The sequence below is a fragment of the Hemitrygon akajei genome, chromosome 4, assembly GCF_048418815.1.
Source record: "Hemitrygon akajei chromosome 4, sHemAka1.3, whole genome shotgun sequence".
NCBI lineage: Eukaryota > Metazoa > Chordata > Chondrichthyes > Myliobatiformes > Dasyatidae > Hemitrygon > Hemitrygon akajei.
In genome coordinates, this window is record NC_133127.1 from 196,699,901 (window position 1) to 196,819,215 (window position 119,315).

The window sequence follows — 119,315 nt, forward strand, 5'->3', positions numbered from 1 at the left end:
GTAAACCAGGGTTGAGTTATTGCTGCCTCTCCTTGCTGATTGTGGTCTGTTGGTCAAGAGGTCAAAGTGTATGGTGATGGAGTGGTCAGAATTTACACCCCTCTGCAGCTTCTTCCAGTCCTCTACACTGGCCCCTCCAGACCAGATGGTGATGAACCAGTCAGAATGTTCTCCATGGTGCTCCTGTTGGAATGTACAAGTGTCTTAGGTGACATACCGAACCTCCTCAAATTCCTAATGAAGTACGGCTGCTGTCTTAGCAACACACACAAAATGCTGGAGGAGCTCAGCAGGTCAGACAGCAGGTATGGAAAAGAGTACAGTCGACGTTTCAGGCCAAGACCCTTCGGCAGGACTGGAGAAAAAAGATGAGGAGTGGATTTAAAGGTTGGGGAGGGAGAGAGAAACACAAGGTGATAGGTAAAACCAGGAAGGGGAGGGGTGAAGTAAAGAGCTGGGAAGATGATTTGTGAAAGAGGTACAGGGCTAGAGAAGGGGGAGTCTGTTAAGAGAGGACAGAAGGCCATGGAAGAAAGAAAAGGTGAAGGAGCATCAGAGGGAGGCGATGGGTAAGTAAGAAGATAAGGTGAGAGAGAGATGTAGTAATGGGGAATGGTGAAGGAGGGGCATAACTGGAAGTTTGAGAAATCGATGTTCATGCCATCAAGTTGGAGGCTACCCAAGCGGAATATAAGGTGTTGTTCCAACCTGAGCATGGCCTCACCATGACAGTGGAGGAGGCCATGGATGCACATATTGGAATGGGAAGTGGAATTAAAATGGATGACCACTGAAAGATCCCACTTCTTCTGGCAGACCGAGCATAGGAGCTCAGCAAAGAGGTCTCCCAATCTACATTGGGTCTCACTGATATACAGGAGGCCACACTGGGAGCATAGAACACAGCACATGACCCCAAAAGACTCACAGGTGAAGTGTGGCCTCACATGGAAGGACTGTTTGGGGCCCTGAATGGTAGTAAGGGAGGAGGTGTAGGGGCAGGTATAGCACTTGTTCAGCTTGCAAGTATTAAGTGCCAGGAGGGAGATCAGTGGAGAGGGATGGAGAGGAGACAAGGGAGTCACAGATCCCTGTGGAAAGCAGAAAGTTGGGGGGAGGGATCAAGTTGGAGATGGTGCAAGTCGTGGAGAATTGCGTGCTGCCCACGGAGGCTAGTGGATTGGTAGGCGAGGACGAGAGGTACCCTATCCCTGCTAGCATGGCGGGAGGATGGGTGAGAGCAGACATGTGTGAAATGGAAGAGATACGGTCGAGGGCAACGTTGATGCCGGAGAAAGGGAAGAGGGAAGCCCCTTTCTTTGAAGAAGGATGAGATCTCCTTTGTTCTGGAGTGAAAAGCCTCATCCTGAGAGCAGATGCAGCAGAGACGGAGGACTTGAGAGAAGGGGACGGCATTTTTACAAGTGACAGGGTGGTAAGTTATAGTCCAGGTAGCTGTGAGAGTCTGTGGGTTTATAATAGACATCAGTAAATAAGCTGTCTCCAGAGATAGAGGCAGAGAGATTGAGGAAAGAGGAGGGAGGTGTCAGAAATGGACCAGTAAATTTGAGGGCATGGTGGAAGTTAGAGGCGAAGTTGAGAAGTCGACGAGTTCAGCACGGGTGCAGGAAGCAGCACCAATGCAGTCGTCAATGTAGCGTAGGAAAAGTGCAGGACGGTGACCAGTGTAGGCTGGGAATAGAGACAGTTCCACGTAGCCGACAAACAGGCAGGCATAGCTGGGACCCGTGCAAATGCACATGATTACACCTTCCGTTTGAAGGAAGTGGGAGGAGCCAAAGAAGAAATTAGTTAGAGTGAAGACCAGTTCCGCTAGGTGGAGGAAAATGGTGGTGGAGGGGAACTTGTTGTGTTTAGTGTCCAGAAAGAAACAGAGAGCTTTGAGCCTTCCTGGTGGAGATAGAGGTGTATAGGGACTGGGCGTCCATAGTGAAAATAAGATGATGGAGGCCGGGGAACTTGAAATCATTGAGAAGATCCAGAATGTGTGAAGTGTCACCAATGTACGTGGGAAGGGACTGAACCAGGGGGATAAAACAGAGTTGAGGTATACCGATATGAGTTCAGTGGGGCAGGAACAAGCTAAAACAATGGGTCTGACTGGACAGGCAGGTTTGTGGATCTTCTGTAGGAGGTTGAAACAGGAGGTGCTGGGTATGGGAACTATAAGGTTGGTGGCAGTGGATGGGAGATCCCCAGAGTCAATGAGGTCACTGATGGTGTGGGAGACAATGGCCTGGCGTTCCTTAGTGGGGTCATGATCGAGGGGTAAGTAAGAGGTGTCTGAGAGTTGTCTCTGGGCCTCAGCAAGATAGAGGTCAGTCCAGCAGCTTGCCCTTATCTGCAGGTTTGGTGGTGAGATTAGGATTAGTGTGGAGGGAGTGGAGAGCCTAGTGTTCAGAAGGAGAGAGGTTGGAATTGGAGGCAGCAGTGTTGAACTGACGATGGTTGATGTCCCGTCAGTAGTAGGCAATGTAAAGGTCGAGAGTAGGCAGGAAACCAGGGCGGGATGTCCAGGAAGAGGAGGGATGAAGACAGAAGAAGCTGCTGTCTTGCCTTCTAGTTCTTCAGAGTTGGAGGAGGAGTGGAAATAATGGTTGATTAAGCTGAGAGGGAGATCATGGTGGAGCCTGTTGGATGAGTGGGGAACTCTCCACACCAAAGGTCAAACCTGCGATCGTCAAGTTCTAGGGTCGATACCAAGAGACTGCTGAAGTCTAGAGGGCCAAGTGGAAGGTCGAAGGCCAATTGCACGTAAGGACTCTTGATCTCACAATCAACTTCGATATGATACTGGCATGGATAGAGGAATGGCTGACGGGCAGGAGGCAGTCAGTGAGAATAAAACGGGCCTTTTCTGGTTGGCTGCTGGTGACTACTGATGTTCTTCAGTCCTGGGACCGCTTCTTTTCACTTTGTCAGTGATATAGATAATGGAATTCTTGGCTTTGTGGCAAAGTTTGTGGATGATACGCAGATAGGTGGAGGGGTAGGTAGTGCTGAGGAAGCAATGTGATTGCAGCAGGACTTGGACAAATCGGAAGAATGGGCAAAACAAGTGGCAGATGGAGTACAGTGTAGGGAAATGTATGATAATGCAGTTTGGTAAAAGGAACAATAGTGCAGACTATTATCTAAATGGGGAGGAGATTCAAACATCAGGGATCCAGAGGGACTTAGGAGTCCATGTGCAAGGCTCCCAAAAGTTTAACTTACAGGTTGAGTCTGTGGTAAAGAAGACAAATACAATATTTATTTCAAGGGGAATAGAATATAAAAGCAAGGAGATAATGCTGAGTCTTTATAAGACACTAGTCAGGCTGCACTTGGTATTGTGAACAGTTTTGGCACTGTATCTCAGAAGGGATGCATTGTCATTGGAGAGAGTCCAGAGGAGGTTCACGAGGATTATTCCAAGAATGAAGGGGTTAACATATGACGAGCATTTAGCAGCTTGGTGTCTATATTCACTGGAATTTAGAAGAATGCGGGGGAATCTCATTGAAACCTACTGAATGTTGAAAGGACAAGATAGGGTGGATGTGGAGAGGATCTTTCCTGGTGGGGTATCCAGAACTAGAGGGCACAGCCTCAAAATTGAGGAGCTATCTTTTAGAACAGAGGTAAGGAAGAACTTTGTTTAGTCAGAGAGTAGTGAATCTGTGGAATGCTCTGTCGCAGACTGCGGTGGAAGTCAAGTCTGTGGGTATATTTAAGGCAGAAGTCGATAGATTCCTGGTTGGTCAGGGCATCAAAGGATATGTGAGAAGTCAGGTGTATGGGGTTAAGTAGGATCCGAGATCAGCCATGATGGAATGGCAGAGCAGACTTGATGGGCTGAATGGACTAATTCTGCTCCTGTGCTTTATGGTCTTAAAATACTACACCTTATTGTCTGCACTTCCTCCGTATTTGTAACACTTTTTTCTGCATCGATACTTAAGAAGTGTCACTGCCCAAAACGCCGACTCTTTATTCTCCTCCGTTGATGCACCTGACCTGCTGAGTTCCTCCAGCAACTTGTGTGTGTGTGTTGCTCTAGATTTCCAGTGTCTGCAGAATCGCTTGAGTAATCTGAGGACTTCCGCTGGTCGGGGTCAACAGGGCAGTAAGATATGGAGATACCCATACGGCAGCCGCCCACCCCCACCCCCCACACACTCACACGCAGCTGATGAATCCCGGGGAAGCTCCTCCAGCATTTTGTTCGGGTTTCCAGCATCCGCAGGATCTCTTGTGTGTATTATTCTGCATCGTAAAGTTTTCCCTCGTTCTACCAATGCACCGTGTAATGGTTTTATCTGTATGAACAGTCTGCAAGACGCCTTTTTCACTGTGACGATTGTCAACCAATTTACTAATCTTGGATCCAATTCGCCAACTTTCCCTGGGTGCCAGAGAGAGGCGGAAGAGAGGATCTGAGGAAGATTTCTTTTTACCCAAAGGGTGGTTGGTTGAAACTCTCACTACACTTATTCACAGTCCCACAAACTGCTGGAGGAACTCAGCCGGTCAGGCAGCATCTAGGGAGGGTGCGGAATAAACAGTCCACATTTCAGACTCAACAGGATCGAGAAGTCTCTGCCCAAAAAGTTGTCCAATATATTTATATTTATTGTGTTCTTCAGAAAGGGTAAGTCGAGGGAACAAGAATCAATCCTCAAAGAGGGATCGGAAGCAGAGAGGGTGAACAATTTCAAGTTTCTGAATGTCACCATTTCTGAGGATCTAACCTAGTCCCAACGTATCATAAAGGCAAGGCAGCCACTGTACTTCATTACGAGTTTGAGATTTGGTGAGTCACATAAAACACTCAGAAACTTCTATAGTTGTACCGTGGAGAGCATTCTGACAGGCTGCATCACTGTCTGGTATGGAGGGGCTACTGCACAGGACCGGAAGAAGCTGCAGAAGGTTGTAAATCTAATCAGTTCCATCTTGGGTACTAGCCTACAAAGTACCCAGGACGTCTTCAAGAAGCGGTGTCTCAGAAAGGTAGTGTCCATTATTAAGGACCTCCAGCATACAGGACATGCCCTTTTCTCACTGTTACCATCAGGTAGGAGGTACAGAAGCCTGAAGGCACACACTCAGTGATTCAGGAACTGCTTATAACCATATAACAATTACAGCACAGAAACAGGCCATCTCGGCCCTTCTAGTCTGTGCCGAACGCTTACTCTCACCTAGTCCCACCGACCTGCACTCAGTCCATAACCCTCCATTCCTTTCCTATCCAATTGTACTTTAAATGACAATATCAAACCTGCCTCCACCACATCTACTGGAAGCTCATTCCACACAGCTACCACTCTCTGAGTAAAAAAGTTCCCCCTCATGTTCCCCCTAAACTTTTGCCCCCTAACTCTCAACTCATGTCCTCTTGTTTGAATCTCCCCTACTCTCAATGGAAAAAGCCTATCTATGTCAACTCTATCTATCCTCCTCTTAATTTTAAATATCTCTATCAAGTCCGTCCTCAACCTTCTATGCTCCAAAGAATAAAGACCTTGTTCAACCTTTCTCTGTAACTTAGGTGCTGAAATCCAGGTAGCATTCTAATAAATCTTCTCTGTACTCTCTCTATTTTGTTGACATCTTTCCTATAATTCGGTGACCAGAACTGTATACAATACTCCAAATTCGGCCTTACCAATGCCTTGTACAATTTTAACATTACATCCCAACTCCTATACTCAATGCTCTGATTTATAAAGGCCAGCATACCAAAAGCTTTCTTCACCACCCTATCCACATGAGATTCCACCTTCAGGGAACTATGCACCTGTCATGGTCCGGATCGGTTCCCCTTTAAATTTAGTTAGGTTGCGATCCGGACCATTGACTCTTTGTTCCCTTCTCATTCCATTTCACGTGTCCCTTGAGCTTGACAATTAAGGTGACCTACTCTCGACCCAAACCAGGAGCTTATAAAGCCCCTGGCCTTAGCCGTTTGGGTCGAGAGTGTTAAGAAGCCTTAGCAAGTTGCCGTCACTACGACAAGCCAGAGTGATCCAGCCCGCATGGGAGTACCAGCAATTCACCTTCCTTCGCCAGAGTAATCCAGCCCGCATCGGAGTACCAGCAATTCACCTTCCGTCGCCAGAGTGGGTCCGGGCAAGGTCAATCTGCCAGGGGTGAGTTGAAGGTGGAGTCCTGGTTCGACGTTCATGCCCATTGTCCGTGTCTATCTCTCTCGAAGAGTCCCGGCTCGGTGCCTGAGTAGAAGGCGGAGTTCCGGCTCGATGTTCATGCCCATTGTCCGTGTCTATCTCTCTCGAAGAGTCCTGGCTCGGTGCCTGAGTAGAAGGCGGAGTTCCGGCTCAATGTTCATGCCCATTGTCTGTGTCTACCTCTCTCTCGAAGAGTCCCGGCTCGGTGCCTGAGTGGAAGGCAGAGTCCTGGCTCGGTGTTCATGCCCATTGTCTGTGTCTACCTCTTGAAGAAGAGTCCTGTCCGCGTCTGTCCCCTTGAAGAAGAGTCCCGGCTTGATGCCTGATCTGAAGGAGGAGTCCTGGCTCACTGTTCCTGTCCTGTGTTTTGTTGTCCATGTTTCTGGCTGCGGTGAATCAAGGTCCTAGTCTCCTAGTCCAGGGTCCGCGACGATCCAGGCTCCATGTTCCCGGCTGCGGCGATCCATGGATCCCAGTCTCCAAGTCCAAGGTCTGCGGCTGTTCATGTTCCTACTTTCCAAGTCCAAGGTCTGCGGCTGTTCATGTTCCTAGTCCTACTTCATTATCCACAATGCTACCTATCTTAGTATCATCTGCATACTTACTAATCCAATTTACCACCCCATCATTAATGTACATGGCAAACAACATTGGACCCGGTACAGATCCCTGAGGCACACCACTAGTCACCGGCCTCCAACCTGACAAACAGTTATCCACCACTACTCTCTGGCATCTCCCATCCAGCCACTGTTGAATCCGTTTTACTACTTCAATATTAATACCTAACGATTGAACCTTCCTAACTAACCTTCCGTGCGGAACCTTGTCAAAGGCTTTACTGAAGTCCATATAGACAACATCCACTGCTTTACCCTTGTCAACTTTCCTCGTAATCTCTTCAAAAAATTCAATAAGATTTGTCAAACATGACCTTCCACACACAATCCCTTAGGATTCTCCTTCACCTTGTCTGCTTGAGCAACTTCATGCCTTCTTTTAGCCCTCCTGATTTCTTTAAGTGTTCTCTTGCATTTCTTATACTCCATAAGCACCTCATTTGTTCCTACCAGCCTGCACCTGATATGCACCTCATTTGTTTTCTTAACCAGAGCCTCAATATCTCTTGAAAACCAATGTTCTCAGCACTTGTCACCTTTACCATTTATTCTGACAAGCACATGCAGAAGTCCTAAAGAAAAAATGTTGTAACATATTCAACCTTTCCCTATAACTCTAGTCCTCAGGTCACAGCAACATCCTTGTAAATTTTCTCTGCACTCTTTCAATCTTATTGATATCTTTCCTGTAGTTCAGTGAGTAGAACTGCACACAGTACACTGGATTTGGTCTCATCATTGTATTATACAACTTCTGCATCTCAACTCCAGTACTCAGTACTTTGTTTTAGGAAGAACCTTGTGCCAAAGATTCTCTTTGCCAACTGATCTACTTATATAACATATAACAATTACAGCACGGAAACAGGCCATCTCAGCCCTTCTAGTCCGTGCTGTACACTTATTCTCACCTAGTCCCACCGACCTGCACTCAGCCCATAACCCTCCATTCTTTTCCTGTCCATATACCTATCCAATTTTACTTTAAATGACAATATCAAATCTGCCTCTACCACTTCTACTGGAAGCTTGTTCCACACAGCTACCACTCTCTAAGTAAAGAAGTTCCCCCTCGTTTTTAACCCTAAAATTTTGCTCCCTAACTCTCAACTCATGTCCTCTTGTTTGAATCTCCCCTACTCTCAATGGAAAAAGCCTATCCACGTCAACTCTATCTATCCCCCTCATAATTTTAAATACCTCTATCAAGTCCCCCCTCAACCTTCATTGCTCCAAAGAATAAAGGCCTAACTTGTTCAACCTTTCTCTGTAACTTAGGTGCTGAAACCCAGGTAACATTCTAGTAAATCTTCTCTGTACTCTATTTTGTTCACATCTTTCCTATAATTCAGTGACCAGAACTGTACACAATACTTCAAAATTGGCCTTACCAATGCCTTGTATAATTTTAACATTACATCCCAACTCCTATACTCAATTCTTTGATTTATAAAGGCCAGCATACCAAAAGCTTTCTCACCACACTATCCACATGAGATTCCACCTTCAGGGAGCTATGCACCATTATTCCTAGATCACTCTGTTCTACTGCATTCCTCAATGCCCTACCATTTACCATGTATGTCCTATTTGGATTATTCCTACCAAAATGTAGCACCTCACACTTATCAGCATTAAACTCCATATGCCATCTTTCAGCCCACTCTTCTAACTGGCCTAAATCTCTCTGCAAGCTTTGAAAACCTACTTCATTATCCACAACACCACCTATCTTAGTATCATCTGCACACTTACTAATCCAATTTACCACCCCATCATCCAGATCATTAATGTATATGACAAACAACATTGGACCCAGTACAGATCCCTGAGGCACACCACTAGTCACCGGCCTCCAATTGGCTTCTTTCCCTCTGCCATCTGATTCCTAAATGGACATTGAACCCTTGGGCACTACCCCATTTGTTTTTGCACTATTTTTAATTTAACTGTGTTACACATGTGTTTACTGTAATTGAATTGCTATTTACTTTTTTTCCCTATATTTTCATGTAGTGCATTTCCTGGACTGGTGCCGCTAAGTTAGCACATTTCACACTTGCTGGTGACATTAGACCAGATTCTGATACGTTATCTCATTGTGGGTTTTTTTTGTGCCGTATCAGATCTGGAGTAACAATTATTTCATTCTCTTTTACACGTGTGTACTGGAATTGGCATTAATCCACCCTAAATCTTCCACCTCAGTGCACCGCGTAATGAGAAAGACGAGCTTTTTGCTGAATCTTGGTATGTGTGTCTATAACCATACTTATCTGGGCACACACATCAGCCACCGAAGTATAGAAGCCTGCAGACTGCGTCCTGGTCCGTGGTGTTAAGTGTGGGTAGTACGATGAGTAGCCCAGGCACGATGGGCCAAAGGGCCTATTTCTAGGTAGGTGATTCTCTGAACTTGTCCCCTCAGTTTTCAGACATCTTGGCCCTGGGGTGGGGAGGTGGGGGGAGCTTCCAACCCACTCCTGTCCATGCCCGAGTGAATGGAGGGAAGAAAGCAGAAGAGCAAGAGCAAGCATAGACACAGTGGCAGCCTCAGGACCAACACCAACCGGTTCGGGAACAGTTATTACCCCACAGCCATCAGTCTTTTGAACCAGAGGAGACAGCTTCAGTCACCCTATCATTAAACTGTTCCCATAACCAATGGACTTTCAATGACTCACGTCCATGATACTTGTTAATTTATTATTTTGTGGGTTTTTTGAGTATTTGCACATTGGTTGTCTGTCCTGTTGTGTTTTTTCATTGATTCTATCATGTTGCTTGTATTTGCTGAGTATGCCCACATGAAAATGAATCTCAGAGTTGTATATGGTGGCATTTCTGAACAGTACATTAATAACCAATCTACTTTGAACCTTTCGTTCATTAACATCATTAAACACCAGGCAGACGCTGCTGTTCAAGAAATCATTTATTTCTTAATAATTTCAGTCGCGTTCGAGAGCAAAAGCGACAGGTAGAAAGCAAAATGTAAAGACATCGTTCATCACAAAAAAGAATTTTGGCACTTACTGGCAATGGGTGGGAGCGTTAATATGTTAAAGGTTGTATTAAATGGTCTGAAATATTAAAATACTTCCATCAAATATTATTCGTATTATGCAGCATTTTAAAGAAATGAATGTCGGAATAAGCGGCTTCCCAAAGCCCATCCACTACCTAAAGATTAAAGCTCAGTTAATTGGTCACCTGTACAGTGAAATGCATCATACAGCGGCGCAGCGTGCTGCCCACTAGTGTTCAATCAGCAGAATGACAGGCTGGGTACCGCGGCTACACACCGCGGGTAATCTGTGCAATCAATTTGCAGGACATGTTGCCCAGGGTCGGGGACTACATTTGTTTGTTTTTTGCTCGCTATTTTGAATGTGTTGTCTATGTTTTGCACCCTGGCCCCACGCTGTTTCGTGCGGCCGTATTCATGTATGGTTGAATGGTAACTAAATTTGAATTTGATTTGATGTGAGGCTTCCATCAATGACCAACACAGTCGAGGACGTGCTGGGGGCAGCTGGCAACTTACAAACCCTAAGCTGTACGTTTTTGGAATGCGGGAGGAAACCCACAGGGTCGCGGGGAGAACGTACAAGCTCCTCACAGCCAGCGGCAGGAATTGAATCCGGGTTGCTCGCGTTGTAAGGCTTTACGCTAACCGCTAGGCTACCGAGCCCCCCCGAGTCCACAAGGCTCACGTCAGGAGAGTGTGATGGATTCTCCGCTGGTCTGGGGAGGTGACTCCAGCAACTCTCGAGTAGTTCGACACTGTCCAGGACAAAGCAGCCCGCTCGATCGGCATCCCGTCCGCCACCGGCGCACAATGTGCACCGTCAACAAAACGCACCACGGTAACTCACCTGGACTACTCCGACAGACCCTCCCAAACCCACCACCTCTCCCACCCAGAACGAGGAAACACCACCATCGACCGGTTCCCATCCGTCCCTGGATCTGAATCATGGGTCTGCATTTACCGTGAATAACCAGCACACCTGTAACACTGCAGTCCCAAACTAGATCCGGCAGTTAGAGATCGAAAAAATGCCAACGTAAACAGCGATTATCACACAAACTGCCTGTTTTTCACGGACACTTACCCTGGCTCAGAATTCCCAAAGCACCACACAGCAAACGGAAGACTGCGAAACGTAGTTGTGGCAGAAATACAGGGAATACCTCAGCCAATCTGTACACAGCAAGATCCCACGAAGAGCAAAATGTCAACCAAATATTTCACGCAAATAGAAACAGAATGCGCCATGGAAGTTAGCAGTTGGCGCGACACTATTACAGCTCAGTGCATCGCCGAGTTTGGAGTTCAGTTCAGAGGGGGCACAGTTTGGAGCTCAATTCCAGCTCCGTTCTGTGAGAAGCCTCTCTAAGTCCTCCCTGTGAATGTGTGGGTTTCCTCCGGGTGCTCTGCTGTCCTCCCATAGTCCAAAGAAATGTCCGGTAGGGTAATTGGTCATCATAGGCTGTCCAGTGGTTAGGTTAGTCGGGGGTTGTGGGGTCAGCGTAGCTCGAAGGGTCTCGGCCGAAAACATCGACTGTACTCTTTTCCATAGATGCCACCTGGCCTGCTGAATTCCCCCAGCACTTATGGGTGTTGCTGGGATTTACAGCACCTTGCAGATTTTCTCTTGTTTGTGATTTGGGGCCTACTCCTCACTGTATCACTAAAAAAATCTCGCTGGCTTAGGCATCATCTGTGAAGCAAGGAGCTAGTTTCTGTAGTTGGAGAATTAGAACAAAGAATAGTACAGGCCCTTCGGCCTACAATGTTGTGCCAACATTTTAACCTACTGCAAGATCAATCTAACCTTTCCCTCCCACATCGCCTCCATTTTTCTATCATCCACATGCCTATCCAAGAGTCGCATACATGCCCCTAATGTATCTGTCGCTACCACCATCCTGGCCGTACCATCTCTAACTTCAGATAATGTATTAATCGCTCCCCATTCTATCTTTTTCTATTCCACTTTCTGATTCTCCTCACATCCCTTCCCTTCACCTGCCCATCATCTCTCTCTGCTTCCCCTCCTCCTTCCCTCTCTCCCATGGTCCACTCTCCTCTCCTATCAGATTCATTCTTCTTCAGCTCTTTACCTCTTCCACCTATCACCTCCCGGCTTCTTAATTCGTCCCCTCCCCCACCCATCCAGCTTCCCTCTCACCTGGCAGTTTGTACTTCCCCACTCCCATCTTATTCTGGCTTCTGCCCCCTTCCCTGCCAATCCTGAACTGTTGGTGGAGACCACTTTTTAAATGATACCTTTTAATAAGATTTGTACTTTATGGAAGTACAAATGGAATTTATTGCCACAGATGACCAAGTCATTGAGTATATTTAAAGTGGAGGTTGATAGGTTCTTGATTAGTCAGGGCATCAAAGGACACAGGGAGAAGGCAGGAGAATGGGGTTGAGAGGAATAATAGATCAGACATGATGGAATGGTGGAACCAAATTCAAATCTACTTCTATGTCTTATGGAGTTTTACCAGAACTAGGAACGGGCGAGGAACCTGCAGAAGCTAAAAAATCTTAAACAAAATCCAGAAACACTCAACAGATCAGGTAGCAACTATGGGGAGATACAGGGCCTAAACCCAGGCAGACAATACCCCAGCCTCAATGAAAGGTCACTAAACACAGATTGCATCTCCACCCCCTTCCAGAGTGATGGCACAACACACCAGCGTCACCTGCTCCTCAACCGGACATTACCACTGCTGATGCAGGTGGAGTGGGAAGTTATCTCAGACCACTGACTTCACTTATTGAGTCTCGAGGGCCGTCAAGCATCCAGGCCAAAGGTGATCCTCGCGCCCGTGTTGGGCTTGGTTGGTACGATGGGGGAGGCAGACGCAGCTCAGTGGGGGAATGGAGCTGAAGGTTACTTGTGCAGAGTGAACGCAGACACTCCACAAGGTCGCTACCCAACCTGTGCTGAGTGTCTGTGGCATAGAGGAGAACACTGGAGGGGTAGTGCTGAGGGAGGGTGGCACAGCTGGAGCTGGAGGAGAAGGAGATCGAAATCTTTATAGAGGGTGCAGGAAAATGCTGCCTGGATTGGAAAGCGTGTCTGTGGAGAATAGGTTGAGCAAGCTCAGACTCTTGTCTTTGGAGCAAAGGAGGACGAGAGTGACTTGACCAAGAGAAATACGATGATGAGGCATAGATTGAGTGAACAGCAGAGGCATTTTTCTAGGGTGGAAATGGCTAATACAAAGGGTTTGTATGTTTGTAAGGGTTTGTTAGTTTGAAGGTGATTTAGAAATGTATATGGGGGGGGGGGGGGTGTCAGAGATTGTTAGTTTTTACACAGAGGATGGTGGGTGTGTGGAACGTACAGCCGGGATGGTGGGTGTGTGGAACGTACAGCCGGGGTGGTGGGTGTGTGGAACGTACAGCCGGGGTGGTGGGTGTGTGGAACGTACAGCCGGGGTGGTGGTTGAGGCAGAATCGTTAGGGCCATTCAACAGATAGGCACATGAATGAAAGGGAGATGGAGAGTTAAGTGGGAGGGAAGGGGTAGATTGAAAGGCCGGAACGACATTGAGGGCCAAAGAGCCTGTGCCGTGCTGTAATGTTCTTTGTTCTGTGCTCGGTGGTTTTTATTTATACAGGCCCTTTGACCTACAACGTTGTTCCAACGAGCCCGTGCCGCCCAACTCACCGAAACACACTGAATGTTGAAAGGACTGGATAGGGTGAAGGTGGAAGGATATTCCTATGGTGGGGGTATCCAGACCTGGAGGGGCAACCCTTCAGAACAGAGGTAAGGAGGAATTTTTCTTTTAGGGAATCTGTGAAATGCTCTGCCACAGACTGTGATGGAGGGCCAAGAAGAAGAAAGCCCTCAACTCTGAGTGGAGTCATTGGGACGCCGTCGTGACAGCGTTTTTTTAACATAAGAACATAAGAGATAGGAGCAGGAGTAGGCCAATCGGCCCCTCAAGCCTGCTCCGCCATTCAACAAGATCATGGCTGATCCAATCTTAACTCTAGTTTTCACCGAAACCCACAAGGCAACAGTGCCAACCAACAGGGCACCATGCCGCCCATTTTATTATTCATCCCGCCCAAACCCATGTGATCACCCGGGGGAAAAAAAACGAGTTGCCAATTGAAGAGAAAAAATCTGGAAAATTCCTCTCCGACCCATCCAGGCTATCGAAAACTGGTCCAGGAGATCACATGGCTGATCTAAACCTAGCCTCATGTCCACTTACCTGCTCGCTCACCGTATCCCCTAATGCCATTTTTATCCAGGAAAATGTCTATCTCTGTTTTGAATTTATTGAGTGTAGTAGCTTCCACAGCTCTCTGGGGCAGTAAATTCCACAGCCCCACTACCCTCTGAGTGAAGAAATTTCTCCGCATCTCAGTCCTGGAACGGCATCCCCTTATTTTAAGATTATGCCCCCTAGTCCTAGTTTCACCCATCATTGGGAACATTCTCCCCGCATCCACCCGATCAAGCCCCTTCACAATCTTATATGTTTCAATAAGATCGCCTTTCATTCTTCGGAACTCCAATGAGTAGAGTCCCAATCTACTCAACCTCTCATCATACATCAACCCACCCATCCCCGGAATTAACCTAGTGAACCTTCTCTGCACTGCCTCGAGAGCCAGTATGTCCTTTCTTAAATATGGACACCAGAACTGCACGCAGTACTCCAGGTGTGGTCTCACCAATACCCGGTACAACTGCAGTAAGACCTCCCTGTTCTTATACTCCATCCCCCTAGCAATAAAAGCCAGCATTCCATTGGCCTTCTTGACCACCTGCTGCACTTGCATACTAACTTTTTGTGTTTCCTGCACCAGGACCCCCAGATCCCTTTGCACAGAAGCACTTTCCAGTTTCTCCCCATTTAGATAATAACTTGCTCTATTATTTTTCCTGCCAAAGTGCAAGACCTCACACTTGTCAGTATTATATTTCATCTGCCAAATGTCTGCCATATCACTCAGCCTATCTATGTCCCCCTGCAGGGTTTCAATGTCCTTCGCACTCATTACACTCCCTCCCATCTTTGTGTCATCAGCAAACTTCGATACGTTGCACTTAATCCCTTTCTCCAAATCATTAATGTAGATTGTAAAGAGTTGGGGTCCCAACACCGACCCCTGTGGAACACCACTAGTCACCAACTGCCAGTCTGAGAATAAACCATTTATCCCAACTCTCTGTTTTCTGTTAGAAAGCCAATCCTCCACCCATGCCAGAATATTATCCCCAATCCCATGATTTTTTACTTTAAGTAATAATCTTTGGTGTGGCACCTTGTCAAATGCCTTTTGGAAGTCCAAATACACCACATCCACTGGTTCCCCTTTATCTACCCTATATGTTATGTCCTCAAAGAACTCCAACAAATTTGTCAAACTTGACTTCCCTTTTGTAAAGCCATGCTGACTTTGTCCTGTTAAGCTATGTTTATCCAAATGTTTAGCAGGCATTCTTATTTTTACCAGGCCGAGTTGCTAGCTCGACACTCAACCCAGCACAAATGGGAAGGGTGCAAGGGAGCCGGCTGGATTCGAACTCGGGAGCCTTCGCTCCAAAGTCCGGCACTGATGCTACGATGCCACCAGCCGGCCGGAGGCCAAGTACATGCGTATATTTAAGGTGGAAGTTGATTGTTTCCTTATTAGTCGGGGCATCTAGGGATATGGCAAGAAGACAGATGTATGGGGCTGAGTGGGATCTGGGATCAGCCATGCTGGAACGGTGGAGCGGAATCGATGGGCTGAATGGCCTCATTCTGCTCGTGTCTTATGGTCCTAATCACACCCATGTGATCAGTTAACCTGCTAACCCGTACGACTTTGGACTATGGGAGGAAACTGGGGCACCTGGAGAAAAGTGACGGAATCACAGGGAGACCGTACAAATTCCTTATAGACAGAGGCGAGAATAGAACCCGGATCGCTGGGAGGGTGCGGAGAACTCCCTGCCAGGGGCGGTGGTAGAGGCAGATACATTAGGGGCACTGAAGAGACTCTCAGATAGACACATGGATGAGAGGAAGATGGAGAGCTATATAGTAGGGAATGGTTGGTGTGATTTGGAGTAGGTTAAAGGGTTGGCACAACATTGTGGGCTGAAGGGACTGTACTGTTCTATGAATCTTCCTTAAACCAAGGAACATCGTTCCTCTGGAATCAATCCCACAGTCACTACGTGGAAAAACAAAGAGTGGGATACTCTCTAACATCCAGAATACTCACCCCCACCCCCACCAACACTGTACGGTCAATAGTGTCTGTCTGTGGGATCTCACTGTGCACCGATTGTTTTCTACATTTGACTGGTGATCACGCTGTGAAGACCCTCCAGCCACCGTGAAGTTCCTCGGGACTTTCTGGAGACGTTTGCCGAGTCCACAGCCGTCTGCTCGGACGCTGTCCGTCTGAAGCAGCTGACTGGAGACCGAGGCTGGTTAAATCACGTGTGCACTGGAGCTCAGGTGTGCAAAAGTAAGCCCCCAGGAGGGAGAGTCCGTCCACAGTCCCTCCCTGCGGCTCATTCTGGGAGCTAGGACAAGGCTCCAGCAAGGAGGAGTGGCAACAAGATGAGATGACAGGGGGAGACAGATCTCGAAGCTGACATCAGCCCTTTCTGAATAGCGTAGTACTGCGCCACCCCCTTGTTGGGGTTTTGCTTCACACGCGCGTTGAACCACAGGACGATACACTTCCCACTCCCCCGATCGTGTGGGGTGTACTTGTAGGAGTGGCTCCACACCTTCTCACAGAGGTCCCGGGGAGTCGGGAACACTTCCGAAAACTTCTGACACTTGGAGTTTTCCGGACACTGGTTGGTGCCTGACGAGAGAGTTAACAAAGAAGATGAAAGAGGAGACTGAGAGACAAAATCTCACGCACACGTATACGCACACCACACGCATGCAAGCACACAGAGCTGGAGAACCAATTACCAAGCTGAATGTAGCGCCTGGTGGGGCATACGGAGACTTTGTTACCCCCACTGGCCATATAATATAAAACCAGGAGGCCCAACAGGGAATCATGCAAGAGGACTCCCAACTTCCTTTGAATCTTAATTTCTGAATTTTCTCCCCATTTATAAAACAGACCAGGCCTTTTTCTTTTGCCAAAGTGCATCACCATACACTCCCCTGTACAGTAAGCCACACGAGAAGTAATCTGGAGAGGTTGCAGAAAAGATTCACCGGGATTTGCCAAGCCTGGATGGCTTGAGTTACTGGGAAAGACTGGACAGGCTGGGACTGTTTTCCCTGGAGTGAAGGAGACTGAGGGGTGACCCATCAAGGTTTTTAAAATTATGGTAGGATAGGTAGTCTCTGTCAAAGGTTAGGTGAGTCCAAAGTCGAGGGCAAAGGTTTACGTTGAGAGCAGAAAGAATGAAAGGGGCCTGTGGGGTAAGTTGTTCCAGCAGGTTTGGGCTCCATATCTCACGAAGAATGTGGAGAGGTCTAGAGGAGGTTCACGAGAACATGGAAGTGGTTAAGGTTGATACAACTCCAATGTTCAAAAGATACTTGGGCAGGTTCGTCTAACAGAAGGTCTACGGGGATTTGGGTCCAACACAGCAAATGGGACGGGCTCCGATGGGAAGCTTGGCCACCTCGACTCTATTAGAAAGTTTCTGCAGGTTTGGCACGTCACCAAAACTTTGACAAACTTCTATAGATGTATAGTGGGAAGGATCCTGACTGACTGCATCACACACAAAATGCTGGAAGAACTCAGCAGGCCAAGCAGCATCTATGGAAAAAAGTACAGTCATGTTTTGGGCTGAAGGGCCGACTGTACTCTTTCCATAGATGCTGCCTGGCCGCTGAGGTCCTCCAGCATTTTGTGTGTGTTGCTCAGATTTCCAACATCTGCAGATACTCTCTAGTTTGCATCACGACCTGTTATGGAAACATCAATGGCCAGTGATGGAAAAGGCTGCAGTAAGGAGTGGATATGGCCCGGTCACAGGCAAAGCCCTCCCAGCATCGAGCACATTCACAAGGAGTACAGTTGCAGGAAAGCTGCATCCATTATCTAGTCCCCCACCATCTAGCCGGAGCCACCAGGGCTCCCCGTCTGGGGTGCTATATTTGAATCAAAATACTCAGCAGAGAATCGGTTCCTGATGACTCACCAGAGCACTGCTACTGTGTTTGAAACAAAGTTACTCACTGGAATCCGGTCCGGGATTCCAGGACAGCTCGCTGGAGCCCGGTCCGGGACAGCTCGCCAGAATCCAGTCCGGGATACTCACCAGAGGACCAGTCCCATCCCTTGTGCCAGTTGGATTTGCAGGTGTAGTCCTCTTGACAGTCCTGCCACCACTCCTCACAGTCAGTCTTACAGATCGGAACATCCAGGATTCGCTCCTTCCTCCAAGACTGATCGACCTGTCACAGATACAGAGAAGTGACACGCTATTCCTCACAAGCACTGCGCTTCGAGAGAGAGAGAGAGAATGGCCTGACGGCTGATGGACCTCTTACAAATCTCCACACATACATCACAAAAAGTAATTTCAAGTTCTTGGATGCCAATGTGGCTGAGGATCTGCTCTGAGACAACGTAACGATGCAATTACAAAGAAGCACGATGGTGGCTGTATCTCATTACGAGTTTGAGGAGACTTGGTTCGTCTCCAACGACACTTCCAAATTTCTACAGAGGTACTGTGGAGACCATTCTAACTGGTTGCATCACTGTCTGGTGTGGAGTGGTCACTGCACAGGATCGGGAAAAGCTGCAGAAAGTTACAACCTCAGCCATATCCACCATGGGCACAAACCTCCTCCGCATCGAGGACAACTTCAAATGATGATGCCTCTAAATCCATCACTCAGGACCCCCATCACCCAGCACATGCCCTCTTCCCATTGCTACCAACACGAAGGAAGTACAGGAGCCTGAAGACACACACTCAGTGATTCAGGAACAACTTCTTTTCCTCCACCAGTCCATCTCATGAACAGTACCTCTCTTTTTGCACCAATATCAACAGAAACTCTTCTTCCACCCTGCCCCACCACACATTCTCAGGACACGGACAGGATAGAGAGGGCAATGTTCCTTCTGCACCATCCCATTATAAAGCAGCATGGCAGAGGGAAGGCTCAGAGTGAAACTCCATCTACACTATCCCATCACACACTCCCAGGGTCAGACACAGAGTGAAGCTCCCTCTACACTATCCCATCACATACTCCCAGGGTCAGACACAGAGTGAAGCTCCCTCTACACTGTCCCATCACACACTCCCGGGGTCAGACACAGAGTGAAGCTCCCTCCACACTGTCCCATCACACACTCCCGGGGTCAGACACAGAGTGAAACTCCCTCTACACCGTCCCATCACACACTCCCGGGGTCAGACACAGAGTGAATCTCCCTCTGCACTGTCCCATCACACACTCCCAGGGTCATACACAGAGTGAAGCTCCCTCCACACTGTCCCATCACACACTCACAGGGTCAGACACAGAGTGAAGCTCTCTCCACAATGTCCCATCACACACTCCCGGGATTAGACACAGAGCGAAGCTCCCTCTGCACTGTCCCATCACACACTCACAGGGTCAGACACAGAGTGAAGCTCCCTCTACACCGTCCCATCACACACTCCCGGGGTCAGACACAGAGTGAAGCTCTCTCTACACTGTCCCATCACACACTCACAGGGTCGGACACAGAGTGAAGCTCTCTCTGCACTAACCCATCACACATGCTCAGAGTGGGGACAGTGTGGAATTTATCCATAAGACATAAGAACAGAATTAAGCCACTCATCCCAATGTGTTTGCTCTGCCATAAAATGGCTGATTTATTATCCCTCTCAACCCCAATCTCCTGCCTTCTCCCTGTAACCTTTGACACCCTGACTAATCAAGAACCTATCAGCCTCCACCTTAAACATGCCCAATAACTTCGCCTCCACAGCCATCTCTGGCGATGAACTCCATAGATTCACCATCCTCTGGCCAAAGAAATTCCTCCTCATCTCTGTTCTAAATAGATGTTCCTCTATTCTGAGGCTGAGTCCTCTGGTCCTAGACTCCCCCACTATAGGAAACATCCTCTCCACATCCACTCTATCTGTGTCCTCTGGTCCTAGACTCCCCCACTATAGGAAACATCCTCTCCACATCCACTCTATCAGTGCCCTCTGGTCCTAGACTCCCCCACTATAGGAAACAACCTCTCCACATCCACTCTATCTGTGTCCTCTGGTCCTAGACTTCTCCACATCCACTCTAACTGTGTCCTCTGGTCCTAGACTCCCCCACTATAGGAAACATCCTCTCCACATCCACTCTATCTGCGTCCTCTGGTCCTACACTCCCCCACTATTGGAAACATCCTCTCCACATCCACTCTATCTGTGTCCTCTAGTCCGAGACTCCCCCACTATAGGAAACATCCTCTCCACATCCACTCTATCTGTGTCCTCTTGTCCGAGATTCCCCCACTATAGGAAACATCCTCTCCACATCCACTCTATCTGTGTCCTCTGGTCCTAGACTCCCCCACTATAGGAAACATCCTCTCCACATCCACTCTATCTGTCTCCTCTGGTCCTAGACTCCCCCACTATAGGAAACATCCTATCCACATCCACTCTATCTGTGTCCTCTGGTCCTAGACTCCCCCACTATAGGAAACATCCTGTCCACATCCACTCTATCTGTGTCCTCTGGTCCTAGACTCCCCCACCATAGGAAACACCCTCTCCACATCCACTCTATCTGTGTCCTCTGGTCCTAGACTCCCCCACTATAGGAAACACCCTCTCCACATCCACTCTATCAGTGTCCTCTGGTCCTAGACTCCCCCACTATAGGAAACAACCTCTCCACATCCACTCTATCTGTGTCCTCCGGTCCGAGACTCCCCCACTATAGGAAACATCCTGTCCACATCCACTCTATCTGTGTCCTCTGGTCCTAGACTCCCCCACCATAGGAAACACCCTCTCCACATCCACTCTATCTGTGTCCTCTGGTCCTAGACTCCCCCACTATAGGAAACATCCTCTCCACATCCACTCTATCTGTATCCTCCGGTCCGAGACTCCCCCACTATAGGAAACATCCTGTCCACATCCACTCTATCTGTGTCCTCTGGTCCTAGACTCCCCCACCATAGGAAACACCCTCTCCACATCCACTCTATCTGTGTCCTCTGGTCCTAGACTCCCCCACTATAGGAAACATCCTCTCCACATCCACTCTATCAGTGTCCTCTGGTCCTAGACTCCCCCACTATAGGAAACAACCTCTCCACATCCACTCTATCTGTGTCCTCTGGTCCTAGACTCCCCCACTATAGGAAACATCCTCTCCACATCCACTCTATCTGTGTCCTCTGGTCCTAGACTCCCCCACTATAGGAACCATCCTGTCCACATCCACTCTATCTGTGTCCTCTGGTCCTAGACTCCCCCACTATACGAAACAACCTCTCCACATCCACTCTATCTGTGTCCTCTGGTCCTAGACTCCCCCACTATAGGAAGCATCCTCTCCACATCTACTCTATCTGTGTCCTCTGGTCCTAGACTCCCCCACTATAGGAAACACCCACTCCACATCCACTCTATCTCGGCCTTTCAATATTCAATAGGTTTCAGTGAAATCCCACCACCCCCCATTCTTCTAAACTCCAGTGAGTGCAGGCCCTGAGCCATCAAACGTTCTTCATACATTAACCCTCTCATTCTCAGAATCATTCTCGTGAACTTCCTCTGGACCCTCTTCAATATAAGGACATCTTTTCTTAGATAAAGTTTTCCAAAACTGCTCACAGTACTCCAAGTGTGGTCTGACCAGTGCCTTGTAGAGCTCCACGACTACGTCTCCAGTGTTATTTCCAGCGGTCCAATAGCCTCTCTTTCACTCTTTATATATCTGAAAAAACTTTTGGTATCTTTGCTTACCTTCATATTTCATCTTTTCCCTCCTTATCTTTTTTTTTAAGTTGCCTTTTGTTGGTTTTTAAAACCTTTCCTATCCTCTAACTTCCCACTGATTTTTGCTTTTTCACTTCCCTTGTCAGCCACAGTTGTCTCATCCTCCCTTTAGAATACTTTTTCCTTGGGATGTGTCTATCCTGCACCTTCCAAATTGCTTCCAGAAAGAGCAGCCATTGATCTGCCATCATACCTGCTGCCGTCCCCTTTGGCCAGCTCCTCCCTCACGCCTCTGTAACTCCCTTTACTCTCCTGTCACACTGTTACATCTGACTTTATCTTCTCCCTCTCAAATTTCAGATTTCTACCATATTATGATCACTACCTCCTGTACCTTAAGCTCCCTAATCAAATTGGGTTCATTACACAACACCCAATCCAGAATTACCATTCTCCAGTGGGCTCAGCCACAAGCTGTTCTGAAGCCGCCTCACAGGCGTTCTACAAACTCCTTCTCTTGGGATCCAGCACCAATCTGATTTTCCCAATCTGCCTGCATATTGAAATTCCTCATGTCTACTGTAACTTCGCCCTTATTACTCGCCTTTTTTATTTCCCATTAAAACTTATGGGTGTGGAACTGGACTCTCTGACGGTGGTGTCTGAAAAGAGGATGCTGTCCAAGTTGCATGCCATCTTGGACAATGACTCCCATCCACTCCATAATGTACTGGTTAGGCACAGGAGTACATTCAGCCAGAGACTCATTCCACCGAGATGTAACACTGAATGTCATAGGAAGTCATTCCTGCCTGTGGCCATCAAACTTTACAACTCCTCCCTCAGAGTGTCAGACACCCTGAGCCAATAGGCTGGTCCTGGACTTATCTCCACTTGGCGTGATCAACTTATTTTTATTTAATTATTTATGGTTTTATATTGCTATATTTCTTCACTATTCTTGGTTGGTGCGGTTGTAACAAAACCCAACTTCCCTCAGGATCAATAAAGTACGTCTGTCTATCTTATAACCCACATCCTGGCTACGCTTTGGGGGGCCTGTATATAATTCCCACCAAGGTCTTTGCAGCTTTCTAACCCTACCCACAAGGATTCTACACCTTCTCATCCTAAGTCACCTCTTTTTAAGGCTTTGATTTCAATTTTTTCCAAGAGGCACCCCAACCCCTCTGCCTACCTGCCTATCCTTTTGATACGTTGCATCCCTGGATGTTAACGCAGTCCCGTCTCAGTGATGCCCTCAACATGACACCTGCCAATCTCTAACTGTGGCACAGGATCACCTACCTTATTCCATATACTGTGTGTTTTTCAAATATAACATTTTCAGTCTATTTTCATGACCCTTTTTTATTTTATCCCCAGTTACTCTTCACCTCATCCCACTGACTGCAATTCTGCCCTATCATCCTTCCTAACAATCTCCCTACACACAGCGTCTAGTTGCATACTAACGGCCCCATCCTCAGCCCTGTCACTCTGGTTTCTGCCCCCATGTCAAATTAGTTTAAACCCTCTGCAACAGTTCTAGCAAATCTGCCTGCAAGGATATCAGTCTCCCTTGGGTTCAGGTGTAACCTGTCCCTTTTGTACAGACCAGATCTTCCCCAGAAGAGGTCCCAATGATCCAGAAATCATTGCACCATTTCCTCAGTCACTCATTCATCTCCCAAATCATCTTGTTCCTGCCCTGACTAGCACATGGCACTGGGAGTAATCCAGAGATTACTACGTTGGAGGACCTGCTCCTCAGTCTCTCCCTGCACTCCTATACTGACTGTCCAGGACCCCTTCCCCCCTTCTACCTGTGTCACTGGTGCCCACAATGTCTGGCTGCGCAGCCTCCCTCTTGTGAATCTTCTGCATCCTGGACCCGAGCACCTGGGAGGCATCACACCATCCTGGCTTCTCTTTCATGGCCACAGAATCTCCTGCGTGTCACCCTCACTATCGAGTCTCCTACCACTACCACTCTGCCTGACTTTACCCTTCCTCGCCGAGCCTCAGAGACGGCCACATTTCCACTCGCCTGACTGCTGCTGCTCTGCCCTGGTGGGTCACTCCCACCCCCACCCCCTCCCAGAGGCATCCAAACGTGTATAATTGCTGCTGAGGGAACTAGCCTCAGAGGAAATCTGCACCGACTGCTTACTTACTCCCCTTACTTCTCCTGGTGGTCTCCCATCTGCTCTCTGAAGCCTGCACTCCGGGTGTGATCACCTCAGTAAAAAACTCATCTCCCAGATGACCCAGAGACCATCCAGCTCCAGTTTCTTGACCTTGTCAGTCTGGAGCTGAAGTTGGATTCACTTCCTGTATATTTAGTCCTCAGGGAGACTGTGCTGTACTCTGAAATCCCACATCTCACAGGAGAAGCCTTCCACTGCCCGAACTACACTTGTTATGCCTCTAACTTTTCAAACAAGTTCTAGCCTGTACCTGCGTTTGCCCAAGCCTGTTGAGCCAAAGCCTGACCACTCTAACACTGTCCACTCCCAGCTCCAACAATGGCCGCTCTGTTAAACCCCACTTCTCTTTTATTGGCCCTTGCTAATTAACCCTTGTTACTGTAAACCCAAGCAATCTCCCACTCTGCAGACGTCTTGACAAGCCCTGCTCGCTTTTTAAAACTGGCACGTAAAGTCCACTAGGCATTGTCTCCAACTCACCTCGCAATCTCCCACGCCACAGACAAGTCCAGACAGGCCCTGCTCGCTTTTTAAAACTGGCACGTAAAGTCCACTAGGCATTGTCTCCAACTCACCTCGCAATCTCCCACGCCACAGACAAGTCCAGACAGGCCCTGCTCGCTTTTTAAAACTGGCACGTAAAGTCCACCAAGAACTGTCTCCAACTGACTCTGCAGACAAGTCCTGACAGGCACCATCCACTTTTTAAAACTGGCTCATATATTCCACAAGGAATCCATACAGTAAACCTGGTCTAACCCTGAGGACCATCACAGGCATCTCACCTTCTGAATCCAGGGGCCGAGGTTGGGGGAGCACTCGTACAGACAGCTGTCCTGGATGAAGTGCCTCTTGCATCTCTCTGACATGTTGTAACAGTGATTCCAGTTGAATCTGTAGAGTAAGGACTGGTCATTGTGTGCCTCTTTGCTGGTGTTGGCTGTACAACAGGCGTTCTCTTTCCATGGCTCACACTGCAGGCACACAGACACGAGACAGCAAGGTCACTGAATATTCTGTAGGATGAGGCATCACAGGTGGACAGCCCAGACTATAGGATCAGCTGTATTCTCCATATGCATTTACATGTACAGTGATTCTGGTTAATTGGGACACATGGGGACAGGTACGTTTTGGCCCAATCAAGCAGCTGCTCCATTTAGCTGAACTTGCATGGAAATTGTTAAAAAGGAATAAAAAAAAAGACAAACTTCCATTTAACTGAGCGACAAATTATTTCAAAAAATGAAAAACAGAACAATATACAGTACAATAAAACAAGTTTTAGTTCCTAATAATTATTGTCGGAGGAACTCATCCAGTGTACCCTGCCGAGTTTTGTATTTGACTCTTAATGAACAATATCAGTGCAGACTCCTCAGGTAACTTTTTTCCGGCTCGTGTCAAATCTTTTTGCACCATCTTGGCAAGGGTCTGATTTCTTTTTTAAAAGGTCAAAATAAAAACAAAATTATCAAAAATCACTGATATTTGAATCAGTGTCTGTTGGTCCTAAATTGATAACACAAAGCACGCACAACCGAAACTGTTTGCTCTAAGCACGGAGTAGTGCATACGACAGACACTAGTAAGAAACTGTTCGACAACATTGTCCTGTCCCAATTAAAATGCATAGTGGCCCAAATAAATGAAGGGAATGCAGCTATATTCTCACTAGTTTTCGTTCTTTAAGACTTGTTCCAAATAAGCAGCCGCCCCGATAAACCGGAACCCACCATATTAGGTATTTGCTGTGGTGTGTTGGTCAGGGTTTGACAAGCAACAAAAAATAACATCCAACAAATAGAAGAATAAAGCCTTGTATAAAACATAAAGTTGGAGGTATAAAGTATGAATACAGAATAAAATGTGGATAAATACATCAATACCAATGTATATTTACAATGTAAACAGTATTATAAAAAGTGGTTTAAGGTGTTTACAGTGAAGTATGGGATTAACTAGAACGGTTGATCAGATTAACTGCCTGGAGGTAGAAACGTTTTAGACCATCAGACATAAGAGCAGAATTAGGCCATTCGGCCCATTGAGTGTGTTCCACCTTTCCAACATGGCTGAGTTATTACCCTCTCAACCCCAGTCTCCAGCCTTCTGCTCGTAACCTGTGACACCCTGATTAATCAAGAACCCATCAACCTCTGCTTTAAATACACCCAGTGACTTGGCCTCCACAGCTTAAGATGGTGTGAAATTTTTGTTTCAATAACCTGATATTGCTTTCCAGGAGCTTTTGGAAAAGACAGTTGGTAGGGTGGACCATGTCTACAAAAATTCCTGCCTGCAGACACAAGTCCTGCATAATGGGAGACTGCAGTCAATGATCCTGCAGTTTGCTGCAGTTTCCATATATTATGTGAGGACGCAGCATCGAAACAGACAGGAATGGCCGGAGGACACTATATCGAACCAAACAGGAATGGCCGGAGTGAGGACACTATATCAAACCAGACAGGAATGGCCGGAGTGAGGACACTATATCGAACCAAACAGGAATGGCCGGAGTGAGGACAGTATATTATAGACAATAGACAATAGGCGCAGGAGTAGGCCATTTGGCCCTTCAAGCCAGCACCGCCATTCAATGTGATCATGGCTGATCATCCACAATCAGTACCCCGTTCCTGCCTTCTCCCCATATCCCCTGACTCCGCTATCTTTAAGAGCTCTATCTAACTCTTTCTTGAAAGCATCCAGAGAATTGGCCTCCACTGCCTTCTGAGGCAGAGCATTCCATAGATCCACAACTCTCTGGGTGAAAAAGTTTTTCCTGAACTCCGTTCTAAATGGCCTACCCCTTATTCTTAAACTGTGGCCTCTGGTTCTGGACTCCCCTGACATCGGGAACATGTTTCCTGCCTCTAGCGTGTCCAATCCCTTAATAATCTTATATGTTTCAATCAGATCCCCTCTCATCCTTCTAAATTCCACTGTATACAAGCCCAGTCACTCCAATCTTTCAACATATGACAGTCCCCCCATCCCGGGAATTAACCTCGTGAACCTACGCTGCACTCCCTCAATAGCAAGAATGTCCTTCCTCAAATTTGGAGACCAAACTGAACACAATACTCCAGGTGTGGTCTCACCAGGGCCCTGTACAACTGCAGAAGGACCTCTTTGCTCCTATACGCAACTCCCCTTATTATGAAGGCCAACATGCCTTCTGAAAGTCCAAATATACAACAACGACTGCATCCCCTTTATCTATCCTACTCGTAATCTCCTCAAAAAATTCCAATAGGTTTGTCAGGCAGGATTTTTCTGAAGGAAGGCGTGCTGACTTTGTCCCATCTTTTCCTGTGTCACGAAATACTCCATTCACCTCATCCTTAACAATTGACTCCAACATCTTCCCAACCACTGAGGTCAGGCTAACTGGTCTATAATTTCCTTTATGCTGCTTTCCTCCTTTCTTAAAGAGCAGAGTAACATTTGCAATTTTCCAGACCTCTGCCATCATGCTGGAATCCATGACTTTTGAAAGATCATTTCTAATGCCACCGCAATCTCTAATGCTACCTCTTTCAGAACCCTAGGGTGCAGTTCCTCTGGTCCGGGTGACTTAGGTACCTTTAAGTCTTTCAGCTTTTTGAGCACCTTCTCCCTTGTAATAGTAACTGCACCCACTTCAGGTCGCTGGAGCAGTAGTTATGATCTTTGAATCCTCTTTGGCTGCAGGGGAGGTGACAAAGGAAGGTGTTGTATCATAGTGGATAAAGCCAAGGAACTGCAAGGGTAAAAAGACCCTGATGGGAGTTGTATACAGACACCCAAACAGCAGTAAGGATGCGATCTACATATCACAGCTGGAGATAGAAAATGTATGCCAAGAGGGCAGTGTTACATTAGTCATGGCGTTTTCAATATGCAGATAGATTGGGAAAATCAGGTTGATGCTGTATTACAGGAGGGGCAATTTCTAGAATGTCTACCAGATGGCTTTTTAGAGCAGCTCATGGTTGAGCCCACTAGGGGATCAGCTATTCTGGACTGTGTGCTGTGCAATGAACCAGAATCGATTAGAGAGCTTAAGATAAAAGAACCCTATGGGGAAGGTGATCATAATATGATAGAACTCACCGTGCAACTAGGAGAAGCTAAAGTCAGTTGTATCGGTATTACAGTAGAGTAAAGGGAATGAGAGAGGAGCTGGCCAGAATCGATTGGAAAAGAACACTGGCAGGGATGATGACAGAGCAGTAATGGCTGGAATTTCTGGAAGAAATTTGGAAAACACAGGATATATATGTCACAAAGTGGAAAAACTATTCAAAAGGCAAGATGACACAATCATGGCTAAAAAGAGAAGTGAAAGCCAACATAAAAGTCAAAGAGAGGGCTTACAATAGAGCAAAAATTAATGAGAAGTTAGAAGATTGGGAAACTTATTAAAAAAAACCAACAGAAGGCAACAAAAAATAATTAGGAAGTAAAGATGGAATATGAAAGTAAGCTAACCAATAATATTAAAGATGATACGAAAAGAGGATGTGAAGAGGATATTTCCTAAGATGGGAGTTTGAGGACCAGAATAGAGGGCTTCAGTTTAGAACAAAGATGAGGAATTTCTTTAGCCAGAGTGGTGAACCTATGGAATTCGTTGCCACAGGCAGCTGTCGAGGCCAAGTCTTTATGTATATTTAAGACAGAGGTTGATAGATTCTTGATTAGTCAGGGCATGAAGGGATACGGGGAGAAGGCAGGAGACTGGGGCTGAGAGGGAAAATGGATCAGCCACGATGAAATGGTGGAGCAGACTTGATGGGCCAAATGGCCTAATCCTGCTCCTGTATCTTATGGTCTTGTGGTCCTCTGTATGGAGTTTGTATGTGCTCTCCATGGAATACATGGGTTTCCTCTGAGTGTTCCAGTTTCCTCCCAGTCCAAAGATGGACTGGTCAGTAAGTTCATTGGTCATTGTAAAACTTTTCCTGTGATTAGGGGAGGGTTAAATCGGGGGTCGCTGGCAGCACGGCTTAAAGGGTCTGTTCCGTGTTGAATTTCTAAATAAATAAATCAATCAATTAAACAATCTCTGCATGTGCCCGTCCCATTTACCTGTTTAAAGAGACTCCCCTCGACGCCCGGCTTTGTCTTGTGGTGTTTTCCGTCCATGCAGATGTTGAGGATGTCCCTGTCTGCTGCCAGAGTCAACGGCAGAACCACGAGCAGCAACGCCAGCATCTCCCTGCACAGAGAGTCACACTGTCATCAGCACGAGTCCATGTGTGCTCAGGTGTACTGATAAACTTACCTGCAGCAACATCACAGAGCATCAGATAACCCATACACACAAAAAAACCAAAACTAAACAGGAATTGTACTGTACACACTTTGCTTTAGAAGAAAGAACACGATTAGAACCAAACAAGTTGACCGTAGTGCCAAGTGATCATAGTCACTGAGGAAGTGATTGGAAACGACACTAATGCTTTTCTCTTTGCAGTGATTGGAGGAAAGCACAGGGGATGTCTGAGGCACTGTTTTTTAAAACAGAGAGTGGTGGGTGTGTGGAATGTGCTGCCAGGAGGTGATGGTAGGCGCAGATATATTAGGGACATTTAAGAGAAAAAAGCCCAAGTTTGTCCAACTTGCTAATCCAGCCAGCATCCTGGTAAACATCCTGCTCCATCTCCAAAGCCTCGAAATCCTTCCTGGAATGAGCTGATCAGAAATGTATGCAATACTCCAGAGGTTTCTAAAGCTGCAACTTTAAAGCTTCTTATTCTTGAACCCAATGCCTTGACTAATAAAGGCCAGCATGCCATACCTTCTTAACCACCCTTTTGACCTGTTCAGACACTTTCAGGAAGTCATGGACTTGGATCCCAAAATCCCTCAGTACATCATCCCTGTAACCAACCCAGAGGACATTTAGGTGATTGGAGGAAAGTATTGGGGGGGAGGAGAAGATGTCAGACATAGATTATTTTATACAGAGAGTGGTGTGTGTGTGTTATACCTGCACATACAAACTATGTCAATGGCATACACCGCCATGTCATACGCGTTCACCGCGCTTAAAGTAAAAATACAAAACTAATACCTATTTTCCTGGACCCCCTGTCTGTTTCTTACAATTAGTTTTATATTTTGGAGTCAAAAAACACAACAGTGGCGACGAAGTTTTGTTTTAAACAAACCTGAGAAGACTACCTACCTGTTGAAGTGCAGCAAAACACTCCAGTTAAAAATATTGTAGTGAGAAACGGTCAAGTTAAAAAAACCAATCCAATGAGAAACAAGTACCAGTTTTGTTGAGTGCATTGGATGGAAAAGCATTCAGTTTGTTTAGGAGTTTGACTGTTCCAACCAAACCAGTCAACGTTAGCTTTGCTGACACAGTGAAAGTAATGCAGGAATACTTGAAACCAAAACCACTGTTAATTGCAGATTGTTCTCGGTTTCATAACCAGTTTCACATGCTCAGTCCACTGCTGTTCACTCTGTTGACCCACGACTGTGCGGCAACACACAGCTCGAAACACATCATCAAGTTCGCCAATGACACGACCGTGGTGGGTCTCATCAGCAAGAACAACGAGTCAGCTGACAGAGGGGAGATGCAGCGGCCAATGGACTGGTGCAGAGCTAACAACCTGTCTTTGAATGTGAACAAAACAAAAGAGATGGTTGTTGACTTCAGGAGGACACAGAGCAACCACTCCCACTGAACATTGACGGCTCCTCAGTAGAGATCATTAAGAACACCAAATTTCTTGGTGTTCACCTGGTGGAGAATCTCACCTGGTCCCTTAACACCAGCTCCATAGCAAAGAAAGCCCAGCAGTGTCTCTACTTTCTGCGAAGGCTGAGGAGAGACCATCTCCCACCCCTCCATCCTCATCACATTCTACAGAGGATATATCGAGAGCATCCTGAGCAGCTGCATCACTGCCTGGTTCGGAAATTGCACCATCTCAGATCGCAAGACCCTGCAGCGGATAGTGAGGTCAGCTGAGAAGATCATCGGGGTCTCTCTTCCTGCCATTTACACTACCTGCGGTTTCCGCAAAGCAAACAGCATTATGAAGGACCCCACGCACCCCTCATACAAACTCTTCTCCCTCCTGCCATCTGGGAAAAGGTACTAAAGCATTCGGGGTCTCACAACCAGACTATGTAACAGTTTCTTCCCCCAAGCTATCAGACTCCAATACCCACAGCCTGGACTGACACCAACTTACTGCCCTGTTGTCTTGTTTATTATTTATTGTAATGCCTGCACTGTTTTGTGCACTTTATGCAGTCCTGGGTAGGTCTGTAGTCTAGTGTAGTTTTTTTCTGTGTTTTTTTTTACGTAGTTCAGTGTAGCTTTTGTACTGTGTCATGTAACACCACGGTCCTGAAAAACGTCTCGTTTTTACTGTGTACTGTACCAGCAGTTATGGTCGAAATGACAATAAAAAGTGACTTGACTTGATAAGCAGAATCAAAACGAAGGTGAGCCCATTTCAGTTTACGTGGCTGAATTGTAGAAATTGAGCATTGTCAGTTCAGTGATGGGTTTAACGATGCACTTAGAATCATTCATTTTGTGGAATCTCACAAGGAAGCATTCAAACAGGGCTCCTAAATGAAGCACAACTGACATTTAAAGGAGCAGTTGAAATCACTGTAACAATGGAAACAGCACTCAGAGGTAGTTGAGGAGTTGCAGTCAGGGACGGATGTGAGCGTGAACAAAATTGCAATGTCTAAACAGAAACCTGCCTGGCTGAACAAATTGTGTTACTGTTGTGGCAGGGCCCATGTACACCAGACCGATACAGATTTAAAGGTGAATCTTCCAGAAAATGCAATGAAGTAGGACACATACAAAGAGCATGCTGGGCAGACAAAAATAAATGGACTGCACAGGGAAGAGAAAAAGATAGACAGTCAAGTACTAATCTGCAAGCTATTGATGAAAAATCTGATAATGATGATAGTGACACGACTGGGTAGCCTCGAGATTTACTAAGTGAAAACTAACAACAGACAAGCGATATAACTCACACCAGAAGTGAATGGAAAACTAATTAAAATGGAATTGGTCACTAGATTGGCTGTTTCAGTCATTCCACAAAATGAATTTGAGCAGCATTTCAGATAGTGAACTGAAGCCTGCAGATATCTGACTAAGTACCTACCCTGGTGAAAAAGTAACTCCTGTGGGAACGACATTTGTCGCAGTGAAATGCAACAACCAACAAGCCACATTGGAGGGCCATGACTGGCTGGGACAACTACAATTTGCTTGGAGATCCACCCACAATCTGTATGCCATATCCCCTCCAAGAGTAAACTGGAAGCAAATTAAAAGTGGTACTGGATGATGCCACAGAAGTGTTCAGGGCTGGCATCGGAAAACTCAAAACATATCAAGGGTAAAATAGTGCCAATTGAAAATGCTGCACACAAGGTTTGTAAACCTATTTGGTTCCTTATGACATCGCTGATGAAGTAGCCAGTGAGCAAGATCGCATGGAGGCTGAAGGAGTTCTTTCCAAGGTTGAGTGGAGCCCATGGCTTCCAACAGCTAGATTGGGAAAATCGGGTTGGTAATAGATCTCAAGAGAGTGAATTCGTTGAATGCCTGCAAGGTGGCTTTTTAGAGCAGTTTGTCATTGAGCCTACAAGTGGATCAGCTATACTGGATTGGGTGTTATGTAATGAACTGGAGGTGATAAGGGAGCTTAAAGTAAACGAATCTTCAGAAGGCAATTATCACAATATGACTGAGTTCAACTTGAAATTTGATAGGGAGAAAGTAAAGTCTGATTTAGCAGTATTTTAGTGGGGTAAAGGAAACTACAGTGGTATGAGAGAGGAGTTGGCCAAAGTAAATTGGAAGGGATGACAGCAGAGCAGCAATGGTGTGAGTTTCTGGGAAAACTAAGGAAGGTGCAGGAAAGATGCATTCCAAAAAACAAAGAAGTATGCAAATAGCAAAATAGTACAGCCGTGGCTGACAAGGGAAGTCAAAACTAATGTAAAAGAAAAAGAGAAAGCATACAACCAAACAAAAATTAGTGGGAAGAGAGAGGACTGGGAATATTTTAAAAACTTACAGAAAGCAACTACAAGAATCATTAGAAGGGAAAAGATGAAACATGAAAGCAAGCTAGCAAACAATATCGAAGTGGATAGTAAAGGCTTTCTCAAGTATATAAAAAAGTAAAAGAGAGATGAGAGTGGATATAGGACCACTAGAAAATGAGGCCAGAGGAATAACGGGGGACAAGGAGATGGCTGATGAACTAAATGAGCATTTTACATCAGTCTTCACTGTGGAAGACACTAGCAGTGTGCAGATGTTGAAGGGTGTGAGGGCAGAGAAGTGAGTGCAGTTATTATTACAAGGGAGAAGGTGCTCAAAGCTGAAAGACCCAAGGATACGTAAGTCACCCAGACCATATGAACTGCACCCTAGGGTTCTGAAAGAGGTAGTGGTAGAGACTGTGGAGGCACTGGTAACGATCTTTCAAAGGTCATTGGACTTTGGCATGGTGCCAGAGGACTGGAAAATTGCAAATGTCACTCCACTCTTTAGGAAAGGAGGAAGGCAGCAGAAAGGAAATTATAGACCAGTTAGTCTGACCTCAGTTGTTGGGAAGATGTTGGAGCCAATTGTTAGGGATGAGGTTATAGAGTACTTGGTGACACAGGACAATATAGGACAGAGTCAGCACGGCTTCCTTCAGGGAAAATCCTGCCTGGCAAACCTGTTGGAATTCTTTGAAGAGATTACAAGTAGGATAGATAAAGGAAATTCAGTGGAAGATGTATATCTGGACTTACATAGAAACACAGAAACATAGAAAACCTACAGCACAATACAGGCCCTTCGGCCCACAAAGTTATGCTAAACACGTCCCAACCTTAGAAATTACTAGGCTTACCCATAGCACTCAATTTTTCTAAGCTCCATGTACCTATCTAAAAGTCTCTTAAAAGACCCTATTGTATCTGCCTCCACCACCGTTGCCAGCAGCCCATTCCACGCACTCACCACTCTAAGTATAAAACTTACCCCTGACATCTCCTCTGTACCTACTCCCAGCATCTTAAACCTGTGTCCTCTTGTGGTAACCATTTCAGCCCTGGGAAAAAGCCTCTGACTATCCACATGATCAATGCCTCTCAACATCTTATACACCTCTATCAGGTCACCTCTCATCCTCTGTCACTCCAAGGAGAAAAGGCCAAGTTCACTCAACCTATTCTCATAAGGCATGCTCCCCAATCCAGGCAACATTCTTGTAAATCTCCTCTGCACCCTTTCTATGGCTTCCACATCCTTCCTGTAGTGAGGCAACCAGAACTGAGCACAGTACTCCAAGTGGGGTCTGACCAGGTTCCTGTATAGCTGCAACATTACCTCTCCGCTCCTAAATTCAATTCCATGATTGATGAAGGCCAATACACCATTTGCCTTCTTAACCACAGAGTCAACCTGCACAGCTGCTTTGAGCGTCCTATGGACTCGGACTCCAAGATCCCTCTGATCGTCCACACTGTCATATGAGTCTTACCATTAATACTATATTCTGCCATCATATTCGATCTACCAAAATGAACCACATCACACTTATCTGGGTTGAACTTCATCTGCCACTTCTCAGCCCAGTTTTGCATCCTATCAATGTCGCGCTATAACCTCTGACAGCCCTCCACACTATCCACAACACCTCCAACCTTTGTGTCATCAGCAAACTTGCTAATCCATCCCTCCACTTCCTCATCCAGGTCATTTATAAAAATCACGAAGACTAAGGGTCCCAGAACAGATCCCTGAGGCACACCACTGGTCACCAACCTCCATGCAGAATATGACCCATCTACAACCACTCTTTGCCTTCTGTGGGCAAGCCAGTTCTGGATCCACAAAGCAATGTCCCCTTGGATCCCATGCTTCCTTACTTTCTCAATAAGCCTTGCATGGGGTACCTTATCAAATGCCTTGCTGAAATCCATATACACTATGTCTACTGCTCTTCCTTCATCAATGTGTTTAGTCACATCCTCAGAAAATTCAATAAGGCTCGTAAGGCACAACCTGCCCTTGACAAAGCCATGCTGACTATTCCTATTCATATTATGCCTCTCCAAATGTTTATAAATCCTGCCTCTCAGGATCTTCTCCATCAACTTACTAACCACTGAGTTAAGACTCACTGGTCTATAGTTTCCTGGGCTATCTCTACTCCCTTTCTTAAATAAAGGAATAACATTCACAACCCTCCAATCCTCCGGAACCTCTCCTGTCCCCAATGATGATGCAAAGATCATCGCCAGAGGCTCAGCAATCTCCTCCCTCACTTCCCACAGTAGCCTGGGGTACATTTCGTCCAGTCCCGGTGACTTATCCAACTTGATGTTTTCCAAAAGCTCCGGCATATCCTCTTTCTTAATATCTACATGGACAAGCTTTTCAGTCTGCTGCAAGTCATCACTACAATCACCAAGATGCTTTTCCATAGTGAATATTGAAGTAAAATATTCATTAAGTACCTCTGTTATTTCCTCCGGTTCCATACACACTTTCCCACTGTCACACTTGATAGGTCCTATTCTTTCACAACTTATCCTCTTGCTCTTCACAGACTTGTAGAATGCCTTGGGGTTTTTCTTAATCCTGCCCGCCAAGGCCTTCTCATGGCCCCTTCTGGCTCTCCTAATTTCCTTCTTAAGCTCCTTCCTGTTAGCCTTATAATCTTCTAGATCTCTAACATTACCTAGCTCTCTGAACCTTTTGTAAGATTCCTTTTCTTCTTGACTTACAGAAGGCCTTTGACAAGGTGCCATACATGAGGCTGCTTACAAAATTAAGAACCCGTGGTAAAAAATAGTTACTGGCATGGTTAGAGCATTGGCTGATTAGTCGGAGGCAATGAGTGGGAATAAAAGGATCCTTTTCTGGTTGGCTGCCAGTGACTAGTGGTGTTCCACAGGGGTCGGTGTTGGGACCGCTTCTTTTTATGTTGTATATCAATGATTTAGATAATGGAATAGATGGCATTGTTGCCATGTTTGCAGATGATGCAAAGTTTGCTGGAGGGGCAGGTAGTGTTGAGGAAACAGGAAGGCTGCAGGACAGACAGATTAGGATAATGGGCAAGAAATTGACAAATGAAATAGAGTGTTAAAAAATGCATGGTCATGCACTTTGGTTGAAGAAATAAAAGGTCCCCATTTTTCCCATTTTCCCCATTTTTCTAAATGGGGAAAAATCCAAAATTCTGAAGTGCAAGGGGACTTGGAAGTCCTTGTGTAGAACACCTTAAAGGTTAACTTGCAGGTTGAGTTGGTGGTGAGGAATGTAAATGCCATGTTAGCATTCATTTCAAGAGGTCTAGAATACAAGAGCAAGGATGTGATGCTGAGGCTTTATAAGGCACCGGTGAGGCCTCACCTTGAATATTGTGAACAGTTTTGGGCTCCTCATCTAAGTAAAGATGTGTTGGCGTTGGAGAGTATCCAGAGGTGATTCACAAGGATGATTCCAGGAATGAAAGGGTTATCATACAAGGAACGTTTGATGGCTCTGTACTAGCTGGAATTCAGAAGGATGAGGAGCAGATCTCACTGAAACTTTTTGAATGTTGAAAGGCCTAGACAGAGTAGATGCAGAAAGGATGTTTCCCGTGGTGGGGAAGTCTAAGACAAGGAGGCACAGGTTCAGAATAGAGGGCCAACCATTTAAAACGGATGCGGAGAAATTTCTTTAGCCAGGGGTGGTGAATTTGTGGAATTTATTACCACAGGAACTGTGGAGGCCAGGTCATTGGGTGTATTTAAGGCAGAGCTTGATAAGTTCTTGATTGAATACAGCATGAAAGGTTACGGAGAGAAGACCAGGGAGTGGGGTTGAGGAGGGGAAAAGAGGATCAGCCATGGTTGAATGGCGGAGCAGGCTCGATGGGAAAATGGCCTAACTCTGCTCCTGTGTCTTATAGGTTTATGGATGTCTATAACCGTTAGGGAATCCTGCACAAGTACTCCCAAATCCTTTGGCACCTCTGATTTTTGAATTTGGTCTCCACTTAGCAAATAGTCCATGCTTTGATTTCTTCTATCAAAGTGTATGACCATACACTTCCCAACACTGTATTCCATCAGCCACTTCTTTGCCCATTCTCCTAATCTGTCTAATGCCTTCGGTAGTCTCTCTATTTCTTCAAAACTACCTGCCCCTCCACCGGTCTTCATAGCGTCTGCAAACTTTGCAACAAAACCATCAATTCCATCATCCAAGTCGTTGACTTAAAAAGAATTGTTCCCAAAACTGACTGCTGTGGAACACAAGTCACCGGCAGCCAACCAGTAAAGGCTCACTTTATTCCCACTCTTTGCCTCCTGCCAATCAGCCACTGCTCTATCCATACTAGAATCTTTCCTGTAATACCTTGCACTTGTAGCTTGTTAAGCAACCTCATGTGTGGCACCTTGTCAAAGGCCTTCTGAAAATCCAAGTACACCACATTAACTGATTCTCCTTCATCTTTTATGCTTGTTATTTCTTCAAAGAATTCCAACACATTTGTCAGGCAAGATTTTCCCTTAAGGAAACAATGCTGACTATGGCCTATTTTATCACGTCCCTCCAAGTACCCCGAAATCACATTGTTAACAATCAACTCCAACATCTTCCCAACCACTGAGTTCAGACTAACTGGCCTATTAATCCTTTCTTCTACCTCTCTCCGTTCTTGAGTGTAGTGATATTTGCAATTTTCCAGTCCTCTGGAACCACGCTAGAATCCATTGATTCTTGAAAGATCATTACTAATGCCTCCAGGTGACCTATCTACCTAGAGACCTTTCAGTTTTCCAAGAAGCTTCACACACCTCATGACCTCTGACACCTGGAATTTCACCATACTGGTAGAGTCTTCCACAGTGAAGACTGATACAACATACTTAATCAATTTGTCTGCCATGTCCTTGTCCCCTATTACTACCTCTCCAGCATTATCTTCCAGTGGTCTAATATCCACTCTCACCTCTCTTACACTTTGTATCTGAAGAAATTTTTTGTATGTTCTTTAATATTACTGGCTACCTTATTTTCATATTCCATCTCTTCCTTCTTTATGACTTTTTTAGTTGCCTTCTGTTGGTTTTTAAAAGCTTCCCAATCCTCTAACTTCCCACTCTATCGTATTATGATTAGTTGCCCTGAATGGTTTCTTTACGTTAAGATCTCTAACCATTGCACAACACCCAACCCACAGCAGCTGATCCCCTGGTGGCCTATATTGTGTTGTAGTTTACAACCAAGCAGCGAGGAGTGTTATGTATTTAACATTTGCGTAATCTTGTAAACATGTTGATTAAGCATTTTTTGTTTAAATAATATGTTATTGTTATATTTTCAAAATACGTGGATGGCATACGTTATTACTGCGCTGCGTCAGAAGCACACGCCCCGCTTAAAGTGAAAAACAAAACTAAGACCCTTTCTCTTGGACTCCTGTCCTTTTCTTGCAACTAGTTTAATGTTTTGGATTTATAAAACATAATATTCATTCCTCTGAACTTGAAGCAATTCACTTCTTTCCCGTGACCCTGATAAACAGAGAATTCCTGTCTCTCGGTTTATCATTGTGATGTCTGGTTAGTGATGTCCTTCTGCAGCTCTACACAGTTTCACTGAGCTGTAAGTCATTGCAGACTGAACAACAGATCCTATCAAACTGTGTATGGGCTACTTTATCTATTCATATTTATTGTGCTTTTTAATTATTGTTCTTCTTTATCGTAAAGTGTTTTTTTGTGCTGCATTGGATCCAGAGTAACAATTATTTTGTCCTCCTTTACACTTGTGTACTGGGAATGACATTAAACAATCTTGAATGACAATTGGAATCATAGAAAAGTACAGCACACCAACAGGCCCTTCAGCCCATCTAACCCATGCCAAACCATTTAAACTTCCCACTCCCATCGACTTACACCAGGACCATACCCCTGTCATCCTTGTACCTATCCAAACTTCCCTTAAATTTTGAAATTAAGCTCGCATGTACCACTTCCACTGGCAGCTCGTTCCACACTCTCAAGACCCACTGAGTGAACAATTTTCCCCTCATGTTCCCATTAAACTTTCCACCTTTCACCCTTAACCCATGACCTCGGGTTGTAGTCCCACCCAACCTCAGTGGAAAAAGCTTGCTTGCATCTACCCTATCTATACCCTCATAATGTTGTACACCTCTATCAAGTCTCCCTCAATCTTCTACATTCCAAGGAATAAAGTCCTAACCTGTTCAATCTTTCCTTCTAATTCAGGTCCTCCAGACCCGGCAACATCCTTAGAAATTTTCTCTGTACTCTTTCAACCTTGTTTACATCTTTCCTGTAGGTGGGTGACCAAAACCACACACAAGACTCCAATTCTTCTACAACTTCAGTATAACATCCCATCTCCTCTACCAATGCCAATGCCAAAAGCTTTCTTTACGACCCTATCTGCAGTCCTACCACTTTCAGTGAATTATGTTCCTGTATTCCTTTGTTCTCCCACTTTTCAGACCCTACCATTCACTGTGGAAGACCTGCCCTGCTTGCACCTACCAAAGTGCAATTGTCCCCATTAAATTCATCTGCTATTTACTGCCCATTTTTCCAGCTGATGCAGATCCCACTGCATCCCATGATAGCCTTCCTCACTGTAATCTACTCCCCCAATCTTGCTGTCATCCACAAATTTGCTGATCCAGTTAACCATATTATCATCCAGATCATTATTCCAGTTTTCTTTGCTCACAGACACCAAGTAGAGGTGTGATGTCCCTGGAATTTTGCTTTCTATTTTTCACTTTCTCTCCCACTCTCTCTCTTTCTGTATTTACCTCTGTGTATCTTGTATCCCTACCGGTATTCAATTCTCTATCTGCCGTAAAGACAAATGAATAGTGGGATTATTGACCCTGTAAAGACACGCGGATAGTGAGATTATTGACTCTGTAAAGACACGCGGATAGTGAGATTATTGACCCTGTAAAGACACACGGATAGTGGGATTATTGACCCTGTAAAGACACGTGGATAGTGAGATTATTGACCCTGTAAAGACCCGCGGATAGTGGGATTATTGACTGTAAAGACAGTCTGATAGTGAGATTATTGACTGTAAAGACATGCGGACAGTGGGATTATTGACTGTAAAGACAGTCTGATAGTGGGATTATTGACTGTAAAGACGTGCGGACAGTGAGATTATTGACTGTAAAGACAGTCTGATAGTGGGATTATTGACTGTAAAAGTCTGATAGTGAGATTATTGACTGTAAAGACATGCGGACAGTGGGATTATTGACTGTAAAGACAGTCTGATAGTGGGATTATTGACTGTAAAGACGTGCGGACAGTGAGATTATTGACTGTAAAGACAGTCTGATAGTGGGATTATTGACTGTAAAGACACACGGATAGTGGGATTATTGACAGAATTATTTCATTTATTTATTTAGTGATACAGTGCAGAGAAGGTCCTCCCGGCCCTTTGAGCCACTCTGCCTCAACAACACCTAACACAGCCGATTTACCCTAACCGAATCACAGGCCAATATTCAATGATCAATTAACCCACATGCCATGTCTTTGGATAGTGGGAGAAAACCAGAGGACCCAGAGAAAACCCAGGCATTCCACAGGGAGTACCATAAGGACCTTAAGATATAGGAGCAGAATTAGGCCTTTTGGCCCATTGAGTGCTCCATCATAGCTGATCCACTTTCGGAACTATGAAGAGGGGTGAACAGTTGAAGTTTCAGGCCGAAACCCTTCATCAGGACTGGAAAGGAAGGGGGAAGAAGCCCGAATAAGGGGAAGGTTGGTGGTGGGGGAAGAAGTGAGATGCTGGGAGGTGATATGTGGAAGTGAAAAAGGACTGGAGAAGGAGGAATCAGATCAGAAAGGAGAGTGGACCATGGGAGAAAGGGAAGAAGGAAGGGAACCACAGGGAGTTGAGGGATAGGTGAGGAGAAGAGAAGGGGTGAGAGGGGAACCTGAAATGAGAATGAAAAAATAGAGAAGAGAGTTGGAAATATTACCGTAAGTCAGAGAAATCGATGTTTATGCCATCAGGTTGGAGGCCAACCCCAGGAATATGAGGTCTTACTCCTCCAACCCGAGTTTGGCCTCATCGTCGCAGTAGGGGCGACCACGGACAAACATGTGAAAATGGGAATGGGAAGTCAGAAATGGGTAGCCAGCTGGAGATCCTGCCTTCTACAACAGACAGAGTGAAGGTGTTTGCTGAAGCAGTTTCCCCAAGATATGTCAAGTCTCACCGATGTAGAGAAGCCCACATCAGCAGCACTGGATACAGTACATGCTCCTGATGGACTAGCAAGTGAAGTGTCTCCTTGTTATTCTTCAGAACTAGTGTCACAAGTTCACTCAACCCCCAGCCCCACATTATCCTAGGCACCCTACCATCTAGAGGGGAGAATCCTTCACGTGAAACAGGTCAGCAGTGGGGGGGGGGGGGGGGTGCGGGGTTTGGAAGAGGTCACGTTGTAGGAGAGAAAGAAGCAATAAGTTTGGGAAACAACCGTTCACGGTTGGGAACTCCACTACATCTGTAAACTGTCTTAAATCTTTCAGCCTGCTGTAGTCTCCATGGCTATAAGTTCATTAATTCATTAGTTAATCAGTTACACAAGACTTGGATGAGACTGCATTTGGAATATTGTGTCCATTTTTGGGCGCCCTGCTGTGGGAAAGATGTTATTAAGCGGGAAGAGTGCAGAGGAGACCTACAAGGACACAAGGGAACATTACAGCATAGCACAGTCCCTTCAGCCCATGATGTTGTGCCACACTTTTACCTACTCTAAAATCAAACTAAACCTTCCCTCCAACTTAGCCCTCCATTTTTCGATCATCCTGTGAGAATGTGATGTGATGGAGGCAGGGACTTTTTACATTGGAGTGGTGGAGAATGAGGGATGATTTTATAGAGTCGGTGCACTCCACTGGAGGCAGTGTGGTGCAGTGTCGGAGCTGGAGTCGGTGCTGCCCCCAGTGTTCGGTCAGCAGAAGACAAGCCATATTATGTTTGTGTGCACACTGTTGCAACATTCATGGACTCAGGGACTTTGACTTTTTTTTGTGTGTGGCTTTATCTTACTGCGGTCTTATATGTGCTGTGTGTGACTGTTGGTGCTGTGTTTTGCACCTTGGCCCTGGAGTAACGCTGTTTCATTTGGCTGTGTTCATGGATGGTTGAATGAGAACTTGAACTACGTAGAGGTGTCTAAAATCATGAGGGGCTTGGATGGGGTGAATGCACGTAATGTTTTTTGTTTCCCCAGGGGTGGGGAATCGGGAACCAGAGGGCAAAGGTTTAAGGTGAGAGGGCAGAGATGCAAGAGGGACCTGAGGGGCAACTTCTGCACCCAGAGGATGCTGCACATACAGAACGAGCAGCCAGAGAAAGATCATTAGATTGGAGTTGTCACACATACCATGAAACAGGCAGTGAAACGTGCCATTTGCATCAACAACCAACACAGTCCGAGGATGTGCTGGGGGCAGCCCGCAAGTGTCGCCACGCTTTTGACACCGACGTAGCTTGCCCACAAATTACTAACCCTAACCCCTACATCTTGGAATGTGGGAGGAAACCTGAGCACCCGCAGGAAACCTACAGTGACAGGAGGAAATTACAAACTCCTTACAGACAGGGGTGGAATTCAACCCGGGTGGCTGGTGCTGTGACATCATAATGTTTCTTCGTTCTTCGACTTTGAGAACATCCACGACTTCTTCCCCTGTTCACAAGGAATTTCATCTCTCACCGTCGAATTCTAACTTAGAATTATGGCTGTGTGGCTAAGCACAGCTCCAACGTCATATTCAAGTTTGCTGACGACAGCACTGTACTTGGCCAAAACAACCTCTCACTCACATCAGCAAGACCAAGGAGCTGATTATTAGTTAGAGGACGAAACCAGAGGTCCTTCAGCCAGTCCTCAACGGAGGGTCAGAGGTGGAGAGGATCAGCAATTTTAAATTCCTTGGTGTTATAATTTCTGAGGACCTGCCCTGGGCCCAGCACGTAAGTGCAATTACAAAGAGAGCACGGCAGCACCTCCACTTCCTTTGGAATGTGTGGAGATTTGCTATGACATTTAAAACTTTGACAAATATAGCTGTGTGGTGGAGAGTATAATGACTGGCTGCATCACAGCCTGGTATGGAAACACCAATGCTCTTGAATGGAAAATTCTACAAAAGTTAGTGGATACGACCCAGTCCATCACGGGTAAATCCCTCCCCGCCATTCAGCACACCTACAAGGAGCAGTGTTGCAGGAAAGCAGCATCCTCACCACCCGGGCCATGCTCTCATCAGGAAGGTGGTTCAGGAGCCTCAGGACTCACACCACCAGGTTCAGGAACGGTTATTACTCCTCAACAATCAGGCTCCTGAACCGGAGGGGACAACTTCACTCACCCCAACACTGAAGTGAGCTCGCTCTCAAGGACTCTTCATCTCATGTCCTCGATATTTATTATTATTTCCCTTTTGTTTTTACAGAATTTGTTGTCCTTTGCACACGGCTGTCCATGCAGTCTCACTGATTCCGTTATGGTTATTGGATTTACTGTGAATGCCCACAGAACAGAAGATGAATCTCAGGGTTGTAAACAGTGACATATGGGTACTTTGCTAATAAATTTACTTACAAATTTGAATTCTGAGCAGAGTCGGTTATCACTCTGACCCTGGCCACGTGACCTCTCACATGGTCCTCACGGGGCCCCTGAAGTGGCAACATCAGTCCTGGAGTGGATGCGCCCCACCCCCACCCCCGCTAATCCGAATCATCTTGAAGCACTAGGGACACACAAGATATTTCAGTAACTAAAACTATAAGGGAGGCAGACTCAGTTAACACTTTTAAAAGCCAACTCAAAACCTATTTAACCTTGCTTTTATCTAACATCGTTTGGTCTTTTATTTTCATGTTTGTACTTATACCATTGTAAAACACTTTAAGCCACGTCATCTCTGAAAAGTTATTATTGAAAAGAGATTAAAACCTGGCACAATACAGTGCCAACATTTCAACCTCCTCCAAGATCCCTCCCACATCCTGCAGATGCTGGAAATCTGCAGCAAAGCACAAAACTCTGGAGGAACTCAGCCAGTCAGGCAGCATCTACCGGGATAAAACAAAACACTTGGGGCTTTTTTGTCCAGACTCTCTAACCCGACTGTCCATTCCTTCCCATGGATGCTCCCTCACCCCATGAGTTCCTCCAGCGTTGCTTCCTCCAACAGACTGTAGAAAGATTGGAGTTAGAAAGGAGGGAGGAGAGAAGGGAGACTCAAATGTAATGTTATCAATTCTCCAGGGAGAGACAGACAGCCACACACACAGAGGCAGGAACTCTCTCTCTGTCACACACACACACAAAGGCAGGAACAGTCTGTCTCTCTCTCTCACCACACTGAAACAGGAACTATCTGTCCAGCTCTTTCTCTCTCTCTCAGACACACACAGAGGCAGAAACTGTCTCTGTCTCACACTCTCACAGGGAAAGGTAATCACTCTTTCGCGTTCGCGCGCACACACACACGCGGACTCACAGGGGCACGAACACCCACGTGGGCTCACTCTCTGTCTCACGCGCACAAACTCACAATCTCTCACACTCTCACACACACACACGCAAGGAGCGAGTCGGACACGCACCGACGCTGTCTATCTGCCCACCTACTTCCTGTCGACCCATTTTTAGACCCTATTAAATCAGATGACACTTCAACCATCCTCCCGCAGTCCCTTTTCCGACCTATCCCTCTGTCCCGCCGCTCTCACACACTGTATTGAATTAAAGCACACACTCAAACATGCATCCTCCCAAAACTGTCTGTCCCTGCCGACTCAACGCCTGCAGTTCCCGACCGGGTTTCTGCCGCGCATCGCCACCCACCGTACCTCAGTCCAGATGTGCTGCCCCAGCTCCAGGTATGATGTTCGTCCCAGCTGTGCTCGTCCGGTTCCAGGGGAAATCTCCTGGTCTCAGGTGCACACTGTCTGTTTCCAGGTAAGATCTCCTGGTCTCAGGTGCAAACTGTCTGTTTCCAGGTAAGATCTCCCGGTCTCAGGTGCACACTGTGCGGCCCCAGATGAGATCTCCCGGTCCCAAGGGTACTGTACAGCCACAAGTTTATAGCTTTGCCGCCCCGATCGTGAGATCGGCAGTCCCGGTCCCAGGTGTACAGTCCGGTTCCAGCTGTGGTCTCCCGGTCCTGGGCGTACAGTCCGGTTCCAGCTGTGGTCTCCCGGTCCCAGGCGTACTGTCCGGTTCCAGCTGTGGTCTCCCGGTCCCAGGCGTACAGTCCGGTTCCAGCTGTGGTCTCCCGGTCCTGGGCGTACAGTCCGGTTCCAGCTGTGGTCTCCCGGTCCTGGGCGTACAGTCCGGTTGTAGCTGTGGTCTCCCGGTCCTGGGCGTACAGTCCGGTTGTAGCTGTGGTCTTCCGGTCCTGGGCGTACAGTCCGGTTGTAGCTGTGGTCTCCCGGTCCTGGGCGTACAGTCCGGTTCCAGCTGTGGTCTCCCGGTCCTGGGCGTACAGTCCGGTTCCAGCTGTGGTCTCCCGGTCCTGGGCGTACAGTCCGGTTGTAGCTGTGGTCTCCCGGTCCTGGGCGTACAGTCCGGTTCCAGCTGTGGTCTCCCGGTCCTGGGCGTACAGTCCGGTTGTAGCTGTGGTCTCCCGGTCCTGGGCGTACAGTCCGGTTCCAGCTGTGGTCTCCCGGTCCTGGGCGTACAGTCCGGTTCCAGCTGTGGTCTCCCGGTCCTGGGCGTACAGTCCAGTTGTAGCTGCACTCACGCCGGCCGCAGTTCACCGGGAAGGACACGCGTTCCCTTTTCGCCAGAGCGCATGCGCGGAGCTAGCCCTCTGCTAGAGCACGTCTAGACTGCGCAGGTGCGCTGAGCTGTCACATGGGGGGGGTGCAGGGCCGGTGGTACGGCCATTCGGGCCGTCTTGGCGCTGCCCGCAGATCTGAGATTCAAGGTTGTTTAATGTTCAAATTTTAAAGTATCAGAGTACAGCTCATAAATATAACCACATACAATACGGGTATTCATTTTCTTGCGGGCATACCCAGCAAATCTATAGAATAGTAACTACAACAGGATCAGTGAAAGATCAACCAGAGTGCAGAAGACAACAAACTGTGCAAATACAAATATAAATAAATAGCAACAAATAACGAGCACATGAGATAACAAGATAATTGGGAACACTTCAATGGATGGACACATGAGTATAGTTATCCCCTTTGTTCAAGAGCCTGATGGTTGAGGGGTAGTAACTGTTCTTGAAACTGATGGTAGTGGTGAGAAGAGAGAGAGGTCTCTGATTATGGATGCAGCCTTCCTGTGTGACAGTGTTTTGTGCAGATGTGCTCAATGGTTGGGAGAGCTTTACCCGTAATGTACTGAGCCGAATCCACTACCTTTTATAGGATTTTCCATCAAAGACTTCGGTGTTGAACACCCTGATGGCAGTGGGACAAATGAAACAGACACATGAGACATTGGAGGAACCCAGCAGTTCAGGCAGCCTCAGTGGAGGGAAATGGAGTTGACTGTCAATTTTCCTCCACGGATGCTGCCTGACCTGTGGGTCTCTCCATATCCTGGTGTGTTTTCCCCATAGTTACAGTTCATTCCCTTCCCCTAACACCCAGGGTAGACAGTAAGACTGCATAGACAACAACTATAAAAGTGTAATTACAATGATAGCACGGCAGCACCTCTACTTTCTTAGAAGATTCAGCATGACATGTAAAACATCGACAAACTTCTATAGATATGTGGTGGAGAGTATATTGACTGGTTGACTCACAGCCTGGTATGGAAACACCAATGCCCTTGAATGTGAAATCCCTACAAAAGTAGTGGATACAGCCTAGTCCATCACTGGTAAAGCCCTCCCCAACATTGAGCATATCTACATGGAGCATTGTCGCAGGAAAGCAACATCCATCATCAGAGATTCCCACCACCCAGGTCATGCTCTCTTCTCGCTGCTGCCATCAGGAGCCTCAGAACTCACACACCACCAGCTTCAGGAATCATTACTGTCCCTCAAACATCGGGCTCTTGAACCAGAGGGGATAACTTCACTAGCTCCAAATCTGAACTACTCCCATAACCCATGGACTCACTTTCAAGGACTCTTTATCTGATGCTATCAATATTTACTGCTTGCTTGCTTACTTATTATTATTGTTTCACTTTCTTTTTGCATTTGCAGTTGTTGTCCTTTGCACATTGGTTGACCACTGTTGGTTCTATTATTGATTCTATTATTGTTATTAGATTTATTCAGTATGCCTGCAAAAAAATGAATCTCAGGGTTTTATATAGTGTCATATACAGTGCCTATAAAAAGTATTCACCCCACCCTGGGAAGTTTTCATGTGTTTTTGTTTTACAACATTGCATCACAGTGGATTTAATTTTGCTTTTTTGACACTGATCAACAGAAAAAGATGCTTTTGTGTCAAAGTGAAAACAGATCCCTGCAAAGTGATCTAAATGACAAATATAAAACACAAAATAATTGATTGCAGAAATATTCAACCCCTCCCCCTTTATTATGACACACCACATCATCACTGGTGCAGCCAATTGGTTTTAGAAGTCACATAATTAGTTAAATGGAGATCACCTGTGTGCAGTCAAGGTATTTCAATAGACTGTAGTAAAAATACACCTGTACCTGGAAGGTCCAACTGCTGGTGAGTCAGTATCCTGGCAAAAACTACACCATGAAGACAAAAGAACACTCCAAGCAATTCAGTGAAAGGTTTTTGCACAGCACAAGTCAGCAGACAGATGTAAGAAAATTACCAAGTCACTGAACATCTCTTGGAGTAGTCAATCATCAACAAGTGGGAAGAATATGACACAGCTGTAAATCTGTCTAGAGCAGGCCATCTTCAAAAACTGAGAGACTGTGAAAGAAGGGGACTAGTGAGGGAGGCCACTAAAAGACCTATGACAACTCTGGAGCTTTAGTGGCTGAGATGGGAGAGACTGCGCATACATCAACTTGCCCAGGTGCTTCACCGGTCACAGCTTTATGGGAGAGTAGCAAAGAGAAAGCCACTGTTGAAACTCTCACATGAAATCTCGGCTAGAGTGTGCCAGAAGAGAGACTCTGAAGTCAGCTTGAAGAAGGTTCTATGGTCTGATGAAACCAAAATTGAGCTTTTTGGCCATCAGACCAAACACTATGCTTGGTGTAAGCCAAATACTACACATCATCAGAAACACCCCATCCCTACCATGAAGCATGGTGGTAGCTGCATCATGCTGTGGGGATGCTTCACTGCAGCAGCCCCTGGAAGGTTGTGAAGGTAGAGGGTAAAATGAATGCAGCAAAATACAGAGAAATCCTGGAGGAAAACCTGATACAGTCTGCAAGAGAAATGCAACTTGGGAGATTTGTTTTTCACCAAGACAATGTCCCTGAGCATAAAGCCAAATCTACACAGAAATGGCTTCAAAACAACAAAGTTAATGTCCTGGAGTGGCCAAATCACAGTCCAGACCTCAGTCCAATTGAGAATTTGTGGCTGAACTTGAAAAGGGTTGTTCACTTACAATCCCCATGCCATCTGACAGAGCTTGAGCAGTTTTGTAAAGAATTGCAGTATCCAGATGTGCAAAGCTGATAGAGACCTAGCCACACAGACTCAAAGCTGTAATTGCTGCCAAATGTGCATCTACTAAATACTGACTTGAAGGGGGTGAATATTTAGCAATCAATTATTTTGTGTTTTCTACGTGTAATTAATTTAGATCACCGTAGAGATCTGTTTTGATATGGAAGTGTCTTTTTCTGCTAATCAGTGTCAAAAAAGCTAAATAAAATTCTGTGACGAGATCCTGAGGTTTATTCAATATGGACTGTGCCTTTGAAAAGAGAGAGAGTGTGTGCACTGATTCAGAGAAAGAGAGAGAGAGCACTGAACAGCTCGTGGGTTGCCATGGTTACAAAAGGGTGGAGCTATATGATGGACAGCTGGCGTTCAGCGTGTTTGGGATATATACAAGGTCAGTGGGCTTTTCAGACAAACACACGGAAGTAACAGACAGAAATAGACACTGGGTGAGCTTTGAGTGCCCACGAAGGGTGGGTTTTGCTCACAGTGTGGAAAAGGGGTGACCAGTGGAAGGCTGTCGATGTGTTTAACCCTTGTCTGGGTTGTTAGCTTTACTGTGTGAAGACGGTACCTTCTGTGTGGTCACAGTCGGTGACTTTAACAGGACTTCGGAGGACAAAAAGTGGAAGAATCGACAGCATCAGCTTACTTGGAAAACAAATCACCTCTCTCTCTCTCCTCAGTCTACTCATTTCAATACAGTATCACGAACTGAACTGATGTCATTCCTATACCATTGTAAGACTATCATTTACCACCTAAGCTTGAAGAAGTTTGGGTTTTATATTTACACACTTATATATGCATAAACTCTGCTAACCTGTTTGATTTATCTGGTTTTATTACTATATTATGTAGATACTAATAAATAGTGCTTTGTTGTAGCAAAACCAGACTCATGTGTTCCACTTCTGCTGGTTCTTTTAACCTGTTGTGGGGTACGTAACAAATTCACTGCAGAAACATAGAAAACCTACAGCACAATACAGGCTCTTCAGCACAAAGTTGTGCCGAACATGTCCCTACCTCAGAAGTTACTGGGCTTACCTATAGCCCTCTATTTTACTAAGCTCCATGTACCTATCTAAAAGCCTCTTAAAAGACCCTATCGTATCCGCCGCCACCACCGTTGCTGGCAGCCCATTTCACACACTCACCACTCTGAGTAAAAAAACTTACCCCTAACATCTCCTCTGTACCTATTCCCTAGCACTTTAAACCTGTGTCCTCTTGTGGCAACCATTTCAGCTCTGGGAAAAAGCCTCTGACTATCCACAAAATCGATGCCTCTCATCATCTTATACACCTTTATCAGGTCACCTCTCATCCTCTGTCACTCCAAGGAGAAAAGGCCGAGTTCACTCAACCTATTCTCATAAGGAATGCTCCCCAATCCAGGCAACATCCTTGTAAATCTCCTCTGCACCCTTACTGTAGATTCCACATTCTTCCTGAAGTGAGGTGACCAAAACTGAGCACAGTGCTCCAAGTGGGGTCTGACCAGGCTCCTATATAGCTGCAACATTACCTCTCGGCTCTTAAACTCAATCCCACGATTGATGAAGGCCAATACACCATACACCTTCTTAACCATAGAGTCAACCTGCGCAGCTGCTTTGAGTGTCCTATGGACTCAGACCCCAAGATCCCTCTGATCATCCACACTGTCATGAGTCTTACCATTAATACTATATTCTGCCATCATATTTGACCTACCAAAATGAACCACTTCACACTTAACTGGGTTGAACTCCATCTGCCATCTCTCAGCCCAGTTTTGTATCCTATCAATGTCCAGCTATAACCTCTGACAGTCCTCCACACTATCCACAACACCTCCAACCTTTGTGTCATCAGCAAATTTACTAGCCCATCCCTCCACTTCCTCATCCAGGTCATTTATAAAAATCACAAAGAGTAAGGGTCCCAGAACAAATCCTTGAGGCACACCACTAGTGACCGACCTCCATGCAGAATATGACCCGTCTACAACCACTCTTTGCCTTCTGTGGGCAAGCCAGTTCTGGATCCACAAAGCAATGTCCCCTTGGATCCCATGCCTCCTTACTCTCTCAATAAGCCTTGCATCGGGTACCTTATCAAATGCCTTGCTAAAATCCATATACACTACATCTACTGCTCTTCCTTCATCAATGTGTTTAGTCACATCCTCGAAAAATTCAATCAGGCTCATAAGGCACAACCTGCCCTTGACAAAGCCATGCTGATTATTCCTATCATAAATCCTGCCTCTCAGGATCTTCTCCATCAACTTACCAACTACTGAGGTAAGACTCACAGGTCTATAATTTCCTGGGCTATGTCTACTCCCTTTCTTGAATGAAGGAACAACATCCACAACCCTCCAATCCTCCGGAACCTCTCCCATCCCCATTGATGATGCAAAGATTTCACACCATTGGTCACCGACCTCCATGCAGAATATGACCCGTCTACAACCACTCTTACCTTCTGTGGGCAAGCCAGTTCTGGATCCACAAAGCAATGTCCCCTTGGATCCCATGCTTCCTTACTTTCTCAATAAGCCTTGCATGGAGTACCTTATCAAATGTCTTGCTGAAATCCATATGATGCAGGGTCCTATATAGCTGCAACATTACCTCTAGGCTCCTAAATTCAATTCCATGATTGATGAAGGCCAATACACCGTACGCCTTCTTAACCACAGAGTCAGCCTGCACAGCAGCTTTGAGTGTCCTATGGACTCAGACTCCAAGATCCCTCTGATCCTCCACACTGCCAAGAGTCTTATCATTAATACTATATTCTGCCATCATATTTGACCTACCAAAATGAACCACTTCACACTTAACTGGGTTGAACTCCATCTGCCATCTCTCAGCCCAGTTTTGTATCCTATCAATGTCCAGCTATAACCTCTGACAGTCCTCCACACTATCCACAACACCTCCAACCTTTGTGTCATCAGCAAATTTACTAGCCCATCCCTCCACTTCCTCATCCAGGTCATTTATAAAAATCACAAAGAGTAAGGGTCCCAGAACAAATCCTTGAGGCACACCACTAGTGACCGACCTCCATGCAGAATATGACCCGTCTACAACCACTCTTTGCCTTCTGTGGGCAAGCCAGTTCTGGATCCACAAAGCAATGTCCCCTTGGATCCCATGCCTCCTTACTCTCTCAATAAGCCTTGCATCGGGTACCTTATCAAATGCCTTGCTAAAATCCATATACACTACATCTACTGCTCTTCCTTCATCAATGTGTTTAGTCACATCCTCGAAAAATTCAATCAGGCTCATAAGGCACAACCTGCCCTTGACAAAGCCATGCTGATTATTCCTATCATAAATCCTGCCTCTCAGGATCTTCTCCATCAACTTACCAACTACTGAGGTAAGACTCACAGGTCTATAATTTCCTGGGCTATGTCTACTCCCTTTCTTGAATGAAGGAACAACATCCACAACCCTCCAATCCTCCGGAACCTCTCCCATCCCCATTGATGATGCAAAGATTTCACACCATTGGTCACCGACCTCCATGCAGAATATGACCCGTCTACAACCACTCTTACCTTCTGTGGGCAAGCCAGTTCTGGATCCACAAAGCAATGTCCCCTTGGATCCCATGCTTCCTTACTTTCTCAATAAGCCTTGCATGGAGTACCTTATCAAATGTCTTGCTGAAATCCATATGATGCAGGGTCCTATATAGCTGCAACATTACCTCTAGGCTCCTAAATTCAATTCCATGATTGATGAAGGCCAATACACCGTACGCCTTCTTAACCACAGAGTCAGCCTGCACAGCAGCTTTGAGTGTCCTATGGACTCAGACTCCAAGATCCCTCTGATCCTCCACACTGCCAAGAGTCTTATCATTAATACTATATTCTGCCATCATATTTGACCTACCAAAATGAACCACATCACACTTATCTGGGTTGAACTCCATCTGCCACTTCTCAACCCAGTTTTGCATCCTATCAATGTCCCGCTGTAACCTCTGACAGCCCTCCACACTATCCACAACACCCCCAACCTTTGTGTCATCAGCAAACTTGATAACCCATCCCTCCACTTCCTCATCCAGGTCATTTATAAAAATCAAGAAGACTAAGGGTCCCAGAACAGATCCCTGAGGCACCCGACTGGTGACCGACCTCCATACGGAATATGACCCGTCTACAACCACTCTTACCTTCTATGGGCAAGCCAGTTCTGGATCCACAAAGCAATGTCCCCTTGGATCCCATGCTTCCTTACTCTCTCAATAAGCCTTGCATGGGGTACCTTATCAAATGTCTTGCTGAAATCCATATACACTATGTCTACTGCTCTTCCTTCATCAATGTGTTTAGTCACATCCTCAAAAAATTCAATCAGGCTCGTAAGGCACAACCTGCCCTTGACAAAGCCATGCTGACTATTCCTAATCATATTATGCCTCTCCAAATGTTCATAAATCCTGCCTCTCAGGATCTTCTCCATCAACTTACTAACCACTGAGTTAAGACTCACTGGTCTATAGTTTCCTGGGCTATCTCTACTCCCTTTCTTAAATAAAGGAATAACATTCGCAACCCTCCAATCCTTCGGAACCTCTCCTGTCCCTATTGATGATGCAAAGATCATCGCCAGAGGCTCAGCAATTTCCTCCCTCACTTCCCACAGTAGCCTGGGGTACATTTCGTCCAGTCCCGGTGACTTATCCAACATGATGTTTTCCAAAAGCTCCAGCGTATCCTCTTTCTTAATATCTACATGTTCAAGCTTCTCAGTCTGCTGCAAGTCATCACTACAATCACCAAGATCCTTTTCCATAGTAAATACTGAAGTATTCATTGAATACCTCTGCTATTTCCTCTGGTTCCATACACACTTTCCCACTGTCACATTTGATAGGTCCTATTCTTTCACAACTTATCCTCTGGTTCTTCACATACTTGTAGAATGCCTTGGGGTTTTCCTTAATTCTGCCCACTAAGGCCTTCTCATGGCCCCTTCTGGCTCTCCTAATTTTCTTCTTTAGCTCCTTCCTAGTAGCCTTATAATCTTCTAGATATCTAACATTACCTAGCTCTCTGAACCTTTTGTAAGCTTTTTTCTTCTTGACTAGATTTACAACAGCCTTTGTACACCACAGTTCCTGTACCCTACCATCCTTTCCCTGTCTCATTGGAACATACCTATGCAGAACTCCACGCAAATATCCCCTGAATATTTGCCACATTTCTTCCGTACCTGAGAACATCTGTTTCCCATTTAAGCCTCCAATTTCCTGCCTGACAGCCTCATAATTCCCCTTACTCAAATTAAACACTTTTCTAACTCCAATGCTATTGTAAAGGAGATAAAATTATGATCACTATCTCCAAAATGCTCTCCCACTGAGAGATCTGACACCTGACCAGGTTTATTTCCCAATACCAAATCAAGTACAGCCTCTCCTCTTGTAGGCTTATCTACATATTGTGTCAAGAAACATTCCTGAACACACCTAACAAACTCCACCCCATCTAAACCCCTTGCTCTAGGGAGATGCCAATTGATATTTGGGAAATTAAATCTCCCATCACGACAACTCTGTTATTATTACACCTTTCCAGGATCTGTTTCCCTATCTGCTCCTTGATATCCCTGTTACCATTGGGCACCCAGTAAAGTTATTGACCCCTTCCTATTCCTAACCTCCACCCACAGAGACTCCGTAGACAATCCCTCCATGGCGTCCACCATTTCTGCATCCATGACACTATCTCTGATCAACAGTGCCACGCCCCCACCTTTTTGCCTCCCTCCCTGTCCTTTCTGAAACATCTAAAACCTGGCACTTGAAGTAACCAATCCTGTCCCTGAGCCATCCAAGTCTCTGTAATGGCCACCACATCATATCTCCAAGTACTGATCCACGCTCTAAGCTCATCTGCTTTGTTCACAACACTGTGATTCAATGCTGTAAAATAATAAAACTTGAAAACTTCTGGGGGGGTGAATATTTTTTTTTAGCATTGTATGTACTTTGATAATAAACTTACTTTGAAATTTGAGACAGCTCCAGCCCACAGGCCTTCCTCAGACAGGGCACTGAGTACAAGAGTTGGGATGTTATGTTGAAGTTCTACAAGTCATTGGTGAGGCTGCACTTTTGGTCACAGGAAAGACTAGAAAGAGTACAGAGAATATTTACAAGGCAGGTCACAAAATGGGGAGGAATTTCTTTATCCAGGAGGCACTAAATCTGTGGAATTCAGGGTATACAGTACTTGAAGCTGAGGTTGATAGGCTCTTGATTAATAAGAGCATCAAAGATTATGGGAAGAAGGCAGGAGAACGGGGTTGAAAGGGAATATAAATTAGCCATGCTGGAGCCGGATGGATTAACTCTGCTTCTGTGTCTTATGGTCTTACATTTAACAAGATTGAAAAGGTACACGGATAGGGCAGTTTAGAGGGATACGGGAAAATCTATGTGGCAATAATAAGCTAAGAGATTAGTTTAGTTAGCTATATGAATACTAATCTAATTAGTTGGGCACAGCATCGTGGGCCGAAGGGTCTGTTCCCCTGTTCTACATAATTCCAAGTAGTAACTTTAAAAGATAAATACAAATGAGAACTGGTAGAACTGTTAAAAAAAACATTTTATTACAAAACTCAACAGATAGCACCAAGACGCCATGGTAGCATAGTGGTTGAAGCAGCACTATTACAGCTTGGCGCGTCAGGAGTTCGGAGTGGCCACTCTTAGGTGGCCTCTGTTACACAGTTTGCACAATCTCCCGATGACCACATGGGTTTTCTCCAGGTGCTCCAGTTTCCTCCCACAGTCCAACCCCCTACAGTTTAGTATGTTAGTTGTCCTGAGATTCGGCTCGGGTTAAATAGGTGGGTTGCTGCATGGCACCGTTCAGTGTTCCTGCTCCGCGCTGGATCTTTAAATAAATAATTTAATTAAATCAAACACCTGACAGTGAGTAATTCTGGTTTAACAATTCTGATGAGAATCAGCCCTCCAGCCAGAATCTAGAACTCACGTATATGGGGAACGCACAATGTCAAAATTCCCTTCAGGGAGAGGAGTTATAGAGTTTAGGATGAGATGGGCTCTTCCGGCCCGACGAGCCATGACATCCTGCAACCCATCTATTTAACCCTAGCCTAACCGCAGGACAATTTACAATGGCTAAATTGCCTACTAACCCGTACATACTTGGACTGTGGAAGGAAACCCGAGCAACCAGAGGAAACCCATGCATACATGGGAACAACGTGCCATCTCCTTACAGCTGGGATTGAACTCCCCAAGCTATAATCGTGTCACGCTAATTGCTATGCTACTGTGGCGCCTCTTGAACAACAGCTCATTATGGTGTAATATGTCCACAAGGCAAACCTGGCCCAGAATCTGGAGCTTTCCACCATCCCACAGTGTGAATTAAACAAAACCCAAACTGCGAGCGGAATTTTTTTTATTGGGAAAGGATGTTATAGGGGTTAGGCAAATGAAGTTCAGGTCAGCCAAGAGGAATGTTATCAAAGCGCTGAGTGGCCAAGGAAGGCTTGTTGTCATGGAGGCATGAGAAAGTAACACACAAGCTTCTAGAGGAACCCAGCAGCTAGAGCAGTGTCTGTGGGAGGGAAGAAATTGTCGATGTTATGCAAGGATCTAGACAATAACTTGCTCTCCACCCCACAGATGCTCATTGAGCCACCGAGTTTCACCAGCAGCTCGACAGTTTGTTATCACGTGGACAATATCACTGTCTCCGAGCAGTGGTGTTAGAGGAAGTACACAGACACTGCTGTACCACCGTCTCTCAGAGAGTGAGCTGATGACAGCCCCTCACTTCCAAAGTGCAGAGGGTGTCTTGTGTCTGTCAGATCATCCACTGGTCCTGGTCCTGTTCCGCACCCTCCATGTCGATCTACAGGGGAACAGAGGTTCAGTGAGTTCATGAAACAAAAGTCTACCAAGCAGTTAGATTCACGGTAGCACAGCCATCAGTGTATCAGTGGCAAAGATCACCGATCAATTCCTGCTGCTGTCTGTGCCAAGTTTGTATGTTCTCCCCATGACCACGTGGATTTCCTCTGGGTGTACTGGTATCTTTCCACGTTCCAGGCGGGCGGGAAGGGTTAATGAGTTGTGGGAATGTTCATGTTAGTGAGCCTGGCCCAGCAAAATCACTGCTGATTTGATTTGACAAAACAACATTTTTCACTGCATGTCTCAATGAATATGTAACAAATAAAGCTAATCTTTAAATCTATCATCATAAGGTTAAAACATAGAAGAGTACAGCACAGGAACAGGCCCTTCGGCCTACAAAGTTATGTTGAACCAATTAAATGAGTAATCAAATGTCCAACTAAACCAATCCCATCTGCCTGAACAATGTCCGTATCCTTCCATTTTTCTCATATTCATGTGCCTATCTAAACATCTTTTAAAAGTCTTTAATGTATCTGCCTCTACAACCACCCCTGGCAATGTGTTCCAGGCACCCACCACTCGCTGTGTAAAAAAAAAAGCTTGCACTCACTTCTCCCTTGAAATTACTTCCTCACCTTCAATGCATGCCCTCCGGTAACAGACTTTTCAATCCCGAGAAGAAGATACTGCCTGTCTATGCCTCTCATTATCTTATAAACCTCTATCAGATGAAAAATTTTCCTGACATTTATGACAAATAAACTCTTCTCGAGCTTCCAGCTGGGTACCGGTATCAATCGAAACGTCTGTTAAATTCGATACCTGTACCCGGCTGGAAGCCTGAGAAGAGTTTATTTTTCCAGCAGATCTCCTCCCAGCCTCTACCACTATAGAGAAAACAATCCAAGTTTGTTCAACCTCTCATTATAGCTCACGCCCTCTAATCTGGGCAGCATCCTTGTAAACCTCTTCTACACCCTCTCCAAAAGGTTGTCTAGTCGACACGTGGAAGAAAAATCCTAAGTTAAAATCACTCCTGGCAAAGAGGCACCTCAAAGCAAAGGCTCCAATGGAAATAAATGAACAGTTGACATTTTGGGCTGAGACCTTTCTTCAGGACTGGAAAGGAAAGGGGGAAGATGCCAGAATGAAAATGTGGGAGAAGTGGAAGGAGGACTAGCTAGAAGGTGATAAGTGAAGCCAGGTGGGTAGGAAAGGTAAAGAGCTGGAGAGGAAGGAATCTGATAGGAGAAGAAAGAGGACCATGGAAAAAGGGAAGAAGGAGGGGACCTAGGGGGCAGTGATAGGCAGGTGAGGAGAAGAGGTAAGAGGCCAGAGTGGGAAATAGAAAGAGGAGGAAATGGGAGGGAGAAAAATTACTGACAGGAGAAGTCAATGTTCATGCCATCAGGCTGGAAGCTACCTAGACAGAAAATGTCCAACCTGACAGCAGGAACATTGACTTTGCCTTCCGGTAACTCTTATCCACCCCCCTTCCACAACCCTCCCCACCATTGAGGACATCCTCAAAAGGAGAAGACTCAAGAAGGCGGCATCCATCCGTAAGGATCCTTATCACCAGGACAGCCATCTTTTCATTACTGCCATCAGGGAGGAGATACAGGAGCCTGAGGACACACTTAATATTTCAGGAATAGCTTTGCCGTCAGATTTCTGAATGGTCCATGAACACTACCTCATTATAAACACAAGGGATTCTACAGATGCTGGAAATCCAGAGCAACACATTGGAGAAAGTCAGCAGGTCTCTATTGTGGACTGAGAGTGGGAAGGGGTCAGGGAGAGGAAAGGGATTGGGAAGCACCAGAGAAACATTCTGTAATTATCAATAAACCAATTGTTTGGAATCAAATGAACTTGCCTGGTGACTCAAGACTGGGTGCGTCTTGCAGTCATGCCACCCATCCCCTCCAGCACTCCTTCTCTGCCACCTGTCCCACACCCCTCCCACAGTGCTCCACCCTCACCATTCCCAACATCCTTTGCTCCTGCCAGATTTACAAACTCACTTCACATTGACAAATACAGTACTGTGCAAAAGTCTTAGCGTGCGCTCTCTCTCTATATATATATAACATACACCTAAAAGTTTTGCACAGTACTGTATGGAGAGGAAGATGTTAAATTTTTATATAATTTGAAGTTTTATCTGTGCGGTGGCAGGCTGTTACACCACCCACCTCATTTATTTCTCCATCATCAGGTGACTCATTGTAATCGTTCATCTCGTCCATGTCCTGCATGTCTTCATCCTCCTCTGAATCTTCTTCGCTGTCCTCATCATCTTCATCATCCTCCTCCTCCTCATCATCATAATTCTGCTGTATGCAAACCCAACACACCGTTGAACATAGAGACGCAACATGAAGGTGAATCCCTGTGTGTTACGGCCACTTCCACCCCTGCACCAGAAAATCCATTTAATCCCTGACCAGCACACCACAGAAACTCCCTAATACATAAATATATATGGCAAATAAAGTTGGTCCTCGGTGTCTGACACTCTTTTCTGTGTTGATTTTTCTGTTTATTACCCTGATGCACTGATGTTGGAATGATCTGTCAGATGGCACACAAACAAAAGCTTTCTATTCTGTCTCGATACCATAAGACCGACAAATATAGGAGCAGAATTAGGCCATTCAGACCATCAAGTCTGCTCCACCATTAAATCATGACAGATTTTTTCAACCTTATTTTCCTGCTTTCATAGAACAGCACAGCACAGCACAGCATAGTACAGGTCCTTCAGCCCACAAAGTTGTTTTACATTTTAACCTACTCTAAGATCAACCTAACCCTTCCCTCCCACATAACCCTCCATTTTTCTTTCATCTATGAGCCTATCTTAAATGTTCCTAATGTATCTCCCTCCACCACCAGCCCTGGCCGTCTATTCTATGCACTCACCACTTTCTGTGCAAACAAAAACTACGTCTGACATCCTCCCGATACTTTCTTCCAATCACCTTGAAATTATGCCCCCTCAGATTAGCCACTTCCACCCTGGAGAAAGTCTCTGGCTGTCCTCGTGATCTAAGACTCTTGTCATCCTGTACACCTCTATCGAGTCACTTTTCATCTTCCTTTGCTCCAAAAAAAAATAGCCCTCACTCAACCTGTGCTTATAAGACATGATCTCTAATCCAGGCAGCATCCTGGTGAATCTCCTCTGCACCCTCTCTAATCCAGGCAGCATCCTGGTGAATCTCCTCTGCACCCTCTCTAATCCAGGCAGCATCCTGGTGAATCTCCTCTGCACCCTCTCTAATCCAGGCAGCATCCTGGTGAATCTCTTCTGCACCCTCTCTAATCCAGGCAGCATCCTGGTGAATCTCCTCTGCACCCTCTCAAATCCAGGCAGCATCCTGGTGAATCTCCTCTGCACCCTCTCTAATCCAGGCAGCATCCTGGTGAATCTCCTCTGCACCCTCTCTAATCCAGGCAGCATCCTGGTGAATCTCCTCTGCGCCCTCTCTAATCCAGGCAGCATGCTGGTGAATCTCCTCTGCGCCCTCTCTAATCCAGGCAGCATCCTGGTGAATCTCCTCTGCACCCTCTCTAATCCAGGCAGCATCCTGGTGAATCTCCTCTGCACCCTCTCTAATCCAGGCAGCATCCTGGTGAATCTCCTCTGCACCCTCTCTAATCCAGGCAGCATCCTGGTGAATCTCCTCTGCACCCTCTCTAATCCAGGCAGCATCCTGGTGAATCTCCTCTGCACCCTCTCTAATCCAGGCAGCATCCTGGTGAATCTCCTCTGCACCCTCTCTAATCCAGGCAGCGTCCTGGTGAATCTCCTCTGCACCCTCTCTAATCCAGGCAGCGTCCTGGTGAATCTCCTCTGCACCCTCTCTAATCCAGGCAGCGTCCTGGTGAATCTCCTCTGCACCCTCTCTAATCCAGGCAGCATCCTGGTGAATCTCCTCTGCACCCTCTCTAATCCAGGCAGCATCCTGGTGAATCTCCTCTGCACCCTCTCTAATCCAGGCAGCATCCTGGTGAATCTCCTCTGCACCCTCTCTAATCCAGGCAGCATCCTGGTAAATCTCCTCTGCACCCTCTCTAATCCAGGCAGCATCCTGGTGAATCTCCTCTGCACCCTCTCTAATCCAGGCAGCATCCTGGTGAATCTCCACTGCACCCTCTCTAATCCAGGCAGCATCCTGGTAAATCTCCTCTGCACCCTCTCTAATCCAGGCAGCATCCTGGTGAATCTCCTCTGCACCCTCTCTAATCCAGGCAGCATCCTGGTAAATCTCCTCTGCACCCTCTCTAATCCAGGCAGCATCTTGGTGAATCTCCTCTGCACCCTCTCTGATCCAGGCAGCATCCTGGTGAATCTCCTCTGCACCCTCTCTAATCCAGGCAGCATCCTGGTGAATCTCCTCTGCACCCTCTCTAATCCAGGCAGCATCCTGGTGAATCTCCTCTGCACCCTCTCTAATCCAGGCAGCATCCTGATAAATCTCCTCTGCACCCTCTCTGTTCCAGGCAGCATCCTGGTGAATCTCCTCTGCACCCTCTCTGATCCAGGCAGCATCCTGGTAAATCTCCTCTGCACCCTCTCTAATCCAGGCAGCACTCTGATAAATCTCCTCTGCACCCTCTCTAAAGCTTCCATATCCTTCCTATACTGAGGCGACCAGAACTGAACACAATACTCCACGGGTGGGCCTTCTTAGATTCATCACCATCCGGCTGAATAAATTCCCTCTCACCTCAAAGTAAGTTTGTTATCAAAGTACATATATGTCACATACACTACGAGATTCATTTTCTTGCAGGCATTCACAGTAGAACAAAGAAATACAATAGAATCAATTAAAAACTACACACAAAGACTGACAACCAACCAACGTGCAAAAGAGGACAAACTGTGCTAATATTAACAATATAATAATAACAAATAAATAATACTGAGAATATGAATTGTAAAGTCCTTGAAAATGAGTTCATAGGTTATGCTGGCATCTCACAAAACAACTAGACATTCTACATCTCAGTCTTAAAGGGTTATCTTCCATTCTGAGGCTGTGCCCTCAGATGCTAGACTACGGAATCTCACCCTGGGGTCCACAGATCCCACAATTAATAGCATAAGGAAGGTCAAGAACCCCTGTGCTAGACTCTCCCACATCCTCTCCACCTCCACTCAAGTGAACACGGGTAGCTTTTTTCAGTATCTCAGTACATGTAAACATAAGAAATAGGAGCAGGAGTAGGCCACCTGGCCCGTCGAGCCTGCTCTGCCATTCAATAAGATCATGGCTGATCTGGCCATGGACTCATCTCCACCTACCTGCCTTTTCCCCAGAACCCTTAATTCCTTATTATGCAAAAATTTATCCGACCTTGTCTTAAATATATTTAGTGAGGTAGCCTCCACTGCTGCATTGGGCAGAGAATTCCACAGATTCACCACTCTGAGAAAAGCAGTTCCTCCTCATCTCCATCCTAACTCTACTCCTCTGAATCTTGAACGTCCCTAGTTCTAGTCTTTCCTGCCTCTATCTTATCTATCCCTTTTATAATTTTATGTTTCTATAGGATGTGACAATAATAAATCAATCATTACAGGTGTAAAAACTCCACCATAGATGGTCCCAAGCCCATCAGTGAAAGGACTTTGGCATGCGCCTAGCAACCCCACCCCATAAAAACCCAGTGCCACAGAAACACTTACTGAACCTCTCAAAGATCTCATTCCTGAGAAGGATACACCAAGAAGATGGGCTACACCTGGGAAAACTTGAAAGACTGGCCCAGGACAGAGGACTCTGGTGAACTGCTGTCATTGGTCTATGCCCCAGAAGGGAAGACGGGTTTAAAAAGAAGACCGGTGTAAAGGAATACAGGGCTAATAGAGGGAAAGGAATCAGTGCACACAGGCATTGACAAGGTGAGCACATAGAGCCTACTCCTCTGCTGCATTCTTCTACAAAAGTTGTTTCTGAAACAGTCAATTTCAGATCCAGAAAAGAATTGCTCAAATTTCCAGTGAATTTCATCTCCTCCACACCCCACCTACTTTATCATTTTCTATCAGTCACCTCATGTACAGACACTCCTGTGTCTAGAGTCAATTTATGGACATACAATCAATCTGTGTATATAAGCTACCTTATGTTTTTTTATATTATAGTCTTCTTCATCTTATTGAGTTTGTTTGTACTACATTGGACCCAGAGTAACAATTATTTCATTCTCTTTTACACTCAAGCACAGCAAATGGCATTAAGTAATAGTGAATCTCAAATTCTTACTACTCAGGTTCCACAGCTCACCAGGGGTGAGGGGCAAGGGTTGCAGTCAGACACTCACCTCAGAGGCTGGCTTTCCGATGGGAACCAGGGTGTTGTTCTTCTCAGCTATACTCTGTAACTGGCCAGAAACAGCAGAGAGAGAAATCAAAAGATAGTTTTAAACACAAGACATTCCACAGATGCTGGAAATCCAGAGCAACACAGACAAAATGCTGGAGGAACTCAGCAGGTCAGACAGACAGCACTATGGAGAGGAATAAATGGTGGATGCTTTTTCCAGTCCTGATGAAGGGTCTCGGACTGAAATGTCAACTGTTATTCCTCTCCATAGATGCTGCATGGCCTGCTGAGTACCTCCAGCACTTTGCGTGGGTTGCAGAAGATAGATGTGAACTGCTCTCTGCAGAACTACTTGTTATTTCTATTCAAAGATTTAAAGTACATTTACTATCAAAGTATACAGTACACAACCCTGAAATTTGGCTTCTTGCAAGCAGCCACGAAACAAGGAAACACAATGGAAACCGTTCAAAGAAAACAAGAAAAGTGTGCAAAAAAAAAAGAACAAATGGTGCAAGTGGTAAAAAAGCGAGCAAGTAACACACAGAATATCAAGCATGTCAATATCAAAACAGTCTAGGAGTGTTCGGTTTAGTATTATGTTGTTCATTGACTCTAGGCAGCAGAGCCAGTCTGTGCCAAGTTTGTGCAGTGCAACCAGAAACACAAGCAATGCAAACCTCAGTCCTCCCAAATGAGTCCAAAGCCATAGACACTAAACATCAAACTGAAGGGCTCTCCAAAAAAACAGTCCCACAGGCATTGATCGTGTGGATAGTCAGAGGTTTTTTCCCAGGGCTGAAATGGTTGCCACAAGAGGACACAGGTTTAACGTGCTGGGGAGTAGGTACAGAGGAGATGTCAGGGGTAAGTTTTTTACTCAGAGAGTGGTGAGTGCGTGGAATGGGCTGCCAGCAACGGTGGTGGAGGCGGATATGATAGGGTCTTTTAAGAGACTTCTGGATAGGTACACGGAGCTTAGAAAAGTAGAGGGCTATGGGTAACCCGAGGTAACTTCTAAGGTAAGGACATATTCAGCACAGCATTGTGGGCCAAAGAGCCTGTATTGTGCTGTAGTTTTCTATGTTTATATGTGCCACAGCGATCAATTCTTGCAGACATGGCGAACATTCACTCTTGTCCCCGTCAATTTCAATCTTGCTCGACACTTTAGTCAGTGACGAGTAATGGGGCGAATCCTGGGTTTCTGTTCTGCAGGTAAGCCACGCACTCCCCTCTCAAACTCACCGAACTTTCCCCAGGATAACCCAAGCACCAGACAGCCCAAAAATACAGCATCAAATGTAAACTACAGGCTCCAATCGCACACAGTTCAATAGAAACAGCAAATTTGAAAGTAGTAATAGTAGTTTTGTGGACTGTCTGCAGGACGTCACCATCGGTTGCTGGCGCTATCTTCATTTAATTCAATCTTGATAACAATTGCACTCTTTAAATATAAAAACTGTAACTCTAAGAGTTGACAACAGTGCATTGTATTGTCTGTCTGTCTGCACTTCCTCTGTAACTGTAACATTTACTCTGCATTGTTATTGCTTTGCCTTTTTCTACCTCAGTGAACTGATGTCAGAGTCATGGAGCAAAACAGCACAGAAATAGGCCCTTTGGTCCTTCTGGACAATGCTGCCTGATCTTCTGTCTGGTCCAATCTACTTGTACCACACCATAGCCCTGCATACCCTATCCAAACTTCTCTTAAATGTTACAATTATTATTGTGACCAGGTTCAGGAACCCTTCAATCATCAGGCTCTTGAACCAAATGGGATAACTTCACTCACCCAAACACTGAACTGTTCCCACAAACTACGGACTCATTTTCAAGGACATTCATCTCATGTTCTTGGTATTTATTGCTGATTTATTTACTATTAATATTTATTTTTGTATTCGCAGTTTGCTGTCTTTTGCACACTAGTTAAACGCTCAGTTGGTGTGATCTTTCATTATTTGTATTATGGTGATTTGATGTACTGAGTATGCCCACAAGAAAATGAAACTCAGGGTTGTACAAAGTGACATACATGTACTTTGATAATAAATTTACTTTTGAACTTTGGGATGGTCAGTATGAATGGCACGCAAAACAAAGTTTCTTACTGTGCCTCTGTACACGTGACACTAATGAACCACTTTACCCGATTATAAAGTTGTACTGCACAAGAACAGGCTCTTTGTCCTAGCTTGTCCATGCCAATCAGGAACCTTCCTGAGTGAGTTCTATTTGGCTGCATTTGGCCCATATCCTTGCAAACCTTTGCAATCCATGAACCTATTCAAATGACCTTTAAACAGTGGAAATGTACCTGTTCTTGCTGTGTCCTCTGCAGCTTGTTCCTCAAACCCTCAGACTCCTGGACAGCCACGAGTAACTTGTTTGTTTATTTAGCGATACAGCGCAGAGCAGGCCCGTCCAGCCCCCTCAGCAACCCAGATTTAACTGTGACCTAATCACAGGACAACTTACAAACATCTTTCCTCCCACACATCTTTGGACTGTGGGAAGAAACCAGAGGACCTGGAGAAATGCCATGCATTCCATGGAGAGAACATACAGAGAACACAGGGATTGAACTCATAACTCTAATGCCCTGAGCTGTAACAGTGTCTTGCTAACCTCTACGCTACAGTAGTGACCCTCACCACAACTCTGAACCGATTTACTTTCAACGACTCCTCAACTCATTTTCTATGTTTTATCAGTCTTGTATTTCTTCACTTTCCAGTAAGGAAACGAACCTCAGGGTAAGACATGGTGACATATACTGTACGTACTTAGATGATAAATTTACTTTGAACTTTGGCTTATCCTGAGTCACAGATCAGAGGGTGCATAGACAGGCCCTTCAGCCCCAACTAAAACTCAAAAAAAAAGGAACGCAGCGAGTCAGGCAGCATCAATGGGGAGGAATAAACAGTCAATGTTTCAGGCAAATGTCCCTGATGTATCTGCCTGTACCACCAACCCAGGCAGCGTGTTCCATGCACCCACCACGCCGTATAAAAAACCTGCCTCTGGCAACCACTTCCCGCTTGGGCTGCCACCTTTTCAAACCATTAATTCTACCTCAAGCATTTCTTTTTGCATTCCCTCAGTTTGCACTACGGTTCTTTGCACCATTCTGTTGCTTTGCACTCATTAGTGCATTTATTGTTTGATTACAATACGCTGGCTCCTTGGTCTAGGGGTATGGTTCTCGCTGAGGGTGCGAGAGGTCCCGGGTTCAAATCCCGGATGAGCGCGAGCCCATGCGGTGCGGTAGCATGGCGGTTAGCACAACTGCTTTACAGTGCCAGCACCCAGGCTCAATTACAGCGCAGTGTATAAGGAGTTTGTACATTCTCCCCGTGATTGCGTGGGTTTCCTCTGGGTGCTCCGGTTTCCTCCCACAGTCCAGTGACGCAGTGGTTAGCAGGTTAATCAGTCATACGGGTGTCACAGGCTCATTGGGCCAGAAAGACTTTACCACGATGTATCTCCCAATAGAGAAATAAACAACATCACTTACAGTGTTTACCCCGTGATCTTCACGTGAGCATATAATAAACTAATCTAATCACTTACACAAGAGATTCTGCAGATGCTGGAAATCCTGAGCAACATTTGTAATCTAATCACTTGTATATTCTAGGCTGCTCAGTGTATCTCAGTCACCCAGACTACACAACGTCATGCAGTTTCAAGTTTCTGACTGTCAACATCTCTTATGTTCTATCCTGGGCCCAACATGTTGATGTAATTACCAAGACGGCTCGACAGCAATGATATTTCATTAGGAGTCTGAGGTTTGTTCTCATTTTACACAATTTATTATTTTTATATTTCTTATTGTAGTAATTATTATGTATTGCACTACACGACTGCTGCAAAACAACAAATCTCAGCACACAAGAGACCCTGCAGATGCTGGAACGCCAGTCACACACACAAAATGCTGGAGGATCTCAGCAGGTCAGGCAGCGTCTGTGGACAGTTGTGGCCAAGATTCTTCATGATATATTTCTGTGCTAATAAACATGATCGTGAGTGCGAACTGGTGCAGTCGGGAACAAACGGTTGATGTTTTGGGTCAAAATCCTTCAATGTGTCTCAACCTGAAACGGACAATTCCTTCACCCCTTCCCCACGGACGCAGCTTGACCCACTGAGTTCCTCCAGAAGATTGTTTGTTGTTCCAGACTCCAGGGTCTGGCACCCAGAATCAGAGTGATTTCATTTAGAGATACATCCAGCCAGCAGCGCCACCCAGTACCCATCAACTGAACACCAGCCTAATCACAGGACAATTTACAATGACCAATTAACCAATTAGCCAGCGTGTCTTTGTACTGAGGGAGGAAACCTGAGCACCCAGATGAACAGCACGCATTCTGAGGGGAGGACGTACAAACTCCTTACAGAGGATGCCGGGGTTGACCTCTGAAACTCCAAGGTGTCATGCTAACCACGACACTATGGTGGTGCCCAGTTTGATATCAATGCCACAAAATGCTGGATGAACCCAGCAGGTCAGGCAGCATCTATGGAGGGGAATAAACAATCAGGATCCAGGCAGAGAACCTTCATCAGGATATCCCTAACCCTTGACAACTCTATGCTGGTAGAAAGGCTCTTAACTATCTACACTATCTGTGCTAAATTTATTTCATCTTTTTAAGAGAGGGCGCAGAGGAGATTTACTAACGTAACATGTACAACACACTGGAGGAACTCAGCAGGTCGGGCAGCATCCGTGGAAACAAGCAGTTGACTGTTCGTTTGCACGGATGCTGCCTGACCTGCTGAGTTCCTCCAGCGTGTTGCTTTGACCCCAGCATCTGCAGTGTACTTGGTGTTTTAGATTTACCAACGTGCTGCCTGCATTAAAGGGCATGCGTATTGTAAAGCTAGACTGGAGTGAAGGAGGACGAGAGGCGACTTGAAAGAGGTGTACAAGCTGATAAGATGCATAGACCGAGTGGAGGGCCAGCGACAGAATCCCAGGCGGATGTGGCTGATATGAAGGGTGCATATTTTAAGGTGACTGGGATAAAGTTTGGAGGTGGGGGGGGTGGAGTCAGAGGTAGGTTTCTCACATGGACAGCAGTGAGTGCGTGCAACGTGCTGGTGCGAGAGGCAGATACAATACAGACATTCAAGAAGCTCTTAGGTAGGCACATGGATGCTAGGAAGCTGAAGGTCCATGTAGGAAGGAAGGGTTAGACTGATCTTGGAGGAGGTTGGCACAACATTGTGGGCTAAAGGGGTTGTACTATGCTCTAGCTTTCTAAGTAGTGCTTTCATATTTTTGTACATACTGCTCTGTAGTGTTCCACAATCTATGTTTTATTATCGATATCCTATATACCTTCCAGACAACACACACAAAATGTAGGAGAATCTGTACTGTGTTGTGTTCTAATGTTCTATCAGATCCTCCCCCCACCCCAATCTACATCACTCCAATATGAAGGGTCTTGCCCCACAATGCTGACTGTTTATCCTCTCCATAGATGCTGCCTAGCCTGCGGAGTTCCTCCAGCATTTCGTGTGTGTTACTTTTCCAGCATTTGTTTTTTGATCAGATTCCAGCATCAGTGTTTGTGCCCCCACAATTTCTACTGTCACTAACACAGCTTCGAAACATTTAGAGTCACTAACCCAGGCCTGATGCTGGTTCTCTTGCTGCTGAAGCTCGTTTTCGTCCACACATGGTCGATCCAAATTAAACCACAGTGACTCCGTCACTCGAGGGAAGAGGGAGGGAAACAGAATCGACATCCTTGAGACAGACAGAAAATTAAAGTCAATTTGGACGTCTGCCAAGAATGTAGTTTTATCTTTCATCTATTTGGCCCGTTACCAGCAACCATAGCAACAGGCCCTTCGCCCAACCAGAGTGCTCAACGCAATGCTAAACTGAACTGAACGTTTCTTCCTGCACATGATCTACATCCCTCAATCGCTGGGTTATTCAGGTGTCTATCTGAAAGCCTAGCGAATGCTCCCACCAATATCCCTGGCCCCTGTGTGAAAAACATCCTACACTCCCCCCACCTTAAAAGTTATGCCCTTTAATTCTTGTGCTTGAGTGGCGGGGTGGAAATGCGTCTCTACCAAAGGAGGTGTACGGTGCTCCTTCCCTCTGCTATCCTGCAGGTCACCTTGAGCAAAGTGTAGCACCTGCTTAGCCCCTCTTCCCCCCCCACACTCCACCCTGATCAGGGTCACATGAAGCCACAGGAGCAGCTGGTGCATATCACAAGTCCTGCTATGCAGGCAATCTCTGAAGAGAATCGATAATGGCTGGGGTCACCCATCTTGTAAAGATACTGCTCAGAAGGCAATGGCAAAGCACTTCCATAGAAAAATTTGCCAAGAACATCGATGGTCATGGAAAGATCATGATCACCCACATCATACGACACAGCACATAATGATGACAATGACCCAGGGAAAGAGACTCTTGTTTATGCTCCTCAGAATTTTACAAACTTCTATCAGCTGCCAACACTCCAATTTTGTCCAATCTCTTCTAATCCATACCCTCCAATGCACAGTATCCTGGTAAATCTCCCTCCTCTTCTCATTCCTACTATCAGGGACAAGTTACAGGAGCCTGAAGACATACACTCAAAAGTTTTAGGAAAAGCCTCTTCCCCTCTGCCATCTGGTTTCTAAACTGTCCATGAAGCCATGAACATTCCAAACCAACGAATTTCACAACATACTGTGTAAGTCTTGGGCACACTCACACCAACCCCCCAGATTCCCCTTAAACATTTCACCTTCCACTGTTAACCCATGCCCTCTAGTTCTAGTCTCACCCAACCTCACCGGAAAAAGCCTGCTTGCATTTACCCTACCTAAACCCTTCATAATTTTGTATACCTCTATCAAATCTCCACTCATTTGCCTTCACTCCAGGGAATAAAGTCCTAACCTAGTCAACCTTTCCGTATAGCTCTATGCCCCTAGTTTGTAGGGTATGCTTGATGTAGATGCATCTTCTCTGAGGCAAGTTTTCTCACTGTTTACTCTAATCATTCAGCCGTCAGCCTCATCCAGTCTGAACACACGCCCAGCCACCAACTGAGGCGCTCCGCATTGCTCAGAATCACCAGTGCAGCCCCCCCCCCCCCACCACCCCATGGGCCGGCACAGCAAGAAGCCATTTGGGCCATCAAACAGGTGTGGGTTTGAAGTCACAGCTCTGGCTCAATCCCCCTCCTGACCCCCCCACATGGAAATCAGGTGTGGAGGGGGCAGTCGTGGAGGGAGATAGTCGGGTGCATGCTCTATGGGATCCTCCTCTGGGAAGGAAGCAATGAACAGAAACTTAACACAGTGAGGAAAGAACAAAAAGGCCGTGGTTCTCAGCCACGGAAGGGTTGTGGTAGGGGAAGAGGATGGGGAGAAAGAGGGGAGCTGGGAAGGAGAGGAAGGGGGAGCTGGGGAGTAAAGGAGAAAATGTGGGTGGAAGGACAGTGGAGGAGGGGAGGGAAGGGCAAGGGGGAAGAAGGGAGAGGGAAGACCATAAGACATTGGAGATAAGACCAAAGATATAGGAGCATAAGTAGGTCACTCAGCCCATTGAGTCTGCTTTGCCATTCAATCGTGGACTGATCCAATTCTTCCAATCATCCCCACTCCCTTGCCTTCTCCCCATCGAGTCTGCTCCACCATTTCATCATGCTGAACTATTATCCCCCTCAACCCCAATCTCCTGCCTTCTCCCTGTAACCTTTGACACCTGACTAATCAAGAACCTATCAAACTCCTATTTAAATATACCCAATGACTTTGTGTCCACAGCCATCTGTGGCAATGAATTCCACAGATTCACCATCCTCTGGCCAAGGAAATTCCTCCTCATCTTGGTTCTAAATGGACATCCCTCTATTCTGAGGCTGTGTCTTCTGATCCTAGACACCCCCAATGTAGGAAACATTCTCTCCACTTACAATCTATCTAGGTCTTTTGATATTCAATAGGTTTCAGAGAGATTCCTCTAACCCCCATTCTTCTAAACTGCAGCAAGTACAGGTCCAGAGCCATCAAACACTCCTCAAACGTTAATCCTGGGATCACTCTCATGAACCTCCTCTGGGCTCTCTCCAATGTCAGCACATCCTCCCTTAAATGTTGCAGAAGGTGAAGCAGAGGCGGAAGGGTAGTGGAGGGTGAAGAGGCAGAGAAGTGAGGGGTAGAGGTGGAAGGGGAGAGGTGGGAGGCAGGGAAAAGGGTGAGATGGTGGGGGGGGAGGACGGAAGGTAGTGGGGAGAGGGGGACGGAGGAGGAAGATGGTGGGGAAAGGGGAGGGGATGAAGCGGAGTCGAGCTGGAAACACACGGAGGGTCATTCGGGATGAGGGAGGGGAGGTTTAAAAGTCATGACCTCCCGGTAACCGCCGCCCCACACCAAACACCAACCCTCGCGCCGCCCGCCCGCACCGGAAGTTGGTCCGTCGCCGCGCCTCCTTCCCCTCGGGCCACCAGAGAGCTTCACAAAGGTTCCGTCTACCGCTTCTGTCCGGTCGGTCGGCACCTCTCCTGAAAAATCAACCCCTGTCTTCTGAACATCTCGTCTGATGAACTTTAAACACAAGAGATTGTGCAGATGCTTGAAATCCAGAACAGCACACACAAAAAGCTGGAGTAACTCAGCAGATCAGGAGGCATAAATGAAAATGAATAAGCAGTCGACGGGTCCTGATGAAGGGTTTCAGCCCGAAATGCCTCTCCATTGATGCTGCCTGACCTGCTGAGTTCCTCCAGCATTTTGTGTGGGTTAGTCTGATGAACCTTCCTTCTATGGTGAATATTTTTGATACAGTGTTTCAAGTGTAATAAGACATAGGATCAGAATCAGGCCATTCGGCCTGTTGAGTCTGTTCCGCCATTCCATCATGGCTGGTTTATTATCCCTCTCAAACCCATTCTCCTGCCTTCTCCTCGTAACCTTGGCTCAAATATCTATTAACCTCCACTTTAAATATACCCAATAACTTGGCCTCCACTGCCATCTGTGAAAATGAAATACACGGATTCACCTCCCTCTAGTTAAAGAAATTCCTCCTCATCTCTGTATAAAAGGGATATTTTTATGTTCTGAGGCTGTGTCCTCTGGTGCTAGACCCCCCCCCCCAACTATAGGAAAAGTCTTATGAGATTGTAATAAGATATGTTTTGTATTTAATTCCTCTTTGTAATCTTTTCTCCAAAATGTCTGCTGTACCTACACATTACATTCAATAACCTGTTCACTGGATTCTCATAAGTATGAATAGCCCACAGTCCCTCACCAATTAAAAATTACTGGTCAGAAAACTTCACGTTAATCCACACTATGATTCACTTTTATTGTGTAGAATCATAACAGCAGAAAAACAGGCCTTTCTGCCCAACAAATTATGCCTGCCATCAATATCCACTGGTACTAATCCCAATTTAGTGTCCCCAAACTCTCATCAATTCGCTCCACACTCCCTACCACCTCATCGTTTCTCCTCCACCATATCATCAATACTCCCCACAATTTCATCAATCCTGCCCACCAACTCATCAATTCTCCCCAACCTCCCATCAACTCTCTGCGCCATCTCAATTCTCCCACCATTTCATCAACACTCCACACCACACAATTCTCTGCAGCATTGCATCAATTTCCCCCACCTTTTCATCAACTTTTCTCACCATTGCATCAATTCTCCCCAACCAATTCATCAACTCTCCACACCACAAAATTCTCCACACATTTTCATCAATTCTCCCCAGCATTGCATCAAATTTCCCCACCATTCCATCAACTTTCCCCATCTCATTAAATTTCCACACTATTTTGTCAGTCATCAATTCTCCCCACTATTTTATCAGCTCTCACCATAATATTGTCAATTGTCTCCAACTCATGTTGATCCTGCCCACCAACTGATCAGCTCTTTCCATCATTTCATCAACTCTCCCCAAATCAGCAACACACACCACCATTTCATCAACTCTCTCCATGCTCCCATCAATTCTCCTCACACCTTGTCAATATCCCCTACTATCTCATCAACTCTCCCCACCATCTGATTTCTCCACACCATCTCTTCATTTCTCCTTACCAGTTCATCAACTCTCCCTACACTCTCATCAATTCTTCCCACCATTTTATCAGCTCTCCCCACACTCCCATCAATTCTCCCTATACTGTCATCAACTTTCCTCATACTCTCATCAGTTCTCCCTGCCATTTCATCAACTCTCCCCACACTCTTGTCAATCATGCCCACCATCTTATCAGGCCAGGCAGCATCTATAGAAAAGAGTACAGTCAATGTTTTGGGCTGAGACCCTTCACCAGAGGGAGGCAATGTGTAGGCAAGGAGATAAGATGAGAGAGGAAAAAGGGATGGAAAATAGACAGCGGGGTCATTACCAGAAGTTTGAGAAATCGATGCTCATGCCATCAGGTTGGAGGCTACCCAGACAGAATATAATGTGTTGCTCCTCCAAACTGAGTGTGGCTTCATCGCCTCCCTCTGAAGCCCCTCTCCCTTTTTCTTTCTTCCATGGCCTTCTGCTATCAGATTCCCCCTTCTCCAGTCCTGTATCTCTTCCACCAATCAACTTCCCAACTCTTTACTTCACCATCCCCCCCCCCCCCCACAATCCTGGTTTCACCTATCATTCTGTGTTTCTCCCTCCCCTCCCGCCACCCACTAATCCTAACTCCTCAGCTATTTTTCTCCAGTCCTGCTGAAGGGTCTTGCCCCAAAATGTCGACTATACTCCTTTCCACAGATGCTGCCTGGCCCGCTGAGTTCCTCCAGCAGTTTGCGTGTTTTACTTGGATTTCCAGCATCTGCAGATTTTCTCCTGTTAACCATCTTATCAGTTCTCCCCACCATTCCATCATCTCTCCCTGCCATTTAATCAACTCTGCTATCTGCCACTCTGTGGGGTTTAATTCTCCCCACCATTTCATCAATTCTCCCCACACTTTCATCAATCAACCCCACCAATCCATCAACTCTTCATCAGTACTAGAAAGATGTCAGAATAAAAAGTTTGGGGGAGGAGAAGGAGGCTAACTGGATGGTGATAGGTGATGCCTGGTGGGTGGGAAAAGTAAAGGGCTGGAGAGGAATGAATCTGACAGGAGAGGAGAGTGCACCATGGGAAAAAGCGAAAGAGGAGAGGCCCCAGGGGGAGATGATGGGCAGGTGAGAGGAAGAGGTAAGAGGCCAGAGCGGGGAATGGAGGAAAAGCTGCTGAATTTTACTGTATGAGGTATTTGATGCTCATGCCATCAGGATGGAGACTATCCAGACGGAATGTGAAGTGTTGCTCCTCTAACCTGAGAGTGGCCGCATCATCAAAAGAGAGGTGGCCCGTCATGTTGGAACAGGAACGGGAACAGGAATTAAAATGACTGGCAACTGGGAAATCCCGCTTTTGGTGGATGGGGCGGAGGCGCTCGACAAAACGGCCCCTCATCTTACGTCGGCTCTCACCGGAGACTGCATTGCGAGCACTGGAAACGGTCATCGACCCCAACAAACTTGCAGGTGAAGTGTTGCCTTACCTGGAATCACCTTGGTATTTGCGCTTGTCAATACCAGCTTCAGCATTTACAATATAGACAGTGGATTCTGGTTAATCGGACCGACAGTTAATCAGAGCCACTGTTTACGTGGGACAACTCGTAAAAATACAAACAGCCAGGACTGAACTGACTTCACAACCTATGGACTCACGTTCAAGAACTCTGCAACTCATAGATTCATTATTTATTTATCATTTATTATAATTTCATTTGTTTTTTGTATTTGCACAATTTGTCGCCTTTTGCACATTGCAAAAGGAAGGCAGATTACTATCTGAATGGTGTCAAGTTAGGAAAAGGGGAAGTACAACGAGATCTAGGTGTCCTTGTTCATCAATCACTGAAAGTAAGCATGCGGATACAGCAGGCAGTGAAGAAAGCTAATGGCATGTTGGCCTTCATAACAAGGGGAGCTGAGTATAGGAGCAAAGAGGTCCTTCTGCAGTTGTACAGGGTCCTGGTGAGACCACACCTGGAGTACTGTGTTCAGTTTGGTCTCCAAATTTGAGGAAGGACATTCTTGCTATTGAGGGAGTGCAGCGTAGGTTCACGAGCTTAATTCCCGGGATGGCGGGACTGTCATATGTTGAAAGATTAGAGCGACTGGGCTTGTATACACTGGAATTTAGAAGGATGAGAGGGGATCTAATTGAAACATATAAGATTATTAAGTGATTGGACACGCTAGAGGCAGGAAAAATGTTCCCGATGTTGGGGGAGTCCAGAACCAGAGGCCACAGTTTAAGAATAAGGGGTAGGCCATTTAGAACGGAGTTGAGGAAAAACTTTTTCACCCAGAGAGTTGTGGATCTATGAAATGCTCTGCCTCGGAAGGCAGTGGAGGTCAATTCTCTGGATGTTTTCAAGAAAGAGTTAGATAGAGCTCTTAAAGATAGCGGAATCAGGGGATATGGGGAGAGGGCAGGAACGGGGGTACTGATTGTGGATGATCAGCCATGATCACAGTGAATGGCGGTGCTGGCTAGAAGGGCTGAATGGCCTACTCCTGCACCTATTGTCTATTGCTTGCTTGTCCATCTTTGTTTTTGTGTGGGTTTTCTTTGATTTTACTGTGTATCGTTATATCTTTCTGAACTCCTGCAAGCGCATGGCAGCCGCGTGGCACAGCAGCTGGCTCAACACTGCTACAGCTCACGGTGTTCCGGAGTTCGAAGCTCAATCCCGGTGCCGCTCAGAATGGAGTCTCTGCTTTCCTCTCCGTGGAACATGTGGGTGTCCAGCTGCTCCGGGTTCCTCCCAAAGTCCAAAGGCGTGCCGGCTGGGTTTCTCGGTTACTGTAAATTGTCTCATGATTACTGTTTCCTTACTTATGTAGGGCTCTCAGTACCAGTAGCTGTTCAGGCTAACAAACTGGCTTCTCTGTAATGTTACTTAATGCTGTAACGGGTTTCTGTGCCTGGAATATTTGGATTATGACTGCAGATAAGGGGGGGGGGGGAACTAACCAGTGGAGAATTGTTACGCTATCTTGTATGTGTGAGCTGAGCTGGAGTTCGCGGTCTTTTTCGGGAGGTGATCGAGGAGGACGGACGTGTGAAGAGCGGACAGCAGTTCCAGGGTGACGGATATTGGACGTCGGTGGTTCAGACGCTGGCCGAAGGCTCAGAAGGTCATTGTGGATGGAACCGGGAGGTGTGAGCTCCAACGTATTAAAATATTTTGTGCACAGACTGATAAACTTACTGATTTGGCACCTTTAGGTTATCTGTTTCTACTAACCCATCACTAAGAAATAACTATAAAGTTGCAATTATTTACTCGCCTTTGGTGTATTGTCTGGTATTTGTGTTGTGAGTGTGTACTGGGGAGGGGGGGGCATTACACCGTCTTTACACCGAGGTATTGCACTGTTGGCGGGGCGACGGCAGTTCCCCCTAGGCAAACGGGGGTAAATTGGGGGCACGGATGCTGCACTTAAATAAGATGGCCCAGGTCAGAGAGGGATGGAGGAACCCCATTGCTGCTGGCGTTTAGGGCAGCAATGAAGGACCCCCATCTCTGTGTGACCTTGGTCACCTTCTCTACCTCGCCCCAGGTGTGTTCAGGACCCTGATTTCTGCCTCTACGTGACTAGGTTAGGGTTAAATCGGGGTTGACCAGGGTTCCTGGGATGGCGTGGCCTGAAGGCTGGAAGGGCTGATTAACCTCGTGAGGCAATAAAGGGAGCTTTTCCTGACTGGCTGCTGGTGACTAGTGTGTTCCACAGGGTTCTGTGCTGGGACAGCTTCCTTTTACGTTATATGTCAATGAGTTGAATGACAGAATTAGTGGCTTTGTGGCCAAGTTTGAGAACAATACGAAGATAGGTGGAGGGACAGGTGGTTTTGAGGAAGCAGAGAGGTTAGAGAGGGACTTGGACAGATTGGGAGAATGGGCGAAGAAACGGCAGATGGAATACAGTGTCGGAAAGTGTTTGGTCATGCACTTTGGTAGAAGGAATAGAAGTGTAGACTGTTTTCGAAACAGGGAGAAAATTAAGAAATCTGAGTTGCAAAGGGACGTGGGAGCCCTTGTTCAGGATTCCCTGAAGGTTAACTTGCAGGTTGAGTCGGTGGTGAGGAAGGCAAATGTAATGTCAACATTCGTTCCCAGAGGCCAAGAATATACCAGCAAGGATGTGATGCTGAGGCTTTATGAGACACTGGTGAGGCCTCACTTGGAACATCGTGAGCAGCTTTGGGGGCCTTCTTTAAGTGTAATGCCCTGGTGAAGATTCCCACGGCTATGCCGTGAGGTTGTTTATTTTAGCAGCTTTCTGTTAAAGCAGAGAGCTATACTGGAAAGTGTGTTTTGGCTTCAGCTAAGGTAAGGAGCCATGTTGTCCAGCTTTGGAATGTGAGTCAGCCGATCAGGATTGTGGGATGTGAGAGAAGGTTCCGGAGAGCTGTGGGGAAGAGATTCCTGAAGGACAGTAGTCTGGTTTGGGGTCTTTTGGCAGGAGATGCGGTAAAGAGAAGATCGGGAGAGACGCCCATAGGATTCGATCTGACAGGAAGACATGATTGCTTCGCGAGTTGAAGGAGTCCAAGATGGGAAGCTCTACTGGTGATTGGTAATGAGAATTCGGCGATGTGAGAAATGGTTATACCCAGCTTTTAGACAATATGAGCTCCAATGGTCATGTGCACATTTAGACTGGCTCATCTGTAATTGGCCTTTTTATTCTTTCCTCTTAAGAACTGTTTGCTAAAGCTGAAATCAGTAATATACTTTCTTTATAATTTTATGTGGTGTACAATCTGTTATTTCTTGTCAACCGATAGTTGTGTATGGGCAGTATTTACACAGCATTCACTCAAATCGAGGTTTCTTTAATCAGTACATCACGACGTTCCTGTTCGGTTGAAACCCAAATCATACCAACACTAGACTTGTGAAAGATGGCCTTCCCACAATGAGTCAGGTGGCTGTTGGCAGAGTTCACCAACGAGCCAGGTCTGTACACAAACCCCGGTACAAGGGTTACAGAGGAGAGGATGTGCTGACATTGGAGTGGGTTCAGAGGAGGTTCACGAGAATGAAAGGGTTATCTTTTGAGCATCATTTGATGCCTCTGGGCCTGTAATCGCTGGGATTTAGAAGAATGAGGGGGATCTCACTGAAACCTATCGAATATTAAAATTCCTAGATAGAGTGGATGTGGAGAGGATGTTTCCGTTGGTGGGGCAGTTTAGGACCAGAGGACACAGCCTCAGAATAGAGGGACATCCATGTAGAGCAAAGATGAGGAGGAATTTCTTTAGCCAGAGGATGGTGAATTTGTGGAGTTCATTGTCACAGGCAGCTGTGGAGGCCAAGTCTTTGGGTATATTTAAAGTGGAGGTTGATAGGTTCTTGATTAGTCAGGATGTGAAAGGTTACGGGGAGAAGGCAGGAGAATGGGATTGAGAAGAAAATGGATCAGCCATGATAGAATGGTGGTGAAGGGCCAAATGGCCCAATTCAGCTCCTATGTCCTATGGACTACTCCATGTTGTAACACTGGATAAAATAAAATAAAAAGGAAATGAATCTCAGGGTAGCACGTGGTAATTACTTCGATAATTACATTGAAGGTGTGGCACACGAGGGAACCAGGCCAATGGCAGGCTTGCAGTGGTGACGTTGGGATTGGAAAGGTAGTGGGCGCATGAGAATTGAGGATAACTGGTGGGGTGGGGACTTTGGGTGAGGGTGAGCCTGGGGAAACTTCATTTATTTTGCCAATACGGTGCATTGACCCTTCCAGCTCTTCAAACCACACCACCCCAGCAACCCGATAATCCTATCCTAATCATGGGACAATTTACAATGACCTATTAACCTACCCAGAACATCTTTGGACTGTGGGAGGAAACTGGAACATCTGGAGAAAACCCATGCATTCCACGGGCAGGACGTACAGAGACTCCTTACAAAACGGCACTGGAATTGACCTCCGAACTCCAGGTCACCCCAGCTGTGGCGTTGATGGAAAAAGATGGCTGACCATTGGCTGATGGGAATTAAAGTGTGAGGTGCTGCAGACTGGGAGGACCAACCAGGGTGGGTCTTACACAGTGAACGGTACGGCACCGAGGAGTGTGGTAGAACAGAGGAATCTGGGAATACAGGTCCATAATTCCTTGAAAGTGGCGTCAGAGGTAGACAGGGTCATAAAGAAAGCTTTTGGCACGTTGGCCTTCATAAGTCAAAGTGCTGAGTACAGGAGTTGGGATGTTGTATAAGGAGTTGAAGTTGAATAAGACGTTGGTGAGGCCTAATTTGGAGTTTGATGTGCAGTTTTGGTCACCCACCTACAGGAAAGATGTGAATACGATTGAAAGAGTGCAGAGGAAATTTACAAGCATGTTGCCAGGACTTGAAGAAATGAGTTATAGGGAAAGGTTGAATAAGTTAGGACTTTGTGTTACAGGAATGTGAGGAGATTTGACAGAGGTATACAAAATTATGAGGGGTATAGAGAGGGTAAATGCAAGCAAGTTTTTTTGCCACTGAGGTTGGGTGAGACTACAACTAGAGGTCATAGGTTAAGGATGAAAGGTGGAATGTTTAAGGGGAACCGGAGAGGGAACTTCTTCGCTCAGAGGGTGGTAGGAGTGTGGAACGAGCTGCCAGTGGAAGTGATGGATGTGGGTTTGATTTCAACATTTAAGAGAAGTTTGGATAGCTACATGGATGGGGTTATGGTCTGGGTGCAAGTTGACGGGTCTAGACGGATTAATAGGACTGGTGAAAGAGACACCAGGTCCTAGAGCGTAGAATGTCTCAGAGTGTCTGCAGAATATTCTCAAGAGGGAGGCTGAGCAGCCAGAGGTCGTGGTGCTCAGGGGCACCAGTAACATGCCATGGGTAGAAAGGGGGAAGTGGTCCGGGGCAGTCAGTATACGGAGTTAGGGAAGAGTGGTAATCTCTGGTAATCCCAGAACCACGCACTAGTCAGGGCAGGAACAGGATGATGGTACAGATGAATGAGTGGCTGAGGAACTGGTGCAGGGGCCAGGGTTTCAGGAGTTTGGGTCATTGGAACCTCTCCTGGGGCGGGGGGACCTGTACCTGAGGGACGGGCTGCACCGAAACTGGGTGGGGGGTGGTGGGAACCAATATCCTGGCTGGGACGCTCACTAGTACAACTCAGGAGAGTTAATCCAGTTCGGCAGGGGGTTGGGAACCAGAGTACCAGGAGGGACGGAGAGGAAGACAGAATTAGATTACGAAGTGTTAGGTGGTGAGGAAGACAGGAAACTAATTTAACTGGTTCAGCACAACATTGTGGGCTGAATGGCCTGTTCCTGTGCTGTGTGCTCTTTGCCTTTATGACTCTGGGGCAGGGGATCCCAACCCCTTGTTGGCCATGGATCAAAACCACTAAGAAGGAGGCCCTTGGACTTTGGGCTGGGAACCTCTGCTCGAGGGTGAAGGGAAGGACCAAGGGAGGTGGGGAGATGGTGGAGGGACGGTTGGTTTAGGAGAGAAGATGGAAAGCGTAGGGACGGGAGGAAGTGTGGGGTTGTGGGGTTTTTGGATTCCGTTTGAACACCTCCGGGTTTGGTCTCTCGGTTGTTGTGGAGTTTGGAGTTCTCTCCTCGCGCAGCGAGGGCCCCCCAGGCTGAGATTGAGGGTCCCTACTTGAGCCCAGTGTAGGTGAGCTCCGCCATACCGTCCCGGATCTGGCGGAAGTAGTCGAGGTGCGTGCGGTGGAGCTTCCAGGCGTACTTGCCGCTGCCCTTGGCGTACTGCATGAAGTGCGGTGCGCCGGCGAAGATGACGTTGTCCGCTAGGATTACACTGCCCTCCCGCAGCAAGTTGCAGTCCTCCAACAGCTTCAGGTCTCGCAGGTAACTGCGTTTCCAGTGGTTCATGAAGACAAAGTCCACCTTGTCCACTGCAAACTTCTCCCGAAGATGAGGGATCACCTCATCCGAGGGTCGGACAATCTGTTCCACCTGGGTAGAGGCAACATTCCCACATCAGTTTGACAGAACACAAGTCAGAAACACAAGATTTTGCAGACTCTGGAAATCCAGAGCAACACGCACAATGCTGGAGGAACTCGGCAGGTCAGGCAGCATCCACGAAAATGAATAAACAGATGACATTTCAGGACAAGACCTTTCTTCAGGGGAGAGGGGAAGGGAGCAAATGCCAGAATAAGGAGGAGGGGAGAGGAGAAGCATTGGCTGTATGTATGTTAGACATGACAGAAGTTCTGTCTTCTGTAGACTCTGGGAAAGGGAAGTTTTCAAACATTTGATTCTCTACCAGGGTCAGGCACAGAGAAAAGCCTGAAAGCATATAGTACGAGGCTGAAGACAGTTTCTTCTCACTGTCATCAGAGTCCCTTACACTCTCTCTTCATCTCTCCATCTCACATGTCGTGGTCCATGCACTTTATCTGTCAAGGATCAAGCATCAATTTTATTCACCACCTACAGTGGATTCTGGTTCACTGGGCCATCAGCTAATTGGGGTGGCCGCTTATTTGAGACAACTCTTAAAGAGCAAAAACTAATTGAGAAAATGGCCGGGATTCCCTTAGTTTACTTGGGATGCTATGCTGCTTGATTGGGTCAGGAGACTGTTGCCAAACAGTTGCTAACTAGCATCAGTTGTGTGCACTTGTGTGGCTGTTAGACACTATACCGCATGCTTAAGTTTTAAAAGTAGTGTTTTAAAAGTTTTAAAATGTATAAAAGTTTTAAAGTAGTGTCAGTTGCATGTGTTTGTGTTAAAAAATCAGTGATTTTTGTCACTGATAGTTGGTAAGCAATAATTAATAAGACAGTTCAGAACTGTGTTGTTCACTGCGGTTTCAAACACACAGGCTTGGAGACACCAGAAACTGTCAGGAGTGAAAATAAAACAATTTCACTACTTCAACAAGTTAGAAACTATGAAGAATTTGAAGGTATCAACAATCATCTTGAACGTTACAATGAAACTGAAGATTTGGAGGATGCAATCATTGATAGCATTGTATGAAGGCAGTCCATTACTTGGATCACCTGGAGCCATGACAGGATACCGTTCATTGACTATAGCTCAGCACTTAACACCGTCATTCCTACATCCCTGATCAAAAAGATACAGAACCCAGGCCTCTGCAATTGGATCCTCGACTTCCTGACCAGAAGACCACAATCTGTGTGGATTGGTGATAATATCTCTTCCTTGCTGACAATCAGCACTGGTGCACCTCAGGGGAGTGCGCTTAGCCCACTACTCTACTCTCTCTACACCCATAACTGTGTGGCTAGGCGTAGTTCAAATAACATCTATAAATTCGCTGATAATACAATCATTGTTGGCAGAATCTCAGATGGAGATGAGAGGGCGTACAGGAGCAAAATATACCAGCTGGTTGAGTGGAGTCATAACACACACACCTCAGGGGCTATAGTGCCAGGGCTGGACAGGAGTGAAGGGAACTGAGGCCCAGCTGAGCTGGATTAGACCTGAAGGTTGAAGACCAAAGGTAGAGGCCTAAAAGAGTCACTAGAGCCCGGATCACCAGGGTCAGATGTCTTTGCCAGTCCGAAAGTCAAGACCCAAAGGTGAAGCCTGTGATCGGCAAGCCCTGGTGTGAAATCCCAAGCTGGAGGCTCGAAGTCTGGGAGTCTGGGAGTTGGGGAGGCCTGTCTTTGGTTGGAGGCCTATCTATGTGTGTGGGGGGCTGAGAGGGTTTGTTGGAGGGTGGAAAAGGGGTTTGTTTTGCTGTGGTTGTTGTGTTGTTCTGCTGAGCATTGTGGGCAAGCCACGTTGAGTCAGAATGCAGGGCGGCACTCAAGCGCATCCTTGGCTGTGCTGGTTGTCAACGCATTTCACTGCATGTTTCGAAGTACCTGTGATAAACAAATCCAAATCGAGAGCTGAGGCCTGCTCACCGTGTCCTCGTCGAATCCTGCCATGCGGATGATCTTCTCGGCTATGGCAGCGTTTCCCTGGTCCATCTCCACGGTGTAGAGCCGGCCGCCCAGACTCAGGCTGCGGGCCATGCGCAGGGTGGCGTACCCACAGTACGTTCCCAGCTCCAGGACGGTCTGCGGCGCGCTCTCCAGAATCAGCCGCTCCAGAATGCGGCCTGCGTTTGGGCGGGAAGATGAAGGACAAGTTACGGAGGCTCGCTGTGTCTATGTAAAGCATAGGAGCAGAATTAGGCCATTCAGCCCATCGACTCTACTACATCATTCAATCCTGGCTGATTTAAAATAAAAATATAGATTAGATTAGATTTACTTGTCACATGTACATCGAAACATCAAAACACACAGTGAAATGCATCATTTGTATCAACAACCAACACAGTCCGAGGATGTGCTGGGGGCAGCCGGCGAGTATCAATGAGCATCTGACAGCAACGTAGCACGTCCATAACCCACCAACCCCAACCCGTACGTCTTCGGAATGTGGGAGGAAACCGGAGCACCCGGAGGACACCCACACAGTCACAGGGAGGACATAGACAGTGGCAGGGATGAAACTCAGATCTTACAGCCGGGCATATTTAAAGCAGAGGTTGATAGGATCTTGATTAGTCAGGGCGTCAAGGCAGGAGATTGGGGTTGAGGAGGGAAAATAAATCAACCGTGATGGAACGGCAGAGCAGACTCGATGGGCTGAATGGACTAATTCTGCTTATGGTCTACAAGTAGCGCTTCCTTGTGATGATAGCACAGCAGTTAGTGTTAGCCAACGCAATGGGTTCAGTTCCCACTGCGGTCTGTAAGGAGTTTGCACGTTCTCCCTGTATGCGTGTGGGTTTCCTCCGGGTGCTACGCTTTCCTCCCACCGTCCAAAGGGCTTTGGGTTAGGGTGGGAAGCTGTGGGCGTGCTATGTGGGTGCTGGAAGCATGGTGACACTTGTGGGCTGTCCTTGAAGCTGTTTATACAGTGGCTGGAGAATGGGAAGGTGTTAGAATCAGACAAACACTTCGTGGCCACTTCAGTGAGTAATTCATTAACGCAAATACCTCATCAGCCAACCATGAGGCAGCAACTCAATGCATAAAAGCATGCAGACATGCATTCAGTTGTTGTCCAGATCAAACATCAGAAAGGGGAAGAAATGTGATCTAATTGACTTTACAGACAGACATACATTATTAATCCCGAGGGGAAATTGGGTTTCATTAAAGCCGCACCAACCAAGAATAGTGAAGAAATATAACAATATAAAACCATAAATAATTAAATAATAATAAGTTAATCATGCCAAGTGGAAATAAGTCCAGGAGCAGCCTAACCATGGAATGATTGTTGGTGCCAGACAGGGTGGTTTGAGTATCTCAGAAACTGCTGACCGACCCTCTGTCTCTAGAGTTTACGGAGTATGGTGCAAAAACAAAAAAAATCCAATGAGTGGTAATTCTGTGGGCTCAGTGGGTGAAAACACCTTGCTAATGAGAGAGGTCGGAGGAGAATGGCCAGACTGGTTCAAGCTGACGGGAAGGTGACAGTAACTCAAATAACCAGACATTGCAACAGTGGTGTGCAGGAGAGCATCTCTGAACGCAGAGCACATTGAACCTCGGGCCACAGCAGCAGAAGACCATGAACATACACTCAGTGGCCACTTTATCAGGTACAGAAACTACCCCATGAACTGGCCACTGAGTGTATTTGTGTGATTATATGTATACATGCATGGTTCCTTAAGCTGGTTACAGCAGGGGTGGTAATGGGGACAAGCTCCCACTGCCTGTTAAATGCTCCCAATGGCGTGCACCTGAAATATTCTGACAACCGAGTCCAGCTCCCGGCCTTCATGTGTGGCTCAGCTACTGAGCCCAGAGGAACCGTTTCTACTGACAGGAGAAGGGGCAAAGTTGGATTGTTGCCGCTTTAAAACCAGTCACTTTGGGCAGACGGGGTTCGTCAGCCGGGGTCGGCAGCTCCTCGAGGAGAAGGGAAACTCTGATCTCAAACCTCCGCTGCCTCACGGCTGTCCCCACTCACGGGGAGGTCTTCGGGAGTAAACCTAAGGGAGAAATCTGGAGCTGGGGTCCCTCAGGCAGTCCAACATTGAGTTCGGCGCTGACCGGCAACTCCTGTGACGCCACTGGTGCCGCACTGTATCGGTCTCTGCCGTTCCTGTGGGTTGATCAGCTGCTTGGACGGGGGAGCTGCTACATGGACGTCAGCTCGCTCTCCATATCGTACCGCCCTGCCGTGCGTATTACATCGACAGCTGGGGCGCCATGTCCGCGGTCGACCTCGCACGTACAGGTCGTATATATACATTAAGTACTGTTGCCAACGAAACACGCTGTAACAAGAGCCGACCTCTCCCCGTGGTGCCATTTACCTTTCTCCGGTCCCAGGTTGCTCAGGTATTCCGAGTGGAAGCACCACTTGTCGAAGGTGCTGAGGATATTCTCGGGATCCCCGGGGATGCAGTTCGACATCACGTACTGGAAGGCTCGCTCCTCCCTGGACAGGCCAGTGGCGTAATCCTGAACCTTCCGGAGAACGACTGCTCGCCAGAACAGCAGGAAGTAGTAGCGGTATCGAATGATGAGCGTCATCAGGAAGGGGATGAAGGCGAAAGCGATAGCCGGGGACACCATCTGACAAGAGAGGCAGACACATTCGAGACCTTTCAGAGACGGTTAGACGGGCACATGGATGTGAGGGAAACGGAGGGATATGGACATTCTGTAGGCAGACGGGATTAGTTTAATTGGCCTTTAGATTACCAATTTAATTGGTTCAGTATGACGTTGTGGGCTGAAGGGCCTGTTCCTGTGCTGCACTGATCTATAATCTATGCTGTATTAACAGGAATGAACAACGATAGATAGCAAAGGTCCACTGACTTCAGAAACTGATAGAGCACAGGCCCTTCAGCCTACGATGTCGTGTGAACAATTTAACCTACTCCAGGTCAAACTAACCCTTCCCTTCAACATAACCCTCTGTTTTTCTATCATCCACGTGACTAAGAGTCTCTTAAAAGCCCCTAATGTATCTGTCTTTACCACCACCCCTGGCAGCATGTTCCACACACCCACCACTCTCTGACATTCCCTGACCAGTCGCCCGCTGGTATCAGCCATTTCCGCCCTGGGAAAAAGTCTCCGGCTGTCCACTCTGTCCATGCCTCTTATCATCTCGTACACCTCTCATCCTCCTTTGCTCCAGAGAGAAAAGCCCCAGCTTGCTCAACCTCTCCTCATAAGACATGCTCTCCAATCCAGGCAGCATCCCGGTAAATCCCAAGTTCAAATTCAAATTCAAGTTTAATCATCATTCAACCAAACATGAAGACCCATGAATACAGCCTAACGAAGTAGCGTTACTTCGGGACCACAGTACTGTACTGACAGTCACACAGCACAAGACACACGTATGATATGAGTAAAATACAGTCACACAAAGAAATTCCAAGTCCCCGGGTCCATGAACAATGCAGCTTGTCTTGAGCAGAGTGACCAGTGGGGGCAGCACTGAGTCCAGCTTGGATGTCATGCCACACAGCCTCTGGTGGAGTGTATTACCCCTCCCCTGGACAGGGTGAAACTGTGACTTGGGCCCAGTCCTTGCTACAACCAATTTAAGTGTAACTTGCACTTAAGTTACAGAGAAAGGTTGAACAAGTTAGGTCTCTATTCATTGGAGCGTAGAAGGTTGAGGGGAGATTTGATCGAGGTATTTAAAATGTTGAGAGGGATAGATCGAGTTGACGTGGATAGGCTGTTTCCATTGAGAGTAGGGGAGATTCAAACGAGAGGACATGATTTGAGAGTTAGGGGGCAAAAGTTTAAGGGAAACACAAGGGGGTATTTCTTTACTCAGAGAGTGATAGCTGTGTGGAATGAGCTTCCTGTAGAAGTAGTAGAGGCCAGTTCAGTTGTGTCATTTAAGGTAAAATTGGATAGGTATATGGACAGGAAAGGAGTGGAGGGTTATGGGCTGAGTGCGGGTAGGTGGGACTAGGTGAGATTAAGAGTTCGGCACGGACTAGGAGGGCCGGAATGGCCTGTTTCCGTGCTGTGATTGTTATATGGTTATGGTTACAACCACACAGCTCACCCACCAGCTGCCAATAAAGCAGTGAACTGGACTGCAGCATTCCTCATTAACAATGTCCAACAGGGTGCTTTGATCACAGGAAAATTGACTCAGTTAGACCGCACGCATCCTTTGCACACCAACTCTGGCGTAGGCAGCAGCACGATCTGCACTAAGTCCAGCTCCTTCAGTTTCTCCGCCAACAAGCCACTCACTGATGGGGTAGACCTGAAGTACTTTAAGGTCTTAATGTCCAGCAGGGTCCTTCCTTCCTTCTTCTTGTTTTACGGCAGTTGGCACCCAGCTTATGGTGCATTACCACCACCTTCTGCTCCAGAGTGTGGATCAGACGATAGACTCACATTCTAAACCCCTTCACCCATTCACACACACACACCCACCCTAATCTACACTCTATCCTTCCTTCTTTGGCCATCCTAGTACCCTATTCCTGCTTATCCATCACATCCTATTAAAAAAAACCCTGTATCCCTTAAGAAAACTAAAAGCACCTTGACCTGTGCCCTCACCCATGCCCAGTAACCCTTCTAATGTGAATTCCTGCACCCCCAATTCCCTTAGATTAATTCTCATCATCTCTCTCTCTGTATCCCATACTTCCTACAGCTCAGAACTACATGTTCTACTGACTCCTCTTCCTGACATTCCTCACACAGTTCTGTCTGGTGTTTCCCTATCATTTTCAATGTTTGGTTTAGTGCACAGTGCCCCAGCCTTAACCTAGTCCACACAGTTTCCTCTCTTCTGTATCCTCTGTCTACCCTAGTACCTTTAACACTCTTGTACAGCAGGGTCTCGCGATTGTTGGTTGTCCTGGTGGAAGCTGTTTTGATCAATCCATCTTACCTGCAGCTTCCATATTCTTCCCATAATGAGGTGACCAGAACTGAACGCAGAACTCCAAGCATGGGTTTTATAGAGCACAACATTACCTCGCGGCTCTTCAACTCAGTCCCCTGAGTGACGAAGACCGACGTATCAAATTAATCACCCTGTCAGTTCTGAGGGATGTATCGATGTGGATATCTTCTCTGACAAATTTCTACCATTGGTTTTTGTAAATCAGAGTATTGAGTATGGGAAATGGATGTCCTGTTGCAATTGTATCAGATGTTGCAGAAGCCGAATTTGGAATATTGCGTGCAGTCCTGGCCACCTACCCACAGGAAGAATATCAATAATACTGAATGAGTACAGAGAAAATTTAGAATACAGAATATTGAAGGGTTCGACACATTCAGGCCCCTTGGCCCATAATGTTCTGTTGACTTTTTAATCTAATCCGAGATCAATCTAACTTTTCTTTTTACATAACCCCTGGCAGAGCATTTCACCCACTCACCACTCTCTGTAAAAAACTACCTCTGACATTCCCTCTCCCCCCCCCACCCCCCCCCCCCCATACCTCCATCCAATCACCACAAAATTATGCCCCTTGTATTAGCCATTTCGCCCTGGGAAGAAATCTCTGGCTGTCTACTCAATCCATGCCTCGTCATCTTGTACACCTCAGTCAAGACACCTCTCGTCCCCCCTTGCTTCAAAGAGAGAAGCCCTGACCGAGGAGTCATGCGAAGGAATCTTTGGCATTGGCAGAGGGACAACTGTAAGGGAAATCTGCAGCTTCAGACCAACACTTCTGCGGAAATAGTTCACAGTCTGAGGGCCTGAATCAGGGAGATTCAGTACAAGGGAGGGTCACTCTGTAGGAAGGGTGGTACTGAGGGAGGGAGGGCCACACTGTGGGAGGGGTGGTACAGAGGGATGGTCACACTGTGGGTGGGGTGGTACTGAGGGAGGGTCACACTGTGGGAGGGGTGGTACAGAGGGATGGTCACACTGTGGGTGGGGTGGTACTGAGGGAGGGTCACACTGTGTGAGGGTGGTACCGAGGGAGGGTCACTCTGTAGGAAGGGTGGTACTGAGGGAGGGCCACACTGTGGGAGGGGTGGTACCGAGGGAGGGTCACTCTGCAGGAAGGGTGGTACTGAGGGAGGGAGGGCCACACTGTGGGAGGGGTGGTACAGAGGGATGGTCACACTGTGGGTGGGGTGGTACTGAGGGAGGGTCACACTGTGGGAGGGGTGGTACAGAGGGATGGTCACACTGTGGGTGGGGTGGTACTGAGGGAGGGTCACACTGTGTGAGGGTGGTACCGAGGGAGGGTCACTCTGTAGGAAGGGTGGTACTGAGGGAGGGCCACACTGTGGGAGGGGTGGTACCGAGGGAGGGTCACTCTGCAGGAAGGGTGGTACTGAGGGAGGGAGGGCCACACTGTGGGAGGGGTGGTACCGAGGGAGGGTCACACTGTGGGAGGGGGCTACTGAGGGAGGGTCACACTGTGGGTGGGGTGGTACTGAGGGAGGGTCACACTGTGGGAGGGGGCTACTGAGGGAGGGTCACACTGTGGGAGGGGTGGTACTGAGGGAGGGTCACGCTGTGGGAGGGGTGGTACCAAGGGAGGGTCACACTGTGGGAGGGGTGGTACTGAGGGAGGATCACACTATGAGAGGGGTGGCACTGAGGGAGGGTCACACTGTGGGAGGGGTGGTACTGAGGGAGGATCACACTGTGGGAGCAGTGGTAATGAGGGAGGGTCACACTGTGGGGCTGGTACCGAGGGAGGGTCACGCTGTGGGAGGGGTGGTACCGAGGGAGGGTCACTGTGTGAGGGGAGGTACCGAGGAAGGGTCACACTGTGGGAGGGGTGGTACTGAGGGAGGGTCACACTGAGGGAGGGGTGGTACTGAGGGAGGGTCACTGTGGGAGGGGTGGTACAGAGGGAGGGTCACACTGTTGGAGGGGTGGTACTGAGGGAGAGTCACACTGTGGGAGGGGTGGTACTGAGGGAGGGTCACACTGTTGGAGGGGTGGTACTGAGGGAGAGTCACACTGTGGGAGGGGTGGTACTGAGGGAGGGTCACACTGTTGGAGGGGTGGTACTGAGGGAAAGTCACACTGTGGGAGGGAGGCACTGAGGGAGGGTCACACTGTGGGAGGGAGGTACTGAGGGAGGGTCACACTGTTGGAGGGGAGGTACTGAGGGAGCTTCACACTGTGGAAGGAAGTACTGAGGGAGAGTCACACTGTTGGAGGGGTGGTATTGAGGGAGAGTCACTGTGCGAGGGAGGTACTGGGGAGGGTCACACTGTTGGAGGGGTGGTACTGAGGAAGAGTCACACTGTGGGAGGGAGGTACTGAGGGAGAGTCACACTGGGAGGGAGGTACTGAGGGAGGGTCACTGTGGGAGGGGATGGTACTGAGGGAGAGTCACACTGGGAGGGAGGTACTGAGGGAGAGTCACACTGTGGGAGGGGTGTTACTGAGGGAGAGTCACACTGTTGGAGGGAGGTACTGAGGGAGAGTCACACTGTGGGAGGGAGGTACTGAGGGAGAGTCACACTGGGAGGGAGGTACAGAGGGAGGGTCACACTGTGGGATGGGAGGTACTGAGGGAGGGTCACCATGTGGGAGGGAAGGTACTGAGGGAGGGTCACACTGTGGGAGGGGTGGTATTGAGGGAGGGTCAAACTGTGGGAGGGGTGGTACTGAGGGAGGGTCTCACTGTGGGAGGGAGGTACAGAGGGAGGGTCACACTGTTGGAGGGGTGGTACTGAGGGAGAGTCACACTGTGGGAGAGAGGTACTGAGGGAGAGTCACACTAGGAGGGAGGTACTGAGGGAGGGTCACACTGTGGGAGAGAGGTACTGAGGGAGGGGTCACACTGTGGGAGGGGTGGTACTGAGGGAGGGTCAAACTGTGGGAGGGGTGGTACAGAGGGATGGTCACACTGTGGGAGGGAAGGTACTGAGGGAGGGTCACACTGTGGGAGAGGTGGTACAGAGGGATGGTCACACTGTGGGAGGGGTGGTACTGAGGGAGGGTCACACTGTGGGGGTTGAACTGAGGGAGGGTCACACTGTGGGGGTTGAACTGAGGGAGGGTCACACTGTGGGGTTGGTACTGTGGGAGTGCCCTTTTAAAATAAGCTGTTGAAGTAAGCTTTCGTTAGTTACTTTACACAGATGATGTCAAGATACTCTGGGACAACTTGGACGTATCCTGACCAGCATGCATACAGAGGAGGAATGAATAATCATGTTACTGTTTGTGGAAAAATCGAATGGTAATCCCATTGACCTGACGGTGTTCCAAGACGTACTGAGTGTGTAAATTGCCCATCTTACCTTTCCAACGCCCAGGAGCTCCTCGGTCCAAACTCACAGAACAACGCTGCTGATCCCTCCTCGGCACCAGGTCTCCCCTGGCCTTTCTCTATAATTGATTGCCTTCCAGGGCCCCAGAGAACGTTCTGGAAGCCACGGGGATCAGGTTTACCAAGCCAGATGTTTGGGTATCTTATTTCTCAGCTGATTGGATGTGAGTTCTTGTTGTAGAACAATGAACCTCATTATAATGTAATAGAGCCCAGGGCCTGACCTAATGCCAGCCAACACAAGTTATAAGTGATCGTAATACTTGGAACCCGAACATTCGTCATCCCCTCCATGGCTGTTTCCTTTCTCAGAATCAGCATTATTACCACTGAGAGATGGTGTACAGTTTGTTCTTTTGCTGATTTAAGCACTGGGTCAGGTTAAAAGATCGCAGTTGCTTTGGCGCCCACCTGTCTGTGGGTGAGGACTCATTTTCTTGGAACTCTGCAGTTCGTCTTCTGAGGATTGTTTGTTTGTTTAATTGTTTTGCCGTATTTGATCTTTATTTGCCCATTGGACATCTGTTGGACTTTGTTGTGTGGAGTTTCTCCAATCTTTGTTTTGTGCCTGTCTGCAAGCAAGCGAATTCAAGGCTGTATGTGCTAAACATACTTTGATAATCAATGTACTTTGAACTTCCTTTTGGAGTACAATGTAAGAGATTAAAAGTTGACTGTAAATTATAGTAAGAAATATATCTAAAAAAAAATAAATGAGTAGTGCAAAAATAGACCAGAATAGTGAGGCAGTGTGCATGGGTTCACTGTCTGTTCGGAAGTGTGTGGGTGGAGGGGAAGAAGTTGTTCCTGAAATGTGTGTGTGTTTTCAGTCTCCTGCCCCGCCTCCTTGATGACAGCAATGTCCATAAGACCATAAGCTGCAGGAGCCGACTTAGGCCGTTTGGCCCATCGAGTCTGCTCTGCCATTTCATCATGGCTGATCCATCTTCCCTCTCAGCCCCAATCTCCTGCCTTCCCCCCAAATCCTCTCATGCTTTGACCAAACAAGAATCTATCAACATTTGCTTTAAATATACGTAAAGACTGGGCCTCCACAGCTGCCTGTGGTAACAAATTCCACAGATTCATCACCCTCTAGCTAAAGAAATTTCTCCTCATCTCCACTCTAAATGGACGTCCCACCATTCTGAGGCTGCGTCCTCTGGTCTTAGACTCTCCCACCATAAGATAACTCCTCTCTACATCCACTCTATGTAAGCCTTTCACCATCTGATAGGTTTCAACGAGATCCCCCCTCATTTCTCTGAATTCCAGTGAGTACAGGCCCAGAGCCATCAAACGCTCCTCACATGATAAACCTTTCAATCCTGAAATCATTTTCATGAACCTCATTTGAACCCTCTCAAATGTCAGCACATCCTTTTTTAGAAAAGGGACTCAATAATCTGAAGAGATCATGTCCTGGATGGTGAGGGATCCTTAATGATGGATGCTGCCTTTTTGAGGCACCGCTTTCTCAGCCATTTCTCCATTCTCTCCATTCTGTACTTTCAGATACAGATGAGTGAATCACACGCAGATTGCTGGAGGAACTCAAATCAAGTTTAATTATCAAACAAACCATACATAGACACAATTGAACGATACAGTGTTCCTCTGGGGCCAAGGTGCAAAATAGCAAGCAAGCTTTCAAAAATAGTGAGTAACGTAATTCAAAATATCAAGCAAAGAAGCGTATTCAGTTACGTATATAGTCCAGCACCCAGAGCGACAATATACAGTCTCCTGGCAGTGTACAGGGGGGGGGGGGGGGGACATGCAGTTCCACCACTCGAACATGGGAGGGCAGCACTGACAGGAGTGGCCAAGCCCCAGCCTGGCTCAACCACAGGCTGGCCAAACTTTTACATTCCATGCATCAATTTTTTCACGCACGAGTTCAGATGCGCCATACAACTCTTGTATCCCCATTCAGTTCTTGTAAAAATATGTTAATATAGACATGTTTAGCATTTTTACATGATGTATAAAAACCAGATAAACATTACTTACCTTAATGAGACTTTTGAGTCTGTTTTTATTTCTCCAAACTTTTAATGTTTGGAGTTAAATTAGTTACTGAGAGCAGCAGAGAATTCTGCAAATTTGAATCAGTCAGTCGTGACCTCATTTTGTTTTTAAACAATTTCATGGCTGAAAATGCTTGCTCACATCTGTACATCATTCTGAAATGATAGATATAACTTCGGGCAAATTTTCTTAGTTCTGGAAAATGTTCACAGGGTAATGATCGCCAGAAATTAATCATGTCAGAAGTGTTTGGAACTGAGGGAACCTCATCAAATTTTATGTTCAATAATGAATTTGTTTTCAAGTCAGTAAGTTCCATTTGTATGTTACTAAGCATCTTCATGATTTTTTTTTGTTCACTAAGCGAAAATGGGTTTATAAATGCAAGTATGCAGTCTTCTTCTTTAGCAAAATCACAAAAACGACTTTCTAATGACTCTTGCAATAAACTGATTTTCTCCAACATATTTTGTAAAATTGCCATTATCTTCAACACATTCACTCTGCTCTTTTAAGTGTGGAAACTGGCTCAAATTCTTGTTTTCTAACTGAGAGGTGAACGGTTTTAACTTCATCTTGAATGCGTTGGTATCATTTACTAAGCTGGGAAACAATTTGTTCTTGCCCTGGAGTTTCAAATTTAGATCATTGAGATGCCTGGTACATCAACTAAAAATGCTAAATCAAATAGCTAATTGTTATCACATAAAAGGGCTCTTTCCTCAGGCAGCTCATTTTTCTCTTCTAGACAATTATGAACAGTATTTTTCAGTTTCCAGAGTCTACTCAGAACCTGTTGTCTAGAAAGCCAGCGCACCTCACAATGAAGGACGAGATCGCCATAGTCCAAATCTAACATTTCACAATATTCCCTGAATTCTCATCAGTTTAATCCTCCTGCTCTAATTTTATTCACGCATTTCACAACCAGTAACGTAACATGCTGCAAATTTAAAGTTTTTCCACACAGTGACTCTTGGTGTATAATGCAGTGACATTTCGGTAGAGGATGACCTAGAAAGTTTTCAAGCAAAGTTGTAGTCCCAGTGGCTTTACCTGTCATTGACGCTAAAATTATCATCAATTCCTCTTATAAAGATGCTTATCTGGCTACATCACATATGTCAGCAGATTCGTCCAAAGCTGAAGGAAAGCAAGTACAGGCATGGACAAGGTCTTTCAGTTGCTCTTCACTGCGTCTCGTAACGGTTTGCTTTGACAGAGCAATTTCGTCTACTTTCCTTTCGATATTTTTATCACCAAGACAACTTGCAAATATTTGGAGACAAGGCTTAACAATTTCTTCCCCATCAGAGAAAGACTTCCATTTTTTGGCCAATGCTAAAGCAATTTTGTAGGACGCCTCTGTCATCGCCAAACTTTCACAGCTTCTTTTAACAAATATATTTTGTCTTCTTTTGATTTCTTCCTTTTTCTTAATCACATATTCTTTCCGTAACTCAGACCCAAGCATTAGCTTCAGTTTTCCTTCTATTTCAGTCTGATGTTGTGTTTTATAGTGTCTATTAAGATCATGTCTTCTATTATGTGAGGAAGTGTTTTCACAAACAACACACAACAGTTTTCCTGACGGACCCGCTATAAATAAGAACTCATTTTCCCACTGTTCATTGAATTCACGCTTACTATCACTTTCTGCTTTTCTTTTGCACTGTGATGGGTAACTGAATGTAAAATCAAGGCTTAATTTTTGAAAAAGTACAAAACCGCAAATGTTCACAAAGGACGAACAAAGCACAACTCCGTAGTGCACGAGTGTCAATTGTAAACTGACTGGCAAAAACCTGCGACGCACCGCTGGTGCAGACACCTGGCGCCTCAGGATCAAACCAGTACCAAACGCGTATTGAACAGTTATGGAACGACTGCAGAACAAAAGTCCTTCTTTCCTAGTTTTACTCATTGAACATTTTTTAAAAATTGAAAACAGATTAAGTGAAAGAAGATAACATTCGCCAAAAGATGTGCAAGAAATAATAAAATTACAAAATAATTGCTGAGTTTTAGATTTATTCTCAGTAAAAGCCATTTCTAGCTCTAAGCTACTTGAATTCCTGTTATAGATTTTTTTTCTACAGATCGGTTTTTGGTGAATACTTTCTGCATGAGTAGGTTTACTTTTTTATTATTATCACTGGGGTGCAATGCGCCTCTGCTAATCATCCAATGTGCCACTTTTGGCGCATGTGCCATAGGTTGGCCATCCCTGCTGTAGCACTTCCACAACTCCTACCTGGTCTGCAGTAGCAGGCAAGCCCAAGGCTTGAGGCCTACTTCTCGTACAACTGAGGCCACGCAGCCCCCATGTCGACTGTCTCTCCACCAGACAAGGGTAACACCTGCGGCAGCTTGCGTTATCACTGTCCAACAGTGTCTTGCAATCGCAAGTGAAATGTCCGAGACAACCTCTCACAGTTATATTGCACCAACTCTGATGCCTCTGAGTAGCGGGCAGCGTGGTCTGCAGTCAGGCCAGCTCCACAGAACCCAAACCAGCTCCTCTGACACATCGGCAGGCTGCTCTGTACCCACCGCCAACACACAAAATGCTGGAGGAACTCAGCAGGTCGGGCAGCATCCATGGAAACAAATAAACAGTCAACGTTTCGGGCCGAGACCCTTCATCAGGACCTGTTTAATCATTTCCATTGATGCAGACATCCCACCCTGCAAAAACTCATTTCAGGGAGGTAGCACCATCAATTTGCGGGACACTCCCGGGAGAGGTGGGATGCTCCTTAGCAGCTAGTCAGCTAGCTTAAATAACGTTAGCTATGCTCATGAACGAATGACACCTGTTAAACTCACCTCAACAGTGATTTAACCCACCATGGGCAACAGAAAAGCTACTGTTGCAAACAGTGCAGCGAGCAACACTGTCATTATTTTTGACCCCTATTAAGCAGGGGGACACTTTAGTGTAGTCTGGGGTGAAGCACATTTTATATTTTCTTTTTTTGGAAAACTCTGCCATGCCGTGTGCTCTCTCTCTCTCTCTCAAAACTGATTTCTGGGATATTGTATATAATTTGCAGGCGTCAGGGAGCCGCTATCAATATGCGGGAGACTCCCGGAACTTCCGGGAGAGGTGGGATGTCTGATTGATGCTGCCTGGCCTGCTGAGTTCCTCCAGCATTTTATGTGTGCTGTTTGGATTTCCAGCTTCTGCAGATCTTCTCATGTTTATAATCTACGTTGTTTATGTCTTTATATAAATAAGAAATATAAGAAACAATTTAAATTAATTCAATAATTAAAAGAATTCAATTGCCCCCCACCTACCTTTCCAGTCCTGATGAAGAGTTTCAGCCTGAAATGTTGACTGTTTCTCCTCTCCAGAGATGCTGCCCGCCCTGCTGAGTTCCTCCAGCACCGTGTGTGTTGCTTTCCTCTTTAACTCCGCTATGGACGGTCCCAAGCCCGGCTCTGAAAGGAGGAGGGTTGGGCCTGGGGCGAGCAACCCCATCCCATAAAAACCCAAAACCCACAGAAACACCAACAAAAGCCCCAAAGAGCTCATCCCAGGCAGAGGAAAGAGCTTTGAAGACCAGCTACACCTGTGGTCAACTTGAAACTTTGGCCCAGTACAGAGGAACTTTGGTGAGTTGCTGTCCAAGGCCTACGCCCAGGAGGGCGTGAAGGGGTTAAAAAACTAACTTCTTTTCTAACAAGAGAAAATCTGCAGATGCTGGAAATCCAAGCAACGCTCACAGAATGCTGGAGGAACTCAGCAGGCCGGGCAGCATCTGCAGTCGACGTTTTGGGCTGTGACCTTTCTTCAGGACCGAGAAGGAAGGGGGAAGATGGGGAGGGAGGGGAAGGAGGGTAGCAAGAAGGTTTAAGGTGAAGCCAGGTGTGTGGGAAAGGTCAGGGGCTGGAGAAAAAGGAATCTGATAGGAAAGGAGAGTGGACAATAGGAGAAAGGAAAGGAGGAGGGGACCCAGAGGGAAATGATGGGCAGGTGAGGGGAAGTAAAAGGTCAGAGTTCCTTCCTCTTTCTGTGTCAAAGTGACTCACTGCTCCCCTTCCCAATTTGGTGTCATTTAAGGCTAACAGAGGGTATGTATGAAACCTGGTGTGGGCTGCATCTATGTCTCCGTTCAACACGTAGCTTACATTGCCTCTGGGATTACAAGCTTTGCTTCCAAAAGTGAATGATCTGAACTGGGAATGGAATTCACACCAGACTAAATCCTCTGTAAACACTAAAGCAGGAGATTGAAATCCTCGAGGTGTTCACGCATGCTTAATAAAAATATAATGAAGCCAACGAGGCTGTGCGGAAATGCAGCGAGGGAACAGAATGTTCGGGATAATTAGATCCACAATTAATCTTAACGTGATTAAATTTAACAACCGTAGTGCGTTGAGCTGAGTTACACCCCGAGGGTTTTTTTAAGACACGTTGTAGTAAACCACAAGTGCAGACACGTCATTTGTCCGAAGGGTCTGCAGAATTCCCTGTGTGGAGAATGTCAGAGTGCCAGAGCCAGAATATTTAATGCTGTCAACACTCTGTGTGACTTTGGCCTCGTTCCCAGCCGGCAGAACTGGGGAATGAGTTTGGTTTTTTTTATAACTCGACTCTGGGGTAGTTCTGAGGTAAATTCGACAATGCAGAGCGTACCAGAGAAAGTGAATGGAGGAAAGCTTGGGGGATGCCAGAGGGAGTTTTTTTACACAGAGAGTGGTGATTGCGTGGAACAAGCTGACAGCGATGGTGGTCGAGGCAGATACATTAGGGATTTTTCAGAGACTTGTAGAGAGGCACATGGATGAAATAAACATGGAGAGCTATGTAGGAGGAAAGAGTTAGATTGATTTTACAGTAGGTTAGAAGGCCGGAACGACATTGAGGGCCAAAGAGCCTGTGCCGTGCTGTAATGTTCTTTGTTCTGTGCTCGGTGGTTTTCATTTAGACATACAGGCCCTTTCACCCACAACGTTGTTCCAACGAGCCCGTGCCACCCAATTACACCCATGTGACCAATTAACCTACTGACCCGTATGTCTTTGGACTGTGGGAGGAAACCAGAGCACCCGGCGGAAACCCACGCAGTCACGGGGAGAACGTACAAACTCCTTACAGACATCAAGCGGGAACTGAACTGCGGTCGCGGGGGCTGTAACGTATAACACAAACTGTGGCGCTATTGTAACGCCCAAATACTAATGCTAGAGATGGCCTGATAAGTGTACCATACTCTACATCGCGTATCACAATGTCTTTACCAACTGTACTGCATAGCGAACAACAGGCTACGAAAAGAAAGTTTATTATTGGATAAATTTTTACAATTTGCTGATTTGCGGTACATGTCACAATGCAACAGGAATCTACAGCTATTTTTTATATTTCGCTGGGAGAGGCTAATTTAAACAGATTCATTTGGATATCACAGGAGCTTCCAGTGAGAATGATTCACCCTGGTTTTATTCCCCCAACACTGTAAACCTCAGATCAGACATTTGCGAGCCGTATGTTCAGGCACTGTGGGTACAGCCAGTCTCGGAGCTCTCAGCAATGGGGGGCTAACAGCTGCCCCTAGACTGTGAGATTAATGAATACCCTGCCACAACCCAGGCCTTGTCACTAGGAGAGTGTCACTGTTTACCTGTGCTGCACACTACGTATATTTTGAAATATATTTTATTATTTATGGAAGTAATTTTGTTTTATGTGCTGCGTGTGATAAATGTTGTGTGGGTGCACTGTGGTCCAGAAGAACGTGTTTCGTTTGGTTGTATATATGTACGGTCAGAAGACAACAAAGCTGAACTTGATCTTGATAAGGGTTACAGACGGGATTCCCAGTGGAAATGTCCAAAGTTAGGGCAGAGCAAGGGTTTCACTGCACCAGTTCCCAAAGCAGTGTCCGGTCACTGACAACACGGGTCAAGTGTTGAAATGCAAACAAACCCCAAGCTGGACAGTATATACAAATGGTCACGGGGGGGGTGACACTGTGGGAGGGGTGGTACTGAGGGAGTGTCACTGGGAGGGGTGGTACCGAGGGAGGGTCACACTGTGGGAGGGGTGTGACTGAGGGAGAGTCACATTGTTGGATGGGTGGTACCGAGGGAGGGTCACACTGTGGGAGGGGAAGTACTGATGGAGGGTCACACTGTGGGAGGGAGGTACTGATGGAGGGTCACACTGTGGGAGGGGAAGTACTGATGGAGGGTCACACTGTGGGAGGGAGGTACTGATGGAGGGTCACACTGTGGGAGGGGAAGTACTGAGGGAGGGTCACACTGTGGGAGGGGTGTGTGAGGGAGGGTCACACTGTTGGATGGGTGGTACTGAGGGAGGGCCACACTGTGGGAGTGGTGGTACTGAGGGAGGTTCACACTGTGGGAGGGGAGGTACCGAGGGAGGGCCACACTGTGGGAGGGGTGGTACTGAGGGAGGTTCACACTGTGGGAGGGGAGGTACTGAGGGAGGGTCACACTGTGGGGGTGGTACTGTGAGAGGGTCACACTGTGGGAGGGGTGGTACTGAGGGAGGGTCACACTGTGGGGATGGTACTGTGGGAGGGTCACACTGTGGGAGGGGTGTGACTGAGGGAGAGTCACATTGTTGGATGGGTGGTACCGAGGGAGGGTCACACTGTGGGAGGGGAAGTACTGATGGAGGGTCACACTGTGGGAGGGAGGTACTGATGGAGGGTCACACTGTGGGAGGGGAAGTACTGATGGAGGGTCACACTGTGGGAGGGAGGTACTGATGGAGGGTCACACTGTGGGAGGGGAAGTACTGAGGGAGGGTCACACTGTGGGAGGGGTGTGTGAGGGAGGGTCACACTGTTGGATGGGTGGTACTGAGGGAGGGCCACACTGTGGGAGTGGTGGTACTGAGGGAGGTTCACACTGTGGGAGGGGAGGTACCGAGGGAGGGCCACACTGTGGGAGGGGTGGTACTGAGGGAGGTTCACACTGTGGGAGGGGAGGTACTGAGGGAGGGTCACACTGTGGGGGTGGTACTGTGAGAGGGTCACACTGTGGGAGGGGTGGTACTGAGGGAGGGTCACACTGTGGGGATGGTACTGTGGGAGGGTCACACTGTGGGAGGGGTGGTACTGAGGGAGGGTCACACTGTCGGGGGGGTCGTACTGAGGGAGGTTCACACTGTGGGAGGGGCAGTACTGAGGGAGGGTCACACTGTGGGAGGGGTGGTAATGAGGGAGGGTCACACTGTGGGAGGGGAGGTACTCAGGGAGGGTCACACTGTGGGAGGGATGGTAATGAGGGAGGTACTCAGGGAGGGTCACACTGTGGGAGGGGTGGTACAGAGGGAGGGTCACTGTGTGAGGGGTGGTACTGAGGGAGGGTCACACTGTGGGAGGGGTGGCAGTGAGGGAGGGTCACACTGTGGGAGGGGAGGTACTGAGGGAGGGTCACACTGTGGGAGGGGCAGTACTGAGGGAGGGTCACACTGTGGGAGGGGTGGTAATGAGGGAGGGTCACACTGTGGGAGGGATGGTACTGAGGAAGGGTCACACTGTGGGAGGGGTGGTACAGAGCGAGAGTCACACTGTGGGAGGGGTGGTACTGAGGGAGGGTCACACTGTGGGAGGGGTGGTAGTGAGGGAGGGTCACACTGTGGGAAGGGTGGTACTGAGGGAGGGTCACACTGGGAGGGGTGGTAGTGAGGGAGGGTCACACTGTGGGAAGGGTGGTACTGAGGGAGGGTCACACTGGGAGGGAGGTACTGAGGGAGGGTCACACTGTGGGAGGGGTGGCAGTGAGGGAGGGTCACACTGTGGGAGGGGTGGTAGTGAGGGAGGGTCACACTGTGGAAGGGGTGGTACTGAGGGAGGGTCACACTGTGGAAGGAGGTACTGAGGGAGGGTCACACTGGGAGGGAGGTACTGAGGGAGGGTCACACTGTGCGAGGGGTGGTACTGAGGGAGGGTCACACTGGGAGGGTGGTACTGAGGGAGAGTCACACTGTGGGAGGGGTGGTACTGAGGGAGGGTCACACTGTGGAAGGAGGTACTGAGGGAGGGTCACACTGTGGGAGGGGAGGTACTGAGGGAGGGTCACACTGTGGGAGGGGTGGTACTGAGGGAGAGTCACACTGTGGGAGGGGTGGTACTGAGGGAGGGTCACACTGTGGGAGGGGTACAGGTTTGGATGTTCTGGACTGGGCCGGAGATGTTGGGGATGGAATCTCTCGGTGTATTTGATGGAGGGAAGGGGAGGCTGGGTTGGAGATGCAGAGAGCCATGGCTGAGTGATAACAGCCGCAGACAGGGGGTTCCTTCCTTAGTTCCTGTTGCCCGGGTAGCAGCGGACTTTCTTGAAGCCCCTGGCCATCCTGCGCAGGTCCCGCTTGCTGCCCTGCCAGTGCCTGACCAGAGTGACCATCCGTTTGCCCTCCCCCTGCAGCTGCCCCATCACCAGGTGGGAAGCCGAGCGATCCCGCAGGACGTCGCAGGTACAAGCCGAGCCCCCCGCCAGCCACAGCTCCTCGCTCTGATCCATGGACTCGGGTGCCACCAGCGTCCTGCTGCGGGGCTCCAGGTCGATCCTGGCATCTCCATTGAGGTAGACGATGTCCTTGACTTTCACCTTCAGTACTGGGATGGGCCGGGAGGGGAAAGGAAGGTGAAAACAGAGCAAAGGTCAGTCAGATGTTTCTCCCTCACCTGAGCCTCTGAATTTACTTCAAGAGGGGAAATGGTGAGCAGCTGTAAGTTCCTGGGTGTCAACATATCTGAGAATCTATCCTGGGTCCAACATATCGATGTAATTACAAAGAAGGCACAGCAGCTATACTTTGTGATGATTTGATGTCACCAAATACACTCACAAATTTCTGTAGCTGAACCGTGCACAGCATTCTAGCTGATTGTGTTATCGGCTGGTCTAGAGGGGCCCCTGCACGAGACCGGAAAAAGCTGCAGACAGTTGTAAACTCAGAGAACTCCATCGGGGCCACTGGCCTCCCCAGAATTGAGGACATCTTCAAAAGGCGATGCCTCAGAGAGGCGGCATCCATCATTACGGACCTCCATCACCCAGGACATGCCCCCTTCTCATTCCTACCAACAGCGAGGAGGTACAGGAGCCTGAGGTGCACACTCAGTGTTTTAGAAACTGCCATCAGATTTCTAAACAGACCACGAACCCATCACCACTACCTCACTAATCTTTTCGTCTTTGCACAACTTATATGTTTTCTATATTTTCACTGCAATTTACTGTAGTTTTATGCATTACACCGCACTGCCATCGCAAAAGAACAAATTTCGCAGCACGTCAGTGATAATAAACCTGATCAGACTCTGACCGTCCGAATGACCAGACTTCATTTGGAAGTCAGCCTGGGGCAGTCATGGCTGTGGGAAACACAGCAAGATCCCATGAAAGACAAGGTGATACAGATTCATTCATCAGTTCAGTGAGGCTGATTCAGAGTTCAAAGCAGTAAGATGAGGAAAAAAGTTAATTATCAGGGTACACACGTGTCACCACGTACAACCCTGAGATTGTTCTTCCTCCGGGCGTGCTCAGCAAATAGTGACTATAACAGGATCAATGAAAAAACAACAAACTGTCCAAATAAATAGCAATGAAAACCGAGAGCATGAAGTAACAAGGTAAAGAGTCCTTAAAGTGAGATCATTGGTGGTGGGAACATCTCAACAGACGAGTGTAATTATCCTCTTTTGCTCAAGAGCCTGATGACTGAGGGGTAGTGGCATTTCCTGAATCTGATGGTGTGAGTCCTGAGGCTCCTGTACCTTCTACCTAATGGCAGCAGAGAGAACAGAGCATGGCCTGGGTGGTGTGGATCGCTGATGATGGATGTTGCTTTCCTATGACAGCGTTTCATGTAGATGTGCTCAATGGTTGGGAGGGCTTTACCCGTGACGGTCTGGGCCAAATCTGGAGTCTGCAGTGGCTGGAAATCCAGAGCAACACACAAAATGCAGGAGGGACTCAGCAGGTCAGGCAGCATCTATGGAGAAGGATCTTGATTAGTTAGGGAAATAGGCTAAGGAGTGGCAAATGGATTTCAATTACTGATAAGTGTGAGGTCATGCAGTTTGGAAAGTCAAGCCAGAATGGGACATCGTACCTCTGGTAGGGCACTAGAGGTGTGTAATGGAACAGAAGGATGAGGGGTACAAGTGTGGAGATTGTTGAAAGGGGCATCAACAAGGGTTTCAGCTTGTTGGCCTTTATCTGTCCGGGCATTGGGTATAGGAGTTGGGACATTATGTTACAGTGTATCAGTCATCTGTAGGAAAACTGCATAGTTTTGGTCACCATGTTATACAAAAGTCATGGTTAAACTGGGAAAAAATGGAGAAAATATGTATTTATTTATTGAGATACAGCACGGAACAGGCCTCTTCCGGCATCTCATGCCGCACTGTCCAGCAACAGTGTCCATAACAGTCTGTTCCCCAGGGCAGGGGAGTCCACGATCTAGGGAGGACAGGTTTAGGGTGAGAAGGGAACTGAGGGGCAACTTTTTCCCACAGAAGGTGGTGAGTATATGGAACAAGCTGCCGGAGAAAGTGGGTGAGGCAGATACGATAAGAAGCATTTGGAAGGAAATGGGCCGAACGCAGGAAATCAGGACTAGCTGGGTGGGTACCATGATCAGCATGGGCTAGATGGGCCAAATGGCCTGTATCCATGCTGTATTGGTCTGTGACTCTATGGACTGGGTCGTCATGTTACAGCACTTGAAGGTTTTGGTGAGATCACACCTGGAGTATTCTGTGAAGTTTTGGTCAGCTAGCAAAAAGAAGGAGAAGGAGAGGGGATTCACAGAAACGTGGCCAGGAACAGAGAGCCTGAGATATGTACAAGGGGAGACTGGACAGACCGAGACTGTTACCCTGGCGTAAAGGAGGCCGAGGGGTAACCTGATAGAGGTTTATAAATGTGGGAGATGGTTGCAGTCTCTTCCCCAGGGCAGGGGAGTCTAAAACTAGAGGGCAGAGGAGCAAGCTTTCCCACACGAAGTGTGGTGGGTGTGAGGAACGAGCTGCCCAAGGAAGCAGTCGATGTGGGTACGATTACACCATTTAAAAAACACTTGGACAGGTACATCAATGGGAAAAGGCAGGGGTTCCCAACCTGGAGTCCACAGACCCATCGGTTAATGACATTTGTCCGTGACACACAGAGGGTGGGAACCCCTGCTTTAGAGGGATGTGGGCCCAATGCAGGGGCGAGCTCAAGAAGGCACAAAGGCAGGCATGGATGAGATGGACCGAAGGGCCTGTTTCTCTGTTGACTAACTATGATTCATTCTACACGAAACACTTGTTACTCTCCTGATTGTCACCCATCCACGGGGGGGGGGGAGAATTTACAGCAGCTATTTAACCCCCTGACCAGCAGGTCTTTGGGATATGGGAGGGAACTGGTGCACCAGAGCGAACCCACATGGTCACAGAGCAAACGTGCAGACTCCACACGGACAGCACCGGAGGGCCGGTCGAGCCCGGGTATCTGGAGAAAGGAGGCTGCAGGATTATGTCACCAATGTATCGTCCCGAGAAACTTCAGTGCCATTTATTTCTGGAAGTTTCTCTGTCATTCCCTTTTTAAGCCATCGCTCTGTCACCTGAACTCTAAGGTCCGGAGTTCCCTTTGTTAACCTCCCACTGCTTCCTCTTGGATGCCATTCACAGTGTTCCAAATGAAAAGCATGTCTATGTCACCATGGACACCCCTGGAATTCATTTTCTTGCAGGCATTCACACTGGGACAAAAAATACAGTGGGAACCGTTCACAAACAACCAATGCACAAAAGAAGAAAAAAAGGTGTAAATGTGAAATAAAAAATATATAAAAAAACAAATAAACAATAACCAGATAGATAATTAAATAAAAACTCAGAACATGAGCTGTAAAGTCCTTGAAAGTGAATCCATAGGTTGTGGACTCAGTTCAGGGTTGAGGAGAGTGAAGTTATCCACACGGGATCAGGAGTTGATGGTTGAGGGTAATAACTGTTCCTGAACCTGGTGGTGTGGGACCTGATGGTTGAGGGTAATAACTGTTCCTGAACCTGGTGGTGTGGGACCTGATGGTTAAGAGGTAATAACTGTTTCTGAACCTGGGGGTGTGGGACCTGATGGTTGAGGGGTAATAACTGTTCTTGAACCTGGTGGTGTGGGACCTGATGGTTGAGGGTAATAACTGTCCCTGAACCTGGTGTGTGGGACCTGATGGTTGAGGGTAATAACTGTTCCTGAACCTGGTGGTGTGGGTCCTGATGGTTGAGGAGTAATAACTGTCCCTGAACCTGGTGGTGTGGGACCTGATGGTTGAGGGTAATTACTGTTCCTGAACCTGGTGGTGTGGGACCTGATGGTTGAGGGTAATAACTGTTTATAACCTGTTGGTGTGGGACCTGATGGTTGAGGAGTAATAACTGTTCCTAAACCTGGTGGTGTGGGACCTGATGGTTGAGGGGTGATAACTGTTTATAACCTGTTGGTGTGGGACCTGATGGTTGAGGGGTAATAACTGACCCTGAACCTGGTGGTGTGGGACCTGATGGTTGAGGGTAATTACTGTTCCTGAACCTGGTGGTGTGGGTCCTGAGGCTCCTGTACTTCCTGCCCAATGGCAGCAGTGAGAAGAGAGCATAGCCTGGATCCATCCTTGGTGATGGATGCTATTTTCTTGTGGAATGCTCCATGTAGATGTGCTCAATGGAGGGGAGGTTTTACCCGTGATGGACTGGCCTGCCTGGCATCTCCTTGGAAACCAAGCTGATTTAACTTCACAAAGTTTTGCTTACATTGGTACCTTTCCACAGCGATACGTTTCTGAATCTTACCAAAGTCAGTTTTGCAGTAATTCGCTAGAATGTCTCCCTCGACCTCTCCCTCCGATTTGCAGGGATCGCAGATCTTTGATTCTGAAATGACCAACAACGTAATCAATTAGGAATCATCCAAGTCCACAGTCATTTCAAAATCCTGTCCGGGTGGTCAGACAGCAAGGAATCTTTGGCAACATAGAGCAGCAGAGTACAGGCCCTTTCACCCACAATGTTGTGCTGACCCATTAACCTACTCTAAGATAAACTTAACCCTTCCCTCCCACATAACCCTCCATTTTTCTTTCATCCACGAGCTTATCTAAGAGTTTCTTAATTGTTCCTAATGTAAATCCCTCCACCACCAGCCCTGGCAGTCTATTCTATGCACCCACCACTTTCTGTGCAAAGAAAAACTACCTCTGACATCCTCCCGATACTTTCTTCCAATCACCTTAAAATTATGCCCCCTCAGATTAGCCATTTTTGCCCTGGAAAAACATTTCTGGCTGTCCTCTTAATATATGTCTCAATCATTTTGTACACCTCTATCAAGTCACCTCTCATTCTCCTTCACTCTGGAGAGAAAAGCCCCCACTTGTACAACCTATCCTCATAGGACATGCTCTCCAATCCAGGCAGCATCCTGGTAAATCTCCTCTGCACCCTCTCTAAAGCTTCCACATCCTTCCTATACTGAGGCAACCAGAACTGAACATAGTACTCCATGTGTGGTTTAATCAGGCTTTCATGGTATGTTAGTGGGTCACACGGCTGTAATTCAGCAGCAGAGTTGATTAGGTGGGAAGGGCCCATACTGTACTGTAATTCAAAATAACAAATAAATAAATATTATCCCTCTCAACCACATTCTCCTGCCTTCTCCCCGTAATCTTTGACACCCTGATTAATCAAGAATCTGTCAATCTTCACTTTAAATATACCCAATGACTTGATCTCCACAGCTGTCTGTGGTAAAGAATTCCACAGATGCATCACCCTCTGGCTAAACAAATTCCTCCTCGTCTCTGTTCTAACTGGATGCCCCACTACTCTGAGGCTGTGCCCTCTGTTCCTAGACTCCTCCACTATAGGAAACATCTTCTCCAGATCCACTCTGTCTTGGCCTTTCACTGGTCACCCCACCGAAAGGAGGAGGAAGATAGTGGCTTGGGGGAACACCCACACCCGCAGGTTCCCCTCCCAGCCCCTAATGCGATTTTATTTAGAGAGACAGTGTGGACAGGCCCTCCCGGCCCACAGAGCCCAGCCACCCAGCAACCCACCGATTTAACCCCAGCCTAATCACAGGACAATTTACAACAACCAACCCCGCGCACAGTAAGAACATACAAACCCCTTACAGGCGATGTCGGGATTGAACTCTGAACCCTGAGCTGTAATAGCGTTGTGCTAACCGCTACATTACCGAGGTGAAATATCAGTGGGCCTCATTCCCGGAGCTCTGTCCCCAGTGCCTCACCCCCACCTTCCTGAGGACAGCTAGGGATGTGGTATAAATGCCAGCACCCTCACACCCCCCGGGTGCATGTACATGGTGGCACACTGGGTGACAGAGACCTCTCTGAGGCACCGTGCTTTGCGCCTTGGTCCCAGAGGAACGGTGTTTCATTTGACTGCACTCACGGTTATGGTTAAACTTGAACTTGAACTACAGGGGAGCTTTGTGGGGCCATTCCAGGCAATAACCACAAGTTTCCTTCTCCGAAGAGCTCCTGGGGATTTTACAAAAAATTTGGCAGCTTTGAGCACAGTTTTATTGAGACTGTATTTTCAGCTCTTTTTTTTAAATCTTAGATTCATTTGGGTTTTCGGAATTGATGTTTTTGTTCTCTGGCTCTCTTGCCCTGTGATCTAAGCCCTGCCTTTTGCCAGCAGCTGAAGAGAACCTTGGTGGCTGGCGTCGCTGGAGCTTAAAGGAATGCTGTGTTTCAGTCTCAGGGTGTCCCCAAAGGGCTTCACCGCCAATTAGTGGCGCTGTGCAACATCGTCGTTTGCGAATTGTGTTCAGCTGCAGTGGTGAGTTTGCTCTCAGCACTGCCCAGAGCCCTGGCTAGCTGCTTCTTTAAAGAGATGAGCTTTATTTGTCACGTGTACATCGAAACGACCAACACAGTCCCAACGTGCTGAGGGCAGCCCGCAAGTGTTGGCATGCCTCCACGTGACACGTCCACAGCTCGCTAACCCTAACCGGAACGTGGGAGGAAATCTATGCGGTCACGAGGAGAATGTGCAGCTCCTCACAGGCAGCGGTAGGAATCGAACCCCCAGTCTTACAGCTGGTGCTGTGATGGCGTTATGCTAGCTGCCACACTACCGTGTCTCCCCTGAACAGCTCAGGCTGGGACCCAACATCCTATCCTTGTCGAGATGGGCCGAATCCTCCATTAAACTCACAAGCAGAACCCAACTTTCAACCACTCCTGTGCAGAATAATTGGACAGCTCGACCACCAATCAGAGGCAAACAAACAGATTTGACGGATTAGTCTCCCAATGTAACAGCTTCAAAAAAACATCAGGGACGATTGAAAAACTCTTAGATAGGCCAATGATAGGAAAATGGAGGGCTATGTGGGAGGAAAGGGTTAGATTGAGCTTAGAGAAGGTTAAAAGGTCGGCACATCATTGTGGGCTGAAGGGCCTGTACTGTGCTGGAATGCTCTCTGTTCAGTGTTCAATACACGCTGGACAACACACGCAACACACTGGAGGGACTCTGCAGGTCAGGCTGCATCTATGGAGGGGAATAAACAGTGGATTTTTCAGGCTGAGACCCTCTGTTAGGACTGGAAAGGAAGGGGTCAGGAGCCAGAATAAAAGGAGGAGAAGGGGCAGGAGTACAAGCTGCTGGATGGTGGGTGAATCCAGGTGAGGAGCAAATGTGGGTGAGAGTGGGAGTGATGTAAGAAGCTGGGAGGCGATAGGTGGAAGGGGTAAGGGCTGAAGAAGAAGAAATCTGATAGGAGAGGAGAATGGTCCATAGGAAAACAGGAAGATGGCGGGGAATCAGAAGGAGGAAGATATGTGATGGGCAGGTCGTGAGCATCAGGGAGAGGGGAAAGGGGTAATGGGGCCAGAAGGATAAGGGAAAATAAAATGTGGGGATGGGGGGACTAGGGGCACACACAAAATGCTGGAGGAACTCAGCAGATCAGGCAGCAACTATTATGAAGGGAGTTAAAAGTCAGCGTTTTGGGCTGAGACCCTTCATCAGGACTGGAAGAAGGAGGTGAGAGAGTTAGTATATAAAATTTAAACTGGAACAGAAACTAGAATTTCAGGGAATAAGTGACTGTTGGGAGAGAGCGGTACAGTTAGTGTTTTGGCTCCGTGGGTTGCTGAGCAGAAGTAGAGAGAAATTTACAAAGACGTTGCTGGTACTTGAGGACCTGAGTTACGGGGAAAGGTTGAAAAGATTAGGACGTTATTCCCTGGAGCATAGGAGAATGAGAAGGGATTTGACAGAGGTAAACAAAATTATGAGGAGTATGGATAGAGTAAATGCAAGCAGGCCTTTTCCACTCTAGTTGGGTGAGACTAGAACTAGAGGTCATGGGTCAAGGGTGAAAGGTGAAATGTTTCTGGTGAACATGAGGGTGAACTTCTTCACTCAAAGTTGTGAGTTTGGATTGAGCTGCCAGTACAAGTGTTGGATTTAACTGAAATTTGGATGAGTAGCTGTATGGGAGGGCTACGTAGGGCTCTGGTCTGGGTGTGGTGGATAGAAAGAGGCAGAGTAACAGTTAGCACAGACTAGATGGACCAAAGGGCCTGATCTGTGCTCTATGACTAAGTAACATCGGCCTTACCTTCCTGCTGGACGCTCTCCTCCTCCGAGTTGGCGGACGGGATGCAGAGATCGTTACCCGCCGGGAAGCGGTGACAGTCCAACATCTCGGGCCAGGGGAAGCCGAACGCCAGCATGACGGGGGCACAGCTGTCCCTCACGTCGCGGCAGAGTGAGTGACAGGGCTGGATTGCCTCCTGGAGCTCGCTGAGGCACACCGGGGCGAAGAGCGAGCAGAGGAACTTGCGGGTGTCCGGGTGGCAGTGCTTGCTGAGGAGGGGCACCCAGGAGGCGGCCTGCTGTACCACCTCCTTCATGGTGTCGTGCCCCAGGAGGTTGGGGAGCCTCATCTCACTGTACCCCACTCCGTGGCACAGCGTCATGGTGTGCGGGATGGGCTTACAGTTGCTCTTGCCCGGGACTGAGAACCCGAGGGGGAAGCCTGGCATCTCGGCGGCTGGGGCTAGGCCCGAGCAGAAGGCCAGGAGGAGACACGCCAGGGCCCTTGCTTCCACCCAACTCCAGAGAGAGCAAGCCTGCCAAGACATGGCCAACCCTCGCCTTCCTGCTCGAACAACCCTGACAACAAGGACAGGAAAGCTGGTTGATGCTGGGGTTTGAGACAATTCGTTGAGCCTAAGATGGCCTCTTTGGCTGGAAAATGACTCGTTGCCACAGTCAAAGCCTTCAAATCAGGTCTCCCTGTATCTCCAACAAGGTTAAAGGTCAATGTCCAGCCCAAAGATCTGCTTCTTCAGGGATCCCGTCTGGCAGGAGGAAGCCCAGGATACTTATTCCACAAATCAGTTGATTGTCTTCAGTGGCCGATTCACAACCGAGAATGAAGGTTACTCTTAATTCGGCCTGTGAGTGAAAAGAGAGAAAAGGGTGGTTGTCACTGCCCACCTGTCACTCAGTCACTGAATTCATACAACATAGAACACAGGCCCTTCAGCCCACAATGTTGTGCCAGCCCTTTAACCTACTCTAAGAATAATCTAACCTTTCCCTCCCAAAATGACTTCCATTTTTCTATCATCCTATTTAAGATGTCCCCTCTGTTTCTGCCTCTACCACCTCCCCTGGCAGGGTGTTTCACACACCCACCACTCTCTGTGTAGAAAAACCCTACCTCTGACATTCCCCGCCCCTAACTTTCCTTCAAACACTTTAAAATTACACACATAAAATGGTGGAGGAACTCAGCAGGTCAGGCAGTATCTATGAAAATGAATAAACTATCAACATTTTAGGCTAAGACTCTGAATTTTACATAGAAACACAGAAACATAGAAAACCTACAGCGCAATACAGGCCCTTTGGCCCACAAATTTGTGCTGAACATGTCCCTACCTTAGAAATTACTAGGCTTACCCATAGCCCTCTATTTTACTAAGCTCCATGTACCTATCCAAAAGTCTCTTAAAAGACTCTATCGTATCTGCCTCCACCACCATTGCCAGCAGCCCATTCCACGCACTCACCACTCTCTGAGTAAAAAACTTACCCCTGACATCTCCTCTGTACCTACTCCCCAGTACCTTAAACCTGCGTCCTCTTGTGGCAACCATTTCAGCCCTTGGAAAAAGCCTCTGACTATCCACACGCTCAATGCCTTTCATCATCTTTTACACCTCTATCAGGTCACCTCTCATCCTCCTTCACTCCAAGGAGAAAAGGCAGAGTTCACTCAACCTATTCTCATAAGGCATGCTCCCCAATCCAGGCCACAAACCTTTAAATTATAAACATCAGAAGGTCTACAGATTCTGGAAATTCAAAGCAACACATGCAAAATGCTTTATGCCTCCTCTTGTTAGCCATCGCCATCCTGAGAAAATGTCTCTGCCTGTCCTCTTGATCTACACCTCTTCTCATTTTGTACACCTTGATCAAGCCTCCTCTCATCCTTCACTCCACAGAGAAAAGCCCTAGTTCACTCAACGTATTCACATAAGACCTGCTCTCTAACCTAGGCAGCATCCTGGTATATTTCCTCTGTGCCCTCCCTTAACCTTCCACATCCTTCCTATAATGAGGTGACCAGAACTGAACACAATATTCTAAGTGTGGTCTAACCAGGGGTTTATAGAGCTGTAACATTACCTCGCAGTTCTTGAACTCAATCTCCCAGATTATGAAGACCAACACACCATACGGCCTCTTAACCACCCTATCAACTTGCTCAGTAACTTTGAGGAATCTATGGACATGGAACCCAAGATGCCTCTGTTCCTCCACACTGCTAAGAATCCTGTCATTTACCCTGTTCTCAGCCTTCAATTTCCACCTTCCGAAGTGAATCACTTCACACTTTCCTTGGTTGCTCTCCATCTGGAACTTCTCAGCATCGCTCTGAGTCAGTGAAACTCCCTCTAAACTGTCCCATCTCACACTCCCGGGGTCAGACACAGAGTGAAACTCCCTCTACACTGTCCCATCACACACTCCCGGGGTCAGACGCAGAGTGAAGCTCCCTCCACACTGTCCCATCTCACACACCCAGGGTCAGACACAGAGTGAAGGTCGCTCTACACTGTCCCATCTCACACTCCTGGGGTCAGACACAGAGTGAAACTCCCTCTACACTGTCCCATCTCACACTCCCGGGGTCAGACGCAGAGTGAAGCTCCCTCCACACTGTCCCATTACACACTCCCGGGGTCAGACACAGAGTGAAGCTCCCTCCACACTGTCCCATCACACACTCCCGGGGTCAGACGCAGAGTGAAGCTCCCTCCACACTGTCCCACCTCACACTCCCAGGGTCAGACACAGAGTGAAGCTCGCTCTACACTGTCCCATCTCACACTCCCGGGGTCAGACACAGAGTGAAACTCCCTCTACACTGTCCCTTCAAACAGATTGGATCAGGAACACCAAGAGTAAGAAAGAAAGCTGAGCAATAAAGCAAGTCCTTTACCAACTGGGATAATCTCTCTTCTCATTCCCGCATCAGGGAGGAGGTACAGGAGCCTGAAGAAACACATTCTATACTTTAGAAACAGTTTCGTCCCCTCTGCCATTGGATTTCATAACAGACCATGAACTCTGCCCTAATACCCCTTTCACATTATTTTTTTTATTTAATTCTAACTCTCAAAGATTTTACTGTCTTGCAATCTTCAACAAATTTCATAATATATGTCAGTGATAATAAACTTGATTCTGATTCTGATAGACAGAGGAGGGAGATAGACTGAGACAGGAGACAGACGGAGATGGACATACAGGAGACAGAGGGAGAGGGACAGACAGGAGACAGAGGGAGATGGACAGACAGGAGATAAAGGGAGATGGACAGACAGGAGACAGGGAGATGGACAGACAGGAGACAGGGAGATGGACAGACAGGAGACAGAGGGAGAGGGACAGACAGGAGACAGGGAGATGGACAGACAGGAGACAGGGAGATGGACAGACAGGAGACAGAGAGAGAGGGACAGACAGGAGACAGAGGGAGATGGACAGACAGGAGATAAAGGGAGATGGACAGACAGGAGACAGAAGGAGATGGACAGACAGGAGACAGGGAGATGGACAGACAGGAGACAGGGAGATGGACAGACAGGAGACAGAGGGAGATGGACAGACAGGAGACAGAGGGAGATGGACAGACAGGAGACAGGGAGATGGACAGACAGGAGACGGGGAGATGGACTGAGACTGGAGACAGAGGGAGATGGACAGACAGGAGATAAAGGGAGATGGACAGACAGGAGACAGGGAGATGGACAGACAGGAGACAGGGAGATGGACAGACAGGAGACAGAGGGAGAGGGACAGACAGGAGACAGGGAGATGGACAGACAGGAGACAGGGAGATGGACAGACAGGAGAGAGAGAGAGAGGGACAGACAGGAGACAGAGGGAGATGGACAGACAGGAGATAAAGGGAGATGGACAGACAGGAGACAGAAGGAGATGGACAGACAGGAGACAGGGAGATGGACAGACAGGAGACAGGGAGATGGACAGACAGGAGACAGAGGGAGATGGACAGACAGGAGACAGGGAGATGGACAGACAGGAGACAGGGAGATGGACAGACAGGAGACAGAGGGAGAGGGACAGACAGGAGACAGGGAGATGGACAGACAGGAGACAGGGAGATGGACAGACAGGAGACAGAGGGAGAGGGACAGACAGGAGACAGAGGGAGATGGACAGACAGGAGATAAAGGGAGATGGACAGACAGGAGACAGAGGGAGATGGACAGACAGGAGACAGGGAGATGGACAGACAGGAGACAGAAGGAGATGGACAGACAGGAGACAGAGGGAGATGGACTGAGACAGGAGAAAGAGGAAGATGGACTGAGACAGGAGACAGAGGGAGATGGACAGACAGGAGACAGGGAGATGGACAGACAGGAGACAGAAGGAGATGGACAGACAGGAGACAGAGGGGGATGGACTGAGACAGGAGACAGATGGAGATGTACAGACAGGAGACAGACGGAGATGGACAGACCAGAGACAGAGGGAGATGGACATACAGGAGACAGAGGGAGATGGACTGAGACAGGAGACAGATGGAGATGCACAGACAGGAGACAGAGGGAGATAGACAGACAGGAGACAGAGGGAGATGGACAGACAGGAGACAGAGGGAGATGGACAGACAGGAGACAGGGAGATGGACAGACAGGAGACGGGGAGATGGACTGAGACTGGAGACAGAGGGAGATGGACAGACAGGAGACAGACGGAGATGGACAGACAGGATACAGAGGGAGATACACTGAGACAGGAGACAGAGGGAGATGGACAGACAGGAGACAGAGGGAGATGGACAGACGGGAGACAGAGGGAGATGGACTGAGAAAGGAGACAGAGGGAGATGGACTGAGACAGGAGACAGATGGAGATGCACAGACAGGAGACAGAGGGAGATAGACAGACAGGAGACAGAGGGAGATGGACAGACAGGAGACAGAGGGAGATGGACAGACGGGAGACAGAGGGAGATGGACTGAGAAAGGAGACAGAGGGAGATGTACAGACAGGAGACAGAGGGAGATAGACAGACAGGAGACAGAGGGAGATGGACAGACAGGAGACAGAGGGAGATGGACAGACAGGAGACAGGGAGATGGACAGACAGGAGACGGGGAGATGGACTGAGACTGGAGACAGAGGGAGATGGACAGACAGGAGACAGACGGAGATGGACAGACAGGATACAGAGGGAGATACACTGAGACAGGAGACAGAGGGAGATGGACAGACAGGAGACAGAGGGAGATGGACAGACAGGATACAGAGGGAGATGCACTGAGACAGGAGACAGGGAGATGGACTGAGACAGGAGACAGAGGGAGATGGACTGAGAAAGGAGACAGAGGGAGATGGACTGAGACAGGAGACAGATGGAGATGCACAGACAGGAGACAGAGGGAGATAGACAGACAGGAGACAGAGGGAGATGGACAGACAGGAGACAGAGGGAGATGGACAGACGGGAGACAGAGGGAGATGGACTGAGAAAGGAGACAGAGGGAGATGGACTGAGACAGGAGACAGATGGAGATGCACAGACAGGAGACAGAGGGAGATAGACAGACAGGAGACAGAGGGAGATGGACAGACAGGAGACAGAGGGAGATGGACAGACAGGAGACAGGGAGATGGACAGACAGGAGACGGGGAGATGGACTGAGACTGGAGACAGAGGGAGATGGACAGACAGGAGACAGACGGAGATGGACAGACAGGATACAGAGGGAGATACACTGAGACAGGAGACAGAGGGAGATGGACAGACAGGAGACAGAGGGAGATGGACAGACAGGATACAGAGGGAGATGCACTGAGACAGGAGACAGGGAGATGGACTGAGACAGGAGACAGAGGGAGATGGACTGAGTCAGAGACAGAGATGGACAGACAGGAGACAGACGGAGATGGTCAGACAGGAGACAGAGGGAGATGGACTGAGACAGGAGACAGACGGAGATGAACAGATAGGAGGCAGAGGGAGCATGTAAGGAGAAAATGTGTGGGAGAGACTAGAGATTGACAAAAGGAGAGGAAAGAAGAGAGAGAGAGAAGGAGAGAGGGGAAGAAAGAGAGAGAGAGTGGTAGAAGGAGGAGGTGAGAAAAGGAGAGAGGGGGAGAGTGAGGTTGCAAAGGGGGTGAAAGAGAGGATGATGCACAGTTGGAGAGAGGGGGAAGAGAAAGAAAGGGAGAAAGATAGGGGAAGAGACAGCAAGAGAGAAATAGGTTAAGGCAGACAGAGAGACAGAGAAAGAATGAGAGACAGAGAAAGAGTGTATAAGAGAGAGTTAGTGAGACAGACAAAAGGAGACAGAGAGAGTGAGAGAGACAGATAGGCAGAGATGGTAAGAGAAAGACTGAGAGAGGGAGGGGGAGAAAGAGACAGACAGGAAGAAAGAGAGGTATAGATGTATAGGGAGGATGATACAGAGAGAGCGAGAGAGAGAGGGAAAAAGAGAGAGAAACAGGCAGACAGAGAGGGGGAGAGAGAGGGAGAGGGAAAGAGCAAAAGAGAGCAAGAGAAAGTGAAGGAGAGAGAGTGGGAGAGAGAGCGAGAGAGAGAGAGAGACAGAGAGAGAGCGAGAGAGGGACAGAGAGAGAGAGAGTGCGAGAGAGACAGAGAGAGAGAGCGAGAGAGAGAAAGACAGAGACAGAGACAGAGAGAGAGAGGGAGAGAGAGGGACAGAGAGAGAGAGAGAGAGAGAGAGAGAGAGAGAGAGAGAGAGAGAGAGGGACAGAGAGAGAGAGCGCGAGAGAAACAGAGAGAGAGAGCGAGAGAGAGAAAGACAGAGACAGAGACAGAGAGGGAGAGAGAGAGGGACAGAGAGAGAGAGAGAGAGAGAGAGAGAGAGAGAGAGAGAGAGAGACAGAGAGAGAGAGAAAGACAGACAGAGAGAGAGAGAGGGAGAGAGAGGGACACAGAGAGAGAGAGAGAGAGAGAGAGAGAGAGAGAGAGAGAGAGAGAGAGAGAGAGAGAGAGAGAGAGAGAGAGAGAGAGAGAGAGAGAGAGAGAGAGAGAGAGAGTGAGTGTTGGAATGACCAGTGAGGTACAACCTGCCCATTCACCTCCTTTAACTGTCGGATTCCTGTTGTCTGGTGCAGTCCTGTCTCTCCCCTCTTTTCCCTCTCACTCCTTTCGAGTTTCCAGTCTCTCCTGCTTCCTGCTTCGTGCTGTCTCCAATGAAGCCCGGACGCTGTGTGAGGGAGACACAGAGGCAGGTTCCCCCAGCAGTTTTGTGTTCTGCGAGGGAGAGCTGGTAGCTGTGAGAAGTTAAAATTGGCATGTAATAAATCTCCCACTAGGGCCTCTCGCTGTCCCCGCCCATCACTGCGAGTCCACACTTCAGCTCCCTGATGTTGTTTGTGTCTCAGGGGGTGTAGCAGACTTTTGCAAACTTGCCTTGAAGGGCTGGTTTAAATTTATGAACAGCGATGTGTAGGATATGAGCAACTGTGGGCAGGGACTGTGGCCAAGTGTTGTGGGGGGGGGGGGGGGGGGTGGAGTCAGATACAGGTCCATTATCACTGACATGGTGTGAAATCTGTTGTTCTGCGGCAACAGGACATTTAAAAATTACTGTAAATCACCATAAAAATAAGTAAGTAATGCAAAAAGGAAGGGAAGTATGGGGGGCGGGGAGAAGCCACAGTCGCGTAGCGGTTAGTGTAAAGCTATTTCACTCGGGGCTTCACCAACATTCACATCCAGCACATAATTTCCTGTAACTTCCGCCATGTCCAACAGGATCCCACCACCAAGCACATCTCTCCCTCTCCCCCTCTTTCTGCTTTCCGCAGGGGTCGCTCCGTACAAGACTCCCCTGTCCCATTCGTCCCCCCCATCCCTTCCCGCTGATCTCCCTCCTGGCAAGTGGAACAAGTGCCACACCTGCCCCTAAACCTCCTCCCTCACTACCATTCAGGGCCCCAACAGTCCTCCCAGGTGAGGCAACACTTCACCTGTGAGTCTGTTGGGATCATCCGGTGCTCCCGGTGTGGCCTCCTGTGTATCAGTGAGACCCGATGCAGATTGGGAGACTGCTTTGCGGGCACCTATACTCAGCTTGCCAGAAAAAGCAGGATCTCCCAGTGGCCACCCATTTTAATTCCACTTCCCATTTCATTCCATTAAGTCTATCCAGGGCCTCCTCCACTGTAGGGATGAGGTTGGAGGAACAACAACTTATATTGCATCTAGGTAGCCTCCAACCTGATGGCATGAACATCAATTTTTTGAACTTCTGGTAATGACCCCACTTCACCATTCCTCATTCCCATTTCCCTCTCTCACCTCATCTCCTTGTCTGCCCATCACCTCCCTCTGGTGCTCCTCTACCTTCCCATCTTCCATGGCCTTCTGTCCTCTCCTATCAGATTCCCCCTCCTCCAGCCCTGTATCTCTTTCACCAATCGACTTCCCAGCTCTTTACTTCACCCATCCCTTTCCTAGTTTCACCTTGTGCTTCTTCCTCCCCTCCCCTACCTCCTAACTCTGACTCAGCTTTTTCCTGCCAGTCCCGATGAAGGGTCTCGGCCTGAAACGTCGACTGTACTCTTTTCCATAGATGCTGCCTGGCCCGCTGAGTTCCTCCAGCATTTTGTTAGAACGTGATAGATGGAATCAGGTTGGTGTGGGGGGGGGGGGGTGCGGATGAAGTAAAAAGCTGGGATGTGATGGGTGGAAAAGGCAAAGGGCTGGAGAGGAAGGAATCTGATGGGAGAGGAGAGTGGACCGTGGGAGAAAGGGAAGGAGGAGGGGACCCAGAGGGAGGTGATAGGCAGGTGAAAGGAGGTAAAAGGCCAGAGTGGGGATTTAAAGAAGGGTGGGGTATTACTGGAAGCTAGAGGAATCAATATTCATGCCATCAGATTGGAGGCTACCCAGGCAGAATGTGAGGTGCTGTTCCTCCAGCCTGAGTGTGGTCTCATTGTGGCAGAAGAGGAGGCCATGGACGGACATGTCGGAATGGGAATGGGGACTGGAATTGGTGATTAGCCACCGGGAGATCCCACTTTGTGCAGATAGGCAAAGGTACATGACAGTTCCAGTGATATATTTTCAGCGACCTACCCCGGGGAGGGGGGGGGGGAGGGAAGAGTGTGGCTGGGGAGAAGGAGCTCGCACTCCACTTTGAGAGATTAACTCAATCTTTACCCAGTTTCACAAGCGGGCTAGTACAGCGGCTAGTAACCACGGAGAGAGACACAGAAACAGGCCTCTCAGCCCACCAAGATGGCATCGACCATTTCAGTCAGAACCAGGTTTATTATCACTGACGTGAAATTTGTTGTTTTGTGGCAGCGGTACAGTGCAAAGTGTAGAATTACAGTAAATCACAAAAATAACACAGAACATAGAATAGTACAGGGCCT

At 47.3% G+C, this 119,315-nt stretch overlaps 4 protein-coding genes across 14 annotated transcripts; all 4 read right to left on the minus strand.

Moving 5' to 3' along the window:
• Positions 1-9,731: 9,731 nt before the first annotated feature.
• On the minus strand, positions 9,732-55,139 carry LOC140727095 (folate receptor gamma-like). Of its 4 annotated transcripts, none has more exons than XM_073044349.1 (6): positions 54,698-55,139; positions 29,043-29,172; positions 28,065-28,199; positions 24,749-24,937; positions 18,106-18,241; positions 9,732-16,676 (listed from the first exon to the last, which is right to left on the minus strand). In XM_073044349.1, exons 2-6 carry the CDS (start codon positions 29,166-29,168, stop codon positions 16,387-16,389), a joined length of 876 nt encoding a protein of 291 aa, XP_072900450.1. In that variant the 5' UTR covers positions 29,169-29,172; positions 54,698-55,139; the 3' UTR covers positions 9,732-16,386. The 4 variants fall into 4 exon arrangements, with proteins under 4 accessions (XP_072900450.1, XP_072900449.1, XP_072900448.1 ...); XM_073044348.1 differs by lacking the exon at positions 54,698-55,139 and adding an exon at positions 44,929-45,877; XM_073044347.1 differs by lacking the exon at positions 54,698-55,139 and adding an exon at positions 43,670-43,788.
• A 146-nt stretch (positions 55,140-55,285) lies between these two features.
• On the minus strand, positions 55,286-71,476 carry anapc15 (anaphase promoting complex subunit 15). Of its 6 annotated transcripts, none has more exons than XM_073044355.1 (5): positions 71,396-71,476; positions 68,604-68,724; positions 62,941-63,000; positions 58,797-58,937; positions 55,286-56,587 (listed from the first exon to the last, which is right to left on the minus strand). In XM_073044355.1, exons 2-5 carry the CDS (start codon positions 68,721-68,723, stop codon positions 56,540-56,542), a joined length of 369 nt encoding a protein of 122 aa, XP_072900456.1. In that variant the 5' UTR covers position 68,724; positions 71,396-71,476; the 3' UTR covers positions 55,286-56,539. The 6 variants fall into 6 exon arrangements, with proteins under 6 accessions (XP_072900456.1, XP_072900460.1, XP_072900454.1 ...); XM_073044359.1 differs by having other exon boundaries at positions 58,797-58,934; positions 71,375-71,441; XM_073044353.1 differs by having other exon boundaries at positions 71,375-71,440.
• A 6,289-nt stretch (positions 71,477-77,765) lies between these two features.
• On the minus strand, positions 77,766-91,525 carry tomt (transmembrane O-methyltransferase). Of its 2 annotated transcripts, XM_073044352.1 has the most exons (5): positions 91,253-91,525; positions 87,998-88,221; positions 85,339-85,600; positions 82,919-83,115; positions 77,766-80,980 (listed from the first exon to the last, which is right to left on the minus strand). In XM_073044352.1, the coding sequence occupies exons 3-5, from the start codon at positions 85,598-85,600 to the stop codon at positions 80,660-80,662; spliced, it is 780 nt and encodes a 259-aa protein (XP_072900453.1). In that variant the 5' UTR covers positions 87,998-88,221; positions 91,253-91,525; the 3' UTR covers positions 77,766-80,659. The 2 variants fall into 2 exon arrangements, with proteins under 2 accessions (XP_072900453.1, XP_072900452.1); XM_073044351.1 differs by lacking the exon at positions 87,998-88,221 and having other exon boundaries at positions 91,253-91,523.
• A 7,068-nt stretch (positions 91,526-98,593) lies between these two features.
• LOC140727098 (secreted frizzled-related protein 2-like) lies at positions 98,594-117,239 on the minus strand. Of its 2 annotated transcripts, none has more exons than XM_073044360.1 (4): positions 117,009-117,239; positions 109,966-110,807; positions 106,152-106,232; positions 98,594-101,915 (listed from the first exon to the last, which is right to left on the minus strand). In XM_073044360.1, exons 2-4 carry the CDS (start codon positions 110,489-110,491, stop codon positions 101,602-101,604), a joined length of 921 nt encoding a protein of 306 aa, XP_072900461.1. In that variant the 5' UTR covers positions 110,492-110,807; positions 117,009-117,239; the 3' UTR covers positions 98,594-101,601. The 2 variants fall into 2 exon arrangements, with proteins under 2 accessions (XP_072900461.1, XP_072900462.1); XM_073044361.1 differs by having other exon boundaries at positions 116,997-117,239.
• Between the last annotated feature and the right edge of the window lie 2,076 nt (positions 117,240-119,315).

Excerpts from the sequence above, each read along its gene's own strand:
- LOC140727095 (XM_073044347.1), bottom strand. The coding sequence starts at position 43,761 with ATGTTGCCACTTCAGGGGCCCCGTGAGGACCATGTGAGAGGTCACGTG. Across the intron at positions 28,200-29,042 it reads AGGGGAGTCTCTTTAAACAG|AAATTCCAGCCATTACTGCT; the intron begins GTAAATGGGACG and ends AATTTCTTCCAG. Across the intron at positions 16,677-18,105 it reads GGGATGGGACTGGTCCTCTG|GCACCAACCAGTGTCCGGAA; the intron begins GTGAGTATCCCG and ends CTCTCTCGTCAG.
- anapc15 (XM_073044355.1), bottom strand. The coding sequence starts at position 68,723 with ATGTCGATTCTGTTTCCCTCCCTCTTCCCTCGAGTGACGGAGTCACTG. Across the intron at positions 63,001-68,603 it reads AGAACCAGCATCAGGCCTGG|TTACAGAGTATAGCTGAGAA; the intron begins GTTAGTGACTCT and ends GTTTCTGGCCAG. Across the intron at positions 56,588-58,796 it reads ATGATGGAGAAATAAATGAG|ATCGACATGGAGGGTGCGGA; the intron begins GTGGGTGGTGTA and ends GTTCCCCTGTAG.
- tomt (XM_073044352.1), bottom strand. The coding sequence starts at position 85,600 with ATGGTGTCCCCGGCTATCGCTTTCGCCTTCATCCCCTTCCTGATGACG. Across the intron at positions 83,116-85,338 it reads CAACCTGGGACCGGAGAAAG|GCCGCATTCTGGAGCGGCTG; the intron begins GTAAATGGCACC and ends GCCCAAACGCAG. Across the intron at positions 80,981-82,918 it reads CAGGATTCGACGAGGACACG|GTGGAACAGATTGTCCGACC; the intron begins GTGAGCAGGCCT and ends GCCTCTACCCAG.
- LOC140727098 (XM_073044360.1), bottom strand. The coding sequence starts at position 110,491 with ATGTCTTGGCAGGCTTGCTCTCTCTGGAGTTGGGTGGAAGCAAGGGCC. Across the intron at positions 106,233-109,965 it reads GGAGAGCGTCCAGCAGGAAG|AATCAAAGATCTGCGATCCC; the intron begins GTAAGGCCGATG and ends TGGTCATTTCAG. Across the intron at positions 101,916-106,151 it reads TTACTGCAAAACTGACTTTG|TACTGAAGGTGAAAGTCAAG; the intron begins GTAAGATTCAGA and ends GGCCCATCCCAG.